Below are 142,984 nucleotides of genomic sequence, written 5' to 3' on the forward strand. Positions count from 1 at the left end.
GGCGTCAAAGTTCTATTAGGGCTGATTCTGAAAATGAGAGGTTTTACACATCTGACTTGCTGAGGGCCTGCTGTGTGACATCTGCTTAAATTTGATCCTCGCCACAAACCTACAAGATGTCACTCAGAACTGAGCCCAGGACCTTCGGACTAAGCTACATTCCCAACTCTTATATATATATTTTTTGAGACAGTCTTGCTGTGCAGTTCAGACTGGCCCTGAACTCACTATGTCACCCCAGCTGGCCTTGAATTTACAGTGATCTTTCCGCCTCAGCCTCTGGGGTGCTGTGTCGTGAGTGTCTAGGGCACTCTGAACTCTGGGAAAGGTAAACACGCAAACACGCCTGATCGGGACACGGGGGGTACAGTGCTCGGAAAAGACAGGAGACACGGCACCTTTACTGCCTGCACCGCGTTACACTGCACTGTACCCACAATCTTTATTTTAAGATTCATATATAGTAAACCGGATCAGTTCACAGAGCCCAGATAATTAAGTGAAAAGGCATTCTTTGTGGCAAGCTACAACGTGACAGACTACAATGTTTATTCTAAACTATCTAAGTGAAGTAAATAACCACAACCAGTTTTCATAACTTCTCTAGCCCAGGAAGAAATTTATTAGCTCAAGAATGTTGTTAATTTGTCTGCTGTTAGTGTCACAAAGGGTGGCCAGCCACTTCCTCAAGACTTCTGCAAAACAAAGCCAGCTCACAGTATGGATTCCAGAGGGTGAGGGATCTCACTGAGAACAGGCATTCCTATTCTACCTCGGTCTCGCATACCAGGGGGGCTATTGTAAATTGCAGGTTAGAGGGGGTTGGGCCTACAAAGTGACACCTCATCCCCCACAGTGCTGGGATTACAGGCATGCACCACTGCACTTGGCTATTTTTAAATTTTGAGACAGGGTCTCATTAAGTCACTAAGTTGCCCAGGCTGAGCTCAAACTTGCCGTTTTGCTCAGCCCCAGAGTATTGGGACTATCTTGATTAATAAAGGAACAGACAAATTCAGAGGGTTTTAATTACTTTCTCAAGGTCACAAGACAGTCGAGTTTGACATCTAAGATATGCAGCTCTCCACGGCCATGTGCACACATCCTGCATGCCATGATGGGTGGTCTCCAAAAGACTCCTGGTGCAGCGGAGGCAGAGATCACACATGCAAACAGCAAGGGATCTAACCACGCAAGGAACCTGCCTTAAGAATACAGTACAAAGGGCTGGGGATTTAGCTCAGCGGCATAAGCGCCTGCCTTCCAAGCAGGCAGTCGTGAGTTCCATCCCTGGTACCGATAAAAACGAAAAAGACCAAAAAAAAAAAAAAAAAAATGAATACAGTACGAGTAGAAAGCATTACACAGGTGCACTGGACAGCTTTGTGTTCCTCTAACGAAGAACCTAAACTAATTAATACATAAAAAGATTACTTTGATGCATGGTTCTGGGGTCTCCAGACCTCAAGACTGGGCAGCCCATTCCCTGGGCAAGGGTGGCGTGACTTGGAGGGAGCATGTGACAGAGCAAGTTACTGGTGTCACGAACCAGGAAGCAGAAAGCACACATTGAGTGAGAGTGTCAGTCCCTTTCCAGTCACGGCCCTGGTGACCCAAGGACCTCCTGCGAGGCTCCTCACCCTAAGGGTTCACTGGACCTTTCCCCAGCTCCACCCGTGAATGAAGCTTTTAATAGATGGGTCTTGGGGGCACTCAGTGTCTAACCCACTGCAGGGAGCAAATCTACGGCACGCAGGAAGCACTGAACCCCAGCAGACGGATTTAGCCTGGCCATGCGGCCGCGCCTATCCCTGGGCCCGCCGGTCCTTCCCCCACCGAGCTGCTCGATGCTTTAGCCCTGTCCATGCAGCTGCTGTGATTGTCTTCAGCTTAAACAGTGCGCTCAACTCCAGCCTGGACCCCCGACTCCTACACTGGTCCTCCTGTGTGTGGGCGGTCATCAAAACAACCATTTCTGGAGGAGGACAAGGGCGGGAAGTTCCTACTCTGGCCTCCTGCCGATGCCACTCTCTGAAGTTATTTTTAAACGAATAAAATATTTTAGTGGAGGCCTTTGTTTCCCTGGGTTCCGTAAACGACCTCTTTTCCTCCTTGGCCCACTGTGAAATCATAATCCCTTTGACTCCGGGTATAACTGATTACCGGAATTCTTTTAAGAAGGTATATACAAAGTTAGCATTAAAAAAATAAATTTATTTTAAGTCTGAAATAATGAAGAACAAGCATATGGACAAACTGTAAAAAGAACAAAATGAGAACATGAATAAGGTTAACCCAAGCATTCGTCCAGCTAATACACAGGAACGTATTTTCACAGACAGTTCAAAAAGACTTCTCTAACAGTCTCAGAAAAACAAAAGCTACATTTGCAACATTTATAAATGCAATAGTTCCTGAAAGCATCCAGGGTTTCTTTAGGCATCTGATTAAAACACATACAAGTGATGATCACCTATGCTATTTTTGAAAGTTACAACATACAATTATATGACATTCTTATTAGACATAATTTACACAAAAGTACAGAAAATTATCAATTCATTTTACATTCGGTCACTCATTTCACTTCCTTTTAAATAAGGGCAAATAAAACATGTATGTATGTGTTTTAGAAATAAAGTACTCCAACTTTCATCTGTAATTTGTTTAAAACCTCAAACTCAGTAAGCATGTGATTATTCTAAACAGTAAACATAATTATTTGGGAGGAACCTTAAGATACATTTTTGTCCAACTTAATCCATTATGTAAATATCAAGAGAAGCTAGCGACGCAGCATACTCTGTCTGAGCCTCTACAGACTGACTAAAAGGAGATCTGAAATCCTTGCTATTCACAGACTAAAAATCACAGTTGTTCACTCAACTGTCCAGGGAATTTTTCCTACCTATATTTGAGTTCCTGTGGTACACTGATTTAGTCTACTCCATAGTGAACGGTATTTAACATAATAAAAAGATCTATGAGCTGGGCGTGGTAGAACATGCCTATAATCCCAGTACTTGGGGGAGGCTACAGTAGGATGATTGTTGCAAATTCAAAACCAGCCTGGGCTACAAAGTGAACTCAAGGCCAGTCTGAACTGCATAGCGAGGCCCTGTCTGGAAAAGACAAAAAAATAAAAAGATCTCTGAGATCAGGAAAATCCTGCCTGGAAAGGGTAAATAACTTGTCCAGAGTTACAATGACTAAGAGAAATACACCCAGAACATGGAACTAGGGCTCCTGATTCTTAGTAGGCCCTTTTGGTGGCAGAATACATTCTTTAGGGTCAGATTCTACACAGTTTACAGCCATTTGATTGCAGATTACAGATAATCAGCGCATATATTTCACTGAAAACCGTTATTCACGTGAACATGTGTGTTACCTGACTGGGTTTCTGGTGCGCATAACATACTGAATACCATGGTGGCACAAACATCACAACTGTGAAGACAAGTCCCCACAGCCTGGGGCGACACTGAGGTTCTCTCTATGACAGGACACAGAGGCGGGCACTGTGGGGTGCACAGGATCTTGCTCTCTGGGCCTGCGCACTGGGCAGGGCAGCCCCGCACAGTGCTGCAGATTGGACCCAACCGCGGCTGCTGGGGCGCACCCTCCCAGGGAGCACAGTCACAGGAAGGTGCCGCGTGACAGTCACGTCGGGACAGTCAGGGTTTCCAAAGGTCCCCACTAAGTGGAGACACCCAGGTCATGGGAAGTCACAGATCTTCGAGGCAACAAGGCAACCTTGCAGGACCTGACACAACACATCATGAGACCATAAAAAATATACATTGAATTTTTTGCTAGAAAGTTACGTCTTGACAAAAGGCGGCAGTAAAAAATGACACTGGGTATAAAACTCCTCTGTTTCAAGCTGGACCGGAAGACTACGTGTCAGCATTGATCCACAGAGGGAGGCAGCACACTGATGTGCCCTCCCTCGCATGGTTCGGATGCAGTTCCACGGCCACAGCCCGTCTGGCCACGGTACAGGACGCGGATTCTGTGGCCTCTGCCACGGCGTCTCCTACACAGCACTTTGCGAAAGAAGTACACGAACGGAGCAAATGGCACAGTGACCCGGAGCCCGCCCTGCGAGGGCACAAGTGCTGCCGAGCCTGTAGCAGGACTCCCACGCTGTGCTGTTACCCGTCGCGGTGCTGGCCCTGGTCCCACGAGGGGTGTCATACACAAACCACATGCCCTTTTCTGGGTCTCACAGGACCGGGCCCCACTGCGTCACCACAGAAACTCCTCCAAACCTCCATTTTCTTAAAAAAAAAACAAACCCAGGGGACTGAAGGCAGGGCTCCTGCACACAGGTAGGGGCCCCAGGCCTGCTCCGCTGGGCCAGGGAGGGACTCCCTAAGCTGCCCAAACTGGCTTCAGACTTAGGATCCTCTGGCCTCAGTTTCCGAGTAGTTGGGGTTCCAGGTGTGCACCACCACGCCCGGGTAGAAAATACTTCTAAAGGAAAAGTGGCAGGTACGGTGCTGAAGCCTGTAACTCCAGCACCTGGGAGCTGAGGCAAGAGGATCACAGTAGTTTCAAGGCCAGCCTGGACCACACAGCACCTCAAAAAAAAAAAAGTCAACAGATTCTTACAGGCACGATGCACGACTGAAGACGGGTCACCAATTAGGGAATGGTAGTGTTAACATGATGTAAGCAAAAATATTCTAGGTAGAATATTACTTAAATAGTTAAGCAAAATAATAACTATTTATTCTGAGCTCATAATTTTCAAGTAACCGTTCGCCCCTATGACTTCTCCATGGAGTCCTCCTGGTCACTTCTACCCGCAGGTCATCACGCCGCATGCCAGGCCACACATGGTACTCTCCCTTCCACTTCAGATTGACGATTCTGACTGATCAGACAGGGTGATCACCTTTGGCTTGTGATCTGTGGGGCTGTCAACTGGCACCTGGGAAAGAATCAGAACAGTCGATGTACAGCACCTGGCAAGCGCTGTTTTAATAGATCAACAGCTGACACACCGAAAAAGCCCGCTGAGAAGGCCTCACACTCGAGGCAGCCTTTTCTCAACAGTCTAATCATAAAAGCAGGCGGTACTTACAGCTTTAATCTCAGCACTTGTCACGCCGATATTTATGTTGTGTCTTCTCAGATCAGACTTGATTAAGGCTGAAACACAGAATGATAAACAGAGTTCCCATGAGTTGTATTATGGTTTCTCCACACAGCAGTCTTTAGGCATCAACAAACAGAGCACACAATAAAGCGGTACCATTTAGTAGCATCCTTGCAGCCTAGAAAAGATACCGCTGACTATCTTATTAGCAGGTCATTCATTAGTGAACAATGGGCATTCTTGTCACTAGCGCAGGTACACACCAGTACCATTGCACCATCAACTGCCACGCTGTAGATCAATACCATGCATGGTGGGCACCTGGGAGAAACAACACCTCTGCTGGCCAAAGGGCCCCAGAGAAGGCTTGGCAGAGCCACCCAGAGACCTGAGCGACACTCCAGTCCCATCCCGTGGGCAGGGCGGAGTGACAGCAGTATGACACTCACAATGAGTCCCACGGCCGAAGCACAGCCTCGAGATCATGCTGCAGGGAGGGCGTCGGGCCCGACGTGGTGGACAGGCCTGCAACACGTTAGACTGGAACTGGGAAGATCTGGGGGGTTGATGGGATACAGAGAAAATGTGGAGGGAGGAGGAAGATGGGGGCACTGGTTTCCTCGAGTATACCATTGAATGGATGGGAGCCCTAGCGACTGAAACTGCAAAACCAGGACGACAGCTGTGATGGGAAGATGGTGAGTCCAGCCTGGGTTATGGGTAGCCACAGGACACAAGGTAACAACCGAACGCTCTGGTCTGAAGTGTTGAGGGAGGTCAGGGTCTGGATACACAGATTTCTAAGTTGCCAGTGTTAGAGCTGTGGTGTGAGAGCCTTGACTTTAAAAAATCAGAAAGATCAAAACAAGTGTAAGGTAAGACAGAGGTTTGTAGGCAGTAAATAAATCAGCCATAAAGCAAAGTAGAAACAGAGACGAAAGCCAGCGTAACATGACAGTCATGCATTACCGCCAGACGATGGAGCCAGTGGGGTGGTGTCCACACAGTATGTCCCATTATCCAGTCCCACCCATGCTGCCACAATGTCAGGGCTGCGTTCTTTCCAATGGCCGAGTAATAGTCCATGGTGTATAGATACATTTTCTTTATCCATTCATCTATACTGATGGAAATCTTGATTGAATTGATATTGTGGGTACTGTGAATGGCACTGCAACAAACAGGATTTCAAATATTTTTTACATACTGATTTTTTGGATACACACTCAGTGGACCTGCTCTACCTGGTTTTCTGAGAACTCCAGTTTCCCATTATACTAAGTGCAGTCCTCTCCACACCCTCTCGGCGGTGTTGGCTTTGTCTTCTTGGTGACAGCTATTGTAACTGGCGTGCGATGACTCTCACTGTGGCTCCGACTTCTAGTTCCCTCTTGATTAGTACCGTTCAGCACTGTTTCGTATACTTGGCCATTTATCTTCTTTAGAGAATGTATACTGAGATCATCTGGGCGTTGTTAATTGCCATTCTGCTGTTGCACTGTCTGTTTCCTCTGCCTGCTGAGCCTGATCAGAGCTCTCCAGCATCTTCTCCTGTCCTGCAGGCTGCCTTCACTCTGCTGTTCACTTTGTCCTACAGCGTTTTAGCTTAATGCAATCTCACTTAGCAATTTTTGCTTTTGTTTTCAGTTTTTGGAATCATAACCCCCCCCCCCCCCAAAAAAAAGTCTTTGGGGCCAGACCAATGTCCTGAAGAACTGCTCTTGTGTTTTCTTTTTGTAGTTTTATAGTTTTGGGTCTTACTTTTTTTTTTTTCCTGGCAACACATTTATGCAACAGAAGATACAGTCCTCCGACTTCACCGAAGGGCCCGACCACGTCCACCACCAAACCCGCTTCTAAACCGGACCTTGGTGGCTGATCTGGCCCCGGCCTCAGCCTTGTCACTGGCACCTGGGGACACGTGCTGGGTCCACAGGTGTCTCTGCCGGGCTCCCCTCATGTGAGCCTCACGGATCGCTCACCCTGCACAGCTCGGGGCCAGCTCTGTAGTCCTGGGCCTGCTGTGAGACGGGTGACAGGCCCGACCTCAGGGGCAGGTGGAGGTAATCGTGGAGGCGCTGCATGCTCTCACCGGTCAGGTACCAGAGGCGTCTCTAGGCAGACTGTCCCTTAACGCAGCATTGGGGCTGGTGAGACTGCGTGGCCTTCAGGTGTGTTTCTGCCTGCCGGCTCCAGGCTCCTGGACACGTACATGTTTTCCTCCTTGGCCACCAATACGCCCTCCCTAAAAAACAGTTCGTAATGCTGACCCAGATCTTCTCAGGGATCAGTATGGCAGTGGCCGTGGCGTCCGAGACCAAGGCTAGAAAGGAAAGGTGGGCCTTATGCCTAAGTCTCTGACTCCCTGTCGGGTGGTTTTGGTCCATTCTGCATCCTCGCACACGGACGCTGTGTTCCCAGCATCCCTCACTGAAGAGACTTCCTTTCCTCAGCGTACGTCTGGCCGTCTCTATTGGGAACCCTCGGGCTGCAGGTGTGTGGCTTTATCTCGGGGTCTCTGTTCTGTCCCCACCGTGCCTTGCAGAATGTGCAGAAGTCAGGGACCGTGAGGCCAATTTCACTCCTTTTGCTCAGTACTGCTTCAGTTCTTGGGGGATTTCTGTGGTTCCATAAAATTTTAGGTGTTTTTCTATTTCTGTGAACATCACTGTCTTGGTGATAGCACTGACTCTGTAGACTGTCTTTGGCAGTATGTACGTCTTAATGTTAATCCATCCAATCCATGAGCACATGGCCTCTTTCCCCTTTTTCATGCCTTCTCCATCTCAATCAGCATTTTAGTTTTCGTTGCATAGCTTTCTTTTCTATTTATTCCTAGGTATTTTACTTTTTTGTAGTTATTATAAATTAATGTCTATAGATTTCTGTTTTATCTGACATGAGCATAGCTACTTCCGTTCACTTGCAATTTTTGCTTATACTTTACTTTCTCTCTGCGTCTGTCTTCTGCCTGTGGAATGAACTTGTAAACAACATATTACTGGGTCTGTTAACACAATAGCCCCTTAAATCCATTCAGTTTATCTAACCCTTTTAATCGAGATTGTGATCTGTTTATAAAGTTACCATGGATACTAACAAGCTATTCCTGCCATTTGTCAATTATTTTCCTGCTGTATGTATATCCTTTGCTTCTTCCTTGCTTCCTGTTATTCTTGGTGGCTGGGTAGTTTTCTATGGTCACAAGGTCTGATTCCTTTCTCTTTCTTGTGTGTCTACTGTACCGGTGGTTTTAATAATTTTGTGTTGCAGTATGAGTAGCTGGTGTCCTTCTGCTTCCAGCTGGACACGTAAGTATTAAAATTTCTTCAGTTTTCATATATCTGGCACCATGTCCCCTTCATTTCTGAAGGACGGCTTTACTTACTGGGTAAAGTATTCTTTCTTATTTTTTTTATTTTAAAGAGAACAAAATAAAACAAAGTAGAACAGAACAATGCAAGCAACACAAGACCACAGGACATCAACAGTGGCTACCATAATGTCTCTTGTTTTCTTTGAAACACTTAACCACACCTTCACACAAAATAATAGCAAACATGACAAAATAGTATAAAATCATTCAAGAGAATGAAACATTAAAACCAGATAACAGGAAATGAACAATGGCTACTATAATATCTTGTTTTCCTCAAAAAATTGTTCATACTATCACACACAATCAAGTCAAATAAAACACAACAGGACAGAACCAATCAAAACAGAAGAACAAAAGCATGGTGGGGGAGGGAGTCTGGGAAGATGGTGGGACAGTAAGCAGCAGAGTAAACAGCCTCTCTGAAAGTAACAGTCCAGATGCTGGAGTATAGCATTCTGGAGAAGGCAAGAAGGAAAGAAATGGGCCCCCTCAACCCAGGAAGAAACTAAAGTGAGAACTGAAGGTCACTGAGAGAATTAAAAAAAAAAAAAAAAAAAGAAAAGAAAAACTTAAACAGAAGAAGGCAGTAGCTGGCAGCACTTGCACCGGAGCCAGAACCACCGTGCCAGAAGCGCTACTGGAACCCGGAGATGCACGGGCACAGTGAAGCTGGTGGCTGGCAAGCCCGAAGGCCTTAGCAGGGAGGCGTGGTGGCGGAGGGGAGCAGCAGACCAGAGAACTGCACTGGCTGGTGGTGAATGTGTGGGACTCAGTTCTCCCGTGCAAGTGGGAGATTGGCGGGGCACCATTTTGGAGTTGGGCAGGAAAAGCCTGGAGACAGAACTGCAGCCAGCTTTGTTCAGCCACTCCTAGCTCAGAGCAGACTGGTGGAAATTGCTTGGACTGAGTCCCGCCCCTCTGCGCAGTTAATAGCCATTGCGGAAGTTTCCCTAAAGCTATCCCTAACCAACCCCACCCACCCGGCTCACACTACAGTGGTGAAGACTCCCTGTGGTTAACCAGCTCAGAAGGCAGGGGCCAGCCTGCCCCGCCCCTGCTTACACTCCAGTAGCCACCAGCAGACTGGGGAAAGCAGCAAACAGCAGAAATCCCTAGCCAACACACTTCAGAGTAATTATGACCAGTACAGGAAGTGCCAGGGACCCCACTACCCACTTGTCTTGTTTTGACTGACGTTATTTGAATCTGTTATGTTTGATAGTATCAAGTCTGAGGGTATAGGCAACTACTTTGAAGACAGTAAGATTCACTATGATACCCATTCTGGTTTGACTATTATCTTCTTAATGTCTCCAATATTTCATTTTTATTGGTTTTGTTCTGTACTGTTTTTTCAATTTGTTATACCTGATGATATGGGAAGTTCTTTTGAAGATAGCAAAAGGCATTATGGTAACCATTGTTGATCACCTCGTATTTTGTTTTTACATCATGTACTATGTCCATCCTTTTGTTTTGACTGACTCTATTTTGTTTTGTCACATTTGGTTTTATTCTCTTCAAAACAAACTAAAAAAAGTAATAAAAACTGTAGGAGTAATAAAACCCAAAATGTGGGTTGTAAAAAGGGAGAAAAAGAAAATGCTCTAAAGGATATAACTGCATGTATGTTCAAGTGTGTAAGATAGATAATGATATTACTAAGTTTATATTGGATCATTGAACAGAACTGTTTGCAGTCTCACTGTTGGAATGTCCACTTTGTATGCTTTAATTTTGTAACCTGAACAACTATTTCTAAGATGACATTATGTAATCTATCAACTAGTGATTTCTTACTGTTTTCTTTTTTAATTCTGTATTACTTCTACTCTTTTTTTCTGTTTTGCTTCTTTTTGTCTTTAAATAAAATTTTTTTTAAAAAGCATGGTAGGGCTTCAAAGCAAGATGATAGGAAATGAGCAATGGCTACTATAATGTCTCATTTTCTTCATAACAGCTGTTCATAACATCACACATAATAAAACAGAATAAACAGAATAAGCCAATTAAACAAATGAATGAAAGCATTATAAGTCTTTAAAGCAATATAATAGGAAACCATGATTACCATAATATATGCTCAAAATAGCAACCCCTATTATCAGACAGAGTAAAACCTAACAAAACAAGACAGAACAAAGCCAAACCTAACAAAACTGAAAACAATACACGAGTTCAAGACAAGACAATAAGAAATTAACTGTACATACTACCTTTCCCTACCTTTCCCTCCCAGGCGTTCCTCCCGTATCACTCTTACAATAACTATTTTGCTTTTGGATCCCATTGACTCCGTTGGGTTCATGCATATAAGTTTAGACTTTTTTGCCCATGAACATGATCTCCCGTTGGGTCCATTTACCTACAGAAGCCTGAGATTATTCTACTTTATAGCTCGGCAGCTTTCCATTGTATGAAAATGCATTGTGCAATTGATGGGCAAGTTACCCTTGCCTTTTTTTTTTTTTTTCCTGGTCTCCTGTCACTTGCAACAATTTTTTCTCTCCTTTGATTTTCAGTCTATGAATTTCCTCCCAGTTACATGTGTTTCTTATATACAGTATATCAATGGATCTTGTTTCTTGATCTACTCTCCATGGGTTTCTTTTTATTGCTGACCTGAGGCCATCTACATTAATGGTTACAACCAGCATACCTTGGTTTGTTTCTGCCTTGCTATCCTGCTGTATATGGCCCTTCACTTTTCCCCTTTATTCAACTGCCTGTTTGACGATCCTTTTCTGCTGCTGTTCCTGGAACCATGGTCATCTTTATCTTTCTCTAGAATATTCTTTGGCACTCTCTGTAGGGTTGGTTTGGTGTCATGAATTCCTTCAGTTGTTATCTTGGAAGTATCTTATTTTTCCATCTCTTTTTTTTTTTTGGTCTTTTTGAGACAGGGTCTCGCTATGCAGTTCAGGCTGGCCTTCAGCTCACTTTAGAGCCCAGGCTGGTGTCGAACTCTCAACATTCCTCCTGCCTCAGCTCCTGAGTGCTGGGATTCCAGGCATGAGCCACCACGCCCGGCTTTTTCCATCAATTTTGAAAGATAGTTTTGCAGGGTACATCAATCTGGTTAGAAGTTGTTTTCTTTCAGGATTTGAAACACCTCACTCCAAACTTTTCTTGATTTGATGGTTTGTGTGGACAAGTCTGCTGTGATCCTGATTAGTTTTTCTTTATAGGTGATGTTTCTTTTCTCTAACAGCTTTTAATATTCCATTCTTGTGCTGAATTTCTGGGATTTTCATTATTATATGTCTAGGTGTAGATTTACTTTGGTTGTGGCTAGTTGGAGTCCTATATGCCTCACTTATCTGCATGCCAGATCCTTTTCCCATGTTTGGGAAGTTTTCTTCTATTACTTCTGTAAATAGCCTTTTAATTTCATTTGTGTTGACTTCTGCTTCTTGACCAACACCTATCACTCTTAAATTATGCTTCTTTGCATCATCTTGTAGCCATTGTGTTATTTCCTGACTCCAACTTGTTTTTAAGAGATTTTTCTTTTCATGATCACTAGCTGCAATCCTATCTTCAAGGCTGGGGATTTAGCTCAGTGGCATAAACGCCAGCCTTGTAAGTGCGTGGTCATGAGTTCGATCCCTGGTACTGATAAAAAAAAAAAGTCTATCTTCAGTCTCTTTTAAGTGGCTTTGCCAGCTTTCCACTGAATATTTACTTTCCTGGATCTGTTTGAATCTGTTTCTTGCATTGTAATTCCTTTCTATATTCATTCAAGGTTTCTATCATTTTCCTATACTACTCTGTCTTGTCTATGTCTTCTTTAGACCTGCTGAACAATTCTTTCAGTATGTTTGTGATTTTTTCTTTTATCTGAGACATTATTTCTGTTTTGACTGCTTTTACAATCTCATGAAGTTGTTTCCTTACTTCAGCTGCTATCCTTTCAGAGATTTCAGGTGTGTGACTTCTTTTCTTCCATGACCATATCCCCCAGACTTATTCTGTGTGGGCTGGAGGTCTGAGCTTGCCTGTTGCTCCTTCATCTTGACATTCTCCTGGTTTCCTCCCAACAAGCTCGTTGTGGGGCCCCAGGTACTTCAAACATTGGCTGCCTCTTCATGTGTAGGAGGATGGAACAGGCACCTGGGTTCCTCTAACCCCAGATTTACAGGGAGGTAGCAGGGTGTGGAACAGACTTATCTAGACCTGTGGAGCTTACACTGGGGCTTCCCTGATGATCAGGGGTGCATGGAGGTAGGGCTGCTTCTCTCAGCCTGTGTGTCTACACTGGGACTTTCACAATGGTGACAGACACACAGGGGTGTATTTGTCTGATTCCGCTATCAGGTGATGGCTGCTCGAAGGAACCAAGGTCCTCCAATGGTGGCCTACAGGTGCACAGGGCTTACCTGGCTTTGTGTCCCTTCTCCTGCTGGCCACCTGCATGAAGGAGCCTTCCAGTGGCAGCTACCTGCAGGTGGAGGTGGATCTGTCTGGCTCTCTCTGCCCATACTGTGCACCTGTAGGAAAGGGCCTTCCGTGGCGGTGTCCCACAGGCAGAGGTGGATCTGTCCGGCTGTCTCTGCCCCCACTGGGCGCCCACAGGAAAGGGCCTTCTGGTGGTGGTGTCCAGCAGGCAGATGCGGATCTGGTGGCTCTGGGCAAAGTATTCTTAGTTGGAAGTTTTTTCTGTTTTGTTTTCTTTCAACATCCTTGAATATACCATTCTATTCCTTGCTGGCTTGCAAATTTTCTGCTGCAACACCTGCCATTAGTCTAAGGGAGATTTCCTCATTTTTCTCTTGCTACTTTCACAATTCTTCCTCTTTGACTTTGTTACCTTAATTATAATGTGCTTGGAGACGACTCTTCCAGTTGAACCTAACTGGAGTTGAACTTCATAGATCTGCCTGCCCATACCTCTCCCAAGACTTGGGAAGTTTTTAGCTTTATTTTGTTAAATATGCTGAGCCTCCCAGAATGCTCCACCACTACTGGCAAGGTTGCTTGTTTTTTCAGTGGTAGCTTTTTGCTGAATTTATCTTTCACGATATGACTTGCTTATATTTTCTTCTGTCTCACTGAGCTTCCCTCAGATCACTAACTTTTCCTTATCAGACATTTTATAAATTTCCTATTTATAGAGAATTACTGCATACTCTTGAAGGTTTTGTATCTCCTTGTTTTCTTATGTCTTGTATCTTTGTGTTTTATGTCCACATCTTCTTTTTTATCTTTTTTTTTTTTTTTGAGGAAAGGTTCAGTTAGCTCAGTTTGTAGAGATTTCAGTTATAATCAACTGGCCCCAAGGCACGGTGGCTCATGGCAGTGGAAGACATCAAAAGCAACAAGAGCAAAAAGGTTACATGCATGCATCTTAAGCAACAGGCATCTTTTCCAATTTTATGGGATTCTGAAACTTTTTAGGGAGAGCTCTTCCCTGTGAGGGGTGCCAGGCTGTTAGCGGAGCATGGTTATGCTAGCTTTGCTTCTGGGAGGATTCTGTAGTGGTCTCTGTACAGTTCTCAGTTACAGTCCTTGGCAGCCACATCTGTGGTTGTGCTGGTGGCCTAGGCTATCGGTGTTTGTGACCATGGGGACGAGGCGTGGTTTTTCCAGGGCTGGGGTTGCTGCCAGATGGCTGTCAGGGTGGGTGTGCGTACTTACAGGTGCTGCAGGCTGGTGCTATGAGACAGCTCTTTGCTGACTGGGGCTGCCATCTGGCCGGTTCCCGGCCATGTGTAGGTGCCTGTGGGTTTGTGGGGACCACAGGCTTTGTGCTGGGTTCTCCTCTGTGCTCATCTGCCTGTTCCCTTGGAACAGGGACCACATGGGTTTGCCTTGGGCTCTGGTTCTGAGCAGCTTGGGTTGCATTACTGCAGCCACTATGAGCTTGGTGGAAGGATGGTGGGGTTTCAGGGACAGAGACATGCTATGACTACCAGCCATCAAACAGAACACACTCTTGCAGCAGCTATGGTTTCCAGACGGTGCCAAGGCCTAGCAGCTTAGGTCACGAGCCTCGAGAGTACATGGCGGTGGCGCGCACAGCACACAAACTGTGGCAGCTCTGTATACTTTACTCGGGGCCCATGACATCGCAGGCTGCTGCACAGCCACTTGCCATGGCGGTGGGATTGTGTGGGTCTGTCCTGCCCCCAAACCCATCTGGGCAAATGAGATGAGTAAGGCAGGGCACCACTCTGTCCTCCTTTATCAAACTCTGTACGGACCCTGTCACTCTGCTGCCACTCAGTGCACTTCCTGTCCCCTCATATAGGGCTGGGATTGTGGCTCTGGTCTGTGAACTGCACACATGCCACCCACCCCAGTGGGAGAGACGGGAGGGCCCACTTTTCTCCCCTGAGGCAGGGTCTGGGGTGCGATGGGCTTGGGCTTTTCCTCTCCCCAGGTCAGCTGGGATCAGGTAAATCCTGGCAGATGCTGGTGAAGTAGTCTCTCCTGTGTGCCTCTTGCTACGAACAGACTGCTCTGGCCTATCCCAAAGAGGTTCCTTTCCCCAGGTAACCGGAGGTAATTTCCAAGGTCTGAGCCCTGTGTGCAGGTCCCGCTGGGGCACTGAGTCTCCAGCACCTCATCAGGCACAGGCCTGGCTTCCTCAGGCAGGGGCAGCGCTGCTTCCCCTGGGTCCCCTCCTGGGTTTCCATCCTGATTCTCCAGGGTCCATTCTCACCACACTGAGGCGTGGTCACACTGCACTCTCACCTCCTTCCTTTGGATCAAAGAAGAGCTGCTGGGCTTTTCAACCAATCAGCTTTTCATTTGTTTTTAGTGTAGAGTAGCAGCACTCTGGCTTCTTATTTATTTGCCAGACTAGACACTGGAGGTCCAGTGTTTTCTCTCCAATCCACCATGCCCGTCATAATTCCACCCCATAACTGGTATCAGAATTTTAGAAAAACCCTTAATTTAAATTAATTAGCATTTGTAGGTGGTAAAGGCATCGATGTAAAACTGGTGTTAGACTTTTTATCACTTTTAAACGCTTGATTTGTTTCAATTAACATTCATGAATTTCATATAAAAATAACACGAGCCAGGCATGGCGACCCACTCCTGTGACCACAGCACTCAGAGGCAGGAGGGTTGCAACTTTAAGCTTTGAAAACTTATCAACTTGGCAAAATACTAATGTTATTACTGCTCATAATACGAAAAAGCCCTGGGTTCAATTCCTGTCCTGTGCCCCCACTTCCACTCCCTGACACTGTTCTCTTTACTTTTAGTGCAACAATAACACTATTTGATAGATACTTGCTTCTTGTCTGGAAATTAAAAACCAACAGATATTTATGACACGGCAGACAGTATTCATATTTCACAGTTTTCTGTGTTTTGTTTTGCTTTGTTAACTAAAGACAATAGGATAAACTTTCCTTGGGCCAGGACATCACTCTGGGAACAGACACATCCATTCTGTCGAGTGAAGTGGGGACTCAGTGATACCTTTGGATGGTTGTGTGTACCCAAAATAAGTCACAGGGAAGATTTCACGATACAGCTCAAAAAAAAAGGCCAGGCAATCAAGCATAAGGCTTTAATTCATACCCTCTTACATATTCTGTCCTCAAATTAAGTTGGTACCAGTTTGTAAAACTTCCTCTTTGAATATCCATGGATTCTGTCTCTCACATTGGTAGAGATGCAGAAAGGAATTCACAAAGCAAAAGAACAGAGGGCAACCTGGGCGTGAAGACATCCTGAGCATTGTCAGAGGGTACCAGCGGAGTCTACTGCAGAGCCCTGAGCTCGAGGGTAGGGAGAAAATCCCACACCTTTGGGGTTACGTTGGTGAGCTGCACTGTGAATTTACACTAGGAAAGACAGAGTTTTTCCTTCTGGATTATTTTCAGAGGTTAAGCAGCTAGTCTACAATCACACAGCTAGAGAGTACCAGAATCAGAATTTGTAGCAGGGCCTGCCCACTTCAGGTCTTTGTTACTCTGTTACAACAGTTTTGTTTCCTATACAGTCACTGTTTTGATTGTGAAAACTCCAAAATGAATCACGATGTTTATAGCTTTAGAAAGAAAGAAAGGATCTGCTGCTTTTCACTTTATTTTTAAACTGTAAGTTCTGCCAAGTCATGAGGAAGCAAAATACATAAAAATTAAATTTATAGGACAACACAAGGCATATACAGGATAAATACCCTAACTCACCGGTTAAAATGGTGCCCACAAACATCCAGAAGCAGAGGAAAATGTTCCCTATCCTAGGACCATAATCTGTTATGAGCTTCCCTTGAGCCAAAGTGAACAAAATCCCAAAAACCTGAAATAAGAGAAATGAATTTTTATTAATTTTCCTTCTTTAAAAGACGTCTACATTTTCTCCCAGAACCTTTGAAAACTAATTTTCTTCAAGTGATTTGGCTTCTAATAATATTCACTGAAAAGTGAGATTTTTTTTTTTTTGGTACCAGGGATTGAACTCAGGACCCCCCCACTTGCAAGGCTTATGCCACTGAGCTAAATTCCCAGCCCAAAAGATTGTTAAACCGGGTATGGTGGTACATGCCTATCATCCCAGCACTCTGGAGGCTGAGGCAGGAAGATCTCCTTGAGCTCAAAGCCAGCCTGGGCTACAAAGTAAGCTCAGGATCAGCCTGAACTGCATAGTGAAACCTTGCCTCAAAAGGACAAAAAAAGTGAGCTTGTTAAGACAAAATCTATGGTCAAACTCATTCATTAGACCATTTGGTAAAAGCCATCAAGACTTAAGAGAAGCCAGAGGTTTACCTGGGCAGCAGCATTCAGAAGACCAGATGAAGTGCCCTCGGACTCAGGGTAAGTGATTTCCACAGCAAATTCAAACCCCAGCGGGAGGTAGCCAGTCATGAAGAAGCTAGGAACACCAAGCGAGAATCACAGAAAGAACTGTCGGCAGGGGAAATTACAGTGATGAACCACTCTGTATTTCAGGCCTCTTCCAATGATTAAGTAAACAGTACTTTGAGTGGGAAAGTGAGGAACTACTATTAGAACCACCAGCCCGAAGTCACAAGAACAGAGCAGCAAAACAATTCCCTGTTTCCTGAGGGAAAATCACCTCTACTTTTTAAAGTCAGTTGTCTTTATAACCAATAAAGTTATGTGGGCTCAGTAAGGTTTATACATTTTTCATCCACAGTGTACCAAAAAACGATTTTAAACTTTCTTTCCTTTTCTTTTTCCCTCCTTTCTTCCTTTTGCTTTTCTTTCTTACTGGGGATTATATCCAGTGCCTTTGCACTGAGCTGCATCCCCAGCTCACCTTAAAAAATATTTTTTAAAAGAAAATGTTGAGACAGGGCTGCCTAAACCACTGTTTCCTAGGCAGAGCTTGAATTTGCAATATTTCTGCCTCAAGCTCCCAGAAGGCTGGGCCTATCATTGTGCACAAGCACACTTGGCTAAACTATTGTTGACAGTTTTGATGAATCATATGTTTATATGCACACAATGGATCTTTTAGAGTTAAACTACTAAAGAACCTATGGATGAGCTTAAAAAATTAGTACATCAAAGTAATAACACTTCAGAATTATAACAGTATGGTATCATTTCTCCTAACATATCTGACACTTACCCAAGAATCCCTCCAGTAACAAACACGATGATAATGTAGTCAAGGTCCAATGTGAAAGTAAAAATAATCATTCCAATAAAAGATAAAATGTAAACTATCAGAGTAGTCTGTCTAAAAGAAAACAACACAACTGTTAGGAATTTTTCTGATTCTCCTAGGCATATAAAAATCTTGTAGCTTGCCACTGTTCTATCCATACTATTTTTAAAATTCATCCCTTCTTGTCTACAGAAAATATATTCACCAAAACAGACTTAAAAGCCACAGTGTGGTCTTTAAATTATGGGAGAACTATCCTGGAGAATTTCAAGATCAGAGCTATTTCTGGAAGCGTTTAGGATACGGCAGTATAAACACAGCCGGACCTTCAAAGGGGTACATGGCAGAGTTCCACATTTCACTCACTGAGCTTATTTCCCTCTATTCTCTTATTCACGAACAGTTCTGTTCACTAATTTTCCCAAGCAGATGAGAAGTTCTGGCCTTCTAAGAGATGTGGCCTGGAAGAGAAAGTGGCTATTCTTTGAAGGCCAGATCAGGAGAATGCAGCCACTGAAACCCTCTTCTGGTCTCCTGGTTGGCATCAATTCCTCCTTCTTTTATGTTAACATTTTGCTGTGTACAGGCACAAATAAAATAACATTTTCACACTATACATTATATTGTAATTAAATGATACTATGGTTTAGGGCTCTATATACTGTTCAAAAGTTTTTACAAAAACAGAAGTCTTTGTTTTTTGTCTTTTTGAGACAGAGTCTCACTATGCAATTCTGGCCAGCCTTGAGCTCACTTTGTAGCCTAGGCTGGTCTCGAACTTGCAACAATCCTCCTGCCTCAGCCTCCCAAGTGCTGGGATTACAGACATGCGCTACCATACCCAGCTAAATAATTTTGTTGTAAGAACAATATTTTGTTTGTTTTTAAGCCCACAGAAAAAGAAAGCAACAAGATCAGGTCAGTCAAAAGTCACAGGATTCTCAGAGCGAGCTTTTTCAAAAATATAGATGTGGGTATTGTTAGAGAGAGAGAGAAGGATCAGAAGGTATCCAAGTTCTCAAAGCTGAAATAACTATGGCCAATAAAATAAAACAAAACGGTATGTAGATTTCTGAAACACTCACTAACTGGAAGGAACCTGCGAGTACTTGTAACACTTTAAGTCCTACAGTCCAGGCCTTCCGCTGCCCTGTCACTCACTTGTATGTTTTGGTGTAGTCTAGCCACAGGCCACACAGAATGGAGCCCAGCATCCCAGCCAGCACTAGCGTGAGCCCAATCCTCCCGGCGTTCACTTCCTGATCCTGCAAAGCACGAGCAAGAGAGGCTGATCAGAAGCAGACCCTGCACACCCCCTCCCTGCATGCGGCGGGGACGATAGGATCAAATGAGGCACACTGTGTGGCTGAGCTGGGAGGCAGGGGCAGGTCAAAATCAAATAAAACCAGAAGAAACAAAACAAAATGAGAAATAAAAAAGGAAAAATTTCTTTGGTCTTCCATGGTTAAAAGTACAATTTTTGTTAGCCTTCAGGAATTTACAGATGTCTGAAAAGGGTTTTCTTTTCTGCGCAGAAAGGAATCGGAACTTGGCACCTGCTTCTTTATATTTATTCTGCTCCCTGTGAAGTGGTTTACTTTTTTCCATATAATTAAAAATTTACTTCAAAACCAAACAAAATAGCACTGTCACAGTGGTAATAACTCTGCTTCTGGCTGCATGGCACAGCACCTGCCTGTGACCCAGGGCTGCAGGAAGAGGACTGTAAGTTCAAGTCCCACCCGAGCAACTTGGCAAGTTCCCATCTCAAAAAATAAAAGGACTGGGGAGGTAGCTCAGTACAAAGGCCCTGGAGTCAATCCCCAGTACCACCAACAGAAAAAAATTCTGCTTTCGAGGTTTCATGAATTGAACTAAACGTGTTTAATAAAAATCATGGTGCTCCCAGCTTGGGATTTAGCCCCACCAAGAGACCAGACCAATGCAGAATGGATCACCTGTGTTGGATGACAGAGTCGCGGTGAACTTGAGAATGGGCCAGGAAAGCCAGTGCTTGGCCTCATCAGGAAGCAGTGGTGTGATGGCTGCCCACACTGGGCCCTCCTCTCTGCGGCTCCTGCCTATCTCTGCCTACAGAGCCCCTCCTTACCTCAGCACGCAGAGCCTTCCATGTCAGGAGGGACACTGCCTGACCACACCAGCCTTTCAATATGATGAGATTTTGTTTCACAAACGCGTTCTCATTTAAAAGATATGTAAATTTGTTACATTGCTAAGATTATAACCCTAAATCTTATGATTATGCTAACAGGATTTACATGGAGTAAAGAAAAATCACAGGGTGTGCAGTATTATAAAAGCAGAAGTATACTATAATCCCAGCACTTGGGAGGCTGAGGCAGGAGGATCACTGTGAGTTCAAGATCAGCCTGGGCTACAAAGTGAATTCAAGCCCAGCTCAAACTGCGATGTGAAACTCTCTCTCAAAAAAAGTGGGGGTGGGGATTTGGCTCAGCAGTATAAGCACCTGCCTGGCAAACTCAAGGTCGTGAATTCAATCCCCAGTACAAAAAAAAAGCAGACACTTACCTTATAATATGTCAGGATCATTTGGTTTAATAATGTTGAGACTGAATAAAATGCTCCAGTCATGATACCTACGATTAATAAAGAAGAAATTATATATGTATCACTTATCAGTTCATCAAGTGATCTGGAGTGCTATGTGACAGTTTGAAAATATGATGCATTTTTTAGGCAGCTGCCAAAATTAGTAAGGACTGCCATTCCCTTTCAGGATGTGTGCTGATCAATTTAACCCGAAGTTTTCGAGGCATCAGTGCTAAGGTTGGGTGTGGCCCCCCAAGGATTATGTGCTGGAGGCCTTCCCCAGTGTGGTGGGGGCTGGGAGGTGACCCCTTAAGAGGCAGGACCTACAGCCAGGTTATTAGGTTGAGGTAGGGGGGCCTTCTCAGAAGAAATAGACAATGGCCTCGCAGGAGCTCTTACACAGCCAAGGAGCCCTTCCATGTTGGCCCTTCAGCTTGTGGCCATTTCCCGATTGCTTCTCTCCCATGCTTGGACTTTCAACCTCTAAAACTGAAGAAGTTAAACGGACCATTTTTCTTTATGAAGTTCCCAACCTCAGATATTTTGTTGTAATAGTAGAAACTGCTCTAATATGCTACAATATTAGAGTTCTGTCGTAAGATCGCTATTACTTAGATTCAGATATACTGAACATAAATCATATCCCCACATTCACCACTACATGGGGAGCTCGCAAGCGATGGATTACTGAGCATCCACAGTACACACAGACAGCAAAGGTTAAATGTTGGAGACCACTACGAAGCGGCTCTGAGCAGGATTTCAATTTTACTAATTGGCTTTCTATGTTTATCTGTGAGTCTGTCCTAGGCCTTGGCCCCTTGCCTGGCGATGGGAGCTGATTCACAGTAAGTGAACCTCTATGAATCACTGGTCCTGGCCGAGGCCTGTAGTGGCCTGTGAGGCCAGAGATACTTCAAAGGCCAAGATAAGGCCACAGCTGTGGATACTTGGCTTCAACCCCAATTAAGAAGACAGAGACTGCAGCTGCAGAAATCACTCCTACAGTCTCACTTTTGCCATGTCTTCATGATAAGACAGTGCTACTAAATTGACTTGATTCATTACATGGAGACGTCCTTGAAGTGACTGCCAAGGTCCTGCTCATTGCCTATGCTTTCCTCAGTTTCCCTGCCTTTTGTCCTTGGTCCTCATAAAAGTGGGCTGATCCAGAGAAGTCTTTGTCTTAGCCCTCGGAGTCTCGAGCTCAATTAAAGGGTTTTGACCCTCTTGGAGCCCTAAAACCATACGATTTGTCTCTTTTTATTTAAACCTCCGCCGTACACTCATTTGGGAGATGGGATCTAGGCCAGAACCCGAGAGCTAAAGTGTAACAGAATCCCTGTTCCACGGCAATTGCCTTTGTATCAGATTTACAGGGCGATTCATTGCACAAGGCAATATTAAAGGAGTAATATTTTAAAAGAGAAAAATAAAAACAGCAGGAGTCAGCTGAGCAGGTTTACACCCTAATGTATCCTGGCATGCACTGTATGAATTCTGGTAAGCTTCTTAACCTAACTGAGATTTAACCTATTTTTATATGTTTAATCTCAATCTCTCTCCCTCTCTCATATTGCAGACACACAAACACTACAGAGTAATGTAAGAAACAACCGTCCTCATCACCCAGCTTTGTCAAACATTAATATTCTATCTTCAGATTCACTTTTAGACCTTTTCCGATCCCATTTTTCTCTTCTTTCCCAGTAGTAACCCTTATCTTGATCTTGGTGTATATAATTTTATATTATTGTATATGCATTAAAATAATTCGAAACTTTATGTAAACAGGGTATTATTTAAATCCATTTTTAACTTGCTCTTACGATGTAACTATTATGGCTTTGTGCTGTATGTTGAAACTTTTTGTTCTAGTTCATTAGTTTTCCCTGTTTGTTCCACTGCATGAGCATCTTTAGCTTTAGCTCTTTCTAATTCTTTCAACAGACATCTAAGTCCTTTTCCCAGTTTTCTATTATTTGAAACAAGGTTGCAGTGAGTATTATGTTTTTGTTCTTACATACAAGGGTTCCTCCAAGACTGTACCTAGAACTACTTTTTATGTAATTAAATCACTTTTCAATAACTGTATTCATACATACTACTAGCAGAGTTTCCATAACTTCATCTTCTAGTCAAATTTGTCTTGATCAGGGTTTTCGTATTCTTTTGTTCTTGTTTTCTGGCGGCCTGAATCTGCAGATACTCTGTCTTACTCTGGCTGTGACGTCCTTTATTCTAGCACGGTTGAGCACAAAGCCTAAACAACACACACATACACATCTGGACACTCTCTGCTTTTCTCAGAATGACTTCTTTTTTAACTGATCTGCAAGAGTTATCTTTATGTTAGGATACTCACCAATCCTGTCAGTTACATACATTGCACTTTCTCATCGACTGCTGTTCTGTCTTTCATTTTTAATGGTGTCTTCTTAGAAAAGGCTAGTTGATATAATTATGTTTATCAGTATTTTTCTTTAGGATTTATGTTAATTGCATTAAGACATTCTTAAGAATATAAGGACAGTCTGCATTATTTATTCCTAAAATATTAAAGCTCTGAGTTTTACTCTTAGATAGCTAATCCTACTTACTTTCTCCATATGGCCAATTCTCCCATGAAAATTCACTAAGTAAGTTCTCTCCTGCCAAATATCAAGTTTTTGAGTATTTACAGGGTCCGATCATTGGATCAGTCTGTAAACATGTTAATTTTTCCTTTTCCAGTCATAGCTGTGTGACTTTAAATGTAAACAAGGTCAGTCTGTCTATTTTCTGCCTCAGTAACTGAGCAATTGTGTAGAGATGTCAGACTCTTGAGCAGAACCAGGTTGCCAACTGATACTGAATACGAAGGATGGCAAGAAATACAGTGGTGATACATCACTGGACTGTTTCTGACAGGATTTCACTGCTGCAGCATAACGAGGCCATTACAAGCTATGCACAGGTGACCCCGTGCTCCCCACTCTGGCCCAGGGATCTACCCCTTGCTGATTTTGGGCATCTCAATTATCCCAGATTTGTAAATCCTGACACCTGAAGAGGACTCTCTCATCTGGTTCTTCATCCAAACTTTCTTCACTGTTTTTGGTCCTTACTTCTCTCACAGGAATTTCAGAATAGTCACGATCTATCACAATTCCTGCCTAAGATTGCAGGAGAAAATCTGCAGCTGGTCTAAATAGGTGCTGGCCTTTGCTAGCTACTCCGCTTCCATGGAGCTCATGGATGCACCTGGACAGATGGGCTCACAGGGAAGGCTGAGGGTGCACGAGGTGCAGGACCAGGGCTGAGCACACCCTCCTGCATCACATGCTGCGGGATCTGGAATGTAACCCGGACACCAGGAGTTTGGACAAAGGTCTCTTGTAGTAAGGCAGCCTTTGTGGTCTAAATTTCAAGGATAGTATCTGCATTTCAGATAGCAAATGGCAATAGCTGGGGAGAAATATTTTTCTCTCGTCTGACCTTGCCAGGTATGTTGGCACACACCTATAATCCCAGCACTCAGGCTGAGGTAGGAGGACAGCTGTGAGTTCCAGGCCAGCCTGGACTATGTAGTGGGCTCAAGACCAACCTGAGAAGCAGCAAGTGGTGGGCGACCCAGGGAGAGAACCAGGAGCCAGCTTCTCCTGAGATCTGTTCCATGTTGGACTTAGGGTGCTGGGCAACAAAGCAACCCGTTCACTTTCTTGATAGGCAGCCATGAGCCTACTGGCACACGGGCTAAGAATCAAACATTGCCTCCTTGTGCTCCACCCCATTAGCAAATGGGAGCCAGAGGTCTGAGCATCTCTGGGGAGGATTACTGTTATGCAATATAGCAAATATGGGGGATTTCTTTCTACCATCTCTTTGAAGGCAAATATTGTTATCACTGTTTTGTTTTGTTTTAATTGTATTGCTCTATTCAGTACTCTGTTTTGATAGATTTTATGATGTTCTGTATTTGGTTTGATTTTGCTATACCTGATTGAAAGGACAACTGGTGTGAAGATAATGAGATGTACTACGGTCCCTATTACTACTATCTCAGTAACCTGCTGTGAAGTTCTATACCAATTTCATTGCATTGTCTCGACTGGCTTTATTCTGTTCTGTTGTATTTTACTACCTTCAACATTAAAAAAAAAAAAAAAAAAAAGACCAACCTGAACTATATAGTGAGACTCTGTCTCAAAATCAAAAATAAGCTGGGGATATAGCTCAGTTTCACAGCACCTGCCTGGCAAGTGCAAGGTCCTGAGTTCAATTCCCAGTACAAAAAAAATCAATCAATCAATCAATCAATCAATCAATCAAAACTAAATAGATAGCCTGATCTCAAAAATAAGCAGACAAACTTGTCCTTGTTTGATTCTCAAGTTGTAGACTCTATGTAAATAATTCTGAAAAGCTATCCTAGGGGTGCTATTCCTAATCCAGATTACTGCATGTGCAGCCTTGCACAGACGGGGACAAGCGTTTGCCCAAAAGACGTGGCATTGCCTTCTTTGAAACATTATGCTACCAAGTTCTGCGCCCTTCGGTGAAGAGTAAGAGGCAAAGAAACTGCCCATCCAGCTGTAATGGAACTACAGCTGAGCTCTCTGTATAAAGACGCAGAGGATAAAACATCACAGCAGGAAATTACAGAGCCTGGAATGAAGGTGTCTGCAGTGGAGGTGTGTCTCTGAGCATGACTGTGATGGGGACTGGCGCCGAGCGTGGCTGAGAGTTCTGTGTTGGAAAACAGTGAAGAGTAAAAGACCAATACACAAAAGTCATCTTCAATGACAGCTGTAAGAAATAAACTTGGTGAGTTGGCCATGGTGACTCAAGCCTGTACTCCCAGCACTTGCGATGCTGAGGCAGGAGGATCACCATGAGTTGGACACCAGCCTGGGCTACATAAGCAAGTTCAAGGCCAGTCTGCACTACACAGCAGGACCCCATCTCCAAGAAAGAAAGAAAATTAATTTGGTGTCACAGATAATAGCGAGCCACGGTATTTTCTCTGCTTCCTATTTTTGAATTTTAGGTTTAACCAAGACAGAAAGATTACCAACAGAATTAAGAAAGTATTCACAGATGAGATGACATAACATCTGAGATTCACTTTAAAATATTCCAGGACAAAAATAGGGGAAAGAGACAAAGCAAGAATAACAAAAAGCCGGTGATCCTTGGAGCTGGGTGACTGAGGGCACAGCTGATGAGTGCAGAGGACTCACTGAGATTAAAGGTGCTAATCCAAGGAAAAGAACTTGGAGTTCAAGTTAGGACACGACTTGTCACAATTTTAAAATGGTAGGTCCTGGGGTGCACACCTGAAAACAGTGGGACAGCAGCAAGTGACTCCTGAAGGCAAGCAGTCACGTCTAGTTTTGTTGAAGCAGCAAAATAGCAGCTGCACGTGGTGGAAGAAGGGAACTGTGACATTTCTGACATTTACAGCAGCCATAAATTCAGTCATAAATGGGCAAAAGGACGCTACGAGAACTCACAAAAGACAGCATTTCTCCGTTTGAAATCTCTTTCCTTGTATTTTAAAACACCTAAAAAGATCTAAGCATTTTTGCTTTTAGTGCAAAATGTAAGTTCATGATTCTGCTATGGAGTTCACAGAACAATCTCATTAAGATTCAAAACCACCATGTTAAAAGAATTTACAGTGCTCGAAGACTGGAAGTGACTTCCAAGACTTCAATGCAAGCCCACTTACCATATGAGATCAGCAGAAGGACAAAAGGTACGTTTTTAAACAGGTTTCTTATTGATTTCTTATAGGAGTATTCTTCAGGAGGACTATTTTGAAGAGCTGCTTGAGCCTGACTTGGTGGGTACGGAGGTTTCTCTTTGAATGCTAAGTATGTGCATAAAAATAAAAAGAATTACATATAATTATACATGAGTAATTGAGTACATTGCAGCATACATAACTATAGGTATATTTCTTAGTGAGCAGACAATTCAATTTAAGTTTAAAGAGTATAAAAGGCTGTCATGGTGAGGTTTTCATTTTCACTAATTTCCAAGTGAAAACTAGTTTGGCATTATCATCTCAGCCCACTAAAAGAGAGATATGGCTGAGCTGCAAAACCATCAGTAATGTGTCACTAGCTTAACCACTGCTTATTCCACTTTTACTTAATTAATTTTTACTACATCAAGGATTCTATTACTAAATTCTGTTAATTTATAGTTAGAAGTAGACATTAGAGTAAGCCAACAGAATGTTGAACTTTTAGAGGTCTACCTTGAATTGGTAACTATTTGCTTCTAAAATCTGTATAAAGTTCATCATCTAATCCATTTTGCCACTGGGGTAGAAAATGTTTAGGTGAATTCCTGCGGGATTCCCTAGGTTTCCTGCGGGATTCCCTATGTTTAGGTGAATTCCTGCGGGATGCAGCTCCCTAGAGCTGCATGTGGGGGAAAATATGGGGTAAAACTAAGAGACACTAAAGTGTGCGATGCCTGATGCTGTAAATGCCATCACTCTGTGGTTAGAGATTTCATAGCATTCTCAGCCAGACACCAGAGACCTCCCCTGCTTAAAAAAAAAAATCCTACTTATTAATACTCCACCTCCAGCCCCAGAGACCCCTCCTTTAGGTGTGCAAGGAAGAATGTGACAACCTCCCACAATCAGGGCGAGAGGGAGACTTCGTGAGAATCGATGGTATGCTGTGGAAAATTGCCCCACGGGTCCAAGTATTAAAAGGCTGGGTCCCCAGGGTGGCTAAAGGCTCCCCAGAATGGGAAACTTTCCGAGTGGGACGGTATGGGACCTTTGGTTATGGGATGTGCCCTTAGAGAGAGCAGCAGGACCCCAGCCCCTTTCTCATGGTCTCTTTTGCTTCCAGACTCATGAGCTGAGCAGCTCTCTGCACCACAAGCTCCCTGCCATCACCACTCAGCACACCTATGAGAAGCCCAAAGCAATGGGTCTGGCTGACCATGGAGGAGAGCCCCCAAAATTGTGAATCAAACTACACATTTCTCTTCATAAACTAATTCTCTTAGGTGTTTTGTTATAGTGGCAGAAAGCTGACTAACATAGTTAGCTGATCCAAATTATGAATAAGTAACAGAAAAGCTGAAGAGCTGAAGTGATAGAAGAGAAGGTATATCAGGAATTAAAATCTGGTTTTTGTAACAGCCCAAATTCTAAACTGTTCACTCCAAATTTTTTACTACAAAGGAGGAAAATACTGTACATGGAGTGTAAGATACCTGCACTCACTGATCTTGTAGCAGCAGGCTTCCACATAACCAGGTCTTATTACCACAAATGTTAAATGACACTAAGAAGCATTTTGTTTTCAGAGATTGCATGAGCAAGTATATTCTTTTGGATTAACAAAATAGGACAAATTCAAAAAGAAAAAACAAGATAAGCATCCAAGGGGAAAAAACTAATCTTTTTGGGGAAGACTTAGAACTTCTGTTTTTCATTCTGATTTTTTTCTTTTTGAAAACTGTATATTCCTGCTTTCCCTCTTTTGTTCATGACAATTTCTTTCTTCCAGCAAGTGAGGCCCATCGTATAGTCTGACAGAGGGCTAGGGTTCATGAACCTAACTGTTAAATGGAAGCATTTGGAAATTTAAATGTAATTCAGATTCTGAGATTGTACACCAGGTTCAATAATCAGAACCTCTAGTATGTAACTTGAAAAGTGATAAAGGATGATCGAAAACTACAGCGAATGTTGGAAAACCTTTTATTATGGTAAAGGATGTTGCCAATCACCCCCTCAAACATTCTCCCTTGTTTTAACACACCTATCCCATCATTCTCCTCACTTTCTCCAGCAGTTCTGGAAGCCTTCCTCTACGTCTTCAGTTGCGCTGCCCTGGCTGCCTCAATGTCCTGAATTTATTCCAAACGTTAATCCTTCATGGTCATGTTGATTTTGAGAAAGAGCCAAAAGTCACTCAGTGCCAGATTCGGGGATAAGTGGTGAGGCCACATGGTCATGTTCTTAACGGGCTTGCCTCTCTCTTGCCAAGCAGGCGCTTATACCACTGAGCTAAACCCCCGGCTCCTTGCCTTTCTCTTGAATGGCAACAGCAACATTCACCCAATTTTTTCAGCAGCAACACTGACCCTACTTTTGATCACAGCTTGCAAAGACACTTAAGAAGACTTCAAGAAATGCTTTAGAAAGTGGCAAAAATGTTGCAGTAAGTGTGTTCAAAGTGAAGGAGAGTATACTGAGGGGATTAATGCCAATGCATCTTTATTGTAATAATTATTTGTAAACATCCATCATCTATGTTGATCACACCTTGTATATGAAACACAAAATTGTTCACATGCTATCAATATAGTAATGTAACCTTATTACTTCCACAAAATAACGTGATTCTCTAATTCTATCTGGTAATAAAAAAGAAAATTCTGTGCTGACCCAAGCCATTAATTATGATATCACTAAATCTTACCAAATTAAAATAGACTTCTGTTTTTACAGATCTCTCAACTAATTCAAGAGGAGCTATAATTCCTAAGTATAGACTACTTAGTATCCTTACACTGAAGCACCGGAACATGTGAAACCTTCAAGCTCTTCCAAGTCTTCCCTTTCTTGTCCTTTTACCCTGCCTGCTCCTTGTACTGCTAGGAAGTGTGGTGCCTTCTCCCAAAAGTCTCTTTGTATCCTATTTAGGGACTTCTCTTTCTATCACCACTGGTAACACAGAACTCCCACAGTTGTACACAAAGTGTCAGACTGTGAAAACTGCTCACAAGACAGTCATGGGTGTTTCCTGACCGTCCAGCCCCTTTCCTAGGTTTTTATTTTCTATGGTAAAGTAAGTCTAAATGGCTCAAATCTGACTCAGAATTTCCTGCAAATATGAAAAAAATTCTTACCAGTCTTTACTAGATTTAGTTTCTGAATACAAGTATTACTCTTCAGTTTCTGAACCTAAGTATTATCTCTCAGTTTCAGATGACCTCTTGGCAAAATCAAGTCTCTATCTAGCAGCTACATACTGTGGTAAAGTCATATTTAAAAATAGTCTGTGTGAAGAAAAAGATGAACAAAAAGTCACTGATCTGTGACCTTGCTGCTGGTAAATAACAATGATGAAAATGATTTTTCTGCTCTCCTCAAAACTGAAAATGATAGCCTTCTACTCTTCTCCCCTAAAACATTTGTGCCACAAAAATAAGTACCTATGGAAGTGGTCACCTTCCATCCCGGACACACAGTAGACAAGCGACTCTTGCACACCATGTTTGAACTTCTCCTACATGACTGTGTAGCATGCCACTTCTGTGTACTTTCTGAAATCACGTTGTAACTTTACCTTTGGATTTCACTTTGGGTCCTTGTGTGGTTCAAACATTTATACATATGCTACCTTGTTTTAGGACAAATGTAGGTTTGAGCCCTATTCCACTGTGTGACTTTGGGGAGTCAATTCCTGTACCTTGGCTTTTAGCTTTCTCATCTATAGACTGCAAATCATAACACATTGTTATGAGGATTACGTGCCATGAAATATTTGAAAGGCTTTTGGAATTATATAACAGATGATGCACAAAATACATTCCCTTTCTCAAGAAATACTATTTTTAAAAATTAGAAACTTTGCCACACTCAGGAGCTTAAAATTTTACTGAGTAAGTAAAATATATTTCTGTTAAAAGTTTATAGTTGGGGGCTGGGGATTTAGCTCAGTGGCATAAGCACCTGCCTTGCAAGCAGGAAGTCGTGAGTTCAATCCCTGGTATCCATAGAAACAAAAAAGACCAAAAAAAAAAAAACAGTTTACAGTGTGTGCACAGTCGCACCTTTTGAACAGAAGACTGAACATTAAATTGTGCATGCATGTTCTCTACATCTGGGCTTAAGTACAGCAGTAGTAAGCATTCTGCTGGCACCACCTTTGGTTTCTGCCAGTCACGTACTGTACTGAATCAGGAAAGGACTTTAATGGACACTCCTGAGGGAAATGTTAAGTTCACTGCGCTGCTGCACAAGACAGATTTTACATACAACAGTACCACCACTCGCAGAAGAGGAATGTGAACTGGAACAGAAAGCCAAGGCCAAGGAAAAGTTCAAACGATCTATTTTTTTGTATATGGGGATACAGTGCCCAAGTGTAAATCTGATCTTGAGTGTTTATTAACAGTGATTCTGAGCAGATTAAATGTGTCTGACTGCGTTTCCTCATCTGTAAAATATAAACAGTAACCAAACCTTCCTCAAATGCATGTGTGGTCTGAGTGAGACACGCACATCTGTGCCTCCAACCACACTTGGTGCCCAGCTGTGAGAGGCACGACAGAGCTCGCCCACAGGAACTGGCATGCAGCGGAAAGCCCGGGTTAATTCCTGCAACTGCTGGACAGCGCCCATTCACAGACATTCCCCAAGGGAGAGGAAAAGATGCCGCAGTTTGAACCATCCAGACAGGATTTCACAGAGACTGCTGGATATCAATTCAGTACATGTCATGTAGGGGGAAACGATGGCTAAATTAAACCATTTTATAAACATCTGATTGGCTTTCCAAAGTAATTAGGGATAGACTTTAGAGGGATATGGATCATCTCTTAGTAATTAAGCAGTTTTAAATAAGTAAGGATCTTAAAAATAATAAAAATTTTCCTCAACAGGAAGTATGATGGAAACAAGTAGATACTCCATTTAAATGTCACAATTTTCAATGTAAGATGTTCATATCACAACTGTGTATTTCCTTGTTTTTATACTATGTCCGCTAGTATATACTAAAATTAGAGATTATAAGACAAACTCCACAATAAACCCCTTTTCATTCTCTTTCCAAGTTTCTTTCCATCTCTATTTCCACTTTGTACTCCTAAGCTATATGTAAACAACCAATTAAGTATAAAAATAGCTCACTTTTAATTTCTCAAGTAATAGAACAATATGCTATAGTCCAGACCTATTATTAGCATTCTTTTTTTTGTCTTTTTCCTTTTTATCGGTACCGGGGATCGAACTCACGACTGCCTGCTTGCAAGGCAGGTGCTTATGCCGCTGAGCTATATCTCCAGCCCCATTATTAGCATTCTTTAGCCTGTTCTTTCAGCAAATAAATATCTTATATTAGTACTACTGTAAACAACATGTACTTATATATGGTATATATTTAATTTCATACTTTTTCATAACTTACATATAGCTCATTACTCTTTCTAAGAGACAATCAAAGGCAAGAAGATTTTACACTTTAAAAATCCTTCAAACCAGCATTACACAGTGACCCAAGCCTATAACCCCAGCTGCTCAAGAAGCTGAGGCAGTAAGCTGTTAAGTTTGAAGCCAGCCTGGGCAACACAGCAAGGGCTTGTCTATAAAAAAATCCTCATGGGCAGTCCATTTATGCAACTTTATAAACAATAATTCCTCTTTCATGAAGCAAGTCAAATATAGCTACCAGAAAAAGAGATTCAAGAGGGCTTCCCGCACACAGTACAGACTTCTTTTCAAACTATTAAACTGCTAAAATGGGACAGGGATAATTAGTCCTTTTTTCAGCAGTTTGTACAGTGCAAATATACTACTCCCTGACTTAGCATAAACAGCAATAATAAGCAGACTGACCAAGTCAGAATACTTCACCTGCTACCACAGAAGTATTCTGTCCATCATCTTAAGGGAAATTACACCTGGGTCCTGCAGCTCACCTACCATCATAGTCTCTACTGAAGTATTCTACAGCAGTGATGGCGAACCCATCAGAGCTTTCAACGATACCAACGGCTACTGCAGTGTGCGTGCCACAGATTCGCCACCACTGCTCTAGAACCCAGCACACATTTCTCTCCAAACTGCAGATTTCGCATTTGAGAATCACAAAATACAAATTTTTCAGTACTACGATAGCCATGGTAAAAGTTGATGTACATACTTAAGATTTCCAACTATAAAGCACTTTAATTATAAATTTTAATGAAAAGATGGTTTTTCAGTTTTATACTTCATTTCCTCTTCAACCTCATTTAGGATACTGAGTGCCTGAAGGACATCATTATAGTTAACTTAGCAGCTCTATTACTTAAATCCACCTTACCTATCATTTATCCCTGAAATCGAAACTGCTTCCCATTAAAAACAAACTGAAAAGAGCAGACCTTCCCAAAGCTTCTTCCAAACTGGTGATGACTGCTTGCAGCTGATTCTGACTGACTGCTTCAAGACAGGCCCAGGCGAGAGGACTCAGGGACCGGTGGCAGCAGCCGAGCCTTGCTGGAGTGGCCTACCAAGCAGACAGTTGCCACAGTTTGAAATTCTGCCGGACAGCTTGCTGCTACCTAGGGTCATTGCTGGTCAACATTTTCAGGCCCAGTTAATTCTAAAATGGGGACCCTCAGGAGGACTTATTACTAAAAGGAAGATGGGCGCCTAGCTGAGTCATTTCAAAGCATGACAAGAACTTGTTTCTGGCTAGGTGGGCTTAAGATCCAGCCCGTGTAGACGAACATGGGAAGAGGAGGCAGGAAGTATGTTTGAAATCAACATTTATCAGGAAAGAAAGTTAGTAGGGAGATAAATGAAATGGATTAGTCTTTACAATATTCAAATCATGTAGTGGACCAGAACTTACCCCAAGGGGTGTACAATTCATTACCTAAGCAGCAGTACCCAGCAAGAATGAAACAAGCAAATGCTATTTCAAATGTTATCCGTAAAAAATTCCAGGATTAGTTCTCTTATCGGATTGTCATGCATCTACCCAAACATTGGGGAAATTAATTCACTTACCAATTGCTGTTAAAATAAATAAAAATGAAGAAACACCTGAGGTCCCATAAAACATGGTGCTGATACTACGAGTCAGGCGATCTGTGTCATTCTGTGTGTTGGGCACTAAAACGGGTGGCAGCAAAAAGCCAACTGCAGTTCCAAGCTGCAAAATAAACAGTCCTGTTATCATTAGAGAAACAAAGTAAACCCTGGTACTTCCCAGAACATGAGGACAAACAAGTGTTTACAAACTATGTTTAAGCCGGGCGTGGTGGCTTACACCTGTAATCCCAGCACTCGGGAGGCTGAGGCAGGAGAATTCTTGCGAGTTCGAGACCAGCCTGGGCTACAAAGTGAGCTCAAGGCCAGCCTGAACTGCACAGCGAGACCCTGTCTCAAAAAGACAAACAAACAGGGGCTGGGGATTTAGCTCAGCGGCATAAGCACCTGCCTTGTAAGCAGGCAGTCGTGAGTTCAATCCCTGGTACCGATAAAAAGGAAAAAGATTAAAAAAAAAAAAAAGACAAACAAACAAAACCAAACTATGTTCAAATGTCTTTGCTCCTTAGTACATTCTTAAAAGGAGACTGCAGACAAACCCCTTTCCTAGTTAACAAATACTGAGTTCACACTGTCTGAATGCTTCTAGGAGTGCTGTGGTAGATGTAGTCTTGGCCCTTTAGATGCTTACAGTTAAAAAGAGAAAAAAGAGTGCATGAAAGGGCTGCAAAAAGAATGGGAAAAATACTTGCAAGTCATGTATCAGATAAGGGGCTAACACCCAGAATCAAGAATTCTTACAGCTCAACACCAAAAAGACAAAAAAGTCTAATTTAAAAATGGCTGAAGAACTTGAAAAGACATTTTTCCACAGAATACAAAAATAGCCACCAAGCACTGCTGCCTGAATAACATCAGTCACTAGAGAAATGCCCATCAAAATGACAGTGAGATTCCCCCACCCACAGGGAGGGTTACAATAATGGCAACCAGAGAAAACCCCAACTGGAGGGAAGAACAGAAAAGCTGGAACCCTTGAGCACTGGTGACAGGACTGTAAAACGGGCGGCACCTCTGTGGACGACAGTTTGGCAAACCCACACAAAGTTTTACCACAAGACCTAGCAATTCCACAAGTAGGAATATCCCTAAAAACCCGAAAACAGGTATTCAAATAAATACACATGAATGTTCACAGCAGCCCTCTTCACAATACCCAAATGTGACAGTGTGGCAAATGTTTATTAGAAGACAAATGAATAAAGGAAATGTAGTATAGTTACACATAGGAACAGACCGAAGTACTGACACAGTGGAGCAACGTCAACTTTAAAAACACCAAGTAAAAGAAGCCAGACAGAAAAGGTCGTACACTGTACAGTTCCATTTATGTTTGTTTTGGTACCAGAGATCGAACTCACGTCCCTGTGCTTGCCAGGGTGGCACATTGTTGCTGAGCTACATCCCCAGCTCCTTACAGTTCCACTTATTAAAAATATTCAGAGGTAATATGGGTAAATCCACATAGAGAAAGCAGACTAGAGGCTACCAAAGGAAGGATGAAGGAGAGAAGAGCAAATGACTGCACAAATTTAGGGACAGATAAAAAGATTTCAGAATTACAAGAAGATGACAGTGGCACAGGGATATCTGTGCACCCATGTTTATAGGTGCACAGTCTGTAACAACTAGATCTGGGAAACAACTCAAATGCCCATCAACTGAGGAATGGATAAAAAAGACGTGGTATTTTTATACAATGCAGTACTACTCAGCCATATAGAATGATACACTTAAAATCGAACAACCCAGGTTAAAACCATTGCAATTAATGAGTTGATCTTACTATATTTTACTATATGCGATCGTATAAACAAAATTTTTTATAGGCAAAGAGATAATATAGAAACTGTTGTTCGTTTTCTATTAGCTGGTTCTAAATACTCTGTAATTCTTTCATTCTCTTGAATGGCTTCACACTGTCTTGATATGCTTGATGCTATAGCATACGAAGTTATACTCAAATAATTCAAGGAAAAAGGCACTATGGTAACTACTATTGTTAGATTATCTGGTGGTAAAACACAATGATGCTCAAATTGTTCGGTTCTGACCTGCCTTGTTCTGTTACAATGTCCTCTTTTATCCCAATCTCCCCCCCTTTTTAAATTAATCTATTTTTTCTCATTTTTTTTAATTAAGGGAAAATTAAATTTAAAAATAGCGGGATATATTATAGTAACTTTTTTGTTTTCCTATTAACCTGATTTGAACCCCAGTATTGCTCTCCCCATCTTGTTCTGTCTGATTATACTATATTCTATTTTGTTTGATAGTATCAAGTTTGAGGGTATAGGCAACCACTTTGAAGGCAATAAGATATACTATGATGCCCATTATGGTTTGACTATTATCTTTTTTTGAAGTCCTGTAAGGTCTCCAGTGTAGGTTTTATTGGTCTTGTTCTGTACTGTTTTGATCAATTCTATTATACCTGATGATATAGGCAACTCAATTTAAAAATAGCAAGAGGCACAATGGTAACCACTTTTGATCACCTGGTATTCTATTTTTGCATTATGTACTATGCCCATCCTTCTATTCTGACTCTGTTTTGCTTAGTCATGTCTGGTTTTATTCTCTTCAAAAAAAGTAATAAGAACTGTGGGAGTAATAAAACCCAAAAAGTATAATTGTTATTGTAAAAAAGAGAGGAAAGGAAGGTGGACTAAGGAATATAATCGCAGGTATGTTTGAGTGTGTAGGATGGAAAACCATATTACTGAGCTTTTGTTGGATCATTGAACAGAACTGTCTCCAATATCACTGTATAAATGTCCACTTTATATGCTTTAACTTTATAATTTGGACAACTGTTTCTAAGACAATATGTAACCTATTAACTAGTGATTTCTTACTGTATATATTTTTTCTTGATATTTTGTATTACTTGCACCCTTTTACTGCTTTGTTTTTTTATGTCCTTTCTTTTTTCTCTTTAAATTAAAAAAAAATTAAAATTTTTTTATGTCCTTTCTTTTTTCTCTTTAAATTAAAAAAAAGAATGATACACTTGAAGTCTTTATAGGTAAATGGATGCAACTAGAAACCATACTCATAAATAAATCAGACTCGCAGCCAGGTGTGGTGGCTCATGCCTGTAATCCCAGCACTCAAAGGATCTTTGGGAGTTTGAGACCAGCCTGGGCTACAAAGTGAGTTCAAGTTCAGCCTGAATTGCATAAAGACCCTGTCTCAAAAAGATCAAAAAAATTTTTAAAAAAATAAAAATAAAAAAATAAGTCAGACTCGCATGTTTACACACCATGTTGTCTCACTAGTGTACTAGTGTAAGAAACAGAGAGTAAATAAGATCCAAAAGTTACAATAGATATAGTAAAAGGGAAAGAAACTACTCAAAGGGAAATTATATTGATCAATCTTGTGTGCCTGTATCTGGTAACCTGAGCAGCTATTTTGAAGATAACAATATGCAATATAACAACCACTGTTAAATTCCTATCATTATGATTTGAAATCCTGCATCACTGTTGATTTTGTTGTTGTTGTCATCGTTCTGCTATTTTTCTTTGTTTGCCTCTTGATTTTTGTTTTTTCTCTTTAAAATAAAAAAAAAATTAAGACAGTTGCCAACACTGAAAACGTACTAAATGATGATGAAATGAACACTTTAAAATTGTTAATTTTATGTTATGTGAAACTTATCTTAACTAAGAAAATAAGGCTATGATAATCACAACACGAGAAGTAAAATCAAAATAGTAAGACAGTTCAGTGATGGGAAGTATGATTTTGTTGGACCTGGAAAGACTCCAAGGAGGCTGGGGTAGAAATGAAACCATTTACCAAATATCCTTTTGCTCCTTTACAGAAAAAGCTGGACAGAGACAAACAGGCAATTACAAGAGAACCCTGTGATAGGGAAGTAGAGAGTTCTAGCTGGGGAAATCACGTAATTGATCATCCAATCCAGAACGCTAAGTAAAAGGGACTCCCAGACAACAGACACTTATAATCCCAGCACTCTGGGATGCTGAGACAGGAGGATGACAAATTCAAGCCCAGGTCAGGCAATTTAGCAACTCAGGGAGACCCTGTCTCAAAATAAAAAATACAGAAAAGGGCTGCAATTGCAGCTCAGTGTGAAGGCCCTGGGTTTAATCCCCAATAGAGAAGAGAAAGAAAAAAATAAAAAGAATAGGAAAGAGTTTCTCTCGAAAGCAGAGCAGACTGGAGTTCACTAAGTGAAGCAGAGTTCCAAGCCAAGAGGGCGTTATGCACAAAGGCTGCCAGGGACAGACCGGGTCATGTGAGAAGCTGCTGATTCGCACGGTTTGGGTCAGAACAGAGACCTTGCATGTGGAGCTGAGGGGCTAGCTGCTGAGGCATGGCAGCAGGCAGATACGGAGGCTCCTCGAGGCATGTTAGAGAGCCTGGATTCTACCCTAAGGATAATGGCAGCCACTGCGGGAGGCAAGGAGTGCCCGCACTGTAAAGACCCCACTGGAGGACTGCGCAGAAAAGAGGCAGGGAGAGGCAGGTGGGGAGATCAGCTGAGCTGCAGATGGCCAAGCTAAGACTGCAACCAGACAGGTACACAGGTAACAGCCAGGAGACACTTGGGTGGGTGCTGATGAGACCCCAGGCAGAAATGCTCGGCCAGCTGGCTCTACACAGGTCTGAAGGGCACTCACTCACCGACTGTTATCTTTACAGAGGTTTGCGAGTGCCAGGCCCTGTAACAAGTGCTGCTGACACAGTATGTGCACTTAGTCCACTGCCTATTGCCTTGAAACTCACAATCTACAAGCGGGGAAGAGATGAGCACTGAACAACATTGGGCATAAACATGTATACAGTAACAGGAGACAATGATAACTGCCACTCGGAGAATTAGAATGTAGGACGTAGTAAAAGTGGACTGGACAACACTAAAAGGAATCAGGAAATGCCACTGGATGTTTAAAAGGAATTCAGAAGTGACACTAAGAATGTAGGCATGAGGTTCTGTGGAGAACATTCCAGAGGGCTGCTCAAGCAAGGCCAAGCTTAGTAGGCCTTTCAGTAAGGTTTGTAATTCAGAGTAAAGAGTTTACACTTTAAGAGTTGGGCGCGGTGTTTCATGCCTGTCATTCCAGCACTCAGGAGGCTGAGGCAGGAGGACTGTTGTGAGTTCAAGATTAGCATGGGCTACAAAGTGAGCTCAAGGCCAGCCTGGACTGCAGAGTGAGAGCCTGTCTCAAAGAGACAAAAAAAGTTTACGAAAAGTTTACGGACACCAGTGGCAAGCTCAATGCAGGGCAATGACATGGTCTGATTTGTTTTGAAAGGGTCACAGACCTGTGTAGAGCCAGCTGGCCGAGCATTTCTGCCTGGGGTCTCATCAGCACCCACCCAAGTGTCTCCTGGCTGTTTCCTGCATAGAGACTGACAGTATAGATATGAAGTTAAAACCTAGGCATCAGAAACCGAATAGATTTGAGTGTGAATGTCCACACTAACTAAGCTGCATGACATTTGGAAAATACTTCAACCCCTTCCAGCTTCAGTTGTCCTATCTATCCAATGGGAAGACTAAGAGTTCAGATTAGCATATTAAAGTAAATGACCACACACACAAGTACTCCGCATATCCCCAGGTCCTTAGCGAGCTCTCATAAGACTGTGTACTATTCTGAATGATCCCTATACACTAGGCTCAAAATGCTTCCTTGGGGCCAGGGATTTAGTTCAGTGGCATAGAAGCACCTACCTGGCAAGTGCGAGGTGGCGAGTTCAATCCCTGGTACCAAAAAAACAAAACAAACTGCATACCTGGAACTAGGTAGAATGGTACATGCCTGTGATCCCAGCCCCTGGGAGGCTAACACAGGAGCTCAAGGTCAGCCCCGGGAACTTAGTGAGACCTTTCTCAAAATAAAAAGATCTGGATATGTAGCTAGTGTAAAAGCCATAGGTTCAACCCTCAGCACAGGACAAAAAATAGGGTGCATAGCTTTTGCTATGCACTTCTGGCTGACCTTGAACTCATTTTGTAGACCAGGCTGGTCTCGAACTCATGGCGATTCTCCTACTTCAGTTTTTCAAGTGCTGGGATTATAAATGTGCACCACTGCCCAGCTTGGTGAATACATTTTTAACTGGTATCCCTTATAGTTTAATAAATGAACACTCAGTATTAACTTACATAAAGTGTCATAAGATCCCATATCTAAATTACAATAAGGGAATCAATCTTCAAGAAACACACACACACACACACACACACACAATATTTTACCTAGTAATGCTTCTGAAACACTAATGGCATTTGAGTCTTGGTGTTGGGAAAGACCAGGTTATTTCTTAGCAGACTTGCCAAATTTAGCTGCCCTTGTACAACATACTCTATGACCACTAATTGTTGTGTAATCCTACTAACAAAAATCAGTAACTGGACCTAGTAATGCTGTTAAGTCTTTATCACTGGAACATTAATTTAATGCTCCTTCACATATGTCCACTATGTGCAGCTTTGTGCTGACTGCTAATATATAAAATTAAACAAGGATTGTTCACAGTGACCACTCAAGATGGAAACAAATTTCCCAGAATCCCATATATCTTAGTTTTGCAAAGCACACATTTCGGACAATGATAATTCTTGTGCAAGCCTGGCTCACTGTTATACTGCCAGGTTTTCTCTAACGATGTTCGTATGCACAGATCAATAGTTAATTATTTTATAGGTAATTTTCAAAGCAAGATGACAACATGGTCACTTTAAGCTAGTTTTAAAAGTTCTGTCCTTATTAAAAAAAAAAAGTCAAAAGCCATCTTTAAGATTGCCTCTCTTGGCTGGGGATTTGGCTGGGGATTTAGCTCAGTGGCATAATCGCCTGCCTTGCAAGCAGGCAGTCGTGAGTTCGATAAAAACGAAAAAGACAAAAAAAAAAAAAAAAAAAAAGATTGTCTCTCAGCATACATGGTGATGCATGCCTATAACCTCAGCACTCTGAAAGCCTGAGGCAGGAGGATGGCAGGAGTTCCAGGCCAGCCTGGGCTAGGTAATAAATTCAAGGTCAGCCTGGACTGACCCTGTCTCAAAAAGGAAAACAAACAAACAAACAAAACCTCTCTTATCTTACAATTACTCATCGCTTCATATAGAAGTCTCCTGGCACCCATTCATACACCTAACTCACAAGCCTAAATCGCCTTCCGGTCTTGTAAAGCGTGCTTCTCCCCATCCTGCCTCCAGACCTCACCTGATTGCCCAGCACGGCGGTGGCACAGGCTGTCGACACCTCTTTGGGCCCAAACCACACCGAGGCGATGCGGGAAGGCAAGCCCAGGATGAAGACCTGTGCCACGGAGCACAGGCACTGGCCCAGCATGGTGACCCAGAAGAGGTGCCGCTGCACGCTGCCACACTTGACCCAGGCGCCCAGGCAGTTGAGGCCAGAGCCCAGCAGGGCGGTGAGGCGCAGGCCCCGCGTGTCCAGCAGCCAGGTGGCCGGGAAGATGAGCGGCACATAGGCCAGCATGTACACCATGGACAGCCAGTCGATGTGGAGCAGCGACACCCCGTAGAAGCCCTCGAACACGTTGCTGATGATGCTGTACTGGATCCACTGGAAGGCGTTCACCAGCGAGTAGAGGCAGAAGATGAGCAGCACCACGAAGCGCCGCGCAGACAGCGCCGTCCGGGCCGGCTCTGCGCCCTCGCCGCCCGGGGTTCCCGCGCCGGCGTCCTTGGGCAGCAGCCGCGCCTGCGTCTCCGTCTCCTCTTCCGGGGCCCGCGGTGTCTGCGCCCCCGAGGCGGCGTCCACGCCCTGCTGGGAGACCCCATTCAGCGCCAGGCAGCGGGCCTTGGGCCCGTTCTGCTCGCCATGTCCCTCCGGGTCGGGGGCTCCTGGGGGCACCAGCAGGTAGCCCTTTGCAACTGGGTGCCCGGGCGCCACCGCGGGCCCCTCCTCATGGTCCGACAGCGGCATGTCCCTGGGCTCCCCGCCACCGCCGCCTCGCGCCCCTGCCCGCTCGCCGACACCCCAGATTCCACCTCAGCCCGCCACCCGCGCCCAGGGCCCGGGGTCAGAGCGACCCGGGCCGCGGTTCACTCAGAGGCCTAGTCCCCCATGGCGCGCGGCAGCGCGGGAGCCAATCCGAGGGCTGCAAGTGTGAGCCAATCCGTAGGCTTCAGGAGTGAGCCAATCTGAGGGTTTCTGGAGCGAGCCAATCAGAGGACTACAGAAGTGAACCTGCCGGTAGCTGCTAAAAAAGCCGGGTTGGGCATTCTACTCAAAGGGAGCGTGAAGGGCTCTGAATCCAGACACGCTACCTTTCAGTACTCCGTGCAGTCAGTACAGAGAGCAGCCAGAGAAAGAGTTCGTGCAATTAGAGTCCCCCTCCCGCCCCACCCGTTGCTCCCCGCGGGCTGGACCGGTTGGGACCTGTGTGCCGCGGTCGTGCCTGTGGCCCCTGCTCCCCTATTAGTAAGTGAACGCGAATCCAGGAGTTTCTGGGCTCCACACTTGTTTCCCACATGTGCCAGATGTTTATATGAGCTGAGGAACTAAAAGAATAAAAATGGAACCAAGTACTTTCCTCCAGAACTAGAACACAGAGCTCTGGGGTACTCGTGGTCTAGAGAAAAAGCTCTGCTTCTCTTTGGGAAGCTATATTGAAAAAAAAAAAAAAAAAAAAAAAAAAAAAAAAATATATATATATATATATATATATATATATATATTAAAGCAAAGTTGAAAGTAGGTGCATATAGGATTCGTATTACAGATCTGATCTCCAAAAGTGCTGCTATCTAGAACCTTGGAACATTCATGCTTTTATTGCTTCTACCGTTATTATTTTAGTCGTATATAAAAATGTATCAGGCATCTCTCAGGACAGACTCGATGCTACTACGGCCCTAAACTCTAAAGGACACCTGTATCATGGTGTCTTCTTTAGCCACCCTGTGAAAATTGCTCTCCCTCGTCCCTTTTCCCTGCTTAATTTTTATTTTTGGTACTTCGTCACCTAAAATGCCCTATATTCTTCACCCCACCCCCGGTTATTTTCTTTTTCCACTAAAGTGTAAGCTTGGACTGTTTTGTGGCTTTCTGCTTTGACTATTTTCTGAGAACCTGTGAGAGGACTGAGTGAACAGTAAGTGTTCCATTTATTTACTGAATCAATTTAGCTAATGAGCCGGCGTTACTCTTAAATGTTTTAAATTATTTTGTAAGTGAATATTTCTTTTTAAAAATAAAATCTTGGGGGCTGGGGATTTAGCTCAGTGGCATAAGCACCTGCCTTGCAAGCAGGCAGTCATGAGTTCGATCCCTGGTACCGATTAAAAAAAAAGACAAAAAAAATCTTATAAATCCCATCTCCAATATGATTTTCTAAACATGATTGGAAATTACTGAACAATATTCTCTGAACAAAGTAACAAACATGGGAGCCAGAGGACTTAGAATTATATATGCGATTCTAAAATGGTGGCAGTGTTCTTGATGAGATTGTTAGGAGAAATGAATGGCTAGTAAAGCACTTAAGCAGAGCTGACCTCTTCTTATCTATATGAATACTCAGCAAATATTACTCACTAGTGCTATTATCAGCTCTTTGTATGTTGAAGGGGGTGAGATGTACAAGGGATTGAAACTAAGACCTTGCACTAAGCTATGTGATGCCATGGTTACAGGTGTGAACCACTATGCCTAACTTGTTATCAACTCAGATTTTTGTATTTCACAAAGTCCTGTTTCATCTTCATTGTGTGAACTTAGGCTTGATCCCATCTTGTCTATTTATTTATGCAGTTGTTTACTCCAAACTCATTCAGATTGAATTTATGATTATAATGCCCCATCCATGGAGGATGTTCCCAGGGCAATCAAAAAGGACAGTGCATGGTGGCTTATTTGAATTACTGTTGGTCTAAATGAAAGAGAAAAAGTATACAAGAGAAATGGTTCTTTTAAAAACTTAGTTCTTTTGAAACTGTTCACTCTGTAACTGTTTCATGGCTCTGTAATTACTTTCTTGACTACTGTAACCCTAAGAGCATAACTGAACATACAGGATGCTTGATCATACCATCGTACCAAGAGATGATCATTATCTGCCCTTGTAATTGATGAGCTCTCTGCCAGCTAATGAAAAGAACTGCCAGGTTGTTCTGTCTCACCTTTGCACCTCCTTTGTACCTCCTGGTTTTGGATCATATAAAAGTTCTAGACCACCAGAGATCTGGGCCTGATATTCTGGGAATGATCCCGATCAGTACCTGCTGATGCAAATAAATCTGCCTCCAAATCCTGGGTGTCATTTTGGTATTTCTTCTTACCACTGCATCAGAAGGGGTAATTTTCTTATCATCAGAGGTGATCAATTGAGTGGACTTCCACTTAACATATCTAGACAATTAAATGATCATCTATGTCATCCCCCTTAAACGTTGCAACAAATGTGTCAAAGCAGGTATTTTGTGGATAGGATTCCTAAATTTAATGGAAAATTGAGGTGTATGAGATCTAAGATTGCTTCTGGCTTTGTAACTGTGTCTTTAAAAATGTGTCCAATGAAAAGATTAGACAAAATTCATGTGCCTAGTTGAAATAGTGGGGCACAGAAATTGAATGTGGTGGTGCATGCCTGTAATTACAGCATTCCGGAGATTGAAGCAGAAGGATCCCTATGAGTTCAAGGCCAGCCTGAACTAGGCAACAAGACCCTGATTCACAAAACCAATAAAAAATAAAAAAGGAATGCAGCCCCAAAAGGTAGACCACTCAGTGGTACCTCATAGTTTGATGCTAATTCCTAACCTTGTCTCTGCACTCTTAGGAACTTATTAACTGGTTTAAGTATGAGTCCTTCTTTGTATGATGTGTTTGGAGGTATAATTTATCTTGAGCCTTAATCTCTATCAGACACTGCTAGGAAGATCACTCGGAGAAGAGTTAATAAAATAGTGCTACAGGATGAGTGTAGAACTCCCAAGTCAGATTTAAGTAAGTCACAACTCAAAGGTAGGAGATCTGAACAGCATATAGGAACCAAGTCCAAGGTGCCACTAGGAGTGATGTGGCTGACCCTAAGCAAAGGTTTCCTGCAGCCTAGGAGCTTCAGAAAATAAGATGTAAACACATGACCCATGATGCTTTGCAGGGAGAAAGGTAGATCTGGGCCACCTACCTTCACTTTGCATGACTGTCACTGTGCTCTCTATACCTGGGCAGCAGAGGTTGCCCTGCCCCGATGTGCAGAAAGATCAAGTCAGGAGTGGAGGGCTGGAGGAGAAGACTGGAAATCAGAATCCCCCATGTGTACTTCCCCCATAGAGGAGTTTCATTTGTTTTCAACTTATTACACTCTTAGGGGAATATAGTTCCAGGGTTTTCCCTTCTGCGTATTTTTTGTTTTCTTCCTTTTAGTTCGTGATGCCATTGGAGGTTGTTAACACAGGGAGACCAATCTGATGAACAAGAGCAGATTATTCAACCATTTTTCTAGATCTCTGAGTTCCACATCCGATGCAGGGCCCATTACTCCATGTCATGTAACCTGCCTGTGAGGTTCATAAAAAGTTTTCGAACTCTAGGTTCATTGATGACTTCAAATGCCTTTACACATTTCAATACAGTTCAAGCTTAAATGCATATAGTCCTATTCCCTGCTGATTCAGAAATATATCATTTGATTTATAACTAGGCATGCTTACAAACAGTAGTGCACTGGCACCAGCTTGCCCAGGTTTGAAGGAGCTAGTTGGGCTCTCGTGACATCACCATTGGCTGCTTAAAATTGTCCATGATGAGAGTGTTATTTACATAGTGGAAGTTTGCAAGTTCTACATTTACCAATACCGTGGGAAAGCTAACTAAACCAGTCATTTTCTATGGCTTAGATCCTGACTGTCCTCCAAAAGCTTGTGCTCCGACCTTGATCTCCAGCTCATGGCACTGTCCAGAGACGGTGAAATTTCAGAGATGGGGCCTACCAGAAGGAAGTTAGGTCACTGGGGCATCTGGAAAGGGACGCTGGACCCTGTTCCTTCCTCTGTCTCTGTACTTCATAGCTACCATGAGGTGAGCAGTTTTGTCCCATCCTATGCTCCCCACAATGAGGTTCTGCCTAGCAATAGGGCCAAGGGATCATGAACTGAAACTCCTGAAACCATGAACCAAAACAAACCTTTTTCCTGTTAAGTTGATTTTTTTATTTTGTCACAGGGACAGAAAACTAACATGGCATCCAAAGCATCTGAATGGCTGCTTACAAATTTCCAAAGAACTTTTAGAGGGAAACTGATTCTCCTTAGCAGCAAAATACTTTTTTTTTTTTTTTTTTTTTTTTTTTTTTGGTGTGTGTGTGTGTGTGTTTTTTTTTGAGACAGAGTCTCGCTATGCAGTTCAGGCTGACCTTGAGCTCACTTTGTAGCCCAGGCTGGTCTCACAAGGATCCTCTTGCCGCAGCCTCCTGAGTGCTGGGATTACAGGCATGAGCACCACGCCCAGCCATATGTAACATATCTTCATCACTTTTGATCCACTTTACCCTCTCCCTGCCCTTTGCTTCTTTCAGTTTTCTTATAGAGTCATTTATTCAAGTAAGGGAACAGATTTCTCAGCTCAGTTTGGTTGAATTAGTGACCAAACTCCCCAGGCAGGAATTTAGAACCTGAGCCTTATATTCCAAGTTGATTCCTCCCAAGACACAGTACTTTATGCAAAATTCCTGGACAGCTATTTTAAAGAGTACAAGAGATATTATGGTAGCCATTGTTGATTTTCCTATTGTCTGGTTTTGAAGGCCTGTAAGCTTTCATTCTTTTGTTTTGATCAGTTTTACACTATTGTGTTTTGTTTGAATTCATTGTGTGTGAAATATGGACAACTATTTCTTTTTTCTTGGACAACTATTTCAAAGAAAACGAGACATTATGGTAGCCACTATTGATTTCCTGTTGTCTTGTTTTGAAATTCTGTGTTGCTTACTCTTGTAATTCACAAACAAAATGGGGCTGGGGATTTAGCTCAGCGGCATAAGCACCTGCCTTGCAAGCAGACAGTCGTGAGTTCAGTCCCTGGTACCGATTAAAAGGAAAAAGACAAAAAAAAAAAAAAATTCACAAATGAGGCCCCATACTTGAGTTTAAAAAAGTGAGGCAAAAACATATTTTAAAAAGCAGCACTGATTTATTTTATCCTGGGCCCAGCGACACAGTGCAGTTGGAGATTGAAAAAGCTGTGTGTCGTTTCTCTACACTTGCTGCCCTTAAGTACACATCACAATTTACAAAGTAAGGGGTTATGGGTGTGGATCAGGAAATGAGAAAATCCTTGATCTGCTAAGAAATGAGGAAGACCTTTGTTCCACAGAGAAATCATGCAGGAATTTACAATTCTTTACAGAGGAGAGCACTGATTAACATATCAGTTAGGTCACCCAGAGGAAAAGAAACAGGCATATAGAACAGTAGGCCACATTACAGGTATTTTGGTATAATATAAATATAACGAAGCTCTTTTTGATAGTGTACAACACTTACATTGCTTTGTTCTGAGCTGCTTTGTTTTATTCTCTTTGAAATAAAAAAAATAAAAGAAAAATTCCTTTCTTAAAGTTCTAACAGCACTTTTAAAACCCACATTTTCTCTATAGTGTTCTTGAAGTATATTTAATTACCTAACTTAAATTGAAATTTGTTTTCTTCTCAAGCTCCCTATGCCCTGGGTTTGGTCCAGGTTTTTAAATTATCTTGGTGAGGAGTGAAGAAACTGACCTCAAAATTAAAATACAAATGACATACAAGACCTTCAAAGACACTTTGAAGCTTAAGCCATATTAACATTACAATAAATCTCCCTCTGCAGACCCCTCCCATCTAAAGCAATTAAATCTTCATTGGAAGAATTATGCTAAAAAGATTGTGCAATCTTTTTATATGTTACCTGCACTGACTCACTACTTTGAAATTCATTTCCTGAAACCATAGTGAAGAGCCTGAGCCAACAAAAACAATTCTCTAATCTCCCTCCAGTCACAGGAATCTTCAGGGCTGTATTTGCTGAGAGTTGAGCAAATAATTCCTGAAATTGTTTGGAGCAAAGGCCAGGTGGAACCAGACTGATAGAACTGTGGGGGACAAGTGGCAGCTGAAAAGATAAGAAGTATGAAATATAAATGACCTTTATCTTGAGAATGCAGGGAGAGACACCCCCCCATCCTCTACCCCTCCCCAGGCAACCTCTCCATGGAACACGTGGAGTGGGGGCATATGTGTAGCTTAGGTTAGGGGTGGTGCCTGAGGGGCATTAGGGATGCACAAGTAGCCCATTGGTATTCTTTTGGCGCCATAGGTAAATTCCTAGGGGTGGGGGAGATAGGAGCTCCTTGGTTCCGGCTGAGGCTTTTCCAGCTACAGTGTCCCGCCTGGGCCAAAACTCTTTCACAGACCATGCTGAAGTCAAGCTCCTAATCCCAAACAGTCTTGGCAAAGAAAGAGAAAAGACGAAAGCCCAGAGAGCAGCTACATGGGACAGCAGATTTGAAATAAAGAGTAGATAGTGAGTGGATTGGGTAGCTCTGAGCTGACGTGTGAGCAGTGGTAACACCAGGGCATGCACAGACACACACAGTGTGTCCTACTTACTGTCTCACTGGTGAGACACATACCCAACACCCACAACGGATGAGGAAAGGTTTATTTTGGCTCACAGTTTCTTTTTTTTTTTTTTTTTTTTTTTGTCTTTTTCTTTTTTATCGGTACCGGGGATCGAACTCATGACCGCCTGCTTGCAAGGCAGGTGCTTATGCCGCTGAGCTAAATCCCCAGCCCCTGGCTCACAGTTTATAAAGGTTTCATTCATAATTGCCTGACCCAAGCCAAGTTGGCATGGCAAAGGGACATTGCAAAAAAGAAATAGCTAATGGCAGGGCTGGCAGAAGCAGAGAAAAATCAAGAGAGGAGTAGGGAGATAGATCCTTCCAGGCCATACTCCCCAGTGACCCACCTTCTGTATCTAGGCTTCCCGCCCAACACCACACACAGCTATAAACTCTTCAGTGGAGTACACCATAGAGAGCATCATGCCATCATGATGCAGTCTCCTTCCCAAGCCCCACCATGTGTGCATGAGACTTTGGGGGACATCCAGATGCAAACCATAACACAGTATGCTCAAAATACACAGTAGGTCTTTACATTAAAAATTATTATGATAAGTCAGGTGTGGTGGCTCATGCCTGTAATCCCAGCTCTCGGGAGGCTGAGGCAGGAGGATCGTATGTGAGTTTGAGACCAGCCTGGGCTACAAAATGAGCTCAAGGCCAACCTGAACTGTATAGCATGAGACCCTGTATCAAAAAAGGAAAAAAAATTATTACGGTAAAAGACATTGCCATTAATTCCCCTCAAATAGTCATTTTGGAAACAATTAAGAGTTTATAAATATGGCCCGCTTTAAAGACACACTTACCCAATTGTTACTAATACTTTCTGAAGCAGTTTTGGAAGTCCTCTCTCAAGTGAGTGGTTTACAAGGTGTAATAAAAATTACGGCAAAAGCTGCTGCTGAGTGCCATCCAACAGTAAGACAGAACTCAAAAAGCACTTCAGGTGTCCTCGTCCACCCCATTCACTGGGTCTGGCACCGTATGACTCCTGGCTCTTCCCCAAGTCAAAATGACCACAAGAGTGAAACATTTTTAATTGACTCAGGATATGGAGCAGCCACAACAGCATAAAGATGTGGAAAATGACTTCCAAAACTGCTTCAGACAGTGGCAAGAACAACAGGATAGGTGTGCTCAAAGAGAGGAAGATTTTGAGGGAGATTAAGGGCAATGTGTCTTTTATAGCAATGCATTTTAAAAATATAATCATTTGCTGTGCTTTTAGATCATACCGCACACACACTGGGTGACATCCTTTGTGACTGAGAAGCTGAAGATAGTGCCAGCCCTGAAGGTGCCAGAGTTGTGTCCAAAGAATTAGGCCTCTAAGGAGCTGGGGATTTAGCTCAGCGGCATAAGCGCCTGCCTTGCAAGCAGGCAGTTGTGAATTCAATCCCTGGTACCGATAAAAAACGAAAAAGACAAAAAAAAAAAAAAAAAAAAAAAAAGAATTAGGCCTCTTGGTAATTTTTCTGCATTATCTGGAGAGCTTCCTTGAAAACAAGACAAAAGACCATGACAGAATCCTCCTGTCCTTAGCAAGAGCCCAGCATGGCCCACTTAGCAGAGTTGGGGGGGGGGCCTCCTGCACTGTGGCAGGTCTGTCATGTTTTGTAGAATTAATTTTTCTGGACTTGTGAAGTGCTCTCTTCAACACCAGCCTTCTTTCCTCTATCACTAGTTCCTGGAAAAAAATTATGGCTTTTGTACTTGTAAAATTTATTTTGTCTGGGATTTAGCTCAGTGGTTATAAGTGCCTGCTTGGCAAGCACAAGGTCATAAGTTCAATCCTGGTACAAAAAAAAAATGTTTCCAAAGATTTTTTTTAAAGCTATAATCCTGCTGGGCATAGTGGTGCAAACCTATAATCCCAGCATTCAGGAGGCTGAGACAGGAAGATCTCCATAAGGCCTGCCTGACCTGCGTAGTGAACCCTGTCTCAAGAAAATAAAATAAAAGCTATCATTCTCTTCTGAGAAAATAGATACATTAATGAAAAACTTCTCTGTGTAAAATAAGAAGATTTTCTTTTTTTCATTTTTCTGATGGAATCTTGTTGCTATCAGGCTGGTCTCCAACTCAACTCAAGCCAAATTCCCACCTAAGCCTCCCAAGTAGTTGGGACTTACAGATGTGTGCCACCACACCTGGCCTGAGGTTTTAATAAAATTAGTAAAACTAACTATCATTTACTGAGAAGCTACAACAAGCCCTTGTATTAAAAGATCAAGATATAACCTGTATATGTACTAAGGAACATATTTAATATATACTGTAAACATATACTAATGAAAAGGGTAAAAAAGAATAATACCCCAAAAAAGGTTAGATTCCTTCCCTTGAGGGCAGGTATTGTTTATCCTGGGCAATCACAACAGGCAGAGGACAGGTCCACAAGAACTGTATGTGCGCAGTCAATTGGCGGTAAGCAGAATGCACAGACACCTCCTTTAATCCCAGGTCCCTCTACTACTGGCAACATACGCAAACATACCACTTCAGGAAACGAAGAAACTAACATTAAGAGAGTTCAAATCATTTATCAGAGGACATCTGACTCTGATTCCCAGATACCTTCTGTGTTATAACTTGGGCCCCGGTATAAAATCCAAGGAGGCAAGAGACCAAAAATTTAGGTGGCAAAGGCTTTATTTCCAGGCCTGGCGACCAGTCTCCGGGAGCCAATTTGGAGACTGTGTCCCAGAGACTGAAGGGAGGACTTTAAAAAGAGGCTGGAGGAAAAGGGGGGGGGACGACAAAGAAACCTGCAGAGCCATCAAACTTGTTGACCCGAGTCTGGAAACTGTATTGCTGTCCACTTAGCTCTGACAATCTCGGGAGTTCCTGGTGTTTCTCAAATTACTCCCATCCTACAGACTGACATTATCTCGGAGTGGCACATCTGCAGCAATATTTGGAGAAGAAAGTGGACAGTTAATTATCCCAGGACAGCTTGTTTTCGCTAATGGGTGCAAAGGGGTCAAGAGTTACAAGAAGCTGAAACTTAAGTTTTACAAAGATCTGATATCTAACTCATTTGATGCATACAGAACAAAAGGAAAGCACCGATTGGGGTTTGGGCCATAGTATTTCCCGGTAATTTCTTTGAAGCTAAACAGTTCTTAAAATTGGGGCAGGCTCATTTTATGACAGATCATCACCGGGTCGGGAAAAGGTCACTAGAAACCCAAATTCTTTATGGCCTAGATAGATAGGTGAGGGGAGAAGGAGGCAATAAGGCGCCATACGGAACAGAGAACAGCGGTTATGTGTCAAGGTCAGGTAAAGGGTTAAACTCATATGCAAATCTCTGCACACAAGCAGGTTACTTTAAACAAATGTAAATTAATGGGCCATTCTAGTTTTCTTTAGCTCTTTAGCGGAGAATAGAGGCGCCTAACAGTGATTAACAACCCTTGTTAGCTTGTTTTAGCACAACTTCTGTAGTTTGTAGAGTGCAACAGTGGTTAACACATCAGTTAGGTGAGATTCTTGCAATTCTTTACAGAGGAGAGTGTTGCTCAACATATCAATTAGGTCACTTAACATATCAGTTAGGGAAAAAGGATAAAACAAACACATTTAGTAAGCCACTTTACAGGTTTGCTATAATACACATATAACGAAGCTATTTTCTTAGAGTACAACATTCTGTTACCCAGGGTTCCTTGGGAGAACAAAGCTGGGTGGGCCGGGTCAGAATGTTCCATTGCCATGGTGACTGCCTGGCGGCAAATCAACACCGCAGACTTCACACAGGCTTCAGATAGCTGGACGTGAAAGGTGAGTAATGGTAGTTCTTGCAGGAAAATTAACACATTTGTTCAGTGTAGACAACCAATTCTCATACGGGGGTAGTTATATTCCAGGAAACCACCACAAACACTGAATTAACGAACAATCATCGTTTCTTGGGGAGGTTAGGTTCCTGCAAGCCTGTGGTCACAAGATTTTTGTTAAACAACCAATATGTGATTTTGTTTCATACAAGCTTCTAGGGTGCTGTTTTGTTTTATTACTAGTTTATTTTGTTTTGAGAAGAGGTTATCACTGTATTCCCCAGGCTAGCTCAGAATGCCTAGGATCAAGAGTTCCTCCTGTCTCAGCCTCCTGAGTATCTGGGATAACATGTATGTACCACCATGCCTGCCTTATGTTTCTGTTTAAACATACCTTCTCTAATCCGTGCTCATTAACTCATTAATTATTGATTGAGTCCAATCAGTAGCACAACAGCTAGTGCCTGCACAGAGCTTAATGTTTCTCCCAGGCAAGTCACAGCTTTCTTGTGCTCATAAACAGTTGAGAGCACATCAGCACTAACCTTTGGAGCTCTTTTAAACAGCAAAATCCACCCAAAAACCCCACAAAAAGGTGAAAGTTATGACACTGCATAGACCATGAAAGTACACATGTATAAAGCCCATGAGTTGGAACAAACAGGCAGAAGGAGCCCTGTCAACCAGAGCTGGGAATGAAGCACCGCCCTTGCTGCTTGGGACCTGGTCTCCACTAGTTGAAGGCACCACAGATATTAATTTCATGGAGCACATTTTAGTAAGTGCTTGTTTTGGGTGCTTTCCCTTGCCTGGTACACAATCGCTGAGAGCTGATCAGACCCCAGATACCTGTGGGGGTAATGGCAGGGGACAGAAAGACGAGAGACAAATTTAAGGTACAAGGACCCAGGAGGAACCTGCCTCTGTGGACAGCTACCCTGAGCTCTGTGGTTCAGGCGCTCTTCTTAGCAAGCAAGGAGCTCAGGGATGGGGGTAGAGTTCTTTTCCTGGAACAGCAATGGTAGTAAATGGAACCAGTTAACGGAGAACTGTCCTTCTCCTATCTTTAGATTGCCCTCAGCAGATGTTATCTTGCCCCAGGGATGCTGTGGTTAGGAGCTTTCTCTGAGCAGCCAGGAAGCAGGGGCCTTCCGTACACTTCTCTCTTCCTAAAGCAAGGTCACAGCAGCCACCAGACCATGGGATTCCAGTCATGTATTATTTCATATCCCCAACAGAAAATACCTGCAGTTTAAGGGAGGAGAGTTTTATTCTGGTTCAGAGTTTCACTCCATACTCGGCTGGCTCCAAGGCAGTAACATGGCAGCAGTGGGCCTGGTGTGGGTTAAGGTGCTCAACCCATAGCAAACCCAGTGGAAAAGGTGCTCAACCCAAAGCAAAAAGAGAAGGGAGGAGTCAAGTGGTATGCTTACTATTTCCAGATTCTTTTCCACAGCCATAGGTTATGCACACAATTTGTCTCCACATGAGAAACTGTAAGCAAGGTGAAGTTGCTCGGACACCGAGCTGTTCCTGTGTCATACCAGGGCCACCTTCCTAGGCCCCATTCAGGGCCCCATATGCAGAGGGCCTTACACTGGATACAGCTCTGCTAGCACCTTCTGGAAGTCTGCACCGTTTTTGTTTCTTTCTTTCTGTCTGTCTGTCTGGTTTGGTTTGGTTTTTTGAGGTAGGATCTTACTACATAGTTCAGGCTGGCCTTGAACTCATATGTAGCCCAGGCCAGCCATGAACTCTTTTTTAAAGGAGTGAAACAAAACAGAACAAAGCAGATCAGAAGAAAACAATGTAAACGACAGGATTTCAAAGCAAGTGGCCTTGAATTTGTAGCAATCCTCCTATCTCAGCCTCTCAAATGCTGGGAATACAGGCATGTACCACCATGCCTGGCTGGGAGTTTCAACTGTTTTCTAAAAAAGATCTATCATTTCATTTTCACTGGGCTCATAATTATGTCACCATGTCTCATCACACAGTAAGTGAACAGATTAGTAACTCAATAGTTCTCAATGTGTGTACTACCATCTGGTCCGTAGACACTCTGAATTGGATATAACTTCCACTGAATGAAAAAAACAGACCCAAAGAAGGTAGGTAACGCAAACAAAGTGAGAGTAGGTAGCATAACTAGTAGTTGAAGCAAATGATTCCCATTCTTTTATCACTAGATCCTATGGCTGAGTAATTTTGGCTCCAGTTCTCAAGTTATTTATAGTATGAGTTTAAATTTCCTGATCTTCAGATCTCCAGATCTGAGAATAGACCCCAGGGTCTCATGTGTTTTATGAAAGCTTTCTACCACAAAGCTCCATCTGACAGTTTAACTGAGTAGCCCAGACTGGACTGGAACTTGTGATTCTCCAGCCTTAGCCTCCTGAGTAGATGGGATTAGAGGCATGTGCCATCACACCCAGATAAAATGAACTTTTAGCAAAATATAAGTGAGCTCAAAAACACATAAAAGATAATTAACATGCATTTCTTTTCCTTTCCTTTAGTTATATCCCTGCTTGTTTTTCATGCATAGCTTCTCTAGAGCAGAAAGCAAAAATATTAAAGTTTAATTTCTTTTTTTTTGTGCTGGGGATTGAACTCATGACCTCATGCTTGCCAGGCAGGTGCTTAAGCCACTGAGCTAAATCCCCGGCCCTTAAAGTTTAATTTCTGGTGAATTAGTATTTTTAGTAAAAGAAAGTTTAAATTAATGACAAAAATGAGACATTTGGACTAACTGTATATTTATTCCATTCATACTATTCTTGATTTCACTATACCAGATCATTAATTGGTGCTTGGAACAATGAGCTTTATTGAAACCAACATAATTCTTTAGTGCTGATTGAACATCTGAAACATTTTGTCACCTTTGATTTAAACTTGTTAGATCCAGTGTCAAAAAGGAGTCTTTTCATTTCCGTGATTGACATCTAAGGATGTCTAATTAAATCATTTGAATATCAAGAAGGTCTTTTCAAGTGGTTTGAAGTTTATCTTTTATATTTATGCAGAAATATGAACTGATTTATATCCTTAAGAAAGTCAGTTTTTCAGCTGCCTCTTATTGGGGTCCACAATTCTACTGGGTTCAAACTCTAAAAGGTGAGAAAGATACAGCTCTGAGCTCAAGGGTTCCCAAGGGAGATGAAAATATAAACCTGGAAAGCTTAACATGCTATAGATGGAAAAATTAAACCATGGTTCAACAGTTTTTAAAAAGTTTCATTCTTCTCATATGTTATTGTCAGAGTTTCTCTTAATTTGTTCAAATTCCCAAGAAGAAAATGAATATAGGACAGGTTAGTTCTGCCTAAAATACTAGATTAGAGAAAAAGTTTTTCTTGTTTCTCCTACTCCCACACTGATCTTGGGAGCAAAGCCAAGGTCAACCCACAAGCAGGAAGTGAACCCTACTGAGGTAGGAGATTAGGGTGTAGCAAAACTGGCTGGGGAGGTAGGCGTGGCCGTTAATATAAAATCCCAAACATATGCGCAGAACAATTCCCAAAACCCTGTGTGTGGACTTCTCAAGAAATTCAAGCAGACTTTGAATAGGATGGCCTAGACTGATGTCATCCTGCAGAATGTGGTCCCAGCTCTTCTCAGGACCAATATGTAGAAGTGCTTGAGGGTTTCCTGAAGGTTTGGACAGCATAAAAGGATACACCCATGCCTTAAAGGATTAGACTCTCATTTTCTGTGATGGTCAATGCTGCGTTTCCCAGATGCGGTGTGTTCTTTTATCTTTGCTCTTACCCTCTTTTTCTATTTGGTCTAAGCTCACTCTGCTGAGTCAATGTCTGACCCACTCTTCATAGTTTTTGCAAATGTCTGACACTGATTGGGCACTAAAATGCATCTTTAGGATAAGATGTCCCTCTGGCTATTCTGGGTCTAATATCGTGAATCACCTGAGGGCAGCAGCCAGGCAAGCCATAAACTGGGCCAGATTTTCATCCCTATTCTGAGTGTTTCTTTCAGTTTTTCAAAATTCACTGCCTTATTAGCTGCTGTGTGAAGTCCCTCTGTTGTAGAGGAGACCATGAGATCTCAATTGGCTATATCCTGGGCTCCTGCTGTGTCCTCCTGGGGAACATCAGTGCCCTGAGGAAGGTCATGCTAAAAGCATTTGCATTCCTTCCCATAAGGCTGGGACAGGGAGGTTACCCCATTTAACTTGGGAGAGAGTAAAGATAACATTTAAATCTGCCCAGGTGGAATTATATTGTTGGGCCAAGTGCTGCATTTGTATACATATTGCATGGGATTGGAGAAGGAACCCAGATGTTTTCTGGTGCCGGGGAGATGGCATGTCTCATCCTAAATTTTCTTTATGGTTGTCTGTTCTGTTGCCTGAGGGCGGCATGGCCTTTCAGTGGTTTTCTGTTGTTTGTGGAGGGCAGCATGTTTGCTGAGAAGGTCTGTCTCAGGCCAGACATGACAGGTCAGAGCAGAGGCCATGGTAGTGGGTGGTGGAGTTATTCTGCAGAAGGAGAAAGAGGATCTGGTTAATATCATAGTGAATACTGGCTTCTAATATGTAGAACTTTTTGTTTGTTTCCAGGGCAGCAAGAACTGGTTTGTTAGCATAATGGCAACTATGAACAGAACCAATGAAAAAATGAAGAAACTTCTAGGAAGGAGACAGTATCTCCTGAAGGAGATCAATGAAAAGCGTGAATCCAACTGTTTAGTAGAAAGAAGCAATCAAGTCAGCTTACTGAGGGCTCAAAAGAGGCATTTCATCAATGCCTATCAGCCCCTTGCCTCCATCCAGGATAAAGAACCTGTTCCTGACAGTGGCAGGAGCTCTTGGGTCCAAATGAGTCACATTGTTCACAAAGAGAGAAAGCACTTTTCACCAAAAAGTAAGATATCATAGTAGGATTCTTACTCCACCAATACGAGAGATTTATAAGAAATTTATGAAGCATTTCCTAAGAGGTAGCTAGGTATGACCCTGGGGTAGTTGGAATCTGGAAGCAGGGTTCAGTAATGCTAGCACTCAGGAAGCTGAAGCAGGAAGATCATTATGAGTTTGTGGCCAGCTTTGGGCTATATAATGAGTTCAAGCCCAGGCTGAATTACATAATGAGACCTTGTCTCCAACATCAAACAAGCAGACAAACCAAGAAATGTAAACTTTTTTTTTTGTCTCTTTGAGACAGGCTCACACTATGCAGTTCAGGCTGGCCTTGAGCTCACTTTTGTAGCCCAGGCTGGTCTTCAATTCGCAAAGATCCTCCTGCCTCAGCCTCCCGAGTGCTGGGATTACAGGCGTGAGCCACCACACCTGGCTCAAAGCTCCTTTCACAGTTAGCCTGAGATACTGTCTTTTCCACGCCCCTGCTTGCCTGAGAGTAACAGTGTGTGAGGATATCATCGCTCTGACCACTGGTGGAATGTGAGCTGAACTTGAGTATTAAGAACTTCTGAATTTTAGGGGTTTCTGGGGTGTAGCTCAGTGGTGGAGTACTTGCCTAGCGCATGTGAAGCTCTGGGTTCTACCCTTTCCTGTTTTAATTGCTAATATGATAAATATCTAGAAATATTAGACAAGATCTTGATAGACTACTAAGTGATATTTAGGAGCATAAAGGACCCTAAAACTAAAAAGTTTTGAGAGTTGTTGGTTTAAATAAAATATAATGAAATATATATATACATATATATAAAATGATTGACTCAGTACTATACATTTGTAAAATCCTGTTAAAAATTTCTCCATGGTTTTTCTCAATTTTTTTCTTGAAACTTGTAGCACTCAGTTTCAACTCTAATTCTCATCAAGAATAAAAAAGAGATATTGGGGTTTTATTTCCCTGTTGCCACGGTGGAAAGTACCTGAGAACGGAGAAGGGCAATGGTGGTTTCACTTCTTTTTTTCAATGCCTATTTTATTTTTTCAGTGCCTACTTTATTCTGAATTTTTCAGGTTTGAGAAAATCAGTGACAACATGTTCTGTTCCTAATCTGAGTTTAGAGCAAATGACAGATAGGTTGAGATAAAAATGTTGACTTCCATTATTGAAAAAACAAGTCTACATTGGAGGAATTGACTAATGAGCACTTCATCCTAGACAGAATTTGCCCCATCCCAAATCCAAATTTCAAACCCACTGTATCAGACTCTGAGAGATAAAGCACACTTTCCAGGCAGCTGCTGATGCAGGGAAGGCTCTTGTTTGTAAAATTAGATGAACTTATTAGTCTGGTGGACTCCCAATAAATTGTCTTAAATGGCATCGTTCAGTATGAAATAGCCCTCCCCACAGAGTAGATCACACTCCTCTAACCTTTGAATGTCGAAGAACATCAAAGCTCAGTACTGGCCCTTTTACTCTGTGAGGACTTAACCTGTCAGAGCACTGAAAATAGATCTCTGCCCTTTTCCATTTCTATTTTCAGCTCTGAACTCTCTCTTCCAACTTCCAGACAAGGAATCAAATGTGCATATCAGATTGTCTTTTTACCTGAGGGCATCTGCAGGTTCCCATTGATGAAACAGTTCTTATTCCTCATCGCATGTCTTAGTGACTTTTGTCTCATTGCTGAGACAAAGTACTGGACACCCAAAGTGAAAGGAGAAAGGTTTGTTTGGCTCACCGTCTGTAGAGGTTTCAGTCCATAATCGTCTGGCTCCGAGGCAGGTTGGTATCACAGAGTTCATGGCAGCCAGGAGTTAGCAAAGCAAACAAAGGAGGGGAGACAGCCACTTTATGTCTCTTGTATCCAGCCTACTGGGACTTAGGGTGGTGCCAGCCTATCAGTGGGCTGATCCAGCAATCACCTACCCTTAATCCCAGCACCTTAATCCCAGCATTGTCCTGTGAATCAATCACACTCTCTAGATTCAGCCACCTTTGAAAAAGCCCCATCTAAAATTGCATGAAGCTTGGGGGACATCTAGACACAAACCGTAACACCCCAAACACAAACATGTCATCATTTAACTTCATATGTCTCATCTCAGAAAATGGCAAAAGACCTAGAAGGACCTTTGAGCCTCCTCCTTCCCTCATCCAGCCAGTCAGCAAGTCCTGTCTATGTCTCCTCCAAAATCAGTCCTGAATCTGATCACAGCCACCACCTAATACAGTCCACGATTATCTCTCCAGAGGTGTAGCAGGGGCTTCCTGACTGTCCCCAGCTTCCCCCATACTCATTGCGTCAAACAACAGCCTGAGTGACCTTTTAAAAACATGCAGTAGACTGCTCACTTGATGCTTATACACTCCTGTGACCCTGAGCCTCATGGTCCACCTGTGTGAGGAGGAAACAACTCTTTTTTTCTTTTTCTGGTACCAGGGATCGAACTCACGACCATGCACTTGCCAGGCAGGCACTTATGCCACTAGCTAAATCCCTGGCTTCTTCTGTATTCTTTATGTGGTCATTCAATATTATTTATGTGTGCCTTCTTTATGTCGGGCAGCATAAGAATGAATTAAAAAAATCCCTGCCTCAGAAAGTTTAGATTTTATTGGGTAGATCAAGGTAAACAGTTTTTAAAAATAGATACTGATGTCAGATGGTGATAAGTGGTTACAGAAGCTGAAGTAGGAGCTCAGAAAATGTTGCTTGAAAGAGAAGAAAAGGTTGCATGGAGAAGCATTGCTGCCCAAATAGTACATACATAAGGGTTAGTCTCCAAGGCATAAGAAGTAATGGTCTAACCCAGTTGGTGTTCTAAACTGATGAGGAGGTGTGTTAAGCTCAACATGAGCTTCTCACATAATACTTTTAGTAGGCAGCTCAAATGTGTCATCTTCTGCAATGAATTATTCATTCATCTACCCATCCATTTATTCAGTAAGCACTGAGTGTTCAGTGCCAGACACTGGGAAGGATGATGTGAATAAGCAATCATGGGTCAGCTTTCTGTTACTGTAACAAGTAGCTGAGATAATCAACTTATAAAGAGAAAAGGCTGTTTTAGTGCTGGAAATCTAACTCAGAGCCTTGCACATGCTAAGCAAGGGCTCTATCATGGAGCTGTACCCACAGCATGAAAATGAGGTTTAGAAATACCAAGTAACTAAAATTATCAGGCTAGCTAATGGCAGTCTGCAATCAGGCAAATGCATTGCTTTTGGGCCTCTGGTAAGGCTGCTAGATAGGAATGGAGAGGAGCACGTGGTGGAGCAAAACCGCTCACTTCATGGCCAAAGAGCAAAAGAGAAAGGGGTCAGGGTCCTGTGGAAGGACACACTTGTAATGACCTAAAGACATCTGCCTGGGCCCCACCCTTCAAGGTTCCACCACCTCCCAGTGGTGCCAAGGAGAGGGGCGAGGTCAAACGTACATGTAACACAAGGGCCCCTAGAGAAATTCCCAGTCTAAACTACAGCAAGAAGCCCTGCGTGTTGAAGGTGGGAGGGAGGCTGGGATGTGCTAAGAGCACTTTGCACTCCAGTAGCTCCCTTTGCTTCTCTCTGTAGTGATGTCAATACCGGGGACAGAGTTTTCTTGGCCAGAGATCTCCAAGCTCTGTCTTTGAGTCTTCTACAAGGAGATTTGGAGGCTGAAGGAAATAGTGTTGCTTAGACATAAACCTTGGAGAGCAAAAAACATGGTCCAAGTTCTGCCTGTGCCATCAACTAGTCTCATGCAGTTTGTCAGTTATCATCTCTAAACCTTGGTTTCAGGGGACAGTGGTCCACCATAGAGCACTGCTCAGCAAGCAGGAGGCGCTGGGTTGGCTCTCTAGCACTGCAAACAAAACGAAACACTCTGCTTCACCTTAGTTTTTATATCTGTAAATTAGTATTTATCCCATCTGCCCTCCATGTTTTGTGTTTTTGGTTTTTTTTTTTTTTTTTTGGTGCTAAGGATTGGAGTCATGACTTTGTGCTTGGCCAGGCAAGCCCTTGTGTGGCTGAGCTAAATCCTCGGCCCCTCCATGTTACTTTGGAAGCTACAATACAGTATTATACAGCATATTACATATCTTTTTATTTTTTATTTTTCAGATAATGCTATATTCGGATAAAGTGCATCTCCAGAGACACACAAATATATGCTTTGAAACTTCAATGCCTGTGCAAATTATTTAGAAATATTAATCACAAAAGAAGCTAAATGAATTAGTTAACCGGGCTATAAAATGTTTGAGTCCTATTAAACATACATCTTCATTCATTCCATTGCATCCTTTAGACTTCATTTTGGGTATCTGACAGGCTCTGGATCATTAGAGACACTTTCAAAGGTGAATTACCTAAAGCTTATAGTGATCTAAATGTTTACTGATCAAAATGTTTTAGTGTTAGTTTAGTTTTGTTTCTGTGAGTCACACCAGTTAGGTTGCAAGCTAAGTGCTCAGTCAATACCTCCAATTGTTTAACTGCGTCACTTTGTCATGATTTAAATTACTGCATACTTGATAGGCCCTATAAGGTGTGCATAGTTAGGACTTTTTATTACATTTTGTTATATTTCATTGCCCTTCCTTAAAGTGAGCTTAGAATCTTCTTGTGGCCAAATCCCATTTGGTTGCCATCACCTTGACCTCATGGCTTCCTAGATAGCAGAATTTCAATCTCAGCTCAGTTTGGGTTCCTCTTGGAACAACGTAGATATTCTATAGGGTAGGTAGAGTGCTGCCTGGCCTAGGACCCAGTTGCTTCTTGGGACGTGTCTTTACATCAATAAAACATCAACCTGTATTTAGTTACTCTCTGCCCCTGTATAACCCTGTGACCCACGGAAAGTCAGCACATTCTGACGTGAGAAGGGATCTGGCCTGTAACCCTGCCTCAGCCACCTCAGTCCCATGGCATCCTTGGATAAGCACAGAAATACCCAGATCTTCAACTTCCCAAAAGACAAATGTCTAATTTCAAGGACAGTGAAGGGGGTTGGGCTGCCAGCGTTGCATAGGCAGTGACAGAGATGAGACCCCTGGTCTCATGACCAGCAGCTTGAGTCCTCCTTGGTCCCCACCTTCTCCAGACAAAGCCGCACACACAGGCTTCAGCTACAGCTAGGCATCCCTGGGTTGATGAAACCCAGGCTTTGCTTGGAAGATGTCTTTACTGCCCCAGCCGGAGGGTACACTGCCCATGACCCAGAGGGGACTCTCTCGCTTTACTACATGCAGAAGATTTGAGCACCCAGGTGGTGAGTGTGAGGTGCCCCCTCCCAGGCCCACCTCCTCACGTCTTCTACCAGCCCAGCCTGTTTCCTCCCCAGCACCTCTGCCTTTCTGGAACCACCTGTGGTCTCTGGAGTTATCTTTTTCTCTTACATCTCCTTTACCTGACTTCACCCTTGGCAAGATTTGAGTGAAAGAGAAGTCCCTTCGGGGAAGACTTCTCTGGTGTCCCCAAACCCCACCACCGCACATTTCTGCCCTGTCCACTGTATACCCTGCAACAGACTCAGGCCAAGACCAGAAACTCATAAGTCACAAAACAAGATGTGGGCTTTGATCCCACCTGCAAAGGCAGGAAGTCCAGCCACCCTCTCCCCCTATCAGGAATGTTTGGTATCTGTCAGGGCACACTGGGTCCCCAGCTTCCTCCTTTTCTGTCTGGCTTCCGGTCAGGCTAATGCTGGCCCTGGAGGCTTCCTGAGGAACCCAGGTCCTCAGAAAAGGCATCAGCCCCCTCCTCTCCTATTGTTGCTACAGTCACAGCCTGCTCCCCAAGAAGTTCCTGCGGGCCCCTTTCCTGTCACTGTGTGACAGTCAGAAGCCAAGCAGCATCCCTCTGCCTGTGGCCATCTACAGAAGGCCTCTGAGGTTTTTGTTTTTATTTTGGTACTGGGGACTGAACCCGGGGTCTTTGCACCAAGCTACATCTTTTTTATTTTGAGACAAGGCCTTGCTAAGTCCTTAAGTTACTCAAGATGTGCTCACACTTGAAATTCCCGTTTCAGCCTCCCAGAATGCTAGAATTACAGGTATGCACTATCACACTTGGCCTTCAGAACAAGAAGGGCCAATGTAACAGGAAGACTGGATTGTGACACCCAGAATGAAGGGCTCATATGGGCAAGCTGAAGACACACTTACCCAGACCTGCCCTTTTCTGTCCTGTCTCCAGAAAAGTGGATGAGTGAAGTGGTCCGAGGAGGGTCAAAGACCAGAGAATGCTCAGAGTTCCTGTGGCAGTTTTAATACTGTGCCCTTTTCCTTTCCAGGCCCCACTTGCTCATCTCTGAGGCTGTCTCAGCCTCCCAAGCAGCTGGGAATACAGGCCTGTGACACCTTACTCTGCAAGAGTAAATGTTTGTTGAAAGAATAGGTGTTACAGATTGGATTAAAGTGACTAACCAATCTGTACTCCTTCCAAATTCAAATTGCTTTATTTACAAAGAAGGTAATGCCTGAGTGCAGAGGAGTAAAAAGAGTCGTAGATCACTGAGTTTCTCTTCAGGATGGGAATGACCTGGGCCTGCCTGGCAGTTCTGTTGCCCACACTCACTCTCAAAAATCCACCCCAGGAAGAGAGCTGCACGCTGCTCCAGGAAAAAGTGCACAGCTTTTGGCTGGGCGTCATGGCTCACGCCTGTAATCCCAGCACTTGGGAGGCTGAGGCAGAAGGATTGTTGCAAGTTCAAGACCAGCCTGGGCTACAAAGTGAGCTCAAGGCCAGCCTGGACTGCATAGCAAGACCCTGTCTCAAAAAGGCAAAAAACAAAAAACAAAACAAAATAAAAGAAGTGCATAGCTTTTCTCACTGGTCTTTCTAGAACACTTTCTCACTGGACGTTTTTTGTCTGATGAAAACGAAATCTTTACACTCATTAATTCTAAACCTCATTTTCTTAAAGCCTTGCTTGCTTCTTTGTTCAATTTATTTTCACCATCATTTTTAGGATTAGGAAGCACACATCTTATTTCTTTGGGCCACCGCAGAGGACGGGCTCACCATTTACCAGTCACACTGTGCAAATGTGGAAGGAAATCTTTACATAATTATGCTCGAAAATAACCAAAATATTTTGTCCCAAAATACGAAAGATTGTAGAGCTGAAAGGAATCCAAATGCAGAGGAGCTCTCTGTTCTCATTTGCCTAACCGGGACAGAGATTCATGAAGACAAACAATCTCTCTACTCATGTGTCTTTCCTGCCTAAAGACAGAGATATTTTTTTCAGTACTGTGGATTGAAGGTAGCAAAGCAACAAGGGGGACCACAGTTCGCTCTCCCCCTTATATCTTATCCTGGCTGCTAGGGCAGGTGGCACTCACGCCTTTGACCCTTGTGCCCTTGAAGCTAGCTTGTTCTCAAAAGTCCTGCGATGTTAAAGGTAAAAAGCACAATCACAGCGATTACACTAAACAGGACTGTAAGTGTCACCAGCCCAGTAGATAACACTTGGTTCTTCGTTGCTACAGCGTTTTTCACACTGAATTGAAATGACTTGGCCATCTGGCTGTCTTACTGTAAGGGTAAACTGAGGGAGGACTGTGTCCTATTCCTCCTGTAATCCAGGTGAGTGGGCAACCTACAGAGGAGCTCAATAACTATGAAGATTAAAGCAAAGGCTCAGGCTGGGGATTTAGCTCAGCGGCATAAGTGCCTGCCTTGCAAGTGTACAGTCGTGAGTTCGATCCCTGGTACTGGAAAACAGAAAATAAATACATAAAGTGAAGGCTTGAGTCTCTCACTGTCTCTGTGTCTCTCTGTCTCTCCCTGGTTCAACAGAATTTACTTCTATGTTTTCCATTTTCTGTCCCATTTGAAGGCAAAAGATAGTTTGTATTAGTTTCTATAGTACAATACTGTATTTTAAATTTATCCAGTAAAGTAAGATGCAGCACAACTTTTATACAATTTAAATATATTTTTTAAAAAATTCCACAAGAGAAATCAACTCAGCAGGCCCTAGAATTAGCATTTTTCTTAGAATATAACATGTATAATTGCATTAACAGTAGTTTTCAAATATCAAATTACACCAAATTCCTTCTAAAGGTCTGCTTTGCTCGAACCAGTGTGGCCAATTCATTGCTAACTCTGGGACATGAATTTTTGGGAAATGTTTATGGCTTTACTTTCTTTGTTAATCAAAAGCTTTTTATTTTATTTTAATTTTTGGTGGTACCAGGGATCAAACTCATGACCTCACGCTTGCCAGGCAGGCACTTAGGCCACTGAGCTAAATTCCCAGTCCCTCAAAAGCCTTTCAAAGTGCTGGAAGCAGCAGGATGAATTGCATCAGTTCTCTGTTCATGTAGAGGTGCCAATGTAAAATCGCAAAAGGTACAGTTTAACAGTAATAATGCACAAAGAAACTGCAACACGTGGCCTCTGTGCAGAGCTGGACAGAATCAGCTCAGTTTTGTCTATATTTGCTCAATGGTAACTCATACAGGAGCATTAAAATTAAAGCTGGAGATTATAATAGGTATTTAGAATCAAATTTGGGGAACTTTCCTGATAACACAGAAACATGCTCTGCTTAAATTAGAAATGAGGGGCTGGAGGTTTAGCTCAGCGGCGTAAGCGCCTGCCTTGCAAGCAGGCAGTCGTGAGTTCAATCCCCGGTATCGATAAAGACAAAAAAGACAAAAAAAAAAAAAAAAAATCCACAATAAATTAGAAATGAAACCACTGGGCCAGAGATGTAGCTTAGCAGCACAGTGCCTGCCCAGTAGGCACAAGGTCAGTTCAATTCGCAGTACCAAAGAAAGAGAGGGGGGAAAAAAAAAGGGACTCGTCATATTAATCAGTTCTACACAGGTAAAGAAATAAGTGGCAGGTAGGCCAGGAGGAGAACCAAGAACCCACCCCCTTCCTGTGAGCCAGGGGCACACAGGCTAGGAGGAAGGGAGGGCTGAGCTCCCCTCACCCCCTGGTAAGCAGCTGGCTCATTTGGACAAACACAGGTGAGCTAATGCCACTGAAGTAAAAATAACAACTTAATCCCTGTATTGTTTGATTGACTTTGCAGGCCTAAAGCTGGCAGTCTGAGCATCTACCGAGAGGGTAACCATATGCAATACAGTCACTATGGGGGATTTCCTTCTGTCTTCTTTTTGAAATCCAATATTGTCCTTACTGTATTGTTTGGCTCTATTTTAGTGTTTTGTTTTATTCCCTTTAACATAAAAAAAAAAGACAAAAGAAATGTGACAGTCTCTTGCACTGAAATATACATCACACCTATTTTGACATTTTTACATGTATTTACATGAAGTGTTATGTGTTTTAAGTTTTACATATAATATCCCTATAAAAACTTTTAATTGCTTTTCTTCAATTTAAAAATTTGAGGAATTAAAAGGGAAGGTAGTCAAGTACAGTAACCAAGATCCAAAGCTTCTGTAGTTTCCAAATGAAGGATCTTTCTTTCTTTTTTCCCGACACCTTAAAACTTACGGCTCTTAAAATTTTTCATCTTTTCTACATGTGAATGATAATCAACGATGAGAAAAGTCTGAAACTGTCATCTACTGTCCGTCATCCCAGCATTGTTCAGCATTGGCTGAGACGCTTTCCTCATATTCGCATTTGTTTTCCTGATAAAACTGGGCTGACTGGCCCCTGGCTGGATTGTTTGGACTTGGTTTATCCAGAAAGGACTAAACTGATGTTAGGAGATACATTGCATGTCAGACTCTATTAATGCTAAGGGTAGCCAAAGGCATGCTACTATCAGCGTGCACATTCAGATGAAACATTTTGGATAAAAGCCTAACAGTTCACAGCTTATTGGGACATTCTTCCGAAAATTCTGTTACCTTGCTGGGTGGTGGCACTGTAACTGCAGCACTCAGAAGGCTGAGGCAGGAGGACTGCTGTCACTTCAAGGCCAGCCTGGGTTACACAAGCAAGTGCAAAGCCAGCCTGCACTATATAGTAAGACTTTGTCTCAAAAAAAAGAAAAAAAAAGTAGAAGAAAACAAAAGGAAAAAGGAAATTCTATTACCAGTTTGAAAATACCATCTCCTTCCAGGGCATGCTGTTATTTTCAGAGACAGCCCATAATTGCCAGCAATCCCACAGGCCTCCTCTGCACGGGGTTGGCACACTCCTCAGTTGGCCCACAGTTAGTTGGAACGGAGAGTCCCCAGGTCCCAAGCAGCAGCATCCTCCCACCCCCGATCGTGTGGGTCACGAGCAGCCAGGAGTATCAACTTGAGAAGCTTTCGGACCTGCCTGGGGATTAGTAGAACACACTCCTGAATGTGTCTTGGAGGATCACAGAGGTGTGGCCTTGGAGTCCATTGCTGGTCCCTGAGCCTTTCCTTTCCGGCACTGTTCCCCTGCTCTGCTTCTCTGCTGCCATAAATGGAGCATCACTAACACCGTGATGATCCTGCCATCATGGACTGAACCCCCTCAAACCATGAGCCAAACTCAAGGGTTGCTCTGAAAAGAGTATTTAAATTAAAATAATCTTTATAGTAAAAGTCAATTACTATTAATCCCTCCCAGAATACTCCCCTTACTTTCTAACACACTTATCTGATCATTCTTGCCATGTTCTGAAGCAGTTCTGAAAATCCTATTTTTTGTCTTTTTATGGCTACCTCAATGTCCTGAATTAAAAATCTACATCCATTTCAGTCAAATTAGAACAGTCCTGTGTCGTCCTCTACCATATGCACAAAATAGGACACCACACAGGACTTCTGGCTCTGTCCATAAGTCAAAATGACTGCGAATGGCAAAGGTTTTGAATTGCTTTGGAATAGTGAGGCAAACGCCAAGGTGCAGACAGAAATGCCCAAGAAAGAGGACTTGAGGAATGCTTTAGAAAGTGGCAGGAATTAGGAGATGTGTTTGGAGGAGGGGGAGGATTTTGAGAGGAATTAATGGTAGCGTCTTTTACTGTAATCCGTTTAAGTATTGGCCACTGCATCCTCTTCTACCTCTTCCCCTTTCACCTGGGCTGGCCCTGCATCCCCACCACAGGGAAGCTAACAGAGCAAGTTTAGGCAACAGGTGAAACAGGCAGTGGGTGGCTAAGAGGGAAAGGCAAGAGCGCTTTTGAGGGACCCGAGAAGCTTGTCTGCCTGGGGAATCGCACCAAGGAAGCCATTTAAATCGGACCTTACAGATTTAAAGGTGAGAGTCTGACACAGGAAATGTGGGTAGCAAGGTGGTAGGAAATAGGGAAAAGGAAAAAGAGCTGAAAGAGTGCTCGCAAGATTGATTTTCATGTAGCCTCGAGGAAGGCATAGGCATTTTGTCTGTAATTCCTATGGTGATGCTCATGGGCAGTAGTATCACCTCTGTGCTATGGCTTGGGTCTTAAATATCTCTCCAAGGAGTCCTGGTACCCAGCCTGAAGTGCTGGTGGACGTTATGAGGTGGGGAGAAGAGGGAGGCTTTAAGTCAGTCTCTTCCTCTCCGATGCGTCCATCAGGTGACTTCTCTGCTCTCTGTGCTTCCTCATCACACCCAACATCCGGAACTGGACTTCTGAAACTCTGAGGCAAAATCCACCTTCTCTTTAAAATGTTGTCTCAGGTTATTCTGTTACAGAAACAAAAACTACATAACATACTCACATAGTACCCTATTGTTTCTTAGTTGCTTTGGACAATGTACCCTAACTAATAGTTTTGATTCTTCTGTAAATCAATTTATTTTGAAATGTCTACTGAAGATCTGTTAGATAAAACTGCTTTCACAGGAAGCCGATTTTCTTCTCTAAGTATGCTTTCCAGCATTTGCTGCTTGTACCAGTATTACCAAGTTGCCTACATTGGGAGACTCCTGAGAGCTGGCTGGATCTGAGTGGATTAACCCAGTGGTGTTCGCAGCTGTGCTGTCAGGACACTTGGAAGTGGATCCCTGGAAGGGTGTAACTCTCACTGATGCTCTTCCCCTGTGCTGCTTTATGGCCACCAGACCCTTCTGCCATGATGTCCCTAGCTTGAGGCTGTCCGATATGGACTAAAACCTCTGAAAAAGTAACCCAAATAAGCCATATCCTCCTGCAAGCCTGGATGTCAGGTTTTGGTCCCAGTATTAAATACCCAAGTGTTTGTACCAGCATAACACCCAGGAAACTGCATGTATATGACCTACCACCTTGTCCTTTCCAGCCTGGTCCTGGCAGAATGGCCCCACAGAAGGCTGGCAAGAGCAACAGTCCTTGTGCCATTAAGGAGGGTGTGACCCAAGACTGTATCATCACCATTCATGGACACAGGAATGGAGCAGGCCATGGAGCAGGCCTCGATCCTGAGCGTGCCCGGGACACCCAGAGATCTGAAGATCTGCCACAAAGGAGGCGGAAACTTCAGACACACATCAGTGCCAAAGCTCCCTGGCCACAGGAAGAAGGAATGGCCCATGTGGTAGTCACGAGCTACTGCCCAGAAAAGGCAGTGAGGACGAAGATGCCCCACACAAGCTCTGTGCCCTGGTCATCCATGTTCTTCTTAGTGCTTCTGAAAATCTCCATGTGAATGAGGACTAAGCAGTGGGTATCAAACAAGTTAAGATGAGCCACAATAAATAAAATTCACCATCTTGACCGTTTGTAAGTGCACATCCCAGTGGCTTTGGGTATGTTCATACGGCTGAACAACTCTGCCATCTCAACTGTGGAAGTTTTTACAAGGAAGATCTTTTAAATGGAAAAACTTAAAAGTACTACTGCACACCCGAAAAGTCAGATATTTTCCATAAAGCCATTTGTATTTTAAATATGTGACTATTCAGGATAGAACTTCAGAAGCAGTTTAGAAATTAAATTTTTTTGGCCTGGTAGTTACAATGATTAAAAAGATCACAGTGAAAACCTTGTATATTTGTAGAGAAATAATTGAAAGTATCAAAAATTCAGTTTTACAAGCTCTGAAGAGATTCTGGAGAGTGTAACTACACTGATACTGCCGCTCATGAACTTAATTTGTTCCAGAATTCTGGAAAAGATGGCCCTGACTGTGTCTGGGAAAGGTGGCTTTGGTCATGTTCGTCACCAACGTTCAGTTTGCAAACAAAAACAAAATTCTGCCAAACGCCTGTTTGTGAGCCAAACTGTTTGCAAACCGATGTGTTCCTGAACGGAGGCACCACTGTCAATGTGCTGCACGGCCTGGGTAAACCCTGTGGCAAGAAAACACAGTGCGGAGGACCGAACTTCCGCCTCAGGATGGGGCGTGGCCCGGGCCTGTGAGTTCCCCTTCCTAGGAGCAATGGCTTTGGTTCCGATGGTGGCTCTGTTCAGTGGGGTACTGGGGACATGGCAGAGACCCCCAAGTGCCTGCGTGAATACTGCCAAGGGATGAATCAGAGACAGCCATCTGTAGTGGGGCTGGGGCTCAGTGCCTCAGGACCCGCAGAGACCCAGACAGGCTGAGCTCTCCACCAGTTATTACCCAGTGCAGGATGTTCTTCCTGCAACAGCCTAGAGGCTGTGGACAAGTTAACATCACCAAGGAAACAAGTCAGGGTCCATCCCCACCCTTGGGTGCTCATCTCATTGACTAGAGAAAGGCGATTCCAGCGTTCCCAAACCTGGCCCAGAAGGCAGGCAGGGCAAGGAAAGCCTAGGACAGAAACTGTGTCAGTTTACAATTCTGGGTCCCCAAAAGGGGAAAGGCAAGAAGCATCAAGTATCATTTTCCTCATCTCCTGCCAGGCCTTGGCTAACAGAACAGCAGCACAGGGACAGAATCAGAACCCAGCTGACTTTCAAAACCCAACCCAAACCCCCCCATCAAATTCACGACTCTGCACTTATGCCACTGAGTTAAATCCCCAGCCCCACAGCTCAGGTTCTTAATCCGAACCTTTCTTTCTCTCAAATGCTGCCCTCCCCGCAGGTGACTTGGCCCGGCGACTCCTGGCTTTGAAGCTCTTCCCGGAGTAGATGCTGCAGCTTGGGAAACAGTTTCAGCGCGTTCTGTGTGGTCACTTGGATGACTTCTTCCACGGAGACCCCTTTCACCTGAGCAATGTATTCTGCAGACATGGAAAGGTTGCAGGGCTCATTTCGTACCTGAAACAGAACACAGCAGACACTAATTCCAATGTGACGCTCAAGAAAAGGGTCCTGGAGACCATGGAGAGCGTAGATGAAAATGACCGATGATGAGCTCCTGCTGGAGACCTTTTCCACAGCACCCATCATCAGGGATCCGGTAGTAAGTGTTAAGGCACATGGTGAGAACGAAGAGCAGGAGACAAAACAGTGGTGCAGCTGGGATCAGGGGTGACTGCTGCTCTTGGGGAACAAAAGGCCACGAGGCGGCCAGAACCGCGACACTGACTGATTACGTGGAACACGGTGGGTGAGAGGCAGTGAGCATTTCCAGGAACAGTAACGGCAGCTACGGCGGGGAAGCATGAACAGAGCACTCCTGTAAGGAGGAGACAGGGACAGCAAGGAAACTGTGCTTCCCAGGTGCCTCGTCATCTGCAGCAGGCCTCGTCTCACCTGGTAAGCTCCTTACACAGGACATACGTTGTTTTTCTCAGCTTCTCACACTAGTGAGACAATGTGATGTTTACACATGTGTGTCTGATTTATTTCACTTATAAGTATGGTCTCAAGTTGTATCCACTTACCTATAAAAGTCTTAATTTATCCTTCTTTATGACTGAGTAGTCCTCCATTGTATAAAAATACCATATCTTTTTATTTATGCCTCAGTTGATGGGCATTTAGGTTGTTTCCAAGATCTAGCTATTACAAATTGTGCTGCTGTAAACATGGGCGCACACATATCAATGTGGTATGTTTTTAATTCTTTTTTTTTTGTTTGTTTGTCTTTTTCCTTTTTATCGGTACCAGGGATCGAACTCACGACTGCCTGCTTGCAAGGCAGGCACTTATGCTGCTGAGCTAAATCCCCAGCCCCGATGTTTTTAATTCTTTTGGGAAGACACTCAGGATGAGAATAGCTAGGCTGAATGGAACCTCTAATCCTAGTTTTTTGAGGGCTCTCCACACTGATTTCCACAGTGGTTACACCAGTCTACATTGCCACCGACAGTGGAGAAGGGTTCCTTTTTCCCCACATCCCTCCTGCATTTGTTATTGCTTGATTTCTTGATAATAGTCATTCTTCCTAGGGTCAGTGGAATCTCAGTGTTGTTTTAATTTGCATCTCTTGAATGACCAGTGATGCTGAACATTTTTTCATGTGTTTATTTGCTGTTTGTATTTCTTCATCTGAGAAGTGTTAAAAATTTATTTATTCAATACAGGTTTATCACCTACTTTGCACAAGACACTATGCCACAAGCTCACAGTTCTTTCTGACAGCTAGATACAGACTGAAAGCCAGAGTTACAGCAGCATTCAAGTTACTCTTGTTTAGAGACAGTAGTAGGTCCCTTTTGTTCTGTTTCACACTAATCGAGATAATTCTATGCCAGTCGATGCTCAAACACGAAACAGCGGAGTTATGAACCTTTCTCATTCCTCTTTTTACATTCTTTTTTTTTTTGAGACAGGGTCTTGTTATGCAGTTCAGGCTGGTCTCAAACTTCCAGTGATCCTCCTGCCTCAGCCTCCCAAGTGCTAGGATTACAGGCATGTGCCACCATTCCCTGCTGTCTTTTACATTTTTTTTGGTACCGGGATTGAACTCAGAACCTCACACTTGCCAGGCAGGCACTTACACTGCTGAGCTAAATCCCTGGCCCTCTTTTATGTTCTTATAAAAGCTTATTTTATTTTATTTTATTTGGTACTGGGGATCGAACTCATGACCTTGTGCTTGCCAGGCAGGCATTTATGCTGTCGAGCTAAATCCCCCGCCCCTAAAAGCTGATTTTAAAAAGGTATAATTATTTGGATATTATTATCACATTGAAATCACAAATAATCATAGTTTATTAATAATCACATAATAACCTCTATTGCTTCTAAACCTCTGAATTTTGAGTGCAAGCTGTCTGAATTTGGCAGATATGGAGACTCTGGGAACTACTAAAGGAGGTACCTGCCATACACACTATCTGAAATACTATAGATACTGAGGTTTCCCTTCAAAATGTTATAATTTAAAATAGTAGCAATATGAAAGAGTATATGAAACTTAAACTGTAATACTGTATGGCTTATACTACAATAAAATACTACAGCAAAGATAGCGAAAAGAATTTATGATTATATCAGTATTTGTACTGAAAGAAAACTTCACTATAACATGCTAATTAAAATGAGCATTTATTGATCACCTACTGTATACCAGCCACTGCTATGCACTTTCACATGCATCACATCATGTAATCTTTAAAGCATTTTATTATTTAACTCATATTTCATAAAGGGAAGAACAGTCTCAGAGAGATTTACTTTAGTTAAAATCAACTAGTGGGTAAGAAACAGTTGAAATCTTTCTTCAGATACTGTACTTTTTCTAGGCTCTAATTATTACATAAACTAGGATGTGTTCCTTATCAAATATCAAATTATATTCTCTGCAGCACAATAGTTATATTTAAGAGAAAAGATTAAATATTAGCCCTCAATCCAGCTTTATGATTCCACTGTATTTACACTGTACTGTGTAGGGAAACCCAGATAACTGAAAATACCTCAAATAAAAGATACAGTCTAAATAAGATAGATATTAAAAATCACACACCTGTTTTTCTGGTCCTAGTGCAGGTGAATCTGTTTCTAAGCAGATAGATGTCAAAGGTAACTGTCTCACAAGTTTCTGCTTCTTGGGGCAAAGAGAAATCTGGTAAGTTTAAAACGTGAAAACACAAGAACCTATATGATAATGCATTTTATTCCACAAGACTCTTAACATTTATGTTTCATACTCACTTGACTAATGATACCCAGGTGCCTGCTATATTCCCATCATTCCACTATTAACAGTTACATTAAAATATAAACACTCCATGCCAAAAATTATCCACAGCTTCCATTGAGCCAAAAAATAGTAACCACAGCAAAAATGAAGTACACCCAGCAAGAAATCCAAACATCTGGTGTCAGACACCCACCCAAAGATCCACAGAAAAGCTCTGTTATTCCCTACCTCCGCTTCACTCAATTTCTTTCTACCTTTCTCCTTAAGTCACTCAAAGTCTTATGAATATAAATCTAAAGACACTTTGCACCTCTCAGTTTTAGACCGGGTAGTGGATGCTGCTGCTTCTTGTTTTATAATTGCTTTTTTTTGTTTTGTTTTTTAGTACCAAGCATTGAACTCATGACCTCATTACGCTTGCCAGGCAGGTGCTACACCACTGAGCTAAATCCCTGGCCTCTCTTGTTTTATAATTCTTAAAGTATGGGTTGTCAGGACTGTGGTGAGCTCAGTAAGTTTTATGCTGAGAATACAACTGTTTTGCTGACACTGCATTTGATGAAATGGGAAGCGGATGTGTGACACATAGACGATGGATAAAATAAATGATTTAAGATATTTTAAAGTGCCAGGAGTACAGTTGTGCCTAACATTCCCAGACTGTTTTCTTACAAAAAATACCTACTTAAATCCTTTTGCCCATTTTAATCAAGCTTATGTCTTTGTTTTCTTTTTTTTTTTTTTTTTGTCTTTTTTGAGACGGGGTCTCACTATGCAGTTCAGGCTGGCCTTGAGCTCACTTTGTAGCTCAGTTTGGTCTCGAACTCACAACGATCCTCCCACCGCAGCCTCCCGAGTGCTAGGATTACAGGCATGAGCCACCACGCCCGCTATGTCTTTGTTTGCTTACAGTTGAATTATAATGATGCTTTATGTGTTCTGAATACTTGGCCCTTATTGAGTACATGATTTGAATATTTTTTTCTCTTTCTGTGGGTTGGCTTTTCACATTACTGACAGTGTATACTGAAGTAGAAATCTTTTTATTATTAAATTTAGATGATACCCGACTTACCTATGTTTTTCTTTGCCTGCTTGGGCTTTGGTGTCATATCTAGGAAACTACTGCCTAATCTAAGATCAAAAACTGTAGACTCATTTTCTTCTGAGAGTTTTTTAATTTTAGCTCTTACATTTTTAGGTACATTTTTCAGTTAATGTGTGTGGGACAGTGACCCAAGATGACTTGTTCAAATGAAACTAGAACAGTAGTATCGCAAGTATGTTGACAAAGCTTATTTTAAACTGTGTTTCTCAAAGTGTTAGCTGTGCTTTAATGAAAGAACCTACCTGCCCACTCCTTATGACAGATGGTGGAATTGAGAAGAAGTACCCAGCTCTCACGCCCTCCATGGCTACAGACGGCCGACCGTCAAATGCATGCAGCAGGACCTTGTCAGCATCTCCGAAAATCCAAGAGAAATCAGAGTTCATTTCATTTCCTTAATAAAAGGCTGCCCCGTCACTCAAACTGAACAAGCACAAATCTGACATTTTAAATAAATGTTGGACATGATGATAAAAATGAGATTCTATGATAAGCATCACAGAGATAGATGATACATTTTTCAATGAGTAGAATAAAAATAAAATTCTTTTTTGGAGGATGAGGTTTCATGAATCAAATTCAGGACCTCATGCTTGCCAGGCAGGCACTGCGCCACTGAACTAAATCCTTGGTCCCTAAAAATAAATTCTTAACCTTTGAAATAAAAATTATTAAGTATAATTCAAATGCAAATTTTGAAACTATTCCTTAAATTTCCTCATTAGATCTCTTCTAGAAATCTGTGAACTTGTCATGATTGTCCTATTAAGAAATTTTTAGGCAAATTGATTTTCCCAACAAAAATGCTAGTGGAAGAAGAAATGGAAGACTAAATGACTCATGAATTAAGAAGCCAGAGTTGGCTTCAAAGGACCAACTCCAGTTCTGACAGGATGGTTGCTCGCCCTGCACAGTGCTTTCTAGCTGCAGGTGATTATCTTTACTTTATTATTTACAGTGTTTTTTTCAAGTGGTAAGTGTGACAAAGAGTGAGTTATAATACTGAGTTAGGAAACCAAATTAGGAGCAATGTGTGCATAAAAGCAACCAATGTGTGCCTTTATCTACCCATATTCCTATACACAGACACACAACTAAACACTGCATAAAACTCCACTCCATTTTATTTATGTGTGTGTGTCTCAAATGTATTTCTACTGTGGATGAATAATGCTGTAAGACACACTGTGCTTTAGGAACAACTGGTGAAGATGACAGCGCATTTTATACGTGATGGCCACAACCTGTCGGATGCCATTTTCTAAAGGAACGACCAGGAAACAGGCTAAACAGTGGCCCGGTGTGACTGCCCTTAGCTGCCTAGTTTTTTCTTTTTCTTTAATCAAGGTGATTAGGAAATAAGAGCTGCTAATTTTTAAGTATTGTAATCCCTTTTCCAGACTTCCTCATAAGCCAGAAAGTTGTATTTGTAATCCCACTGAGACGTTATTGGAATCCCAGCAGGTTAATTCCAATCTAGCACCACAACGCAACCCACGGAGAGAATAAAAACCCCAAGACCCATTAAGGGAAAGGCAGCCAAAGGGCCCTAAGCCCTACCCCGTGAGGATGTGTGCACAGAGGCCCCACCCAAGGCCTCTGCCAGAATTTATTATCCTGTGAAGAAAGGGATGCTTGGAGGATGAATAATAGTGAGGACGGTGGGAACTCTGTGAGTAACTTGAGCTGGCCAGCCAGGTAGGAAAAAAGCATCTTTGTAAAATGCCGGGAGAAAGACACTGCAGAAGGATCAATCTGTGTAACTCAGTTGGGTAGCGTCTGAATGACTCAGGAGGCAGTTCTCCGGTTTCCCATATGTAAACTTTTGTGCCCTGGGGACTCATAGCCTCTTTACCTTAAGGCTCAGACACAGTTGACATTCTCGAGGCTGACTGGCTCTACCAGTCACATATTTTACAGAGAGCACTATGTGAGGAAACAGGAGACTGCCTGATGGCTTTAGAGATTACATACCAGTACCTGGCCAGCCTTATTTGCAATGCTTCGAGCAAAGTGAAGAGAGAAGGAAATACCATAATCCCTCTGTGCATATCACTACATGGAAATAAGCCTTGATAGAATCAATGTTGCAAGGATGGTTCTGTATTCATGGGGAGTGGCAACAATTGTCTCCCACATTAAGGACTCTAAACTGGTTCATTTTACTTGCTCTGGCCTCACCTGATAAAAGACCGCAATTATGAGGACTTAGTGAAAATAGCCGGATTTGCAAAACCACCTCAGTATTTCCACCTCCACTCTGGCCCAATTGCTTTGCCTTTAACTAATCAAATTAAAACATGGTTTGCTCCATGAGAACACACTGGCACTGTCAAACTTAAACACCACTCATTTCTTTCAGGAGCCTAAATACCTTGCTCACGTAGGAGGTTGATGGTAGGTCTCCCAGCAGAGCGTGAATGAACATTTCTGTTTAAGAAGAAAATTCCTTTTAATATTTTTAACGCTTTAAGTCTTATCTTTTGTTCTATAAAATAATTCAGACCAAAAAATGATGTACAGTTCCATTTTAGGATGTAGAATATTATTTAACTTGGTCTGCAGCTATTATCATAAAAAATTATTAATTAACTTACAAAGGCAAATTTAGTCGTTTGGCTAACTGGATCTGTCTGATTAGGACTTGTCTTTGTTCTTCCTTCTGTTCATCAGTGCCAGCAAATCTGGGAGAGAAATCTAGTCCAACCTATAGCAGGAAAATAAAACAGTTACATACTTAACGGTTTAATGAGGCCCAAAAGAAATGCTATGAATCAGTGCTGTAGCCACATGAAAAATATTAACAAAAATAGGTGGAATTAATAATATTCTTTAACCCAATGGATTAAAAACATTACTCTAACATATAATCAATGTAAAAAATGAGTTATTTATGTATGTGTATTCACACAAACTTCTGCATTTTTTTGTTTTATACTGAAGCTTAGGTTGTGTGATTTTGGGGGGAGGGGTTGATCTGGTGTTTTGAGACAGGGTTTCACTGTATAGATTGGGCTGGCTTTGAACACACTATGTAGTTCAGGCTGGCTTTGAACCTGCAGCAATCCTCCTACCTGGAAGAACTGGGATTGGTGGCATGCACCACCATGCCAGGCTTCCTTATCTTTTATGTTAAAAAGAAATGAAATTTATTACCGGGTGATACATTACCATTACTAATTATTTAATATGCTGTTCAAAGTATGCTTTTAAATTATTTATAAGTGTTACACATACTATTTTAACTCACCAGATATTTAAGCAAGAATATTTAAGCAATAATTAAGCAGAAACGACATTATTTAGCAATACAATTAGCGTAGTTTTTTCCCATGAAGATAAGCTTATCTAGAAGACTTGGCATTGTTTTATCTTCACACACTCCTGTTTACTGAGGAAGCATCAACAAATTAGTACTCTGCTGCACAGGGTGAATGTAATCATCCAAGCCAGTTACAATCACCAACACTGAACTAAGGATCATATAGAGGTCTGTTGTTTGGTCTGCTAATGGGTCTTTACCTCTCCAATTGCCAGCAACTGATCCTTGTAATTTTCAATAATAGGCAAAGCTGCATCCAGATCCTAAAGAAAAAAAGTAAATTTGTTACTATGGAAGAAAGCAATTAAAATTTCACAAGTACCCATAATGGGCCAAGCTCTATACTCAGGTTACAAGAATATGAGTTTTTAATGAAGATTGCCACTGACACACTGCCTCCTGTTTAGGGGGAGGCAGGCAGTTAGGAGGCCTGCCTCGGCTTTCCTGGAATAGCTCAGAAAGAGTAAACTGATGTGGGTTTCCTGGAATAGGAGAGAAAAGTGAGCCACCATGTGGTCATCTCTGTATATGAACTTCTGGCATTATATTGTATCATTTTCTCTCCCTAGGGTACCACTGGTTTATAACTTTCTAACAGTGATAATCCAGCACAGTACTTCCTTTGCTGTCTTTTGTCTTTATAGTCTTACAATATTGGCTTGCCTGTTAACTACCAAAGTAGCTGTGTTACCTGAGTTTCAATGGCACTACCTTTTCCATTTAAGAGAAGGTGCTGTGTGGGTGGTTCCCTTCTAAGGTAAGGAAAACTTTCCAGATAGCTTTTAAACTACTTTATGGATTTCAGTTTGGGACATGTAAATTGCAAAGTACTTCTGATGATAATGAGAATAACAGAGAATTAAGAAAAGGGAAATAAAACAGATAATTAGAGGGACAGGAGGAAGGGAGGGTGGGGTAGGCAGGGAAGTAGAGGGAGAGGGAGGGAGAGGAAGATGGAAAGAGAGAGACCTCAGAAATATATTCTAGTGGACTTGATGAAGAATTAGCATTGTTGTGGCCGGGGATATGGCTCAGCAGCAAGCACCTGCCTGGCCAGTGCAAAGTTGTGAGTTTGATTCCTGGAACCAAAGGGGGAAAAGTAAAAGAAAAAGAAAACAAATTAACACTGTCACAAGAAGCAATGGGTATATAACCGTGGATATCAGAGAAGCTGCCTGACAACCAGCTGGATGGGTAAAAATCATGTCAGACAGGCTTTTCCAAATCAAATATCCAAACTACTCCCTATCTCTCAGATCTGGAGAAGTGCATCTAGTCTTTATCAATTATTTTAGTAGCTGTAAAAATACTAATAAGGATACTCATATCCATTTCTTATTTGTTTGTTTGAGACAGGGTCTTGCACATAGTCTTGAGTTCATTGAATAGCCCAGGTTGGTTTTGAACTCGCAGGGATCCTCCTGCCTCAGCCTTCCTAGTGCTAGAATTACAGGCATGTTCCATCTCACCTAACCACACAGGTCTATATCTGACCTCATTTCTGTTTCCAGTTCCCTATTCCCACATGGTCTCGAGTTCCTTAACAGATAGTGGTTCTATTATAGGTTTCTAAAACAACATTCCTTTTCCCGTATCCTATGCGTGGAGAGTAATAAAACTATTTAATTATTAAACATTTATAAATGAGGAAATTGAGACCTTGCCACAGATCATTGAAGTTAATAAGCCAGGTCTCTCTGGCTTCAAAGTGCTGCTGAAAGAAGAAGGGAGCAGAAAAATGGGGAGTCAAGAGGGAAGAAAAACTCTGCGTTCACTGGAGAGAGAGATTTATGCCTGTATTGTTTGGATAATTGAATGCAGATGTCTTGTGCTCTGGGTGAACGATTTGGGGATGGTAATGCACAGTGTACTACTGCTATCCCCTGACTGACATGTTTTGAAATTTTGTTGTGGTTTTTCCCCCCCTTTTCTTCTTTTTATCCTTGAATACAATGGATTTGAAAAAGAAAGAAGGAAGAAAAGAAGGAAGAATGCGAAGAAGGAAATAGGACAAAAGGGAAGGAGGAAAGAGATTTATTCTGAATGATCTTTAATTACAAATCTTTTCAACTTTGGTACAGGGGTCAGGCGTTTAACAGGAACAAGTGGGGTGTGACAAGTGTAGCAGTGACTGATGTACGGGTGACACACTGTGTCAACTTGAGAAGTTTTGAAGCTTAACTCAGTGATTCAGCAGAGGTCCAGGGTCCTCACTTTGTAAATCTCAGCCTGTGCAACAGGACGGCAGGGAGACAGTGAGGGTGACAAGGACCCACCCTAGGCGGGGGCAGCCTGCTACAGCATAAAGGAGGAAAAGAGGCTTGCTCTTTTTTGCTCCTACTGCTTTTGCTGTCTTCTGCCACCTCGAATTGTCACCCCTGTGCACGCCACCCTGCTTTGGAGCCAGCTGATTACGGACTGAAACCTCCACAAACTCTGAGCTAAACAAACCTTTCTTTCCTTCATTTTGGGCATTGGGTATTTTGTCTCAGTAATGAGAGAAAAGCAACCAACACACTGGAGCACACAGGCCCCTCCTGTGACCAGGGAACTGAGGTGCACCAGGGAGTCTGCTGCCTGTGCTGGGCCGGGAATAATAGCTACTGACTGGGTGAGAGTTCGGGACACAGCAACTGGGCTGAAAAGCAGAGAAGACTTGCTGTCTTTTTTTCCCCCTTGGCTTTCTAATTATTAGCTGTGCAGAAACTCCATGCAAGCTTGTGGTTTCAAATCTTGAGAGAATGTAATACGCTCCAAATGTCCCGATAAAGTCCACTGCCCCTGCAAAGTCCAGACCATGGGTAAAGGGTAAAAAAAACCTGAAGGCTTCAACACAAACTAAATGGAAACGTCCACCTCGGGAGTAGACAAGGACCTTCGTCTCTGCAGAGGAGGCCAACATGGCCCATTTTATCTGGGCAGGAACGATGACCTCTAAGGAAGGAGAGCACGTTCCTCGGAAGACCCAGTTCACATAAATGTCACCTACAGGCGTGGTCAGCGCAACTGTCTTTTTGGCACTTGCCCACCTTCATGCTTGAAGCTGTACTCTTTCTCACTCTGACAATCTATCACTGCACAATAAACTCTACCTCTACTCCACATGTCAGTCTATGTATCTTACTTAAAATCAGACACAAAGAATCAAGGTGTCTGGTCCGTTCTTTGCAATTTTGGGACCTCACCATGCTAGCACCCATCTTCCCAATAGCACTATCTTGAGGTTTCCTTTTTGTGTAAGTGTGGGCTGTCTGCTCCATCTAGATTCTTGATTTCCAGAGAGGGCTCTCTCTCCAGTGCTGAGAACAGTGGCTGGCACAGAGTAGATGCTCAGTAAACACCAGCTGACTAAATAATGAATGCCAATGGCATAAACATCCACATCAACAGTACAGGTCCTGCAAAGCACATAGGGTGCTTCTGCTGATTCTCAAAACTTCAGGGATTATACCTCTGTGGCAATACCATTAATTGTATCACACTCAACAACTCAGGAGAACAACAGGACAAGGGTTTTTCCCTGAAGTGATTACAACTTTTGTTTTGAAATAAGCAGAACTGGCCAGACATGATGACATATGCCTGGAATCTCAGCCCTCTGGGAGGCTGATGCAGGATTACAAACTCAAGCCCAGCCTGGGCAACTTAGCAACTAGTGAGCCCATATATCAAAATAAAAGATAAAAAAGGGCCGGGGATGTAGCTCAGTGAGAAGGCCCCAGATTCAACCCCTAGATCCAAAGCAAACAATCAAACAAACAAACAGGTAAACACAGAGCAGTGCCAGCTACCTGCAGGGGAGGACAGAAACACATCATTATAAAAGATAATGGCCTGGATCTTCATTTATTCATAGGTAACAGAGTAATTACATCTTTGGAATGGGACTATCAATTCCCATAATATTATGTAATAAAGCACCCCAGAAACTGAGCATCCTTGTGGTGTTAAGTCAGGACATGAGCGTGAAACACAAGCCACATTAATGGCTGTGAGTCACTGAGATGGTACAGGGACTGTGTTTAGAGTGCATAAATACAATGTAATTTGGTAGATCCAGAGCTCTCCTGCGGGGATGCCCCCACCTTCAGAGAAGAGACCACGGACTTGAACTCACCCGTCCTGTTATTACAGAGCATCTACAAATCCATACCTTTCTTTTCCTAATTGATCCCTTTTTTTTTTTTTTTTTGCAAAAGCAGTAAGACTACAGGACAAAAAACTGTGGAAAATGTCACCTAAAATTCCAATAAATCATGATAATTATGATCATTTCTGTTTTTTCTTTCCAGTCTTTCCCTTTAAGAACTATGTTTTTTACACTTTTAATCCCTATTATGATAAACATTGTGTATAAATGCCTTCTATTTAACACTACAAGTTAGCTAGCGATTCCTTTATTTCTGATGTCCTAAGCTGTTGCCATTTTTCTCTATTACAGATAATGTTGCAAACTGTAAAAGAAGGTAGTACTTTTTGGGGGTGATTTTCTTAGATTATAAATGAGAAACAGGAGGATTGCTAGGCCAAAAATTACCATTTTTTTTTAATGGTTTTTGGTTTATCTGTTACCTTCAATGTGACACTTCTTTGGTCTTCTAGTGAAAGCCCTTGTACGGGGTGAACACCTAAGCAGGGGAAGATGAAGCCGCTGTACCTAAAAGTGGAGAAAAAAATTAAGAGGAATAACCAACGAGGAGACTATGATGTCATTCTGAAGAATAAGCAAAAATAATCTCTTTCTAGGCCATGTTAATAGAACTTACTGTCTTTAAAGTAGGTCTCTGATATTATAAATCTTTTTTTTTTTTGGGGTATCGGGGATTGAACTCACAAACCTTGTGCTTACCAGGGAAGCACTTAAGTCACTGAACTAAATCCCCAGCCCCTGATATTATAAATCTAACATCATAACCATGTTCTTATTAGCAACTCTTTAAAAATTCAACTAAAAGCAGCACCTTTTGGAAAGCTGAATAATCTTTTCAAATTCTCCTGAATGTTCAGCAACTGCCACAATGGCCACAATATTAGCCTGAAAAAAAATACACATAGTTAAGAGTCTCAGATAACACAGTTAATATTACCACACTTAATCTACATAAACCCACGAGTTAGGGTTAGAATGTAATCAAACAACTTCCCCAAGACCATTAGGCTTATGTGACTCCTAAGTCCATAGGTCTAATTAACCTAAAAGTTGCTCTGTGTAAAAATGTATTCACAACAATTTCTGGCTGTATACATCAATTTCTGAGAAGTCTACAAAATGCTAGCTGCAATAGATTTCATAAGCACTTCCAAAAATTAATAATTTTTCCTAATGAATCAAAATGTTTCAGAAAACATGAATAGCAGGCCCCATTTCTCCAGAATACTATGAATTTAAGGACTAACAGAGGGACCAATTTGTACCATAATGCTGACAACCAGGTTGGCCTCAGGAATACACTTGGAATCTGGATGCTGCCTCTATCACTTCCCTAGAGTGTGTCTTCAGATCTGTCATTAATCTGCTGGCCTTAGCCTCCTAATGGGGGTGGCTGTGGCTACCTCAGAAGACTGTGAAGTACTAAATGAAGTAGTTTAGAAAGAGCTTAGCTCAGCACTTAGCACATGGTAAACACTTAGTAAATGCTTTTTTTTTTTTTTTTTTTTTTTGGTACCTAGGATGGAACTCACAACCTCACATATACCAGGCAAGTGCTTGAGCTGCTGCGCTAAACCCCAGCCACCATAACTTACTATTAACTATGGAAGCAACATCACCATAGAATATATAAACACTGCACATCTAAACAACACAGTATGCCAAACTAAGACAACTTAATGTTGGTAGGAAAAACAAAAAAGGGGCCACTATAGGTACTGATTTACCTTCTTGGCTTTCTCCAATACATCATCCAGATCCTAAAGTAAGCAAAAGTAATCACCATTATTATTGTTTTTCTTGGTACTGGGGATGGAACTCATGATTTGATGCTTGCCAGGCAGGTGCTTATGCTGCTGAGCTATACTCCCAGCCCCAATCACCATTATTTTACATGAGTAAGTAATTGCTCTCTGGGTACATATATCAATGCAACTGAGATACCAAGAATGACAGTGTTATCAAGGAATGGAGTGGGGTGGAAGCAAAAGCCTAAGCTGATCTATTTCCTATGTCTTATTTTCAGTAAGGGCTGGCTTCTTTTCCCACTGCACTAAACAGAAACTTCTATTGTCATATATAAACGACATTTTCCTGCCCCCCCCCACCCCTCATTTGCCTACTTTTTAAATATTTTCCATTCTTGACTTTCCTTCTTTTTTTAGTTTGTCTTTTTGGGACAAGGTCTCACTATGCAGTTCAGGGTGGCCTTTAGCTCACTTTGTAGCTCAGACTGATCTCAAACTCTTAACAATCCTCCTGCCTCAGCCTCTGAGTGCTGGTACAGACGTGCCCCATCACGCGTGCACCATCACGCCTGGCTTCCTCTTATCTATATATCGCAACCCTTCTAACTGATTTAGCTTCCACTCTCCTCCATTTATTTGCGACAGAGAGGTAAATCAGTCTTCACAGGGGTATTCATATGGGTATCCGATGTTGTGTTTCATTTAAAATCGTCACGTTGAATGGATCAAATCTGTGTTTCTTAAGCAATCCCAATTCCTTGCTGACCTATCCCACTGATCTCCCCCCAGCCTGGCTTTCCCGAAAAGGTCGCCAGTCCTGTTTCCCTCCTCCTCCCAGCTCGGCTGGCTCCACCAGCCTTTTGGTAACAGGAATGGGCCTGCTTCCCTCATCACCGTAATTCACCTCCTTGCTTAGGTGCCTCTGTCTTCCCAGCCTTAAATTCATCTCTTAAGAAAGGTTTTCCCAGAAACTACACGTCTACTCTGCCTTCTCTATTTTAGCGTTTAGTTTCCAATCAAGCGTGTAAACCGGTGTGTATGCGCGCGCGCGTTTTTTCTGCTCGCCTCTCTATCCATCAGGACTGGGGAGCCCGACCCCGGGGCAGTGGAAGGAAGGACTGCAGGAGCCAGGAGCGGCCACCATAAGCTTCGTGGAGACGGATGCTTTACCCGGTCAGGGAGAAAACTCCTTGTGGCTGAGGTTAAATAAGAAATCCGGCGGGTTGCAAAGGGCAATAGACAAGGGCCTGAGAAGAATGTGGGGCTTCGTGCAAAAGGAGAAAAGAAAATCTGTAGGGAAAAGATGGGATCTCCCCACTCCGTTAACTCCCGCCGCGCGCTCACATACGCCGTCAAAGTCCGGGTCCGAGAGGTGGCAGTGACAATCCACCAGCCCCGCTGCCGCAGCCCCCATGGAACCCTGGAACGCTCCCGCGGTGGCGCAGCAAGTTTCCCGCCGGAAGCATAGCTCGCTGCACCCGCGAGAACACGCCCTTCCGCTCCAGAGTCCCCGCCTTCATTTAACCGGGAAAAAAATGGCGGGGTTTTCTGAATCAGTGGTCATCACTCCTCGGCTGGACGAGGCGTTAGCACCAGGAACAAACAGCCAGGCCTCCGGCCTCACCGCTCCAGAAGAAGATTTCCGAGTGCGCTGTACCTCGAAGCAGGCCGTGCTGGAAATTCTAGGTCTGTGCGGCCGCTTCGTGCAAAACCTCGGAGACGCGTTGCCAGAGGAGATTCGGGAGGCCGCGCTGCGGGATGTGCAGTGGGTGAGCCGCCTCTTCATTTGTCACCTCCCTTACCCCCCAGCCCGAGACCCGGGCCTCGGCAGAGTTAGCAGTATCCCGGGCTGTTAGAGAAGCAACCGGAGAATCGCTAGGGGGAGGAGACGTTGGTGTCAGCTGTGCGCGCCCCTGTACTTAGACTAGTGCCGTGGGGTGGAAGTTCACCGCGAGCATCAAAAGCAAGAGAGGCGAAATTAGCTGAAATGAAGTGTTTTCTTTAATCCTGTCTATCCAGTGTACCATTTTGACCTATAGAATAATGTATAAACGGATGACCTATTTTTACATTCTTTTTTCGCGCCGAGCTTTTAAAACCTGGCGTCGTGGTTGCGGCACATCTCCTTTTGAGTGAACCCGTATTTTAAACCTTGGCTAAGTAGCCAGTGGCTGCTGAGTTGGACAGCAATGGGCATATAGACTTTCTGAGGGATTCTGGAATGGATAATCCTGGAGGTCAGTCACCCAGCAGCTTTTGGTCTTTCGTTGGGCCAGTTTTAGAATATCTCATAGGGTAGAATAAGGATATTTTCCTTCTTAGTTTAAAATAGGTGAAAAAGCTGTCTTGATTGTAAACTTCACATTTTGACTTTTATAAAACGTTTCCTCTTCCTTTCTCAAATAGTTTGAAGCTGATAGTTTTGGGGGAAAGACACTAGAAAGTGAGGGACTGAAGGAAGCACACAATCTATATGCAGTGGGAAAAGTTTAAAAGCTATATACACTCTGGGTTGTAATTCCAGTTCCAGTTGTGAATACAATGACTCACTTTGATCCCTCCTGGCAAGCAAAGCAGGAATATACATATGCCTCAGGATATTTTTAGTAGGTTTTTTTGGAGGAAGGACTGCAAGATTAGGATTTGTTGGATTTTAGGTACTGTACTTAAGCCATAACAAAAAGAATGTGACTCAACCATTGTGTCCTATTTAATGAGACCCTAAAGTGAATCAAGATAAAAGATTTGAAAATTTAAACTAAATACCAAGCGAATTCACTTGTGTTCTATTTTAAACATGCGTAAAAGGCAAAAGCTTTATGTGTCTCGAAAACTGCATACTGTAGCATATATTTTAAAAAATAGTATTGATAGGACTATGCTATAAATATTACAGAGACAATTTGTACTATCAGTCTATGGAAATGCATACATACAGTACATATTTTACTTTATGTAAAATCTCTTTAAGCATAGAATATATAACACATAGAGTAAATGTATTTTGGGACGTGCGAGGCAGGTGCTTACGCCACTGAGCTAAATTCCCTGCCTAGTAAATGTATTTTGTCATAATTCAGGTATTTGATTTATGCTTATTGTTAATAGTACAAATGGGACAAAATACATACGCATTTTAAAAATTTAAATGATAACATAAAGCAATACACATTTTTGAGTTTCCCTTCCTCATCTTCCAAACTTCCTGGAGATAAGTCACTATTTTGGTGTTTTGTTACCCAGCAAATAAACTTTCCATTCCTTTTTATGACTCTGTCTGCCTATTTATTTAGTACTCTGGCTCTTTGCCTATTTAACATTAATAGTGTCATGCTGATTGTTATTGACTTGCATTTTTTAAAAAATTAATTGTCTTTGACTATGACTTGTTAGTGTTTTGTATAGTTATTCTTTTTAAATACCACAAGGTATAGATTTTTTTAGTTTGAATTTTACTTTTATTTTTTCCTCAATTTTTCATTATTTGAAACTGCTTAAATATGCTTCATTCCAGAGTCCATCCTCTTCACATTTTTAAATGAGAATAAAATAGGATATAGTCCTACAAGTGAATATTCATTTACAAGAATATTTTAAATTTGTGCCTCAAACTCTCATGGGTCATATAATGGTGATCACAGCCAAAATGTAGATAGAATCAATGAGAGAAATGAAATCTTTCCATTGAAAGGAATAACTATTCTGCTAGGCTAGTCTACTATGCTGCTTTGTGTCTCTTACAAATTTGAAATTATTGTCAGAGCGTGTGAATTCAGTATTTCAAATTGTTTTAGTGACTTAACTATGAATTCATTGCAGACTTTTGAATCAGCTGTACAAGACAATGTGAGCATTAATGGGCAAGCTTGGCAGGAAGCTTCAGATAACTGTCTTAAGGGTATGTGACTTAACCTTTTTCTTCTATCACCAATTCCTGAGTTACTTTTTGTAAGTAATTTTATTTTGAATGCTGTTTTTAATTCACTTATTTTAAAAATTCTTTACTGGGGGAATAAAAAGAAATTAACATTTGGAGCACTATTAAAGTCATGATCTGAGAGAAACACAGTAGGTACCTTGGTATATGTGCAAATCTGGCATTTTAAACAGGATTTGGATTCTCAAAGTTACCTTTGTCAGTAGTTCAGTGGGAAGTACTATAGAACTATCTTTAGATGAAGCACAGGTCCAGAAAATTCTGGTCATTCTTTCTAAGGCAAGTTATAGTTTTGCAAGTTATCCCTCTAGGAATAGTGAGGTGCTTTTAGAAGTGTGAAGTTAGAGTGGACAAGTACTGTGCAAAGGATGAGATCAAATAACTGTCATAGTTGTCCTAAAAAGACAGACTGTTTCTTGGGCTGGAGAAGGGAGAAGCTTGCAGCAGTTGGGCTGTAGGGAGTTTATTCTAATAACACAGCAAAAGATGGTGAAGGCTTGTGCTAAGACATTAGGACAGAAAGAGGTCCTAGAGAAACCTGAAAATAGAATTTGTTGCTGATTCAGTGCCCATTAGCACTAAGATTCACAAGGTAGACGTGTTTTGTCTGTTTTGTTTACTGAGATTTCCAAGTGCTTGGGACCTGACATTGAATAAATGCATGAGCAGATGAACATATAAAAATGAACAAATGTGTGAATTATATAAATAAAACAAATCTCTTCTTTGCCCTGTAACTGCCGTGAAAGGATTTGCCTGAAAGGAAGGTTTTCGGGCAGATTTAAGATTTAAAATTGTTAAGTCCTGTGAAAGAAGGGAGTGTATGTTTTTCTCCATCATTTTTAGCACAGTTTGACATGTAGTAGGAGCTCATTAAATATTCACTAATGGAGTTGATTTTTTGCTCATATTTGTTTAAACATTTCAGTTTTGCAAATTTATCCTTAGGTGGTGATAAGAAACCTTTTCCTCCTTATACAGAAGATTCAGCTGGGAGATTTTTTCAAATGGTTGTAAGCTAGTGATCTAATTTTTCAATGGATATATTAAAATTTAGAGCTGTGTATTTAAATAAGTATTAAAGTAAGAAATGATTACCTCTCTGATAATACCTACAAAAGATGTAATTTAGTTAGATTCAAAGAATGTTTGTTATATGATTGAAAACCATACCTTATATACTTCATTAATCCTTACTTGCTATATATGTATTTGCTAATTATATCAGCAGTTTCTCAAAATATTTCAAAAAAATGCTTCATACTTAAAGCATTACTTAAAGATTTACTTAAAGCATTAAAGCATACTTAAAGATTTCATACTTAAGCTTCTGCTCAATGAAATAGATTTATTTCTAGTGTAGCCTTTGACACAGCAGAACATACATGATGCAAACCAGTTAAGCTGGAGACCCAGTTCTTTAGTGTTTGTAACTACTTCATATTTTTACTCTTTAAAATGATTTTCAAAATAAGATTGAATGGACCATTTGCATTCATTTCATTTGGGGTATTTGATGTCTATGTACTGTCCTAAACCTATTGAATCAAATGTGTGCACTTGTGCACTTTTTTTTCGGTGGTGCAGGAGATCAAACCCAAGGCCTTGTGCATGCAAGACAAGAACTCCTCCACTGAGCCACATCCCCAACCGCTGTGTGCTCTTTAACCTTCTTCCTAGGTGCTTGTCTGTTAAAGTTTGAGAATCATTATTTTTTTTTTTAATGTATTGTCTTTTTGAGACAGTCTCACTATGCAGTTCAGGCTGGCCTTGAGCTCACTTCATAGCCCAGGTTGGTCTCAAACTCACAACCATCTGAGTGCTGGGATTACAGGCATGGGCCACCACGCCCAGCTAAGAATCATAATTTTAATCAGACATCTTGTATCACTGTGGTTACAAATGAATTCTTCATTTTTATCAGTCTATTTAGTAATGAAATTACTAAAACTGCCTGGTGGCGCAGTCGTACCACCAGTGATTTAAGCTTCCTTGCAGTAGGACACGAACTACGGTCCTGACATGGCTGTGTTAAAACAGAGGAAAGCATCTGACTTTAACTCAATGGAAGAAACTCTGAAGTCATCATTCTTTCAGCTTTTCCTGTTGTCTATCCAGCTGAGTCCTAGTTCAGATCTAGCACTTCACTCACTGCTTCTGCTACAGCTTTGGTTTGACACATATTAAAGCTAGAACTTGGTAGTATCCCTGATATTAAATGCCTGTTATGGTCTAGTTCTTATGTACATACTTTTATCCCTCTTTCCTTTAGTTATCTTGTAGCCATGTAAGACTTTCCTGTTTCCCAAAGATTCTTGTGATCTTACATATAACATTTATTCTCCCTATAATTTTTTTCTGAACAGTGTTCCCTCCATGGATTAGCATTTATGTTTGAAGTTCAAACTTAACTTCATTTTTAAAGTTTTAAATTCCCCAGGATTATGTAGTCTGTTGTTATGTCCTGATAACATTTTGCTCCAACCTCTGGTGCATCTTTCGAGGTGTAATTACTGTTTCTTGGGACCGTGTTACCTTCACCTTTATATTTCTTTGTTTTAAAGTTAGCTTTCCATAGGTGCAAAGCAATTGATTGTTCAGTGAGTAATTAATCACCAAAGACAGCTATTAACTTGCTATATTTGTTTTCTTTGTTTCATGTTTTCTAAATTTCATTTATCAACATCACATTTCCTTGCAAATACAACATTTTACCATTTTTTTCCAAAATAGATTCTGACATCAAAGTCCTTGAAGATCAGTTTGATGAGATCATAGTAGATATAGCAACAAAACGTAAGCAGTATCCCAGAAAGATCGTTGAATGCGTTATCAAAACCCTAAAAGCACAACACGAAATTCTGGTAAGATGACTTAATTTTAAATTTTTGTGTATGTTTTATTGTAGTAAAAATGTTAAAGTGTAAGAACCATATGGAGATAGATCATATTTTATGTCTTTCTGCCTCAGTTAGTACTATATTTTGTGAGACTTTCCTGTCCTAAAGTTTTTTTTGTTGTTGTTGTTAGTACTGGGAATCAAACTCAGGACCTTGCACTTGCCAGACATGCTATAAACAAAGTCTTGAACACAGTTAATATTAAAATTGGAGATGGAAGATTGATGGTGAATTTTAAGATTCTCAGACTAGGAAAAGAAAGGAAATTTTATTTATTTATTTATTGCTGCTGGGGATTGAACCCATGCTAGATCCCTAGTCCTAGAAAATGTATCTTTTGAATATTTTCTATTTGTCATTATTTTTGGCACATTATTTATATATGTTTGTATATTTTGGAAGACATAGATGGAGAAAATTGTTTGAGTATTTGTTCATAACACTGAAATTTGCTCTTTGAATTGTGTAATGTGTTTTGCTTTAAAAATCACAGCCATCTCAATCAGAAGGCCAGGAAGTCAGCCCCTCAGCCTGACCATTTTAGGGATGCAGAACTGTAGGCTTGCTTTTTGAGATTACTGTAGATATCAGTGGCCAGCCGTGTGATACCCTAGTCTTTCAGGTTTATTTTGTCTATAGTAAAACTGAAATAAGTCCACAACAATCAAATCGATATCTTGCCTTGCAGGGTATGGAGGTTTGCTGGCAATGATGTTGCCCTGCCATGGGGCAGATATGCTGCTTCTAGATTATTTTAGAATAGTCAACTTTAGTTTTTGAAACTAGCATATTATATATATAAATCTTCCAGGTGCTTCTCCTTCAGGAATTATTTTAAGGAATTAACACCCAAGCTTTATACTTATATCTGAAATATTTTAGTTATTCTATGAAAAAATTTAAGCAGAATGCTTTAATTTCCCCTTCCAATGTAGTTAATCCTCAGAGAAGCACCCTGTTTGAAAGTTTCTTCAGGAAGAATAAAGTATATTTACTCTCCACTGTTTCCTTTTGTTCTCAGAAAAGTCCCTCAAAGCTGCTGCATGCAATAAAACAGGTGGCAGGCCTTTGCTAGTTAAAAGTGAACAGAAGCGCGAGCTAAGGACACTGACTGACGCGGTCTTTTGTTTCTTTGAATTGTGTGGCTCCTGTTGCTTTAGGCAAAGACAAGGAAAGTGTTTTCCCCTTTCTGTTTCCTGAGCTGTGCCCCAGCCCAGTGCATTGCAGGGTGTCCAGGCTCCGTCTGCTGGTGTGCAGCGCAGCCATTGGTTTCCAGTGGGGTCTCTGTGGAAATAGAACTTGGGGTTTCGAACACTTGTCCTAACTGAACTCTGGAGGCATAGTTCATAACTTGGAGACTCCTTTCAACACAGAATTTAGTCTATACTTGTAATTTGCTGCTGCTTTTTTAAAAACAAAGATTTTTTTGCTGTTTCATAGTGTTTGCAGTAGGTGGCAGTACATTAAAAGGAATAATTCAGACAGTCTACCCTAAACTTTTTCTCCCTTCTCTATACTTCAGGACCTTAAAACAACAGTTATTTCCGTAAAAGAATTATACTGTGGTAGTGGCTGTTTATATTTGATTACATTAGGTGAAATACATTGAGGCATTAAGTGATTAACTCTGTTTTGATCTGTACTGAGTTTAGAAGCAGTACCGCCCTGTTGTACAGCCAATGGACTTGAAATGTGACCCCGATCCAGGTGAGTTGTTGTTTATTTATGATAAAAATGAACAATCAGTTTGATATTCATGAGTTCTTATTCTTCTGAAGTTTCCAGCATCATCCTGCTTTTTGCTGCTTTAACTCATTCCCAGTCATCCATATTAGGTCTTCATTTAGAATTATGAGAACTTGCATCAAACCTGCTGACTCAGAATCTCCAGGCGTGAGACCTGGAATCTGAACTCTATCAGGAAGAGGCTGATATAATATTATCCTTCTCTGTCTGTTCGGATACTGTTCATTCTTTGCCTTACAGCTGAAGTTATCTACTAAAATATTCTCTCATAATCTCCTTTCAGTAACCTTTGTTGGTTTTGCCTTGTTTATAGTCTAATAAAAACCATATTGAATTTAGGAGGTAAGCTGTTGTGGTTCGTGTCTAGAGGTCCTCCCAAAGCATCACGCTGTCTTTGACTTTTTCAGAGGTGCTTGACTCTAGAGTATGTGTTCCTGGGATTAAGGATGTATGGTTAGTAAATCAACCCACTGATTGGTTTGGTATAGTTCTGGCTGGGATTGAAGATGTAAGTGCTACCCACCCCAGGGTAGCCTGCATACAGTATGAGGAACAGAAAGAGTCTTGTTTTAACCTGTTGTTGCTTTGTCTACCTTTGGAGCGCTGGAATGTTTCTCTGTGAGGCCTGTCTGCCATGCCTCACTGCCTTGGAGCCAGCTGATTATGGGCTGAATCCTCTATAAATTAAGCCAATTAAACCTTTTCCCCTTTAACTTCAGGTGTGGGATATTTTGTATCAGCAGCAAGAAAATTAACTAAAACATGCATATATACAATATGACCTTGAAACCAATTCTGTAGCCATTTAGGTACATTATTAAAACAAAGAAGTGTTGATCTATAGGAAAGGGAAGGAAAAAATTGATAACATATCTAAAGCTATTAACACACCTGGAGTTGCTGAGGAAAAAAAAGGTCACATTTATTTTTAAATGGCTGTATTCTCCCATTCAATACTTTTTTTTTTTTTTGGTCTTTTTCCTTTTTATCGGTACCCGGGATCGAACTCACGACTGCCTGCTTGCAAGGCAGGCGCTTATGCCGCTGAGCTAAATCCCCAGCCCCGAATACTTTTAACATTTTTCTTAAGAGACCTTTTGAAATTTGTCTTTGACACTAAAAATGCCATTTCTAAAATATTGAATAAAAATTAAAATAAGTTAATCTTATAAAAATCATATTTGTCCATCATATTTATATTTGTAGCTTTGAATACCTTGTTGTTGGATTCTGAACTACTATTTTTTTAATGGTACTGAGTATTGAATACAGGACCTTGTACATGCTAGGCAGGTGCTCTACCCCAGAGCTGTGTCTCCCTACCTTTTTAAAAATTTTATTTTAAGATGGTATCTCACTATGTGACCCAGGCTTGTCTCAAATTTACAATCCGCCTGACTCAGCCTATGGCTTAGGTGGGATTCAAAGCATGTCCCTCCATCCTCAGCTTACTGAACTATTTTTTAATATAACAGCATGACCTAAGCCAGAGGGATCAACTGAGAAGGGTAAGTACAAGCATCAAAGCTGAGGGTGGTTAAAGCATAGCAGTCTATCTGACTGAAAACTGTCTATGGCCCTCCTGCTTAATCAGTTATCAAGATTCACTAAAAATGTAAAGTTTCCAAAATGCGGTAGTTGACATATATTTATTTTGGTTTTGACCAGCATAAAAATAGTGCTTGAAACTTATGCCATCATAACATACTTTTTAGAGTTTATTTTTTCTAAACTTGATAACTTTATCTTAGTAGGGAAAAAAAATTTACTTGAATGATTCTTTGAATGTATGGGTGGTTTTACTCTCACTGTTGTAGTTATATAGCATTAGTAGAAAAATCTGTATCATACGGTTGTGATTTCAGAAATTGGCAAAGGAGCTGGATGTGGTGGGATATACCTATAATCCCAGCATTTGGGAGGGTGAAGCAGGAGAATCATTGCAAGTTTAAGAAGTTTGAGACCAGCCTGGGCTATGATGTAAACTCGAGGCCAGCCTGAACTGTATAGTGAGACTCTGTCTCAAAAAGTCCAAACAAAAAGCAAAAAATAATTAGTACATATCTTTTGGATACATTTGAGATTTTGTCATTTTCATAATCTTTACAAGTTTAATCAACAAACTGATATTTTGTTGACAGCAAAATTAACTTCTAATTATTGACTTCATATCCATGACCAAACTACTTTACTTCATTAAGTTCAATCTCTTTACTAATGAAATGGTAAGTCATTTATTTAAATCTAAGGGGCTGGGGATTTAGCTCAGCGGCATAAATGCCTGCCTTGCAAGCAGGCAGTCGTGAGTTCGATCCCCGGTACTGATAAAAACGAAAAAGACAAAAAAAAAAAAAAAAAAAAACAAAAAACTGATGCTTTAGGTATAAATTCCAATTCTGTTCCTAAATATTACAGAATTTCCCACCTGTGTGTTGAGGTTGTTTTGTAGATCAAGTAAGGAGTTTTACCAACAATAGCTAAAGAAATATATAAGTACTAGTTTATGGGCTATACTATATAATATTATATATTATAAATTGCTTTATAATACTTTACAGTATTGCATATTTTATATCTAACTAGTAAAATTATATAAAACAAAATTAGATAAAAGTGGTATTCTAAATTTTATTGTTTTTGTGATTTTACTCAATCTAAGCTTGATTGAAATTTTAAAATAATTAGAAATTTAAGCTGGGCCTTTAATCCTAGTACTTGGAAGGCTGAGGGAGGAGGATTGCCATGAGTTCAAGGCCAGTTTGGGCTCCTACCCTGAACTACACAGCAACACCGTATCTCAAAACAACAACGATAAATAAATAAATAGAAGTGAAACTGGGCAGGATATAGTGTACACCAATAATCCTAGCACTCTGGGAGGCTGAGGCGGAAGGAGACCCGTAAGTGTTAAGTCCATTGGAAACAGTTTAGCAAGACTTTCAAAAAAATACTGTTTTTAAAGGGTTGGGGCTATCTCTCAGTGTGAAAGCTCCGACTTCAAAGTACCAAAAAAAAAAGATACTACACCATAGCCTCTCTTCCCGAGTCTGCCTGAGCCACAGATCTTCAAAGTAGGCAAAGCTGCTAGGAGTTTGACATGTCTAATTTTATATCTTTATCAGTGTGTTTTATACACAGGCAGAGGCAGAAGTTTGTGCATTATTTATTGAGACAGGACCTCGCCATGTAGTTCAGGCTGGCCTTGAACTCACAGCAGTCCTCCGGGCTCAGCCTCCCAAGTGTTGGGATTACAGCTGTGTTCCAACTCGCCTGACTTGAACATTTGTTATTTACATAAATATTATACAGTACATGTTATTCTCACTTTTTTTCCATTCAGTGACATTGTTCAATTTCATGGTTTTATTGATAATTTCTTCATACTTAACTGTGTATTTGCATGCAGTTATTTAAATGAGATTACACACATACAATTTCCAGATTTTGCTGAGAATTATTTTTGTTCCTTGCTTCCTCCCTACCATCACCATACTAACTTTCAATCTGTGGGCTCCCATCTACTAGAAAATCACTACCCTGGTCCTTCAGTTTCTCTTCTTTATCAGGCTTCTTTTATTTTTGTTATTCTTTTTTTTGTTTTTATCGGTACCAGGGATTGAACTTACGACTGCACACTTGCAAGGCAGGCGCTTATGCCACTGAGCTAAATCCCCAGCCCCTATTTATTCTTGTTTTTATTTCATGGTGTATGTTTCTCTTACAATGTGTGTTATTTTAGCTGTTGGAGTAATTTTCAGACTGCTCTATTTCGATTTCATCTGCAGCAAATTTCTCTCCTTGGCGTTAAGTTATATTGGCTGTCTGTCAGAGTTTTCCTGTCCTCATGTATTTTAGAGTTTGGAGTTGCAAGCTCTCACTGACTAGAATTTGGCCTGTGCTTATTTTCCTGTTTCACCCGTGTGTGTTGGCATCCGTCCCCTGCACCCCATCCCGCCCGGTTGCTTTCCCTGCCCTGAGTCATGGTAGGTAAGAGCTGTATGTCGAGTTGGCAGCAGAGGGTGCGCCCCCATGCCGGGTGCATACTGGGGCGAGTGGGCCTCACACATCGAGGTCCGGGCCAGGCCCGGAAGGGTTAGCTGCCCCCAGCCTTTCTGCTGAACCTAAAGTACGCCGCTCGCGCTAGTCCCCGACAGCCGCAGATGGCAGCTTTCTCGCCTGCTTTCCAGGGCGGGGAAACTCAGGTCAGCCCTCTGTTCAAAAGGTAAAGCTGGCACTTCGCGTTCTCCTGCTCTAGAGCACATTGAACCCCACTGACTTTTTCAGAAGGCAGGCACTTGGCTATTTCTGCAAGGTGACGATCTGTAGCTGTGCCTGGGGTTACAGCCTTTTTTTATGTTTTGGGTTTTTGTTTTGTTTAGAAATGTCTACCTTGTTTATGCTTTGGTACATGTCTATTTTAAAAAGGGTTTCCATATTTGGTAATGTTGTTTTGAAAAAAGGCAGGGAGTTTTGTGAATTTCCAAAGCCAGCCAAACTAATAATCATCTAGATTGCTTTTTAAAAAAGCATAATTTTTTACTCCTTGCTTAAAATCCTAAGCTCTTCCAGTTCAAATACGAGTATGTCCACCAAGCTTTAAACTTGCCAGCATCGCCTCACACGGACCAGGTATGTTTCAAGCAGCTGCCTTTTTGCCTGAGTCCCACTGCCCATCTTTTGGTTGTTGGAAAATGCCTCCCTTACATGCCCCTTTCTAGACTAATGTTTTAAAGTTTTCTTTCTCATTTAAATACCATCATCTCAGAGTTTTTCATTGACTACCCTAATTAGAAACACACCCATGCAATCCAGCACTAGGAAGGCTGAGGCAGGAGCATTGCTGAGATTTCAAAGCCTGCCTGGGCTACATGGCGAGGCCCTGCTCAAAAACAAAACAAAACAAAACAAGGTAAAGAAGAAATAGACTGCCCCTGGCTCTTTATCATAAAATCTATTTTCTTAATAGTATGTGTTGCAATTTAGTTATTGTCTTTATGTCCTTGTTCATGGTCTGTCTCTCAGACACAAGACTCAAAGCTCTGTGAGGTTCCCCCCAACATATTTACATGATGTGTAGCCAGGATTGTTGCACCAGGCTTCATAATACTTAGTGAGTGACTGTTACTCATCTGCCTGTTTATTCAGAGCATGGAGCTCACATGGCAGCAGTGACACCAAGTTCTTGCTTTGTGTTTACCATCTAGTGGAAAAGGAAAATGGTCAATAAATATAAAACCATCTGTACATAAGTGACACCACCACCGGGGCAGTATGTGTAGGCGATGAGAAGTGCTTTTCCCAGGGGATGCTGCATCTGGCCATGATAAAGCTGAAGGGCCCCCCAGGCAGAGAGGAGAGATGGAGCAAAGCATCTATGTCAGTGGTGAGCGTGAGCGGTCTGTGAATGGAGGGAAGCAGCACCCCGGGTTCGAGCAGCATGGTCAAGGAGGCAGGTCTGGGAGTTGAGGCGCTCTCGGGAGGGAGCTGCACTGCAGGGGGCGCCGCGGGGCAGGTGGGAGGGGCTGCGGAGGGTGAAATCCGCCAAGAGTGGCCTCCACGCGTCTCTCCGCGTAGATCATAGATCGCAGCTTTTTTTTTTTCATTTTCACCAGAGATGCTCTTTTGTCATAGTCATAATTCGTGGTTTTATTTACCGCTTTAAAAACTAATTCAAAGCAGCTGTCCTCTGCAATGATGGTCACTTGTTCACACTCACAAAATACACTGGAAACAGAAAGGAAGTACTCCCTTAATACATCTTTTGCTGAATTTCTGAATTTGTGCAGGCCTTCAGAAGTTCATGTTTCCTTGTTTAGTCAGGGCAGAGACCCAAGAGCCAAACTAGGCTGATTACTCAATCTTTCGTTTCCACTTTTTCATTTCCCTGTGTTTAGAAGGCAAGTGACTGGGGAAGGCAGTGTTCTCAGGGGTGCCTAACTTCCACATTTTTAGGAGCAGATTTTTGTTTTTTAAGTAACCTTGCAGCAATCTACTGATTAGCTGTGAAACAATATAATCCAGTAAGATGTGGTTCTCGTTTATCAGTAATAGCCTTTTATAATTCTATTCATATAATAATTGCCACATAATGTCTTCTCTTTTGTAAAGCCCTTAAGTTAATTGAAGAGATTCTCATTTTTTTCTTGCTCTTCACTAATGTAGTGATAGTGAGGAGCTATTTTAAGTTTTTTTACAGTAGACTTAAGGGTACTTCCAATCCCCGGCTGACCCCACAAGCAGAGGCTTCAAGGCAGCTCCTCCTTTTTCTCCTAATGTGTCTTGCATGAGCCACTGCTGTAGTACCTGCAGGTAGCACCTGCTTGTAAGTAGTTGTATTTTAAAGCTTATGTTAAGTCTGAGCTTTGGAATAGGAAATGTACTTCCTCTTGAAAAAACTATAAATGCTGTATGTGGGCAAAGTTTCTAGGCCCTTTTAAGAGTCTGTTTGACCTACATTTTAACTTGAATAGTACACGTTTTTTAATGAAAAATTCCAGGGATAACACATTTTAGGTGCATTCTACTACATGTTTAAGTAGGACTTTAGAGGCCCCGTTTGGATATCTAAACACCACAGTTTATAGTAGTGGTGCCATAGAACTGTTCCTATCAAGGCTATAAAAAGAGGACTTGGAGATCACTGCAGGAGCCCACTCCGTTTCCCTGCGGGCCTGGACAAGCCATCTGCACGGGAGACACTGTTAAGTCAGATATTTGTGTATCAAGAGTGCTGGATGCTCTCAACTAGTTAGCTACAAAATGTGAAAAGTTCATTTGGAATAATCTTTTTTGTTTGTTTGTTTTTGGTGGTACTGGGGATTGAACTCATGACCTTTAGGCTTGCCAGGCAGGCACTTAGGTCACTGAGCTAAATCCCCAGCCGTGATTTAGAATACTTAGGTCACTGAGCTAAATCCCCAGCCGTGATTTAGAATAATCTTAAGTAAGGCAGCATTTTAAATTTCCTAAGTAGATATTAATGTTGGAAAGTGACATTTTTGGTGCATTTACAGAATCGTATTCACATACTTATTGATCATTTTGTGTCCCATCTTTATTTTTAAAAATATTTTTGTTCTTTTCCTAAAATTATTGATACTTAGATTTAAATGTGAAGTATTTATTTAAATGAAAAGGTATTATAAAATGAACAGTTAAAATAGCTACCCCTATAGTTGTTCTATTGTTAATTCTTCAGGCTTATTTTTTATTTCTAGAGATCTTCATTATGTTGAAGCTAATTTTCTACCACTAGGTGGCTTATATCCTTATGAAGACAGTGTAATACCTAGCAAAATAAAGCTCTAGACAGCTGTATATAGAATGTAGAAGAACGCATGCTTTGGGTTCTAGGAGATGTGAGTTCTAATTCTATTCAGTTATAGATTCACTTCTTGACATCCCTTTATCTATAAGATGAGACTGATGATGCCTCACAGAGCTGCCAAATTTGTATAAGATGGATTGGGAGTGGGTTAAGAATGCATGGTGACCCGTGCTGCTAAGGGTCAGTGGAACAAGCTTTCGTGGCTTTGTGTTTCTCTCCTGAACCCTTCTTTCTGTTCACAGCTGTTATTTCCCAAGAGTCATCTAGCCTTGCCAGCTTTATTTTTAGTCTTGCAGTCACTCTTACTGAAAAACCAGTAATATTCAGTATTTATATTACATGGTAAACTATGTAGATGCTTTTCTAGCTGAGTCAGGTAACTACTACTATATTTTCTTTTATTTTTTGGTACTGAGTATCAAATGCAGGACCTTGTACTTGCCAGGCAGGTGCTTTGCCACTGGCTAAATCCCCAACCCTTTATTTTAAAGAGGGAAGAAAAAATGATACAGAAGTTCAAAACAGGCTAATAGGGGATTTAACAATGGTTAATATGTTGCATATTGTTATCTTCAAAGTAGTTGCTCAGATTACAACATACAGACATGAAAAATTGATCAAACAACATAAGCACTCAAACCACTCTTTTCAGTGAACCAACAGAAATTAGTTAATTGTCTTAGGTATCTTGTGTGTGTGTGTAGTTTTTTCTTTTCCCTTTCTTCTTTCCTTTTTTTCTCTATCTTAGGTCTTTTAATCACCTCCTCCCCCTTTCACAACACCCATTGTGTATTTTGGATCTTACTTACTCTTTCTGTTTCTCACCCTGGGGAGACAGTAGATGTTAACACATGTGAGTCTGACTTATTTCACTTGTGAATATGGCCTCTGGTTGCATCCGTGTATCTATAAAAGCCTTGCGTTTATCCTTCTTTTACTATATTTTGTTGAACAGCTTTCCCGCACCTTCTGGAATGATAATTGCTTATTTTTCTCTTCACTTTGTGTGCTGTTGTGCCTACCCTGTTTCTTTCCCAAGCACTTGAACAGAACTGTAGAATTCTTCTCCGCTTCAGCTTAGCTGTGCAGTGCGCTTTTGAAGCCTTTTTCTTTCTCTTCAGATACTCTCCTGGGAGGGAGCCTCCGCCTTCCCGTTCCGGAGGCCGCACTGGCTGCACTCTAGGCCTGCTGCAGGGCTTTCATCCTGTCTGCTCCTTTCATCATCTTCTGGGAATTTCCTTTACTTCTCGCCTGTTTGGATCATGTTTCCTGGTTCCTGTTTTTTCTTGTTTCTTGATTTATTCCCTTGTTTTGTTAAAATCCACCTTCTACTCGTACTTTTCCCCAGCCTATTTAGTACCAAATCCTCTTTTAAGACAACTCTTGTAGAATGCCTATTTTCCTTTACTTTGTGTCCACGTCACCCTCTCATAGCTTGCTCCATCGTAACTGTTGAGCACCAGCTTTTATGTGCCAGGCCCTCTGCTCATTGCTGGAGAGCCTACGGTGAGAAAATGAGGTTCTGGTGAAAATGAGGGAAATTCTGAAATATGCACAAGAATTCCTGAGTTCCACTGGAGTCCACGCTGCCCCCTAGTGGCCTTTTTGAGAAAGCGGGAGGAAGTTTTTGGTCACTACAATAATAGAAAGGCTGCATTTTGTAGTTGGGCACTACCTACAAGTGACCTATAATATGTCCTGCATAACTGTGGAACATTCCAGTAGACATTCATGTGTTTATAATTGTGCAAGCTTAGGACCTAACTCCATTTCACATACAAACCCACATATAAAAGTACTTTTTTTTTTTTTTTGTCTTTTTCCTTTTTACTGGTACCGGGGATGAAACTCACGACTGCTTGCTTGCAAGGCAGGCGCTTATGCCACTGAGCTAAATCCCCAGCCCCCCCCCACCCTTTTTGTCTTTTTGCTTTTTATCAGTACTGGGGATCGAACTTATGACTGCCTGCTTGCAAGGCAGGCGCTTATGCCGCTGAGCTAAATCCCCAGCCCCATAAAAGTACTTTTAGTACTTTATACATTGTCATTGCCTGTGCGACACATAGAAAAGAATTATTGTTGAGCCATGTGAGTTTATTAACAGCAACATGAGGTGTTTCAGGAATTCTTTATATTAGAATTATAGAAAATGGCTTCACAAATCACTAACTACAGTTATTAATGCTGTTAATAAAAATATTAAATAGGATCTTTTTGGAGATAGATAATTTTATAAGCAATATCTATCCTTCATTGTTATCAGGGGTTTATAAAAATTTTAATCTATTACCCAAGAGATTTTGCTTAATGTGTGTGTATGTGTGTTTTTGTGCGTGCCCGCGTGTTGTGCTACAACACTGAGTGCACAACCTGATGAATTTGTACACACACCTTAGGTGCTTATGTCACCACCACCTTAATCTGGATGTAGAGTTTGTCTGCAGGTGGAAAACTTAGGATACTGATTTTTAAATACTATATCTTCAAAGAATGTGCCTATTACATTTTTGTATGTGCAATAAATATGATCCAGAATATCCAGAAAATCTAGAAGCGTAAAGAAAATATTACATTGTAAAGAGAATATTTATTGTATTTTTGTTGCTTCCAGCTTTTTGGACACCATAGCATTTCAGTATACAAACACTTTCCTTATACCCCTTCTTGATTGTTATTCAGTTTCTACCAGAGGTGACCACTGCTCTAACTTACAATACACAGATTGGTTTTATCTGTTTTGTTGTCATTGCTGGATTTTTTGTTTGTGTGTGTGTTTGTTTTTGAGATAGGGTCTCACTATGTAATTGAGCTCAATTGTAATTCAGTTGACCTTGAACTCTTTATGTAGCCCAGGCTGGCCTCAGACCCACAGCAGTGCTCCTGCTTCAGCCTCCCAGGGGCTGAGATTGTAGGTGTGCGCTGTCACACCTGGCTGGTTTCATCTGTTCCTGGATGCCATAAAATGTCCATTGTGCATTGTGCTGTGGAAAAGTTTACCCTTTCACTTTCAACTTGTGAATCTAAGTGAGTCTCTTGTAAATAAAATACAATTGGATCATATCCCTATTCATTTGCTAACTTCTGCTTTTAATTGGGGAGTTTTTAATCATCTGTATTTAAAGTAATTACTGTTACAGAAGGACTTTTCTTCTGCCATTTAGATATTTACTTTCGGTATTTGTTTAACTTTTTGTTCCTCAATTTTGTCATTACTGCCTTTTAAATTTAATTGATCTTTTGCAATATAGCATTTTTCTTTTCTGCATAACTTTTAGTGGCTTCTCTGAAGATTACAATACATGTCTTAAATTTATAACAATGTAACTCGAAACAGCCTAGTTTCAGTACTACATAGTTTCAGTATTACTTAATTTCCTCTCCTATCCAGCCCTGTCCCTCTTCCTTTATGTTGTCATTGTCACAAAATACATTTGTATGCATTGTTTGTTCATTACTGCAGATTTATAATTACTGTTGTGTTCATTTGTTTTTAAATCATACAGAGAAGAGCTATGGTGGCTTTTTATATTTACCTTGGTAGGTACAGTCAGTGGTATTCTTTATTTCTTTCCATGACTTTCAAAATACTGTTGTGTTTTTTATTTTAGCTTGAAAACCACTTTTAATAGCTTTGCAGTGCAGTTCCACTAGCGACCGTCTCCTCCAACCTTATCTAGGAAGGCCTTCGTTTCTACTTCACCGTTGAAGGGTATCTTGAATTTATAGCAAATTCTTGGTTAGCAGATTTTTTGGCACTTTAGCTGTGTCACTTACCTTACTGCCTTCTACTCTTCCTGGTTTCTGATGAAACACTGGCTCTTGATTTTTTGGGAGCCTTTATCTATGATAAATTTCTTCTCTCATGCTGCTTTCAAGGTTCTCTTTCAACCTTTTGATTATGCCTTGATGTAGCTCTTTCTAAGTTTACTCTACTTGGAATTTGTTAAGCTTTTTGGATATGAAGATTTGTGTTTTTCAGCAAATTTGGGGAGTTTAATGGCCATCATTTCTTTAAATACTGTTTTTGCCTTTCTTGTCTAAGAGTTCAATTATGCTTGTACTGGTGTGCTTCATAGTGTCTCTGGGGCTCACAGGCGCAGTGTATTATTTTTAGCTACCGTTCTCTTTCTTCCCTTCAGACTAGGTGCTCCATTTGGCCTGTCTTCACAGTCAGGAGTTTTCTTTCTTTTGCCTGTTGAAATCTGCTGTCAAAATCTCTAGTGAGTTTTTCATTTCAATTATTTTACCTTTCGGCTCCAGAATTTCTCTATGTTTCCTTTTTATAATCTCAGTCTCTTTTTGATGAGACACATCATTCTTGCTTTCCTGGCAGTTCTGTCCAACCCGTTACATGCCTGTATTATATTAAAAAAGTAACACTTTTGTTACCTGTATGCATTAACTGTTAATATATGTTCTTTACATGAGCCAAGGGAGTTCCTCTTCAGTCAGTGCAGCCAGGTGTGTAGTTCTTTGTCCCTAGAAATTTCATTTAAGCAGAGGCCTCGGCACAGTGTGACTGTATAGTCTAAGTTGAAATAATGTTTTGAATTTTTAAAATTCATAGTAATACAGAAATTCAGTATTTTCATCTATTTGTATAAACTTGTAACGACAGTGTTCAAAGACACTAACCACAGTGGTGGATGATACATAGAATGAACATCGGGCTTTCTTCTAGGCACACACTTTCTTGACTATGAGAGAATGGACTCTACTATTTACACTGGTAATTTTTGCTCTACTGTTTTAATCATCTCATTATCGTTTCACTTAACTACATAAATGTAATAGAGTACTTGTTTTACTAGATTACAAAATATCCTGTTAGTAGATTATAAAATACTCTCAGAAAGATGAAGCTAAGGTAAATAATCCTAATAGAGTTCTGTCCAGATAGTACCTGCATACCTTTTATCATTTTCTGTTTGATTTTTTAAAAACTGAAATATTATTTGGCTGTTTCTTTGTAGCTTCTTGTTTGGAAAATTTGAAACACAGAGGAGAAACGATAGCTAAGGAGATGAGTGAAGCCATGAAGGTAACAGCTGTGTGCTACAAATTCTAAAATGAACGAATGTGTGTGGCTGTATATTTGCTTTCAATGTCTGTTTGAGTTTTAGTCTACTGTAATATACATTCTTAGTAGTCTTTTCAGTAGATCTTTTTAATACATTTATTAAGCAGTAACATTCACAGTGCCGTTTATCAGGCACTTACTAGTATGTACCAGGTATTATAGCTAGTTTTAGGGGTTGGTTATGTTTTGGGGATTCTGCATATTAGCTGTCCATTAAATACTTTTGGATAATAGTAGTAGCCAACATTTATTAAGCTCTTGGTGTAAACTAGGGAGCAGCTAACTGCTTTTCATTTACTCTTTTAATCTTTTATTCTTTATTCTAAGCCTACAAGATAGGTACTGTTATTTCTCCATTTTGGATATGAGGAAACTGAGGCGCCAAAAAGATAAGGAGCTAAGCGCAGGGCTTTAGGATCTATTCCCACCTTTTCATGACAGGGTGGGGCTCAGGGCCTCAGTACACTAAACACATGCTTCAACACCCGCTACACCCCGCCCCAGGGTTCATGCTTTTACCACCATGTTACACTGTTTCTGAAGAGTCTAAACATTACAATAAACATGTTTACATTTTGGTATTTTACCTAAACAAGAAAGCATGTGGATTTGTAGTATGTGAAAATTATTTTTAAACTCCTTCAGAAACTCCTGTTCTGACATTAATTTCTTGGAACGTTTTGTGACTTAGATTGATTCTGTACTTTTCTGGTGCTCCTCTGTCTCTCGTGGGGCGTGCTGGTCCAGGCTAAAGTTCAGCTCCTTTTTGTAAATACACTTTATTGGAACGCAGCCACACCCATTCACCTGCTGTCTGTGGTTTCTTTTGCACTGTACCAGCAGAATTGAGTATTGATGACAGACACACCATCCCTCCTGAGCCAGAAGTAATTACTGCCTGGTCTTTCATAGGGAAAATGTGCTAATCCCTGCTGTTAAGATTTTTAAAGTGCTCCTTATCCTAAAGTAAAGAATTCCAGACATTAACTCCTTAGCTCTAAGATTCTAGTACTCCTGGGTCATTACCAGCAGTTGTGAGGATAAAATGTATCTTTTTAGTTTTAACTTTGTAGGTAGAATTTCTCAGCTGTAACTGTTATTTTGAAGATTCAAGTAAAATATTCCTGACCTCAAAAATATAGATCTTAAAAAAAGGTTTGACCTAAGGAATTAAAAATGTAATATTGTGTCTGTTTCTTTAAATTTTTTTCAGACTTTGCCTGTACTGATTGAACGAGCTGATGGATTTTCCCAAGTTTTAAGGATGCAGCCTATTATTCAGCTCCAGAGGATCCACCAGGAAATCTTTTCCAGTTGTGATCAGAAACCAGATGCTAAAACTGAGAGCGCTGTAGCACAAATAGAAGCCACACCCACAGACAACGCTCCTTGGCCAGCCTCTAATATGGTGCTGAAAAGAAGACGGCCTCCAGACTGCCCCCAGAGAAAGTGGTATCCGCTGCGGACCAGGATGCAGCCCAGGAGAATTAATCTGCACTCGTAAGGCCTCTTGGCTCATTTGGGGAGTGGAAAATAGGATCTGTCAGCATTTACAGTACAGCCTACATGCCTAGGCAGGGCTTCATGTGAAACATTTAAATAACTCTTACCAAAATGCTAGGATATGACGTAATATATTTTTTCTTTATCATTTGATCTGTAGTAGACAGAGTAGTATTTTTTTATTAAAACTTTTAAAATATTGGCACAAAGCCCATCAATGGACATTAAAGGCAGATTGGTACTACCTTTAAATGCCATCACCTCTTTGCTGCCTCACGGCTTTTGTGAAATTCCATGAGAAACGTATTCTGCTGGGTTTCCCTGATAGACATCTTTCTTTCCTTAAAAAGGGAAGGGCTGCATATTATTTAGTGCTGAAAGCAAACCAGCTCTACACAACAGCGGGTGTTTTTCTCTAGGTGCAGCTGTTTTGTTTGTTTATGGCACTGGGTTTTGAACTTGGGGGTTCAGGCGTTCTGGCATAACCTTTACCCCATCCCTAGATACACTTTATCAAACTGACGTCCGGATGCCAAGACGGCTGTGGCTTGGTCAATCTAAATTCGGCTCATTTGCATCTGTAGGATGAATTTTAATTTTGGGTTTCTTTTTTTTTTTTAAGAATTACTCTGGGACCGCGATTTAGCTCAGTGGCTTAAATGCCTGCTTGGCAAGTGCAAGGTCATGAGTTTGATCCCTCGTACCAAAAACAAAAAATTACTCTGAAGCATAGGCTGGTATCTCTTGCCCATGCTTGTTTTCATGGACCTTTGACTGCAAGCTGACATGGAGCTGGTAATTCCTTTTTAGGAGTCTTCATTTCTAGCTAGGTCTTTCCACTTGAAAGTAAGTATCAGGTTATTACCGGCAGATTGTCGGCAGATTGTCGATGTGCAGCAAAGGCACTCATACTGAGCTGTTTCACATTTAAGGTATTTACACGTTAAATGTCTAATCATGGACAGAGGCCCGAGGAGCCGTGTGCCCACACTTGGACCTTTAACTACAGTGTCTGATAGTTTCACTGAGTGTCTTGCACTGTACATGTAGGCGAGACACCTGATTTACCAGCTGTTTCCCCTTTTGATGCCTATAATGCCTTCATCCATTTTCAGAAGAATTTGCTAATCATGGTTTAGAAAATCTGTACTTCTCAGGCTTATTATCATAAATGTCTGTATTTGTCTACTCAGTCTCACTGAAGAAAACTTACCATGCCACTTTATTATAGTCTTGCATTTCATGTTTTAATGTTACATTTCAGACCTGTATATTTGTATATAGCAGTGTTCTTTTTTGTATTAAAATAATGTACAGAGACCAAGACCTTGGAGCTGTGTATGTAAGTGTTGTTTTGGGCGTTCTTGAACTCCGCTTTCGAGGCCAGCGGCCAGCACCTTCCACAACAGGACACACTGACTTCGTTTCAGAGCTCTTCTTCGCGTCCCCACGGTGCTTCAGTGCTGCCTCAGGTGTAAGATTTACAGCTCTGTGTTTGTTTTACTTCAGACTTGCCAAACCAAGCAAATGATAGTTAATTCTGTAATATTTTAGGAGAGAATTACTTTTTGTTATATAACCCTCCCCCTGTTAAGGAATGTATATTGAGACACATAGAATTAGTTTTAAAAAAAGTAAAGCGCCAGGCATGGTGGCACACACCTGTAATCCCAGCTGTGGGAGGCTGAGGCAGGCAGCTGGCAAGTTTGAGCCTGGCCTGGGCAACTTGATGACTTTGTGAGACCCTGTTTCAAAACAGTAAAATGGGCTGGGGATGTAGCTCCTTGTGAAGGCCCTGGGTGCAATTCCCAGGGCCAGAAAAAGAAAAAGAAAAAATAACTACATTAAGCAAATGTGGCAAAAATCTTGATATTACTACATCTTTGTGATAGACATATTCTTTCTTTCTTTTTTTTGGTACTGGGGTTCGAACTGATGACCTTGCACTTACCAAGCAAGTGCTTGAGCCACTGAGCTAAACCCCGGGCCTGTGACAAAATTTTTTTTCTACTTTTGTGTCTGAAAATTTTTTAATTTTTAAAAGTATGTTTTATTATACAACCAGACAACTTGAAATCTTGAGAGCCCAAAGTTTTACTCCATAGTTAAGCAGAGTTTAAATAAAAATATCATTGGAAAAGGCAACATCTGAACATTATTAGTTGAGAAAAACATGACTACATCTGTAATACGGAAGAAGTGTGCATGGTAAGAGGGGCCTTGCATTTTTGCATAGGCCAAGGACCACCAAGCAAGGGTTGAAGGTAAAGTCAGTAGTTTCAGGGAATGTTGGCAAGGCAGAAGGAAAGACTGACAATGAAACCTTGAATTGGATAGGGTATTCAGCTTCTTTCCTGGGGTGATGGTGTGTCCTAGGGGGACAGCATTTGCCTAGCATGTGTGAAACCCTGAGTTTGGTCACAGGACCACACACAACAAAATCTCAGCAAGGAATATAATGGTCCAGTCCAGTCACCAGGGGCAGAGAAGGGCACCCAAGGGGTGATGGGAGTGCTGTCAGATCGGCACTGGTAATGGTCACTTGCTGGGGGACTGTGCTTGTAAAAGAGTAAGAGGCCTGATAGGGGAAGTGTATCTCAAATCAAATGACAAAGTAGAGATGACACACAGATGCTCGGCTGAAGGTGACGGGGTGCTGTGGTTCAGATGTGGGTGTCCCCAAGGTGTGTTGAGGCCTGGTCTTCACGTGACACTGCTCAGCAGGCCGTGGGACCCGTGACAGGTAAGTAGGTGGGGTTTACCTTCTTGAAAGGATTGGCGCAGTCCCTTCAGGACTGGATTGTTGCAGAGTTTGCCCTCCCCATCCTGCCCTCTTGCTTCCTGGCCTGCTGTCGGACCTCTGCACAAACCTGCTTGCTCTTCTACTTCCCATCAGACCTGAGGAAGCACAGACCCTCACCCAAAGCCAAACCTGTGCCATGTGCTTGGCCTCCAGAACCATGAGCTAAAATGAGTGTCTTTCCTTGATAAATCACTCAGCCAAAGATGATTTTATTGCAGGAATAGAGGACAAAGACATCAAATCTGCAGAAGGAAATGACCCACTGAGCATTAGCAAGTGGAATAAAAAAGACAAATATAGAGATAAAAATCACCCTACCAAGGCATGTTATTGAAAAATGATAGACAGATAGACCCAAGCCTCTCTCCGTGAGTCAGAGCCATTCACAGTCTGGGGGAGAGAGAATAAGACCACACCAGCAAATAAGCCCAGTATGGGAACCAGCGCCATGTGCAAGCCGCTGCCAGACTGGGAACAGCCAGGCTCACCTTCCGGTGTGCGGACTGACAAACAAGAAGTGCACGTCTCCCACCCCTGCTCCTTAAGCGACCGGCTTATCCAGAGGAACAGGCTGTGATGATCGCTATGGAGGTGAAATACAGTTGGATGCCTGTGGTGCTTTGGTGCTTCACTAACATCACAGGTCTAGGGCCAGGGGTCTGATCGTAGGTTCAGAGGATAGTGGTACACAGTGTGGCATCTAGGGGGGAATCCCTTCTGAGAGCTGCAGCCATTGTTGATTCCCTGTGATCTTGTTTTGGAAGTTCTATATCATTTCCATTGTTTTGTTGGGTTGGGTTTTACTCCTGTTTTTTTTTATGTCAAATCTGATGGCAAGAGCAGCTATTTCAAAGATAGCAAAATGTATTATGGTAGCAATTTTGGATTTACTAAAGGCTTGTTTTGAAGTCCTTTATTGCATCCATTGTCTTGTTTTTATTGTTTCTATTCTATTCTGTTTTGTTTCTTACTATGTCCAAAGTTACCTGTAGCTATTTTGAAGACATCAAAAGGCATTAAGGTATCTATTGTTGATCTCATAATGCTTTGAAGTCCTGTACCTCTTACATCTGTTTTGATTGGTTTTATTGTTTCATCCTCTTTAAAATAAAATAAATTTTAAAAAAGAGAAATAACACCAGGGATAAAGAAAGGTTTTTAAAGTTTCCAGCAGAAGAAAAGGATAAAATAAGAATTGAATTGGTACTGAATTACTAAACTGTTCTAGAACCTCCAAGACCCAGAAGCAATGCAATTTGGAAATGGCATAAATGGCTGGCAGACGTGTTCCATCCTCAGCCAAGCTGGTGTCAGATATGATCATTAAGGGCTCCAGAAGCCATTCTCAGATATGCAAATTCTGAATGCGAATAAAAGTACCTTGAAAGAAGCCTGTGTGGAGACACTACTGGGGACATGGCCCACTGCGAAGGCCAAGCAGAAAAGCTCCCATGGGAGCTGGGAAATGGACATCCCTGACACAGCAGCCCCAGTCAAAGTCTAACTACTCAGCTGGACTGGAGAGTGATCCTCTGAGACCAGATTGAAAGCATCTGTATTTTCAGGAGGAGAAAGTACAACTGACAACATGACTGCCCTAACCCCTTGGACATTGTGGTGTATCCTATGGCATTGTTTAGATGCTTAAGGAAACAAAATATCAGGCAGGTTACTTGTTTTGTTTTGAAACAGGGTCTCACTATGCAGTTCAGGCTGGCCTTGAGCTCACTTTGTGGAGGCTTTGTGGAGCAACAATCCTCCTGCCTCAGCCTCCTGAGTGTTGGGATTACAGGTGTGTGCCACCACGCCCAGCTAGGCAGTTATTCACTATGGTAAAGCACAAAACTACACAAGGAATATAATCACAATTTATTGGGTCCTGATCTATATCCCCGATCTCCCAAATGAGTGTACAGCGGAGGTTAAATAAAAAGAGGCAAATTGTATGATTTTATGGGCTCCAGGAGGGTCAAAACCCTTTAGTTAAGCTTGCGACTCTGAGGGCTAAAGACAAAAGCTTCTCTGGACTGTCCACTTTAGTTATGAAATCCAACAACAAGGGGTGGGGAAACTGAGGAAAACACAGGCAATGAGCAGGACCTTGGGAGTCACTTCAAGGACATCTCCAAGTAATGAATCAGGTCAATTCAGTAGCACTGTCTTATCATGAAGACGTGGTAGAAGTGAGACTTTGGGAGTGATTTATGCAGCTGCAGTCTCTTATCTTGTTAATTATGGTTGGAGCGAAGTGTCCGCAGCTGTGGCCTTATCTTGGTATCTCTGTGGCCTTTGAGGTATCTCTGGCCTCACAGGCCACTACAGGCCTCAGCCAGGACCAGTGATTCATAGAGGTTCACTTACTATGAATCAGCTCCCATTGCCTAGGACAGACTCACAGATAAACATAGAAAGCAAATTAATAAAATTTAAATCCTGCTCAGAGCCACTTCATAGCAGTCTCCAACAATAGTTACCAAGTGGTTCCATGATGAATGATATTTACATAGACATGATAAAAGTTAGAAGGTCCTATCATACTGGGAGGCTGAGCGTGGGAGATTAGCGCAAGCCCCGCCCTGAGCACTCAAACGGACATTGCCTGAAGACTTCTGGAGCCCCTTTAAGTGCAGAGTCCAGGTGCATCCAGATGCCCTGGCATGGGCCTCAGCAGCCAGAGGAGTAGGAGGTGGCAGTGAGGAGGCTCATGTACCAACAGACAGTTCGTGTGGTTGTCCCAGTGTGGCCATCCAAATCCCGAAGTGGGAATATTGGGGTGTGGAAGCTGTATCCCCCACTACTGAACACCAGGGAATAATCCCTTAAATAGCTGAATCAAGGGACTCTACGACACTGATATTAGTGAATACCAGTGTACTTATCTGAGAGGACTGGGCCAGGGACTTATTTGTTGTTGTTATAATCTTGGAGATTTCACTTTTTAAATTTCATGCAAATAACAGAAGTATAGATAAACTATCACAAGTAGACGTGAATTATTTTCTACTCACCATATCCTTAAAAAGAGCTAAGTATTTCAGCTGTCTCATGCTCAGAACCAGCTTGACATGATACAGAGTGGGCAGTGATTAATATTAATAAATCAGCACAAAAATAAATTGAGAGTCTGTCTTAGACTACACGACTTATGGCACAGTCTGTGGCTGGCTCACAAACAGATTAATTTTTAAGCCAGAGTTGAGTCCAGCAAATGGTGTGTGAAGTCCTGGTGCCTCAAAGCAAAATAACATGGCAGCTGAGGACTGATTCCTTCTAACTCAGTACTTGCAGTTAGCAGACAATCCGGTTGCTAGTTAACTATTATCTCCTCCTGTGTGCTTTTCCAAAAACACGTGGTGCCTCAATCCTTAAACCTGACCTCATCAGCACCTCTGATGCCGCAGTTCACCAGTACACCTCCAATCAAGCTGTGCACCTAACAAAGGCCAAAGACACCATGCCTTGTGGTCTTAGTCCTTACTGGGCTTTGACCAACCTGGCGCCTTTGTAATAAATATATATCTTATCTGTGTTTTATTCTGTCACCATACAACTGAGCAGGAGGAGATCCATGGGCCTAGACCAGGGCCCTGAGCGACAGTCTTGGGATTTCAGTTGTGTTATCCCAGTATATTTCAGATAGGATTTGTAATCTCTGTTATTGGTTGAGAGATACAGTTTTGGTTTCTATGAGGTTTTTTCCGCCTCCTTGACCTTTTGTTTTGCAAACAGATTCTGTTGTCAAACCTCTGTGTACAGAATGGGAGAAAAACATAGCAAAACACTGAAGTGATCTTGGGGATTTTATATGGAATAATTGGGGAAATTAACATTCATCTGAAGCTTAGGAATGAAGAGTCCTGTAATTAACAAAGAACAGAACACTGGGTTACAATGGCCCATCCCATTACTGTAAATTTGTATTGCAGCATAATAGTAGCTGGCGGCCCATCTCAGTAGCTGCACTTGGGGGATACAGGAAGCAACCTTCCTGCTTGCCCACTTGATATGACAATGGCAAGGTGTGTGTGTGCACGTGCAAAAATGTCAAACTGGGCTTTTTACTGACATAATCCTCCATCTAACAGGTTTTTGTGTTTGTGTAACCAAGCATCATAGGGGTAAAATATACCCCCACCACTTTTGTGTTCTGTAAACATGTATTTCACCACACGTGGAATGTGGGTGGGACTCGTAGTAGCTGCACCTGGACCAAGAAAAAGCCCTTCTGTGCATTCACCCACTTGGCAGACACAGCAAAGTGGGTAGAGAGCTAAAGCAGCACCAGGTGACTTTTACCCCTGGACTGCTCATTGCTAGATTTCTGTGCATTTAGAATTTGGTTTTCTTTAGATTTTTTTTCTGGTAGAAGTACCCTAATTCAGTACATTGGAGCATGAGAAACCAGATTTGCAAGTTTTGGAGGTCAAGAGTGAATCATTATATAATTCATCAAGGATGATGATGATAATGACTTGATGTTGGTCATGTGAGCTGAAGTTCTTGTGACAGTGAAATGGAGCAGGAATTGATCAAAAAACTGGGCATGGTGGCACATACCTATAATCCCAGTACTCAGGAGGAGATGGAGGCAGAAGTTTTGCTGTGAATTTGAGTACAAAGTTTGAGCTCAAGTTCTGCCTGAACTGCATAGTGAAACTCTGTTTCAAAAAGACAGACAGACAGGGGCTGGGGATTTAGCTCAGCGGCATAAACGCCTGCCTTGCAAGTGTGCAGTCGTGAGTTTGGTCCCTGGTACCGATAAAAATAAAAAAGACAGAGAGAGAAAGAAAGAAAAATTAACCAATACAGACACAAGGAATGCAGACCTCCTGATTCAGATGACAAAATAGCAATATAAGTACATACATATTTGATTAGTTGAAATGTTGTGAAATGGCTATGAACCAAACAGAAAGATCCAATGTTGAACTAGGTCTGAAAATATAGGGAGGATGTTGGTAGGGGTGAACCTGTTGAACAGAATGCCAGCTGCCTTTCAGTGTTGGAAATTGTAACAGATGAAATGCTACAAGATGTCTTGAAGCACACAAATGCTGACATACAAGTGGCATGTTCTGTATGCATCAATGTGCATGCTCAAAAATGCATTTATTATGACCCCTCACTAGCTGAATTGAACACATACACAGATCTGCTGCACTTGGGAGGGCTTTCTATTGGTAATCACAGGAATGTAAAAGACAGAAAAGCAATGGGTGTGTAGAATAAACTTTAGAGACTAATGATGACACTGAGGAGATTGGAGTTTCCTTCAAAATTGCCTGAGGTTTGATGACAAGAAAGAAAAAGAACCACAAATCTGGCTGTTATCTGCTCATGATTTGTGGGTGATTGTCTGGTAACTTACACACCATCTGAAAGATGACTATTGATGAACATCTTGCAGCATTTCATGGTTGCTGTAGCACCAGGCAGTATATTGCTCAAAATCCTTCAAAATGTGGCATGAAAATCTGTGCCTTTGAAGATGTGAAGACTTATTAGGCTTTCAACTTAGAAATTTTCCTGGAACAGAGCTATTAGGTCCTTATTCATATAGTAATAAGCCAAATGATGTGGACAGACTTCCTCCCATCTCCCCAACTAATCAAAACTTGACATTAGACAATTGGTTGACCAGTTTCCAACTGATGTTATACTTGCTAAAAGAGCACAAGTTGACCAGTGAAGGAACTGCCTGCAGGAACAAAGCAGAAATTATAAATGAAATCTTGTAATCTCAAAACAGAGAATTTTATAGTACAATCTTTGAATTTCAGAAAGATATGTTGACCTTGTATATGGCAAGGAAAAATAAAGTGATACTGCTGATGTCAACATTGCCCCATGATGGGAATAATGATAGGGAAACACTGACAAAGCAGAAGCCCTAGATGGTAACTTTCTACAACAAAACCAAAGGCGGAGTAGATGTTGAAGACTTGTGCAGCAACTATGATATCACTTGAAACATAAAGTGTTGGCCAATGGTTGTGTTTTGCTCAATCCTAAACATATGTAGCATAAATAGTTTGAGAGTTTACAAAGAAAACAGCAAATGCAAAATATCACAGAGAAATTTTCTTAGAAGATTGGGGTGGGAACTCAGAAGAGATCATTTACAGCAGAGGACAAACAAAATGTTTCTACCTAGGGAACTATGCAAAATATGAAGCACACCAGTGAACTGACAGGTGAACAGGCAGGCGCAGCACCCCAGACACCTACAATGACAACAGGAAATCAAAAAGACATCAGCTATTCCCTCCATGACAGGACAGTGTTATGGTTTGTATCTGGATGTTCCCCAAAGCCTCATGCAGTCATGGGGGCAGGCTTCTAGAAATTGTGACTGGTTCATGGTCCAATGCTGGGATTATAAGTGTGAGTGTTACACTCACCCTAGGGTGTGGCCTGCATACAACATGAGGAACAGAAAGGGTCTTGTCTCCTCACGTGCTCCTCTTTTTTTGACTCTTACTGTTTTTGCTGTTTTCCACCACCGTGAACTGTTGACCTTTGCCATGAGCCACTCTGCTTTGGAGCCATCCAAGTATGGATTGAAACCTCCAGAAACTGTGAGCTAAATAAACCTTTCCTTCCTCAACTTTGGGTGTCAGATATTTTGTCCCAACAACAAGAGAAAAGAAACCAACACAGCCAAGAAAATAAAATATATACGTTCTCAGTGTAAGGAGTGCTTGTGTAGCGAACATACAGTCTTCAAGAGTGAAGACTACCTTGGGTATGCTTTTTTTTTTTTTTTTTGGTACCAGGGCTCGAACTCAGGACCTTACACTTGCCAGGCAGGCACTTACACTACTGAGCTAAATCCCCAGCTTAGGTGTTACATTTGAAGCAAAAATCATGTGGTAGACCTTTGTCTGTAGTTCATGTGAGTTTTTTTTTCTGATGTGATGTTTTAGGTATTGTAAGCAAGTGCACAGATGATGTGAAAATGTTGATGTTTATTCTGAGTGTGCAATACATATTAAGAATTTATACTTTATTTTGTTGCTGTCCTCTATTCCTGTTAATCATACATTATATAATATAAAAATCTCCTGAAAAACAGCAAGAACAGCAAGAGTATGTCTTACAAAATCAGGAAATCGAAACACATGTGTTGTTACTATAAGCTATATGTGTCTTTGGAACGTCCGCCGTAGGTGTGATAATTGAAGTAAAAATTATTTGTATTTGTATTCTTATTGTAGTTCATACAGGAATTTATTTCTGTGGTTATTTTTTAATACTTTGTACACCAAAAAAGTCGATGTTGAAAATTGTGATGCTTCTTCTTTTTCTTCTTTTTGGTACCAGGGATCAAAGTCATAACCTTGCGCTTACCAAGTAGGCACTTGTGCCACTGAGCTAACCCCCTGGCCCGTGATGCTTCTTTATAAACAATAAATCTTAAAAATTCAGTACTTAATGTTTTGATGTTTTTTCCTGTTAAATACTCATTTTTTAATACAATAAAACTCATATAGTTTAAAGTCACCAATAGAAATAGCCTAGAGATAAACGCAGGTGTTATGCAGACACACAATAGTGTGGCTTTGCGACAAAACCAGCCTTATGCCACCTCATTGCAGCCTCTGTGGTTTGCACCCCTTGGGCCCTCTATTACTGTTAGTGGGATAAATTAGTTCATATTGCCAATTTCCAGCTTGTCAGTTCCCTAACATCACTATCCCAGACATTAATAGCTTGTGCGTTTGTGTGGATTGATCATTAAGCTTAGATACAAGCTTGCTATTGCAAAGGAGGGGAGGGCTTGGTTCTAAGGACAGAGGGCAGAATCACTGGGAAACACCTGGACTCTCCTGGCTCCCACAGCTGAAGTGTGGATCCTGTGGGGCACGGCAGGGTTGGCACTCACACCCTCAGGTCCACCGCAGGCCCCCAGTGGCTCTTTGCTGAATCCCTTGGCCTCTGGTGGCCTGGAGTCACCAGATAAGAAAACTCACTTCCTGGACCTCTGCGCTGAGTCACAGGCCTGTGGAAGGTCAGGCACTGGTGTCTCTCCTGGTGCCACAGTGGTTTCAGCGTCCTTGGCACACAGGCCTCGTGTCTACATCCCCTGAGGGCGTAGACACCCCAAGAGGATGCTGGCAGGCAGCTGAGCTTTAGTTAGTTTGCAGCACCCCTTTTTCCCAGGTCCTACACATCCCAGTTCCAGGGTCTCATGACCTTTTCCAACCGCATTCCAGACAATCCTGGAAAAGCAGTTTCCAGGCATGCCATCTTCTATTGCATAAGTACCTCCAAATAGCATGCAAAGAGGTGTGTGGGCACATGGCACGCGTGTAAACCAAGGCACAGACCCTGGCCATGCACGGTGTGATGTGGTCACAGAAGCTGTCAGGGAGGAGTGGGGGCCCCTAAGGGAGCACATCGAGAGCTGAACAGGGTGAAGGAGCCTGGAAACCGCACCTTGCTCCCAGAGGGAACAGGAGAGTGAAACTCCCTGGTGCCTTCTGTGGAATTCACTGGTTGCAGGATGGCTTTGTGTTTGTGAAAACCAAGTCAGCACCCAAGAATTCCTGTCAGTGGTTGGCAAATTCTGATATTTCCTGCAACTCCTTTTTGTTGTAAGCGTAACCCGACACTTCTTTAAAAAGTTTCCCCCTGATTTGTTTCTTTAGAAATAGCCTTTACCAAAATCACACCGCATCACTTCTTCACACTCAGGGGGAACAGAAGTTCACACACAGAAACCAACCCTGCTCTCTGAGAGCCCTCAGCCAGGCTGCCCTCCCTGAAGCCTTCAAGGAACCCCCTGGGGCTGCAACAGGGGGCAGGGTCAGGTCTGGCCACTCTGGCAGTGATAGGATCCCACCCTCTGGGAAGTTGATGACCCCCGTAGGTGACCTTTGTCCCCTCTGCCCTCAAATACATCCGGTCAGAGCTTCTGGATTCTCAGAAATCATTTTCTTCCTAATAAAACTCCACTTCCCTTTCATGAAGATATTGTTAAAACACCCACGGTGTCAGATTCATCATAGCTGCATGAGGTCACCTTTCATTTCACTCTGAGTAGTTCAGGGTAAAAGTTATCCGCTGCCTGCCTGGCAAGCATGAGGTCCTGAGTTCGATTCCCGGTATGCCTCCCCCACCCCCAGAAAGTTCCAGTTTCATCCAAGAGGCTTTGATACAAGGAACAAAAAGCATGAAATTAAGGAAACATCTTTTTGGTTTTTTTAAAGAACAAGACAACAAAGTCCATCGAGACAGTGCAGTGAAACTGATACAGAACTTCACAGCAGGATACGGGATAACAGTAATAGGTACCACAGTATATCTCGTTATCTTCACAATAGTTCTTTCAATCAGGTATAGCGAATTCAAACCAAAAGCAGAACATCATAAAACCAATCGAGAGAGAATATTGAATGGGGCAAAACAATTAATCATAACAAAACAAAACATCAAAGAAAATCACAAGTGGAACAAAAAACCATGAAAACAATATTTGCCTTCAAAGAGAAGACAGAAAGAAATCCCCCCTATTTGCTACAATGCATATGGTCGGCCTTCCAAGAGAGGCTCAGACTCTGTTCCCAGTTGCTAATGGGAGCCGGGGAGGGGGAAGGATGGGATGTTTGATTGTCAGCCTGTGCTCCCAAAGGCTCATGGGAGCCGCTGACTGGTTCTCCTGGCTCATGCTGGGGCGCCTACCAAGAAACACCATTTAAATTTTTAAAAAGATAAAAGTTTCCTGAAGAAAAGAAAGAGATAAAAAAAAAAAAAAACATAGCTGCAAGGGTAGCAAAAGGTGGTTAGTAGTGTCTATTACAAAACTGTTTAAAGTATATGCATTATATATTATGTATATACCTGTATTACATCATACATTTTATTATATATATAATTATTATTATCTGGACATGCAATCTCACTGTTACCTAAGCAGGTCTTGAACTCTGAGATTCAAATGATCCTCCTGCTGCAACCTCCCCAGTAGTGTGGACTACAGGCAGGTACTGTGCTCAAATAAAACAGTATATTTTACTTATTTATTTATTTATTTTGTCTTTTTGAGACAGGGTCTTCCTATGCAGTTCAGGCTGGTCTTGAGCTCACTTTATAGCTCAGGCTGTTCTTGAACTTGCAATGATTCTCCTGCCTCAGCCTCCTGAGTACAAAGATCCCATGTGCCACCACAGCTGACTGTAAAGTGGTATATTTTTAAAACGGCATATATCAGGTCCCCAAAATTCAAAGACCTAATCCAAAAGTGGTCATCTGAGATGAATACATATTTACCAGATGAAGAAATACAAATGCCAAGTAAATATATGAAATAAACGTTCAACATTATTGGTCATTCAAGAAATGCAAATTACAACAACACTAAAATTCCATCTCACCCAAGAAAGAATGGCTATCATCAAGAAATCAACCAATAACAAATGCCTGTGGGGCTGTGGGAAAAAAGGAATCCTTCTCCACTGTTAATTTGATGGCAGACTGGTACAAACACCATGAAAATCACTGTGGAGATTCCTCAAAAAAACTAGGATTAGAGGTCCTTATTTGACCCAGATTCTCCTTCTAGGTATTTTTCCAGAAGAATTGAAAACTTTATATCATAGTGATACATGTGCACCTGTGTTTATAGCAGCACAATTTGTAATAGCTAAATCTTGGAAACAACCCAGATGCCCATCAACTGAGGAATGGGTAAAAGAAAGAAGTGGGTTTTACAAAAAATATGATGGAGAGCTACTCAGCCATGAAGAAGGATAAACTGGAAACTTTTATAGGCAAATGGATGCAACTTGAGACCCTACTCATTCCTAAGTGAAATAAATCAGACACATATGTATTTAACATCATATTGTCTCACTAGTGTGAGAAACTGAACAAGTCAACATACTCGGAAATGTATACTAGATATTGCGAATTGGGAAGAAACTGTTCAAAAGAAAAGACAAAGTGTGATGGGGGAAAAGAGGAAAGGTTGGAGGGCCACCTGGACAACTCTCCTTGAATACAGAGCAATCAGCAGTTCTTTGGCTCAATTTAGCCCTGTCTCCATGCACTGATCTGCACAGAGCTGGCCACGCTGTTTCCTTTTCCCTTCCATTGGCTCTAAGTGATGTAAACAGGGCTGGCTGAGGCGCTGAAGTGTGATCCTTGAAGCTGGGTGGCAGTTGGTATTTCCCACCCCAGTGTCTCACGGCTGCAGCTGGGTTCAAGATAAGAGGCGATGGCATTGCAGGGCAGAGAAGCCTGTGCATCAGAAGCTAGAGCAACTGGCGTCCTGAACATTAAGCACTCCCTGAGCTGTGTTATGCAGCCTGGTCTTTCCGCATATCCTCCTCTCTGGGCATTGCAGAGGTGCTTTCTGGTCTCCTAGCTAGCTCAGCTCACGTTACTCCTGAACTTCCTGCTATTCCCACAGTCACGCAGCCTTCTTCACGAATTAATAAAATCTGGATTAGGCCCCAGGTTGTGGCCTTTTTTCTGTGAACCCTCATCTGGACCGGACTCGGGACGCTTTGGCCCGCCATAATTATAGATACATTTTAGTGTCTCTATTCTCACCATAGGTTGCACTAGAAGTGGTGACTCCCCGGAATGCCAATCACTTTTCCATGGGATTACAAATATAAAGTGCCACAAGAACAGGAAGGGGATTTGTAATCTATAGAAAGGGAAAAAGAAAAAAACATATACACATGACCTTGAAAAGAATGTTTTGTGCTCATGTGGTGTAGACAAGATATCACGCCTATATCCTGTACTCCAAATTACTATGAAGAAGGTATCAGTATGCAACATATCAGCTTCTCTAAGAGTCCTACTAACCTGTTTCGTAACTTAGTTTCATTCTTTGTTTATCTTTTTTCTCCTTAAAATAAAATACAAAATAAAAACAGCATACAGAAGATTCCCCTACAGTTGTGCAAAAATACTTCTTTTTTTTAATCGATACCGGAGATCAAACTCACGACCATGCACTTGCAAAGCAGGTGCTTATGCCGCTGAGCTAAATCCCCAGCCCCAAAAATACTTTTATAACTGTTTAATATAATATTTGGCAATTTAAATTTAACATAATATTTGCCAAAAGCCCCATTCCTTCCCATGTGTTGGGCGATCCCTGCGTGCCAAGCTTCCCAGTGTCTTCTCACACAACCTTCAAAGCCACCAGGAGGATGGCACAGGCTGTTATCAGCTTCATCGTGGGGTGAAGAGCAGAAGAGGAGGAGGACAGGCAGGCACCTGGCGCCTTCCTCACTCTTTACAGTCTCTGCACCAACCACGGCTGGCCTCAGCCACCTGCACTGTGACACCACAGGGGACTAGCAGTGTTCCGGCACCCCCACAGTGGCATACACCAACATATGCTAACATGTGTTTCTGAATGCCTTGAGAGTTAATGAGTAGCTAAGGCAGAAAGTACTCAGAGTCCTCTACAGGGATCATATCTCAGTGAGGTTAAATACGCGCCCTGCTGTGCATGGTTTGGGAGACATCATCCTGGTGGCTTTGAAGGACCCCTGGTCCCTCGGTCGTGGGCCACCGACAGTCCTCACTGTGCAGGGGAGGGGGAACAGGTCTGGGAAATTCCAACTCGGTGGGATGTGGATTAGAAAGGTTTCAAAGCAACTTCCGAGTCCGAGGGGACCCAGGATGGCTATCTTCTCCTGCTTTCCCTGCAGTCCCTCTGATGGTCCCCCAGCTCCGCAGCTGGCCCCATAGCTCAGGGACCTGAAAACTGCAAAAGCAGACACTGCCAGGCCTTCTTGATGCAAGCCTGGAGTTGGCTCATCACGTCTGTCCTGCCAACTAAAGCAGATCTCGGTCAGCTTGGCTGCGGAAGGGGTGCAACAGGAGACAGGGCGGGGTCACCTGGGGGGTCAGTTCCCTGCAGGCCAGCAAGCAGATGCCTGGGGGGGAGCACGCACTTTGAGATCATAAAGATAAGTGAAATAAATCAGTGGCAAGAGCTTAAATACCTAAGGGAGCCAAGAGACAAGGGGAGGAGGGGAAGGTGAATGCACCCTTACCTCCTATGATGAATGTAAATATTATGTGCTGCAAACATGTGCTAATAAAAATTTTAAAAAAGCAAACCTTCCAGTGGTACATCACAGGACCTAGCACACACCCTGCTGGGCTGTCTGTAAACATTTGCTGAATTTGCTGAAGCATCTGATTAACAATGCACAAGAGGAGCCCCACTAGCAATGTAAATATTGGGGTTGTATGCATGCGTACACGTGTGTGTGTGTGTGTGTGTGTGTGTGTGTGTGTGTGTCTGTGTTGTGCATACATTACTGAGGACTGAACCCAGGGCCTTTGCACTGAGCTACATTCCCAGCCCATTTTTAAAAAAAAGTTTCTAACTTTAAGATGAATTCTCTAAATTTTCGAGTTCCCCAGATCAAGGCTGCCTCAGTGCTCATCCTGGCTCAGCCTCCTGGAGCACCGGAGTCTCAGCCCATGCACCACACCTGGCAGAAGCCCAGGTTCTCCAAGAGCTGCTCCCTGCCACGCGACAGAGGACCTCGCTTGCTCCTCCACTGCGGTGACAGCTGGCGATGCTCTGATTTCACAGTGGTGAGGTGGATGCCGCCCTTGTTCTCATAAACAAAGTACAGAATTTGTATTCTGGGAAAACCAAAGGGAAGTGTCACTGTTCGGGGGACCCAGGGAGGACTTCCTGGAGGAGGTGATTTCAGGACCACTTTGAATGACAGGAGAAAATGAACATGCACTGGGGGTGTTCTGGGCAAGACATATGAGTTTTGAAATAAAAATAAAATAAAATCAGAAGCACAAGAGCCAGGTAAATAAAAGGGGAATAGATACAAGGACCGGAAGGGTGTTTGAAAGAACAGTCCGGGCACTGCCGACAGAGCTGCAAACCCCCATATAAAGGTTGAGGTTCGAGGAGTCCGGGGTCTCAGGGCAGTCACTTTGGCCCTGCACCCCTGGCTAGGGCTCAGCAAGCCTTGCAGGTCGTACAGCTCAAGACCTCAGAGAAGCCTTGGTGAGTACTGTGGGGCCGAGTCTGAGGCCTGAGTGACCATGGTTGTGCAGTTTAGGTTCACAGCACTGGTGCCCAGCGAGGCACAGCTCAATGCCACCACACTGCCAAGTGGGCGTGGTGAGGCACGGCTGTCATCCCAGCACTTGGAGGCTGAGGCAGGAGATCCTTCGTTGGAGATCTGCCTGGACTACGTAGTGAGATCCTGTCTCCAAAAACCCGATGAAAGAAAAGAAAAGAAAAGAAAAGAAAAGAGGCTTCCTTGGAAAAAATAAAAGAGGCAGTGCACAGGGATGTGCAGTCCGCCTGGAGCCCGGAGCTGAGTCTAAGCAGCTCCTGAGCAGTCAGGGGCCCTTGAAGGGCAGAGTCCCCAGGACATGTCCCCAGCCAGGGACACATTTCAAGGAGTCTCTGGGCCCCCTGCCAGCTCTGCTGGGGCTAGTGCAGGACAGTAGTGGGGAAGCGGGCAGGAAGCCTGTGTTAGGAACCCCACCTGATCCTCCACCAAGAGACCTGAGAATTGCTGGAACTGCCCTCAGATTGCTGGTGGCTCTTATTAGGAGCCGCAGTTTTGAGTCACAGATCCTGGAAGGCTTGCCAAGTCTGCTCCAGGCAGAATCTATGCCAGGTGCAGACTGCGGGCACCTGGGCCACAGCTGAGCAGGACAGCTGCCTGCCCTCAGGGAGGGGACGGTCAGGTGAACTTCAGGGAGAGCGGCTACTGCGAACTGGTGAGAAGACAAACCCCAGGAGAGGTGTCCGGTGGCTTCACCCCAGGAAGAGCCCATTCAGAAGCTGGGGCTCAGGTCTAAGGAGGGTTCTCAGGCAGAGGCAGAGGTGAGAGGCAGAGGCTTCCTGCCTTTGCTGCAGGAGAAGAGGAAATGGATCTAAAGAGCAGCGTACAGAACCAAAAATAAACGCAGAACTGTGCCCATCAGCATTCTGAGGTTCCAGAAACCGGGGCAGCTCAGAGCCTTCCTCAAAAACAAAAGACAAAACCAAACCAAATGACCAGGTAGAAGCTTGGTCAAAAACAGCGAAAAGGCAGGCAAAATCTCTCTAGGGTCTTCTGGGATCATCGGCAGCTGTTTCTCGGTCACAGAGGTTGTGAATTGGATGAGTGTGCTTTAATTATTACTAATTAATATGTAATAGTCCATGATGGTTAAGTTTTATGGCTATTTTCCATGGCGTGTGATTTTCTATAATAAACATGTTTCATTTTTTACATAAAGATAAAAATCTTTGCCTTTAAAAAATCTCTGCGAGTCTTTTGTGAATCAAAATTTATAGTTCAGTTTTTAATAAAGCCTGGGATTGCCAAGGTGAAGCAGCACCCATGGAAGATCGACAAACTCAACTGTGCTGTCGTGGAAATACAGTGTGTGACCCTCGCTTGGACTTGCTTACTTTAGGAATGGCACAGAACGTTGTCTACACTTAATCTAACTGCTTTCCTATGGTGCAGTCCTCTGGAACCACCAAGTAGCAGCTGTCACTTGCAAATCTGCGCGATCAGCTATTAGCTTCATGATAGAAAAGTCCAGCAGCAATCAGTGGAGCCTGCTTCCACTCACAATAAAGCATTTCAGATTATTTACTTACACATTTATTTCGTGGTCCTGGGATTGAACCCAGGGCCTTTGCACTAACTGACATACCCAGTCCTTTTATATTTTATTTTATATTTTGAGACAGGGTCTCGCTGAATCTCTAAATTGTACAAGGTAGGCCCAAACTTGCCATTTTCCTGCTTCAGCCTCCCAGTGTGCTGAGATTACAGGTATGTTCCACCACATCTGGCTGACAGTTCAGAATGTTATGATTTTTTGTTTTGTCTTTTGGAGACAGGGTCTTCCTATGGAATCCAAGCTAGCCTTGAACTCACTATATAGCCCAGGCTGGCTTTGAACTCAGGCAATCCTCCTGCCTCAGCCTTCCAAGTGCTGGGATTATAGACATGCACCACCACCCCTGGCTTCAGAGTTTTATGCTTTTACATTTTTATTTTTTTGGTTATTTGAGAAAAAGTTTCATTGTGTAGTCTAGACTGGCCTTGAACTTGCTTAATGTAGACTGGCCTCAAAGTTGCAGTGATCCTCTGCCTCCTGAGTGCTGGGATTACAGATATGTGCCCCTATATTTTTAAAAGTACAATAAATTTCTTATTAATGATACTTTATCTCCCACATCCAACTGATATATATGCATACATTGGGGAATCATGTCATGGCATGATTTTACCCCTATTCTGAGGTTGTGATGGTGATGTCTGCTCAAAAACTTGGCAGTCTGCCTCATGCACTACTGCTTTGGGTAGATCTAACTCTCTGAGATAAAATCATAACCATGTTTGCTATATGAGCTAGAATATTAATAAAGAAGAGGCATTTTGCCTAAAGTAAAAAAAAGAAAAGATAGCTGTGTTAACTTTCTATCACTATAACAAAATACCCAAGAGAAGTCACAAATGAAGAGAAGAGGCTGATGTAATTATTTTGACGTGTGGTCTTAGGGTCCACTCAGGGATCAGGTGGCCCCATTTTCTTGTCAGTCCTGGTGAGGCAGGGGGTCCTTTGCGACGGGCAGAGGGCCATACCACGAGCATCATGGGCAGGAAGCGAAAGAGTAATAGGCTGGGGCCCACAGTGCTCTTCAAGGATGCCTCCCCCATGATCTGAAAACAGTCATGGAGCCCCCCAAATGCCATCACCTCCCAATAGTGACACCGTGGTACCAAGCTTTTCCCAGGAAGCCTTTGGCAGGGGACGTTCGGAGCTCGAGCTCCAGTGAGACCTGAAGAAGCAGTGAGAAGCCCTGGGCTGAATGCTGAAGAAGCCTCCCAGCTGCTCTCCAGATGTGTGCCATGCAGCTGTCACAGGCAGCTGCTTTAGGAGTAAGGGACACTTCCGGTCAGGATGATCAAGCAAGTTACTGTACAGGGAGCATGTGGGCCACATTCCAAACACAGATGGGATTTAGGATCCAGAACTCAGCAATGCCACCAGCAGACGGGATAAGGTGACATTTGTAGAATACTTTACCCAACAACAGATGAATACAAACTCATTTGAAACTTCTTTGGATCATCTTCCAACATAGACTGGATCTGGGACCATAAAATAAACCTCCGAGGCCCAAAGGAATTAGAATCATTCTGAGGGTATTCTCTGACCACAACAGAATCCAACTAGAAATCAGTAACAAACCACTCTTTGAAGTAATCTATAGGTCAAGTAGGAAGCTTCAAGGGAAATTTAAAAAATAAAACAATCCTTGAACCGAATGAAAGTGAAAACCAAGTCTGCCAAAACTGGTTTGACTCAGCTGAAGCAGACAGGAAAGTTTACGGCACATCGTGGCTCAAAACTTTTCCCTCAAGAACACAGGAAAAGAAGAGCAAAATCAGCCTAACCCAAGCAGAAAGGAGGAAGCAACCCACAGCAGAAATCAAAGAAATCAGAGGCAGAAAAACAATGGAAAGTGACTGGTTTGTAGATCAATCCTAGGAAAAGATCAATAAAGTGAACGAAACTTTAGCGAGGCTGGGGGAAAATAATCAGAGATGGAGATTACAGATCACTAATATCAGGAGCAAACACCACAAAAGAACTTCCAGATATCGAAAGAGTGAAAGAGCCCTGACCCAGCCTCCGGGAAAAGCCTTTCTGCTTTCATGCCTGTTGTTCTGTGACTCGCTTCTCCATCTGATCCCAATTTAATCAAGTTTACCTGAGCAATGATGCTCGCAATCTTATTGGTTGACCCTCGTTCCGTCCCACATCACACCCACCTTGTGGTTTCCTGTTTTAACCCCACCTTGGACCCATCTCACTTGTGATTTTCCTCTATACAAATCCCTAGAAAAGGCAGAGTCCTTGGCAACCCACTCGAGACCCCTTCTCTCTTTCAGACAGAAGCTTTCTTTCCCCAGTGAACAGATTTTGCTTTTAACCTGTCTTGGTTACTTTTCTCTCATTGCTGGGACAAAATATCTAACACCCAAAATGAAGGAAGGAAAGGTTTATTTAGCTCACTGTTTGTGGAGGTTTCAATCCATAATGAGCTGGCTCCAAGGCAGGGTGGCAGGCACAGGGGCAACACTTCAAGGCAGAGCCAGCAAAAGCAGCCCCAGTAAAAGTGGGGAGCAAGCCTCTTCTCCTTCCTTATATTGTAAGTGAGCCCAGGGTGGGTGTAGCACTCACACCATCTCTGTGCCCTCCTCTTGCACAAGCCGAGGATATTTGTAAAGTAAGGATTCTGGCTCCCTCTACTCTCTTAGATTTCTAAACTTCTCAAGTTGACACAATGTACCAACCGTAAGGTCCCCATTGTTCCTAGAATTCATTCTTTGATTTTATAGAACACCAACTCCACCACAGAGCTAGCAGGTTGGGAGTTTCTCTCCCCTTAATCATTGGGACAGCAGAGCTGTTAGTATCGTCCCCGGGAACTGCAGTGCAGCCACCAGCAGAAGTTATTCACCATGATCAACACTCGGATCTGTACCACGCAGGTGATCAGTGCTTGGAGCGCAGTCCTCGGAGCACAAGATTTTGGTGACGCCTCCTGGGAAATCACAAATTAGTTGTAGGGTCAGTCTTTTAGGAAATGAGGGAAATCATTTTTTTAAAGTTTTGTCCCAAAGGACAAATGTCACAGTCATTGTTTTAAGAGAATAGCAAGCAATCTCCAGGTTGGAACCCCGAGATTCCTGTGGTGTGCAAAAATTGGTAGACACTGGCGTCATTTTGCTTGATGTCTTTCCCCGGGACATGATGGAGACAGCAACAAAAATTGATTTGTTAACCTTTGTAAGAAGAATGCCACTGGGATGCTTGTAGAAGTCATTAAACACCTCCCTCTAGTACGTGTCAGATCTCTTTGGGAGCCAGTCCTCCATCTAACCCAAGTCCATTATCACTGATGAAACCTTTACTCTGCCTGTTTTCTGGGTGACCTGAGAAAGTTCCTTAAAGCCTATGCTTTGACTCCCTTGTAGCCAACACTGGCTGCTGCCCAGCTGCACTGGGCGGGCCTTGGCCCTCGGGGGTTATAATCTAGGAGAGGGGACAGATGGGAAACCCAGAGAAAAGCAATCACCGCTGCACCCAGGCTTGGGAGTGGTGACCACACTCTCCACTTTCCAGGGTCAAATCCTCCTCTTTATGATGCAAATACACATTCACAGGTGTCTTATCAAACACAAATTTAAACCTTACAAAGAAATAGAAAATAGAAGGAAATATGCAGTTGATTCCACATGAGGGAAATCTTTCTGGAGGGAGAGAGAGAAGCTCATGTTGCTTCTCCAAAGAGGAGATGTTCACTTTGGAGGTGCAGGTGGAGAAAAAAGAGGGAAAGAGAAAGGAGAGAGAGAGAGAGAGAGAGAGAAAACTAAATTATCTTTCTAGTCTTCCAAGTAAATGACTTTCAAAGGTGGTTGCTAAAGAGAGAACTGAGAGGCTGGGAGTTTAGCTCAGTGGCATAAGTGCCTGCCTTATAAGCACGCAGGTGTGAATTTGATCCCTGGTACCAGTAAAAAAAAAAAAAGAGAGGTAACTGAAGACTGTGTAGCCAAAAAATGCAGGAAATAAAAGTCTTTGGAACATATGGGCATTCGTGAAAGAAAGAAAAAAGATCCTATTTTCTAGATTTTTGTCATCGTGGCAGTACTTTGCTATTTTTTCATTCTAATTAAATTTTAACTTTAATATCCACATATGAATGCTATTTCTTTTTTTTTTTTTTCTTTTCTTTTTTTTTTTTGGTCTTTTTCCTTTTTATCGGTACAGGGAATCGAACTCACGACTGCCTGCTTGCAAGGCAGGCGCTTATGCCACTGAGCTAAATCTCCAGCCCCTGAATGCTATTTCTTAATAAAGTGTGTTGTTACTGTTGTTTTGTTTCTTGCCATGTAGCTTGGTCAGGTGGTGAACTCAAGATACAGCCCAGGTTGGCCTTGAGTTCATAGTGACCTTCCTGCCTCAGCCTTCCAAGTTCTTGGACTACAGGTGTGTGCCAGCATCCCTGACTTGAATGCTATTTCTTAAGGGCTGTGGAATGACTTCCGGCTCCACAGAGCTAGGGTCAGCCCCTCATTGGAGCTATGTCCTAGATGTGGTTTTGCAGTTGGCTTTCCTGGTGCTGGGATAAAGGAAGAGAGTTTAAAGGAGGACAGGTTCATTTGGCTCACAGCATCAGAGGACTCAGTCCATGGCGCAAAGACGGAAGCATCGTGGTGGCGGGGGTGGTGAAGCACAGCTGATCACTTCGTAGTGACAAGGACAAGGACATGGTATCAAGGGTTCCATTTCCACATCCCTCCTGGACAGACCCAGGAGTACGCTTGCTAGTCCCACAGGCGGCTCTCAGTCCGGCTTGTTATTTACTCGTCAGCTGGGCCGGGTGTGGGGTCCCTCAGGAGTGTAGTCTCACCCTCTGCCTGGGTGGCCGGGGCTGGTGCTGGCCCCCGAGATGGAACCACAGAGGGGTAGATGACAAATTTAGCACTGCCCAGGCTGAGCCCCTGAGGTGACAACAGGGAATCTCAGAAGAGGCCAGGAGGGAGGTCCAGGTGCAAATATGGAGAGACAACTGGCACTGACCAGAGCAAGAAACCAGCCACTTGGACTTCCTAGGCTCTAATCCAGAACCTTCCACGGCCTGATGGAGTCACCGGCTGGCATCCCACCTTGTTCCTTCTCCTGCTCCCCTTTCCCTTCCCCTCCTCCAGCCTTTTTCTTTTTTTCTTCCATCCCTTTTCACGGCCATTTCAGGGCTCAAGGACAAGAGGATAACAACCTGAAATAATGTGACTAAACGTCCTCCCAAGTCACTCCGGGGCTTCTACAGCTGTCGGCTAAAGTCCCGACATGGAGACTTGTCCTCTGCTGTGGTAAATGTGTCTTCGACACTTCTTTCCTTTTAAAGAGCAACCCGAGTGACATAAACATCAAATTCAACTCACTTTCCTCCCAGTCTTTGCTCTCGGGGAGCTGGGCAGAGATAAGTCTGGCAGAGGGAAATCCTGGGGGAGGTGACATATTTTGGGTTTGGCTGCGGGACCCAGAGAGTCAACCTGATCACCTGGGGCTCTGTGGAAGCCAAATTGCTGAAAATAACTTCAAGTCTTAGGTTTGGGGCAGGTCCCCACCTTACAGTTATCTGTTCTTATCAGAGGTCAAGAAGTGACCTGAGAAACAAATTCAGCTCTTTGGAGTCTGAAATGTAACCCACTGAAAACACAAAAATAGGATTTTCAACTGGCAGGATTGTTACTTTGTTGAATACCTTGAAAATACAATATTCCTTTTCATTGGCAATTTTATTCCCAAGAATGAAATCTAACACCATAATCAGGTCAGGGCATAGGTATGCAGGTACAATGTTATTCATAATATGGAAAAATTGAAGGCAACAGAATACCAAAATAGAGATTTATTTAGATCAGCTATGGGATAGCTCTACAATGTGAACTACTCAGATTTCAAATAGTGACCTAGATGTATATTGTCAAGAAAAGACATTTAGAGCATTCTTAAATGAGAGAGCGGGTTAGAATACAATTTTACGGGTATAAGTCTAGAAAATTATTTGCAGAGGAAAACATGGGAACACAAGTAACAAAATAGGAATATTTATCTCAGTGAGTGGTTGGGTTGTACATAGTTTTTGTCTTCTATAAGCTTTTTGAATGATTCCAGATTTTATTACCACCTATGACCAAGTATCAAAAATATGAAAGGTTATAAAGTTAGTTAGCTGCCTGCCCATTCCAGCTATTGCCCGAATTGTCAGACTGTTAAATCACAGGGCTGGAGCTAGGAAGGTAAATTTCTTACTCTAAACAAACAAAGGAAGAAAAATAAAACAAATTGCAAATTCGAACAGTTGACAAATCCCCAAAATGAAGAAGAATCAAGAAAAGTACTGTATTATTATTAATCAGTTTTCTGATGTAATATTTTCCTTACACTCTGTTTTCTTCTCCTTCTTCCTCTTCTCCTTCTCCTCCTCCTTCTTTTTTGGGTACCAGGAATTGAACCCAGGACCCCATGCTTTCTGTTTTCTTCTTTATAAGACAATGACGAGGCCATTTCATTTTCTATAAGGACTAAAAAGGGGACTCAGTCTTTCCACCAGAGAAGATGGAAATGGGTGCAGAACTGGGTTTTGAGAATTAGGCAGAACTCTCTTCAGCCTAAACATGTCATGGGTATAGGCACTGTCACGTCACTTTAAACTCAGCAGATTTGGAAAAAATCTGTTGATTTTCTGAAATACGAGTTGCGCGTTTTCAGGGTATTTTGTGCTTTCTTTTCCAGGGGTTCTCCTCACACATCCTCATCCCTGACTCAGTCCTCCCCCATCACTGGGAGCCTGGCTGACGTATTCAGACAGCAGGGACGGTAAATGTCTCCCTTTGTGTTTCTGCAAGCCACTCTGCCTTAGCACTGGGCGACTTCACAATCCTGGAACCTGGCCATTGTTTCCCTTTGACATTTATTTTCTCGTCTGCATCAGCTATGTTACTTCTGATATAAACTGAATTGTTGTTATGATTCTGCTAAGGAGGTCAGAAAATTTTCTACTGGTTTCAATTGCTTGCCATTGTCTCGTTTTTACATTTCCTCAACTTTCTGTATTTTTCTTTCAATTCTTCCATACATAAATAAATTCACAGATGCCAAGGAACGGTACTGTAGACTGGATGTGGTGGCGCACGCCTGTAACCACAGCACTCAGGAGGCTGAGGCAGGAAGATTGCTGCAAGTTTGAGGCCAGCCTGGCTATAAAGTGAGTTCAAGGCCAGCCTGAACTGCATAATAACACCTTGTCTCAAAAAGACAAAAAAAGAAAATAAGATAGTGCTCTTCGTTCAGATCAGGACAAACTGGGAGCCTGCCATTTCTAATTTGTTTGTTGAAATGTTCCACAATACATTTCCAAATATCAGTTAAAATGCTGCCTTTCAGCTCTGTGGAACACACCATTCCTCTTAACAAGACAAGGCCCTTCTGGTGCATCAATGATGGTATGAGCCGAATTGCTGATTTGGGGCGATTCCTTCTAACTAGGTGTAAACACAGATGGACTCTTTCCTCTTGGCCTCCCTGTGGCCGCTGATGGGAAGCCCTTTCACAGACTGTTTGCTGTGCATTTGAAATCTGGTTTCTCCTCTGCTGCCCACCCATCTCTGGCGCCAGGCAATGTAGCGCGTGTTTATGCTCCACGGTCACATATGCTGCTGTGTGGTTTTGCACAGAGGGTGGCAGGAATAATCCTGGAGATGGGACAACTAGCAAAACCGACTCTACACAGGAACGGCTGTGAACAGCACAGGTCTGTCCTGTGTGGCCAAAGTACTCTTGGCAGGCTCCCCAGTGTGGGCAACCACTTCCACACCACCAGATGCAAGGAGCCGGGGCACGAGGAGGGACTGGGGACAGTGGTCTTAACCATCTATGGTTAAATATCCTGTGTTTGCAAATGTCAATCAAACAGCACAGGTGAACATTCTCAGGGCCCCTCAGGGCTGGGCAGGACTGGGCCCGCACAGTGAGGACCCTGCTCTAACACTCCCTGACTTCTTGCAAAACAGATCAGCTTTCAGTGCGTGTGTGTTTGTGTGTGCGTGCATGCGTGCATATGAATGGCAATAATGGCACTAACCTGGGCCCTTAGCACTGAACTACATCTGCAGCTCTTTTCACGTTTTAAGACAAGAACTTGCTAAACTGCCAGGTTGGCTCTGCAAAGTGAGATCCTCCTGCTTCGGCCTTCCAGAGTGCTAATGTTACAAGCATGCACCAATACACCCTTTCATCTCCCTGTTTAAAGAGCGAACCCCTCACTCTTCTCCGTGTCTCATTCCTGCTTTAGATTCCTCTGTGGAGCCTGTGATCAGTAACACACAGCATTCTGTCTCCTGCCGCTGGGACCTGAGCTCCCTTAGCTGTGGCCTTTCTGTCCTGGGCTGCTGCATCCGGGGGCACAGGGGAGCTGCCCCTGCTGCAAATGGCTATTCCCCCGCGGGGGAAGCTCCCAGGACCGCCTCCTAGAAAGAGCAGTGAGAGTGCCCTTGCCCTGAGGTCAGTTTCAAGAAAAGAGAAAAGCAGAGTGAACCGCGGGGAGGTCTTCCAGCATCTGGGAGTTGTTTTGGTAAAGAACCGTCTTCTTATGAAGTGAATCACCAGAGGGTTTGATCACCAAGCTATAAATCCCTGCCTCTCCTTCGCTAAGCAGGGTTACCGTGGTATTCATAGGAAATTGCCAAATCATATCATCTCACTTCCCAGTTCAAGGGGGAAATACAATAAAACACAAGATGGGGGAAAAAAAAAAAGAGGGGCATTTTAAATGATTGCTCTTGTTGATCATTTCTTCATTTTTACTTTTCTTTCTCCTTCTGACTCACAAAGAATCAAAGAAACCCGAAAACATTGCACCAGGAAAGGAACCCGGTGGTTAGGAGCTCATCCCTCTTGGTCAGGGATGGCCAGGCACCATGAAGCAGTCAGTGAATTTCACAGCAATAAATGAGATGCTACTTAGAAATACAAAATGTCGGGGGAGCTACCACGAAACAGCTTTTCAAAAAGTTTAAAAAGACAGGCACGAGAAGTTATGATTCTACCGTCAGGAAAGAAAAGCTACCACTTCGGTGTTGTCCCCTGATCCTTTTCATATGCATGGATTTTACACGCATGTGCTTTTTGTGTCCTCTCTTTTCCTCATCTGCCTCATATCAAATAAATCTTCCCTGTGACAGAATACACTCACTGGTGCTTGTAATTTTAGGGATGCATAATATCCAATTCTAAGTGATAACATTCACTAAGCCAGTCAGCTACACCTGGACAACATATATGTTGCTTACAAATTTTTTTACTCTTAAAATGTATAAGCTTTTAGTGAAGGTAGTATTCGTCTCCTGAATATATCCAGTTATCCTCCTAGAATGAATTTCTACAAGTGGAAATACTGAGTTGGAAGTGATGAATCTTTCATGATTCTTGAAAGTCATAATGCAATTCTTTTTCCAACAGATTTGTACCAATTCACAGTGATGTCAGTGAATATTTACTAATTTCCAGTAAACCTTTGGCTAGTTTAATATTTTAAAGGGATCCTTACTGTAGTATGTGATTTTTTTCTGTATCTATTTTATTTTCTCCTTGTCACTTATGCAATTTGACGGAGCTGTCTCAATATTTTATTCTTCTTCATGGGCTATATATAGCAGATTTCAACCTGCATTTTCCCCGTGTTTTAAATTTCTGGCCGTCATAAAACAATTTAGCACGTATACACACATCGTTCAGATATTACCGATTTCATTCCTCGTATCATGTGTAGTCTTAGAAAATCCTCTCCATGTCCAAGGCTTTAGCAAGGCTTTAATTCTGTTCGCTGCCTAATTTTTAATTCTGTCTAATCCATTCGTTTTGATGTAGACGTAGTTCAAATTGATCTCTTCCCTAAAAGCTAACTAGTTAATAAACCTCCTCCTTTAAATATGTTGGAAGAAACCCTTGCGTAATGTAAGCAAGACTAAGTCCCCCGGCAGAGCTCTGCGCTGGCACCGTCCTGGTTCTGCGGGGTCAGACACAGAAGGGACAGCCCCGGGGGACTGAGCTCGTGGTGAGGCTCCGCAAGAACAGAAGAGGCCACAAGCAGAAGAAGCCGGAATGCACTTAAATGCCCAATGGTGCCCCAAACTGGGTCAGTGTTCTTGTTTTGTTAGTCTTAGATTTTTCAAATGCGAAGGTGTCCGGCTGATCCCCTGACCGAGCACAGGGCGCAGAGCTGGCACTCTGCAGACGCTCGGGATGCGGTAGGAATAACTCGGTCGGTTATCCGGACCGAGGAAGCAGAAGGGGACGGGAGAAAGGCGCGAACCCAGCGCACCGGCCGCGCCGTCTCCGCTCGTGGCGCGCACACTCCGGTCGCGCAGCCCGCGCACTCCCGCGGTCCCCCGTGGCAGACGCCCACCCGAGCTTCCCCAGCCGTGCCAGGCTCAGCGGCTCCTCGCCCAGCGTCTGCGGGTCGCATCTCCGACCCAGGCGAGAGCCTCAGGCGCCGGCCAGGGACTCGAAAGGCGGCCCAGTCCCGGCCCGGCCCGGCCCCATCTCTGTCGCTTCCCCGGCCCCGGTCCCTTCCCGCTCCCACGCGCCCATCCGGGCTCGCGCTCCTTCCCGAGGCCACCGGTGCGCCGGCCGCACATCAGACCCGCTAGCTTTTCCTCGCCGGGCTCCGCCGGGCACCGGAAGGCAGGTGGAGGAGACGCGCCACCCCAAGGTCGCCCACTCCACCCGCGGTCTGCATCGCGGAACGGGGTCCGGTCCGTGATGGGCGGAGGCCCTGATCCCGCGTCTGTCCCGAGTGACGGCCAACGCGGGGTGTCGCTGGCTCGACCCGGGCTACGGTCCCCACACGTCTCGGCTCACTCGGGATCCTCAGGCCCTCGGCGACAGGGAGGAAAAGTGACGCTGCTTGCCGCAGCCACGCGCGCCCGGGGCGCAGGGGGCGATCCTCCCGAGAAAGTCCCCGCGGCCGCGCGCACGAAGACGCCGGGAGACCGGGAAAAGCCGGTGACCCCGAGCCACCCTCCAGGGTTGCTCAACCCGAGCTCCCCGAGCGCGCCCCCGCGCCCCGCGTCGCCTCCGTGGGTGGGCTTCGCGCTCCCGCCGGGTTTCGGAGCCACCACGTGATTTCCACGAAGCTCAGGGCAGCAGCGGAAAGGCGACAGGGGTAGGACGGGGGACCCCGAGGTGCAGCGGGAGGGCGAGGGGGGCGCGAAGGAGGCGTGGGGGAGCAGCAGGGGCGGGGCGGGAAGGACCGCGGGGGGGGGGCGGGGCGGGGCGCGGACCCGGCGGGCGCGGGAGCGCGGGCCCAGCGGGGGCGGGGCGAGGTCGGCAGGTGCGGGGCGCGGGGATGCCGACTGCGCGCCCCTAGGCAGAGCCCGCGTGCAGGGCCCGCGCGGCGGCGGCCGCTCCCCGCGAGGCTGCGCGCGGGCGGCCGGGCCGGAGCAGAGCAGCGCCCGGGATGTCGCAAGGGCTCCCGGCCGCAGGCGGTGTCAGCGTCCTGCAGAGCGGCGTCGCAGCGCCCGGGAACGCGCCACCACCGCAGGTAGGGGGCGCGGGCCGCGGGGAGCCGAGGTGGGTGCGGGGCGGAGCCCGAGGCGGGCAGAGGGCCTGGGTTGGCGCGGGCTCGACGTGAGACCCTGCCGCGAGCCCTGTGTCCGCCGGGTGGGGGTGGGGACCGCACGTGGGGTCCGCGCCGTCTTCCCCCTCGTTGCTGCTCGATCTGGGGAGCAGAAGCCAACCCCAGTGCTGCTGCAAACCGTCACCCCATCCGGACAGTTGCCTCCCACGACCCCAGCGTGTACGCAGGACCCGCGGGAGAGACAGGCCAGGGCACTTGCACAGATGGCAGCTGGGACACTGCACGCGCAGCCGCTTAGGGACCTGATGGGTTTTTGCATTCTTATGCTCCCCACCCCCATTCGATCCCAGGTACCTGGTGTCACCCAGTGACCAGGTGTCACACATATCAGAATTGGAGTCTTGGCCACATGGGCTGAGTAACCTTCATCTATTGGCTTAACTTTTTGGAGCCTCAGTTTCCCCATCTGTAAAATGACTATAGCATCAATCACTCCAGATTTTTATGAAGACTGAGATAAGGCTAATGTGCACATATCTCAAGACTTTGCACACCTCTGTCTTGTGTAAATGTTTCTGTTGGCTTGACAGGTATGATCATGCCTGATGGGTTATAAATTCAGTTTAGAGTGGCAGCCCCTGAGGGCAGGATGTGTGCAGCTCCTTTGTGTCTTGAGATGTTTTTGATTATGGTGTATAAAGAGGCTAGCCTAGTGACAAGAACGATGGGGGATCCAATCAGAAATTGCAGCAGGCTTCACGAAGACAGGTACCTGCTGCACGGTGCTGTGCTGTATCAGGCTAAGCCTTAGGCTGCCAGCCAGAAAGTGCCCGTGGTTTGTGGCTGGTGTCCTCACTGGCTAGGAGAGAGTGTGGCACATGGTCCGTACGCAGTTAATGCGTAGTGAAGGTAGGGATGAATTGCACCTATGATAAGTGAGGAAACTGAGAAACTAGAGAAGTTAAGCTGTTTACTCTGGGCCACACTGATCATGAGAGACTAAACTAGGACCTGCGAGACGCTAACCCTCTATCCAGCATGTCCTGGTTGATGCTCCACTTATGTGTCTCAGGACTTGTCTCTGGACCCACACTTTGCCACCTGCAGACCTGTCTGTCTCTGTTCCCTCAGCCGTGCTGTCAGGCCTCTGTTTCTCCTTTATGCTGGCATTTTTGTGCATGGGCTAGAACCCCTTACCTGCCTACCTTGGGGAGGGGAGGTGTGTCTTTCTTATGAGGGGTACGAGACCACAGAAAAAGATAACTAAAAGGGTTAGTTTGTATGATCGATGTTTGCATTTCATTAATATTTGTGTTCAACTCGTGTGTGTCTGTGCACGCGCCACTGGCTCTTCCTCCTCTTCATTATCCATCTTCTTCGCCTTTTTCATCTTCTTTGGAGGCCTTAAGAGTAAGGCCAGGGATTTAGCTCAGCAGCTTAAGTGTCTACCTGGCAAGCTCGAGGTTGTGAGTTCAATCCTGTGTACAAAAAACACTAGTATTTTTTTCCCTCTTTTGAGATCTTCTCATGGGGTCTGGAATGCAAATACTTCTGTGTTTTCCATGTTTTTTAGAATACACAAAGTGTATTTAGCACGGCAGGTACATTTTCCTGTTTACCTGTTTCATTTTTATACCTGTAAAATGAAGAAGGATTTGATGTATTTGGCACAATTCCATTCATAGCTGAGTCTTCTTTTTTCTTTCTTTTTCATTGCTCTGCTGGGGATTGAACCCAGGGCCTTTTCTTGGAGCCGGACCCCGGTGCTTTTTGATTTTTTTTTCTTTTGAGACAGGGCCTTCCCGGGTCACTCAGGGGTCCAGGCTGTCCTTGAAGTTGTGATCCTCTTGCCTTGGCTTCCTGGAGTGCTGGGATTATGTAGCTTGAGTTTCAGGTCACATCGTACATTTGCATTTTGACTTACTCTGTCCCCTGAAATGAAGCGTGAGTCAGGCAGTGTCCAAAGAAGCACTCTGTCGGCACAGCTTTCTGATCACTGTGTGGGAGGATCACCCGCGTGGCTTAGAGCAGTGCTGGGCGTATAATCAATCACAGGGTGACACGGCTTCCAGGGTACCTGTATGTAAGTGGGGCCCTAAGGGCTGGCCGCACAGCAGGTTCGAAATAGCAAAGCCGCCCCCACTTTCCCGGTCTCAGATGAGCAGCAGAACACCACAGCCCTTCCTGGCACACGCCCTGTGGGGTAGAGGTTTGTGAACGTTGGTTTGGAGACCCAGCAGACCTGAGTTCCACTTCCCGCTGCCCGCGGGGAGTGCGATACCTGGAGCAAGGTTTTAGCCTGAGTTTCTTATTACTCATCTTTTAATTTTTTGCTTTTTCAGGCAGGGTCTCAGTGTGTAGCCCAGACTGGCCGCAAACTTGGGGTGATCCTCTCACCTCAGCCTCCTGAGTGCTGGGGTATCAGGCATGTTCCTTTGTGCCCAGCTTACTTTGCAAACTTGTGGTGCTGGTGGGACACAAGCACTGTACCCCGAGGTGTAGCTGCAGCCCTCCTGCTCCCATCCCGGGGATCAAGGACACACGAGTGTCTGTGTCAGGGAGATGAGGGGGCTGTGATTGGGTCCCTGCTGCCAGCCAAACATGAACTGGTGGAGGTCAAGGAGCAATGCCCAGTGAAGGGGAGGGCAGGGAAGGGTTAGGTGAGGGATGTCTGTATCACTGTCACCCAATGTCACCCCCAGAGCCCTGAAGATGATGACAGGAAGGTCCGAAGGAGGGAAAAGAATCGAGTTGCTGCTCAGAGGAGTCGGAAGAAGCAGACCCAGAAGGCTGACAAGCTCCACGAGGTGAGGCTGTGGTTGGCAGCGCCACAGGGAGGAGCCACCGGCGTGACAAGGATGTCCCCGTGGCCCTCAGTGGGCGGCACCCTCCAGGTCCTTCCCTGCCCGGTGGTGTTGAGTCTTCACTCATGGACCTCTGCGCTTCACCCCAGAACACACTTTCATGACAAAGCTGAGCAGAGCGAGGCGCCGCCCTCCACCCTGATGCCTGTTAAAACCCTGATGCTGCTTCTTTCCGCATCTCACTTCCCTGCTGCTTAAACCGAGTAGTCTTCACCTGGGACCCCGGAGCCCAGTTCCGAGTCATTCCTCAGCGCTCCGTGCCTTAATTGCCAGTCCTCCGCCTCCACCCAGCACATGTGTGTGCACAGGTGTGTGTATGAGTACACACACACACACACACACACACACACACACAGAGGCGCTTTTAAGGAAATTGTTTCCAGGGGGCCACCAGTGCCCAGGCACCCTCTTTCCAGGGCCGTCTTTCTGGTCTCACCATGCTTGACCTTGCTGGAACATTTTCCTCCAAGTCCATCCCTTTTTGAAGTTTTTCTCCTTTTGCTTTGAAAGACCACACTTTCCAGTTCTCCAGACCAGCTTCACATTTGTTTATTTATTTACTTATGGTGGTCCTGAGGAACCGAACCCAGAGCCTGTGTGTGCAAAGCAAGAACTCTACCACTGGGCCACAAGCTCAGCCCCACCACTTTTTAATTCTCGGTGTTGGTGTTGACAGCATTTCCCACGCTGCCCCCCCCCTTTAATCTCACCCTGGAAGTGGGAACTTGTTCATCTTTCTCCTGGCATCAGCTTCCAACAGAGTTCCCCAGGCAGGCAGGGCCTCCATCCTGGACCCTGGCACGGCACTGTCTGCTTAGGAGTCTTCCTAGATGGCAGAACGCCCTGTGTTCAGTGACTTTCTTCTCCCAGGCCTCACTGGTAGCTCACGGTGCCCACCACCTTCCTTCCCTCTCCTCAGAGCAGGTGCCTGGTGTCTGGGTTTGTTCCCTGTGCTCTTGCTGACTGCCACATTGATTTGACTCGTGGTTCTGGGGCTGGGACATCCTGAGGGCCAGCTTGTAGCTTTGTAGCATGATAGAGGGCGTCCTGTGGCCAGGATGGATGGATTGGGGACCAAGATTCCAGCACATCCTCTTCTGGGGGACACATGCAAACCATAGCATGGGAGTTTCTCTTCCAAGATGTTGTTTTCCTTGATCTGTGGCATCATCCCTCAGCTGGACATGAGAACCGCTCCGAATCAGGAGCTGCCCTCGGGAGCATTCAAGGATTTACCCAGAGAATCAGCAGCAGGTCTCCTCTTGGAGGGTCGGTGTGCACAACAAACGGTTTTGGTTTAGCTTTTTCCTGCCGTGCTTTCATGCTTTCCTGTCACAGGTTGCCTTAGCAGAGCCAGTCTGAGAGGTTGACACACAGAGCCTCCGCTGTCAGGTGGAGAGAAGGGCATCTCTAAAAACTAGCCAGCAGTGAGCTCAGGATGAATTTAGAACACTCTTAATCCAAGGAGATGGTGCCAGCTCACTGACACCAGTTCCCAGCACGGTGCACGTAATGAGTCCAGATTCCTTCTGCAGACCAAGGCCTCCGACCAGCAAGGAGGCCTCCTCGGTCCTTAGTAGTCCTCTGAATGCCGGCACAGAAGATGCCAAAGCCCTTGCTTGCTTTCTTCTTTACCTGCTGCTCCCAGGGCCGCTGTGCTTCTAGGTTTGTGTTTCCAAAGAGCCCCAAAGAGAACTTGCAACTCACAGTTACACCAGGCCCCTGTGTTCAGACTGTGGGTGCCGTCTGGACAGGTGAGGCCAGACCCGGAGGGAGCTTCTCGGGCCTCATCAGCCGTCCAGGTGACCAAGTGTCTCGAACAGGATCTTTCGTGGAGCGAGGAAGCAGGTCCATCCTACATTTACTGGGTACTCTTGTAGGCAGGGTGTCACCATCGGGTCACAGAGAGAAGAGGGAGATCTCGGGCCTGTCCTTGGCGCTGCGGAGAAGGTGTTTCCTCATTCGCTCCAGACTCTGGAAGCTTCTGTGTTCCTTGGTTTATGGTCGCCTTTCAGCTCCAAAGCCAGTGACGGCTGGTGGAGCCTTTCTCATGCTATGTTCCTGTCATCCCATCCCATCTTCCTTTCCTGACTCCTTATCCATTTATGAGTTCCCCCTGGTGACACTGTGCTGCTCCTGGGTGACCCATGACAATATGCCCGTGTTACACTTCTTAACTTGATCACATCTGCAAAGTCCCCTTTGCTGTGTCACGTGACACATTCGCAGGTGCCATGATACATAAATACTCATGTAACGTTACTAGGTGTCAAAAAAAAGTCCACCTGGATGACGTGTTGCTCTCTCTCTCTCTTCCTGTCATTTTCTGATTTGGTAACCAAGGAAACCAGGTGCTGGGAAGTTAGGCCCACATTTCCTCCTGCCCCATGCCTCTTAGATGTGGAGGGCCCCCTGCAGGGCCTCCTGTTCTCCTGGCCATCCCCCGGACAGTTACGGCGCCTGCCCCCTTCCAGAATGGAGAGGGTGGCCTTGAGGTGAGCGCCCTTTGGGAAAGGACACTCCCTTTTCCTCTTTCACTTGGGGACCCTGCACCAGTGGCAGATTAGGAGCGTGACTCTATCTGTATTCAAGCATCCTAGCTATAACTTTCCTTACCCCTTCTCATGGCACCCAAGGGTCGCTGGTCACCATGGGTGTGAGGGGCAGGCAGTATAGGGAAATGGAGATGCACCCCAAACTCTGCAGGATGAGAGGGATGTCACATCTGGGTCCAAAGGTGCCCCATGAACAATGTCTTCGCTGTTGCTTGCTGCCTGCTTGTGGGAGGTGTTCTGTCTATGGGGAGCCTGTCCTTTGCGTACTGGAGGTGGGTGACTGGTTTAAAGATGGAGTGAAAGGTACTTGCCCCGTGCTCCCATGGGCCGATGGCATGACACATGGCACTTTGCTATGGGTCACATTAGAAAATTCCTAGCCAGGTGTGGTGGCACACACCTGTATTCCCAGAACCAGGAAGGCTGAGGCAGGAGGATCGCCACGAGTTCAGGGTCAGCTTGAACTACATAGTGAGTTCAAGGCCAGCCTGGAGCTTGTCTCTGAAAAAAAAAAAAAAAGAAACTCTTGGGGACCCCAGAATTCCTGGACTTCATCTAGGACAAGAAAACAGAGCAAGATCCTATGTGTAGAAACCTCCTCATGCCTGAGTGTCGAAGGGCCTCACTCTGACCTGCTGGTCGCTAGAAGCAGGAGGAGCCCATCCATCCCAGCCCTGTACCACGGGGCAGAATTCCTAAACACTCAGGTAGTTCCAGCTTTTCCCGGATACCAGTGAGGGGGATGCTTACAGAAGGACCAGACCCCCTTTTCTCTTTGGCTCACATTCTTGCACACCCCATTTGTCCTTGAGCCCTTGTCACCTCCAGCACCCAGAAAAGCCTTCTTCAGCCCTGCTGTTGTGAGTTTCTTGGCTGCTCTGGGAAGGAGGGATGGGCAGAGTGGGGAAGAGCGGTGTGGCTCAAGCCCAGCACAGTTCTCCCCTCCAGCTGCTGTCTGGGCAGTGACACTGTGGGGGTGGGGGAGGGGGCGACTCCCACCTCTGTTCAGCGCTGGATGGCAAGCGCTGGCCAGAGTCCGCATACACAGAAGGAAACCGAGGTTTAGCACCAGGGTCTCTAAGGCAACCGGAAGGAAGGTGGCCCAGAAGTGGGTCAGGCACCCAGCGATGTCAGATCGAGAAAGAATCTGAGTCAGAAGAGAGAGGCCGTGGTACCATCCTTACCAGCCCCACGGGCCTGGAA

General features: G+C 43.1%; 5 protein-coding genes across 16 annotated transcripts in view; 3 read left to right on the forward strand and 2 right to left on the reverse strand.

Moving 5' to 3' along the window:
* Positions 1 to 2,193: 2,193 nt before the first annotated feature.
* On the reverse strand, positions 2,194 to 41,549 carry Flvcr1 (FLVCR choline and heme transporter 1). Of its 4 annotated transcripts, XM_003474243.5 has the most exons (10): positions 40,653 to 41,543; positions 33,403 to 33,547; positions 26,371 to 26,511; positions 20,637 to 20,704; positions 19,248 to 19,351; positions 18,048 to 18,158; positions 17,219 to 17,324; positions 16,640 to 16,751; positions 5,093 to 5,160; positions 2,194 to 4,939 (listed from the first exon to the last, which is right to left on the reverse strand). In XM_003474243.5, the coding sequence occupies exons 1-10, from the start codon at positions 41,379 to 41,381 to the stop codon at positions 4,865 to 4,867; spliced, it is 1,659 nt and encodes a 552-aa protein (XP_003474291.2). In that variant the 5' UTR covers positions 41,382 to 41,543; the 3' UTR covers positions 2,194 to 4,864. The 4 variants fall into 4 exon arrangements, 1 of the variants encoding a protein (XP_003474291.2); XR_010043309.1 differs by lacking the exons at positions 2,194 to 4,939; positions 5,093 to 5,160; positions 19,248 to 19,351 and having other exon boundaries at positions 16,668 to 16,751; positions 40,653 to 41,548; XR_002792347.2 differs by lacking the exons at positions 2,194 to 4,939; positions 5,093 to 5,160; positions 16,640 to 16,751; ... (2 more) ...; positions 19,248 to 19,351; positions 20,637 to 20,704 and adding an exon at positions 32,772 to 32,896 and having other exon boundaries at positions 40,653 to 41,549.
* A 9,495-nt stretch (positions 41,550 to 51,044) lies between these two features.
* Positions 51,045 to 61,279, forward strand: Spata45 (spermatogenesis associated 45). Its single transcript, XM_003474170.3, has 3 exons — positions 51,045 to 51,855; positions 56,434 to 56,737; positions 60,842 to 61,279. Exons 2-3 carry the CDS (start codon positions 56,461 to 56,463, stop codon positions 60,859 to 60,861), a joined length of 297 nt encoding a protein of 98 aa, XP_003474218.1. The 5' UTR covers positions 51,045 to 51,855; positions 56,434 to 56,460; the 3' UTR covers positions 60,862 to 61,279.
* On the reverse strand, positions 54,618 to 85,377 carry Tatdn3 (TatD DNase domain containing 3). Of its 5 annotated transcripts, none has more exons than XM_013157431.3 (11): positions 85,237 to 85,377; positions 83,868 to 83,900; positions 82,952 to 83,025; positions 82,563 to 82,647; positions 78,191 to 78,253; positions 77,266 to 77,375; positions 77,043 to 77,098; positions 74,911 to 75,023; positions 73,384 to 73,464; positions 70,576 to 70,784; positions 54,618 to 56,352 (listed from the first exon to the last, which is right to left on the reverse strand). In XM_013157431.3, the coding sequence occupies exons 1-10, from the start codon at positions 85,300 to 85,302 to the stop codon at positions 70,587 to 70,589; spliced, it is 879 nt and encodes a 292-aa protein (XP_013012885.1). In that variant the 5' UTR covers positions 85,303 to 85,377; the 3' UTR covers positions 54,618 to 56,352; positions 70,576 to 70,586. The 5 variants fall into 5 exon arrangements, with proteins under 5 accessions (XP_013012885.1, XP_003474292.1, XP_013012886.1 ...); XM_003474244.5 differs by lacking the exon at positions 54,618 to 56,352 and adding an exon at positions 63,650 to 68,305; XM_013157432.3 differs by lacking the exon at positions 54,618 to 56,352 and having other exon boundaries at positions 69,458 to 70,784; positions 73,384 to 73,461.
* A 14-nt stretch (positions 85,378 to 85,391) lies between these two features.
* On the forward strand, positions 85,392 to 116,614 carry Nsl1 (NSL1 component of MIS12 kinetochore complex). The gene is made up of 6 exons (XM_003474245.5): positions 85,392 to 85,657; positions 87,708 to 87,786; positions 90,559 to 90,689; positions 92,378 to 92,432; positions 104,772 to 104,839; positions 106,092 to 116,614. The coding sequence occupies exons 1-6, from the start codon at positions 85,424 to 85,426 to the stop codon at positions 106,380 to 106,382; spliced, it is 858 nt and encodes a 285-aa protein (XP_003474293.2). The 5' UTR covers positions 85,392 to 85,423; the 3' UTR covers positions 106,383 to 116,614.
* An 18,152-nt stretch (positions 116,615 to 134,766) lies between these two features.
* The window catches only part of Batf3 (basic leucine zipper ATF-like transcription factor 3), an 11,931-nt gene continuing 3,713 nt past the window's right edge, over positions 134,767 to 142,984 (forward strand). The window contains exons 1-5 of one of the 5 annotated variants that reach the window (XM_063236738.1): positions 134,767 to 134,919; positions 135,811 to 135,948; positions 136,153 to 136,326; positions 138,705 to 138,787; positions 139,065 to 139,169. In XM_063236738.1, coding sequence (XP_063092808.1) covers positions 134,896 to 134,919; positions 135,811 to 135,948; positions 136,153 to 136,326; positions 138,705 to 138,787; positions 139,065 to 139,169 — 524 coding nt within the window. In that variant the 5' untranslated portion in view covers positions 134,767 to 134,895. Of the gene's footprint in view, positions 134,920 to 135,718; positions 135,949 to 136,152; positions 136,327 to 138,704; positions 138,788 to 139,064; positions 139,170 to 142,984 lie in introns of those variants that run through there. The other 4 variants (XM_063236739.1, XM_063236741.1, XM_063236737.1 and 1 more) reach the window with 4 other exon arrangements.

This window comes from Cavia porcellus, unplaced genomic scaffold (assembly GCF_034190915.1).
Source record: "Cavia porcellus strain 051 isolate PalLab524CR breed Dunkin Hartley unplaced genomic scaffold, mCavPor4.1 scaffold_26, whole genome shotgun sequence".
Lineage (NCBI taxonomy): Eukaryota > Metazoa > Chordata > Mammalia > Rodentia > Caviidae > Cavia > Cavia porcellus.

Excerpts from the sequence above, each read along its gene's own strand:
- Spata45 (XM_003474170.3), top strand. The coding sequence starts at position 56,461 with ATGGCAACTATGAACAGAACCAATGAAAAAATGAAGAAACTTCTAGGA. Across the intron at positions 56,738-60,841 it reads AAAGCACTTTTCACCAAAAA|ATAATGCTATATTCGGATAA; the intron begins GTAAGATATCAT and ends TTTATTTTTCAG.
- Flvcr1 (XM_003474243.5), bottom strand. The coding sequence starts at position 41,381 with ATGCCGCTGTCGGACCATGAGGAGGGGCCCGCGGTGGCGCCCGGGCAC. Across the intron at positions 5,161-16,639 it reads TGTGGGCACCATTTTAACCG|CCTTAATCAAGTCTGATCTG; the intron begins GTGAGTTAGGGT and ends TCTGTGTTTCAG. Across the intron at positions 4,940-5,092 it reads CAAGTGCTGAGATTAAAGCT|GTGCCAGTTGACAGCCCCAC; the intron begins GTAAGTACCGCC and ends ATTCTTTCCCAG.
- Tatdn3 (XM_013157431.3), bottom strand. The coding sequence starts at position 85,302 with ATGGGGGCTGCGGCAGCGGGGCTGGTGGATTGTCACTGCCACCTCTCG. Across the intron at positions 83,901-85,236 it reads CGGACCCGGACTTTGACGGC|GATCTGGATGATGTATTGGA; the intron begins GTATGTGAGCGC and ends TGCTTACTTTAG. Across the intron at positions 83,026-83,867 it reads TATTGGAGAAAGCCAAGAAG|GCTAATATTGTGGCCATTGT; the intron begins GTAAATCAGTAC and ends ATTTTTTTTCAG.
- Nsl1 (XM_003474245.5), top strand. The coding sequence starts at position 85,424 with ATGGCGGGGTTTTCTGAATCAGTGGTCATCACTCCTCGGCTGGACGAG. Across the intron at positions 85,658-87,707 it reads CGCTGCGGGATGTGCAGTGG|ACTTTTGAATCAGCTGTACA; the intron begins GTGAGCCGCCTC and ends AATTCATTGCAG. Across the intron at positions 90,690-92,377 it reads AAGCACAACACGAAATTCTG|AAGCAGTACCGCCCTGTTGT; the intron begins GTAAGATGACTT and ends TACTGAGTTTAG.